Source organism: Gymnogyps californianus, chromosome 8 (genome assembly GCF_018139145.2).
Source record: "Gymnogyps californianus isolate 813 chromosome 8, ASM1813914v2, whole genome shotgun sequence".
NCBI classification, from domain to species: domain Eukaryota; kingdom Metazoa; phylum Chordata; class Aves; order Accipitriformes; family Cathartidae; genus Gymnogyps; species Gymnogyps californianus.
The window spans coordinates 19978744-20099355 of NC_059478.1; the positions used below are offsets into that span (position 1 = coordinate 19978744).

Consider the following 120612-nt stretch of genomic DNA (forward strand, 5'->3'; position numbering starts at 1 on the left):
CCTTTATATAACAGTCTTCTGTTCCTCCTGTGGATGTGTTTTTTTGCCGGGAAAGTTATTTTTGGAATGATGGTTTATAATTGATGTTAAAGCATGCAATAAGGCTTTTATATATATTCTGTGTGCTCACACTTGTTTTATGTAATTGCCACCAAAATTCAGCCCACTTGCTTTCAATTTTCTTTCCGTGTTTACATCTGCTTTTGTTTCCTTCCCATTATTAAGTTTTCCAAACGCATTGTTGGACATCAAGGATTCAATTCAAAGTCCAGAGCTGCAATAGTATCTATTCTGTTCATGCAAAAGTATTGATGTCTTAGTAAGTTAATTGTCACATTATGTCATCGACTTAGGCTTTTTCTCTGAGGGGGAAAGCTAGTGAGCTATTTTAACATATTTATATGCACTCAGAAAGACAAGGTAATGAATGAATGTATATTTAGGACCTACTCTGCTTCCCCTTAAACCCAAGAGGGGAGGGGTAGAGCGGGGAAAGAGAATTCTTTCTACTCAGTTTGTGGAAACCTAAATCTGGCTTCCCTAAAAATAAAGACCAGCAATCCCAGTCTTAAAATACTTATGTACTGAAACAGCTGAAATTTTACCAGATAGTGACTTCGTAGCATGAGGTCACATCATTATTACGTAAGAGTGCTCTGGCTATCTGCATTTTGAGATACTTTCAAAACACAGGAATGAAAATACATTCTGGCAGAAGGTTGGAGACTGGAAACTTTTGCTGGGAGCATGCTGTTGAATAGAGGCATGTTTTCTTTGCATCATTTCTCTATTTCTTGAAAAAAATCTAATAAAGCTAATTTTGTTGAGGGAACAGATACAAGGTCTTCTTGTGAAGGTTCTTCTTTTTTACTGTAAACCATACTCAGACTGGGATGCTTGCCAGTATTATTATGCTCCTAAAATCCTGTTTAGGCATAAAATCAGGTTGGCCTTGCCTTTTGGAAGTATTGAGCGTGTAGGTTTTCCAAATTCAATATGGGCTTCAGAAGCCTTAAAAATCTTTAAAATTCTTAACTTCTGCTTAAATGCCTTAAGGCCTGAGCCTGGAAATGAAATGCATGGAAGGCTCCACCTTGCTCCTAGTCAGAGGAATGCCTCTTTTGAACAAAATCAGGTTCAGTAACCCACATTTGAAAAAGCCCTGGAAGCTTATGGTGTTAGTGACTCATCCTGGGGGTGAATAGTGCTGGGGCTCGTATTGGTTTTCTTTAAGGGATATTTTTACCCTTGTTTTGTTTCCCAATTCAAGAGCTTTTTTGTGAATGAGATAATCTGTTATTTTCAAAACTACAACTAGGTACTTTTTAGACTGTTGATTTGATGCCATTTTTGGTACCCTTTATGTCTTTCCTGTAACTCATTCCCAGATCTGAACAGATATTCTTCAACATGTGGTAAAGTAATTTTGTCTGTGAAGTGTATATAGATCATTACAGACTGCATCCCAGAGCAGGTGTCCGTGGATGGGGATGACCATTTTCCATCTGTTTGTTTTATTCCCTGGCTTATTTGTCACTATTAAATGATTACTGCAGTGACAGAACTCCCCAAGTATGCATTACTGAACTTCTATTTCAGCCGGGAAGCAAGATGATAGCCCTTTGGCATGCACAGAGCCAAGGGAAGACAAATATGAACAAACTGGGGCTTTCAGTTCCCATATCTTTGCGAGATCAGGTTTTTTAAAAATAACCTTGTAAGGCTTAGTAATGAGCCTCTGCCAACGCAGGCTCCGCTGCAAAGCCATCGAGGTCAGAGGCGAAACCAAGCGGGAAGCGGGGCGGAAGAGGGATGGCCAGGAGAGCTCTGCAGGTGACGGCGTGCCCAGGGACCGGGCAGGGGGACGGAGGCAGGCTGCGCGCGGGCATAGGAGCTGCCTCCCTTGCTGCCAAGGTCCTCTCCTGCCAGCGTGCCACGCTGCGAGGAGCAGCTAGCTCCCTGCCTGCGCTGGGGAAAGGCAGGGATTGTGAATCGCATTCGAAGTCCAGGGGAAGGCAGTGAGCACAAGCTCAGAAGACCAGTTAAGGTCAGCTCAACATGTTTATTAAACTAGACTGATCAGGCAAAATTATATTACCAAGCACTACTTCTTTCTTGGTTACCGGTACTGAGTCAGTTAATAGCATAAGCTTAACTTATAAAGTCTATTTTTATTCCATTGCTCAGTTCCATTTAACTATAAATATTCCCCAGTCTTAAATAAATCCCATCAGAAACTGAAGTGCTGCTATAAAAACATGGTATTATTAGGGGCCCATCCCGATTCCTTGTCCCTAAAAGCATCTGGTGCTCCCAGAGTGTAGGTAAGAAAGAAGCAAGTTACCAAAACACGTATCAGATTTAAAGAGCAAGCTTTCAATTAACTGTTTGACACATCACTGAAATGACAGGGCTACAGGTTACAACAAGTCTAGGCAGGCCACCGGCCCAGCTGGCAAAGCGCTCCAGAAGCCATGGGTCAGTGCGGTGTTAGGGCCGGGACATCAAAGAGCATGGGGGCTGGAACCGGGCTGCTCTTATTTTTAGGGTCCTGACTCAGTGCAGCCTGGAACGATAAGGGCTGGGAGGTTTCCCATTGGCATCTGCAGGCTCCCGGTGAAGAGCTGGCTGCTCCCCGCGGGCAGGAGCTGCTCCCTGCGGGCAGGGGCTGCCCTCCCGGGGCTGCGGCTGCGGCTTGGTTCAAGGCAGAAGCAAAGCAGCTAAGAGGAGCGTGAACTCTCCTGCATCCCAGTGCACCTCTGGTGCCCAGGGTGCTGGTGCTGGTGTTGCAGAGTGGTGGGAACTGTTGGCCTCTGACCCATCTACAACTCCCTGGTGTATTTCTGCTTCCAGAGGTGTATTTTTAATAAATCTTAGATTTTTAGAAATTGCAGCATAAAGGTTGATCTCTGTGCATCAACCTTCTTTGTGACCCTCTTCCATGCTCCGATGAGTGTGAAAGCCAATGGGGAATCCCCAAGGCGGGTGCATGGGGCGGCAGGAGGGCTCTGGACCTGGGGGCCAGCATCAGGAGCAGCCATCTCACACTGGTGGCCGGCACGCACCTCTGCCAGGAGAGCGGGGAAATGAAGGAGCTGTGTGCCCTGGCATGCCATGCGTTAGAAATGAATGGCACTGAGGGAAAATTCACTGGGAAAGGTGTTTGCACAAAACACCTAGAAGCCTTTCAGGCATTTTTTGAGGTGGGGACAGGAAGGTATTGGGGAAAAAACTGTGGCTTGGAAATGTATTTCCAACTATTTTTAAAGTAAACAAATTCCTTTTGAAGTTGTGGGCTTGTTGCATAAATTGTGCATTTGACAGAGTAAGTGGTGGGATGTTATGGTAATTACTAATGTCCCTTGAATATTTGGTTAACCACTATATATAATCCCACATGCAGTAGCCTTTCCAGGGAGAATTTAGATCTACCCTTTGGGCAGGATTAACTGTTACTCTCTTGTTTCAGCAACTTTTCAATTATTTGATTCCAGCATAAGGAGTTTTCCATTTTGGGAGGAAAAAAAAAGGTGTCCTTTTGACATCTGACTTTTAAAAACAAGTTCCATCCTGTACCTGCGTGTGCTGAGCTGTGAGGTGACTGCCTGGGCAGCGGGTGGGAGGGGTGGGAAAGCTGTCCCAGCTAAAGGCTCTGGCTCTGTTGCAGAAATGGATTTGACTTCTTTCCTCCCTAGACCCAGACACACAGAAAATGCATTAGTGCAATGCTGAACTCTGCGTTTCAGGTCAGATTCTTGCAGAGATATTAACGCTTGAGAAGGTACCCATCCCTAACCCGCTTCTCCTACTGGCATCTGAAACATACCCACCCTGTCCCCGCAGTTTTTCTTCTGCCTGTTGTTTTATCCTCACCTTCCTTCTCAGTTCTTCCTGGGTTGCTTCACACCCTGGAGCCTGCATGTACCAGGCTGTGTAGGCTCGAGGCAGAAAGGTGATCTGCACTCCCTAAGCTCAGTTTTTCTCTTTGGCAAATGACATATCCTTGGGCTATCACCCTTGCTTTGCAAGTTTAAAATATTGCTTGAAGATACAAGCATATGTGCTTAGGTGATTGCCTAAATCAGAGTTTTTCTTTGATGTGTTAAAATACAAAGACAGACCTATGCTTTCAGAGGAGTTTCTAGTCTGGGTCAGATTGCCTAGACTGGGTCTCTAAATGGTATCAGTACCTCTCTGCTTAGCTTTACAGCATGCCTTTATAAATTTCATTTGTATCCAATTGTTGTTATCCATTTTCAGCTCATTTGTTGCCTGGTTGGGATGCTCGTCTTGTTCTTCATTACTGAGGCAATACATTGTCTTACAGTACTCTAGCCAGAGCTACCTGATGGTGTGGCTTGTGTGGATGCTGAGCACTCTTCCCACACTGCCTCGCTCACCTTCCTTCTGCTGGTACTTCCTCCCCCATTTTCCATCTTCATGATAGTTTGTCTCATAAATGCACTCAGGCGTCACCGGCACAGCTCCTCACTACTGCCCCAATACCAGAGGAGAAAACAGGCTCTCTAATTGCTGTCTTTGATACCTTGTTTTTCAAGACATTAACTGCAAATAAAATAACACATTACAGCCACTTACCAACAGAAATCCTTATAAGCTAGTTAAAATAAGATCTGAGCTCATAGGAGTACAATTTGAAGCTTAGGAAAATGTCAGCTGTAAGCCTTTGCACTTTTCTGTATAAAACAAGTCTGGGTCTAGTTTCCAAAAATGACTTTAAATACAAATTAAATACATATTTCACTAGGGACAGGCCTTTTTATAACCTGCAGAGGTTACGAGAGCAAACTTTAACAAGCTCTCAAATGTAGAAACCATGACAATAGCTCTGGTGCCTTTTTGGATGTGGAAACAGGGTAGCAATATGGTGTGAGGCATTTCAGTATTTAGATACCTGCAACAGAAATCCAGTAGCCCAGTTTTTTTAAAATGTGTATAATTTCTTGTTTCATTTTCCATCTTCACATGCTCCCTTGAAGGCTTCCAGCTTTGGCTTTCTAAGTTGGTCCAAGAGTCAGTCAGCTGAAATGATACATACTGCTAATCACACTCCACAGAATTAACTGGGCATAGGAATAGTGTCGTGCCTAATCAGCACGAGTAAACATTTATCGAATACTAGAAACAAATATTGCCAAATCCATTCATTTTCATACTATTTGGAAATAGAAATGGCTTTCCCTTTGGTAAATTGGCAGTGCGCAGAAATTTGCTAGGTGCTTTAAGGGAACTTCTCTTATTGGAGACAGCACAAGTTTCCTGGCCAGAGAGCTTAATAATCCAAATTTAAGCAAGACCAGGAGCTGAGTGTTTCCGACGGAAGTGGGGATGGAGAGCAGGGGCCAGAGCCACAGACAGCAGTTCTGGGGTCTGGGAACCAGCTCTGGATGGGGACTGTGGTGGCCACCATCTGAGCAGGGCAGCTGGGGGAAGTGTTTTGTTCCTCCTCAGCCTTCCCACGTGTGCAGGAACCTGTCCTGTCCCCCCGAGCCAGCTCCTTCGGCAGCCCTGCCTGCAAGCGCACGGGAGGAGGGTTAAGTTGTATCGCAATGTGACATAACTTCTTGAGAAGCTAATGCAAATAACCAGGCGTTACTTTGTTTACATTGTGAGCAGGCTGGCGTGTGAGTTGGAGGAGGGATTTAAAAGAAAAGACGTGGTAAGCTGAGCAGAATTAGCAAAACATTTCCTTATGGGGAGGTGGTGCAGAAAAAAGAGAAGAAAACAGCAGTCTGGGTGAGCCTGAAAGGAGCACCAGGGATGTGTATATAAGAGATGGTATTAGAGTCTGATGAGACCAGGGCTGGATTTTCAAAGGAGGAGCAAGGAGCAGATCTGCAGATGGTAAAAACATTTATACTGAGGCCAGAGGGACGTAGGGCGGCTCCCACCGGCTTTAGGCTTGCTCTGAGAAGCCCGAACCTGATGAAGGAACATAAGGAGCTATGGTTTGGAGGGATCCCAGGGTTGGGTGACTTCAAAAGCACCATTATAAGCCAGCAGGGTGGGGTGGCTGAGTGCCAGGGTGGCAGAAGGGGCACTGCGCTGCAGTCATGACCAGGTCAGCACAGACTTCTCAGTGGAGTTGTAGAGAAGGAAATATTGGAGCCTAGACACATTTTGGGAGGACAGAAGGAGTAAGGAAATGGAGGAGCCGAAAGTTATCCGACTCCGAGTGCTTGAGTGGAAGGAGAGGTGGTGGGACTGCTGACATGAATGGGGTGGGAGGAAGGGAGTTAGGAGGAATGTGAGGATTCAGTCTGTCGTACATGAGTGCTCTGTGCAGCTCAGCATTGCCTACCTGCTCTCACTCCTGCCATCTCATTGGGAAGGCCTCCAGGACACAGACACCTCCGTGACAATTGGTACTGAGCTGCGTCCTTGCTGGCGCTGGCCGGGGAGGGACGAGGCCATTAGGGATGTGGTAGCTGGCTGCCCCGGGGGCGGCTGCTGCTGTGGCCAGAGCATGGTGCGAGGGGCTGGGGACAGCTGCTTCCCGCTACCGCCCGCGTGAGTTTTCTGTGGTGGACTTTGGTTTCTGTCTGTCAACCTAAAGCCTTTCATCAGCTTCAAAACCGGTCATAAATTTTAAAATATATTATGGCTCTCATAAAGAAGCAATCCCATGCCGCTCTTTCTACATATTTCTGACTTATTTTCATAAAACTAACAAGTTTACAGTGAGTGCTGGGGTTCAGGCACATGTATAAGGGAATTGGTCTCCTGTGAAATGATGCGCACTGCTGTGAAGGTGCTACACCATTTAGAATAGACATCCCCTCTATTTAATAGGAGACAATCCCATGCACACCCAGACACCATGCTCACAGCTCTTTGTCAGAGTACACTGGATGCTCCAAAGTTATGATTACTCAACAGAAAATAATGCAACAATTTCTAAGCGGCTCTTGATTCTGAGTTGGGTGAAGGAAGCTCATTTACATTTAAATACCCTTAAGCCCCTGAAAGAGTTTGAATTTTTCATTATGTTTGGAAAATAGCTTGTGCTTCTTTTCTATGTCTCAAATGTTATTCTCTTATTTACAACTAGCCCTTGTTGTTTCATTGCTAGGCTTCTCATTCATGAGCTGATCCTTTGCATGTCACTTCTTCTTTCCTAAGCTGGCCTTCTGTTTCAGAAGTCTACATATTCTCATATTCAGCTGCGTCAGGCATTTCTGTAAACTCCTCCACTGAGCTATGGTATGTGAAAAACTTCACAGATTTTCCTAGACCTTTCCAAGACCTTCTTATCTCCACCACTTTTTCCTGTTTTGGTACTGCTTGTCATAGACTGCAGAGTAGCAGTTTCTGGGTGGAGTGTTTATCATGGTGGGTCATTTGTGATACGTTACTTAAAACTGATGTTTGGGTTTGCCAGGATGATTCTGTGTTAACAGGTTTTTATTATGAAAAGCATAGCTGACCTTTAAAGTCCAAAGGCCATATTTATGAATGACTCAGCCTGCTCTCAGTGCGGCTGAAGATTACAGTACGCAAACAAAAGCCGAAGCATACTTCTCCCATGTAACTTTTTGAGAAAGCAGTATTTGCCTCTGGCATTCACCAAGGCAGCTTTCCCTTTGTGTGCAAGAGGAAAATGGGGCAGGCTACAATAAAAGGCATTGTTGGTCCCAGCATGCAAAGAATGATGATCCAAGAACTGAAATAATAGAAAAGTGTCGGGAGGGAATTTAGTTCACAAACATGTCAGGATAGCTTCAGGCTTACTCAAGTTTTGATTCAAGCTTCTCATTCTTCTTAAATTCTTTCCAGGCCAAAATGGATTAAATAGTTGCTAATCTTCAATCATCCAGCGTTTCCCTGGGATCAGTGTTCGAGGATGGCCTCGCCGTGCCGCCGTTTCAGCCTCCGGTTCCTTAATGACAGTAAACCCCGGGGAATCACAGAGTATGTATTCTTGTGCTATGATTAGGATCTGTCTCCTCAAATTCCATCGTTAAGGTCTCTGCAGGAGGGGCCTTCTAGCCTTGTGTCCTGGAGAGTATCTGTCACGATAGTCAGCAAGTATGACCAAGTATTGTACCCAACGTGTACATAACAGGTTATAAGCTATCGTATTTATGGAGCTGGTTTCCAGACCAGAATATTGCCTGACAGCTGAGCTTACAAATCATTGCAAATAGGAAAAGAAAACTGGTCTTGCTGTCACATAGCTAGACAGATACTGCTAGCCCTGGACTTTAAAAAAAGAAAACAAAAAAAAAAAAAAAATTGTGTCTTTTTTCTTCTCTTGTTAGTCCTATTGGGATGTTGTCCAATTGAACTGACAACAAAACAAGAATAATAATAATAAAACATTCCCACATAGTTATTATTAATTTTTTTCCTAAACCTCTTTTTTTAAAATAAAGTATCTTAAAAAGTTCAGAATGTCTTTTTTTCCCCTCTTCCTCCTTATCCCTACTGAAAACCCCTAGGAGCTAATGCCAGGCAAGAATTTGCGGTAGCAGCTAAATGTAAAAACTATGTAATTTACGTCCTGTGGCCCTATCAAATATAATTACAAACCATGTTCACAGCGCTGCAAATTACACAGCACTTCACCAGTGTGGGAGATGGCACATTGCCTATTGTGATAGATGATCCCACACCTAGAACTGACTGACAGCTTTTATAAAATAGCAAGGCATCCCTTTTGTGCCTGGCTGATGAAGGACAGATGGTCTTTTTCTCCTCCTAGGAGAAATTCCCATCAGGCTTTATTTGCAACAGTTTATGTGCATATGAATTATTTGTATTAAAAGAGAATGAATATGGCATTTATTGGCGAACTATAATGCATCGAGATGAAGTGAAATTTTTAACTATTTCTTGCATCAACAATAGTACCAGCTGTTCAATATTTTTTCCTTCTCTGATAATGGAGATCATTTTCATTAGCTCTAAGGCACCCTTGTGCTTCTCTGGCAGTGTAAATTCATTTATACCTGCCTTTAAGGCCTCTCTGCCCTTCCAGAGCAGTGCAGCAGAGGCTGAGGATAAATGAGAATCAAAGTGCTATTAAAGGGACCAAAAAAAAGCATAACACAAGTTAATACTCTTTAATGTTCATAATACTCTTTTTAACCTTCGTCCTCCTTAGAAGTTCAAATGTAAATTGGAAGGTTACGGATGGCTCAAGGGGAATGACGGATTCCCTCTTACCCTTTCTTTTTTCCCTTAATGTATCCCATAGCTTATTTGTTCTTTGGTGAATATAGTTGAACCCTGTTCAGCTAATCTTGTGACTTAATTAAGATAATCTAACCATTTTGTGCCAACACAAGGTGATTTATACAGCACAGTGTTTTGGGCATTGTGGTCTTGAGCTGTTGGGCTAAGTGGGATGCTATTTTACCTTTGTCTTTTTAGAGCTTTTTCGAGCCCTTGCTCTTGGATCCATGGGTACTTAATGGGTTTTCCCAATTTAATTCATAATAAAGTGATAATCATGATGATAAAATAAGAGGCCTGAGCTTTTAGTGGCTTTTTTTCTTCAGTATGCTTTGCACAGCTTCACTAATTGCATTAGATTCAGACCTGAATTATTGAAGGCTTCTGAAAAAACACGTATTTTGGTCAAGGACAATTAGGAGGAGTTCCTGGAAACTGTTTGCAGCGCTCAAGCTCAGCTGTCCATTAGTTACTTTTATTTATACAGCACCAAAAATGTGCCAGGAAAATTAAAGAGATTATGAAGTTCTAAGAGAAATTTTTGCTATGTTGTTCCTTACAAGGGAAGTAAAATCCGCTCTTTCCTCTTAGAATCCAGACCTGCCTCAGTTCACAAAAGGATGGATGAACCCTGTAGTGACAAAATACATAAAAGATAGGGCTTCATTTCCAAGAGAATCAGACAAGTCCATGGATGTCAAAACGAAACCGCTCTCCGCTCCATTTTGAATGCTCTCAGTGGTGTACGCAGCTAATGACGTGCCTGCCTAGAAAGCTGGCTACCTGCTCGTGCAGGCGAGCATTCAAAGGCAGCACTGGCAGGTGATGTGCGTGCACGATCCCACACGCAGTTAGTTAGCATTGCATCTCAGCCGCCGCCCGTGCTGCTTCTCACTGTCTATAAGGGCTGCTCCAAATGTGGCCGGCAACGCAGAGCCCGAGCAGCCAGGGTGATGGCTAGAGAGGGTGCAGGGAAGTTCGGTGCCAGTGAAAGAAACAAGTGGCTGATGAACGAGTAGGCAGGAGGGCAATAATTAATGGAAAATGCCCTGGGCAGGGGAGGGTGGGCTGCAAAATTCGATGGGCGGTGAAAAAACACTGAAAATGGAGTGGAAGAGGGAAGACATTGCCTGGAAGGGTCTTGTGAATATCCCTGTGCGGCACAGGGGCTGGTGGCCATCGTGGAGCATCCGTGGGGCTTTGGGAGGATTGCTTACTGGTGGAGCCAGGTGCAAGCAAGGATTTGGGGTTTTTTTGTTAAAAAAATCCATCAGTGCTAGCAACAACAGGAGGCCTGACTGTAATGAGCTTAATGAATGTGGCGCAAGGGATGTTTCAGGTAGAAGGAGAAATGTGGGATTTCTTGTGTGTGTAATCAGGACACTTGGCAGCTGGGTAAGCTTTAATTGCCATCCAAAGCTCCCGATCTTGCCAAAGAATGAAGAGAGTGAAGAGAGCTATTGATTTCCATCTGGGCAAACAATTTACTTCTTAGTGCTCATCAGCCTGATGTGTATCTTCATTCCCTGTCACTGCTGCGTGCAAGCTAAAGCTGCTTTCATCAGCAGATTTCAGGTGGGGGTTCAGTTGAATATGTGGCTAGAATTGCAAGGCGTTAATGGTAAAAACTGCCTCACTTACCACACTGGCAGTGCACAATGTGCTGTTAGTTTTGGAAAATCTCCACATCTCTAGGTCCTTATATAAAGCGTCTCTTTGCTGTAGTGTCCAGTTGCCTCCCAAAAATAAAATGGGCACAGAAGGAGCCGCCTTCTCTCTCTGCTCAACAGGAGCAAGGTAATGTTTATTTTATATGATGCATGTTTGTTTATAAATGTGGTGTTACTGAGCAGAGGACTAGATCAAAGAAGTGGATTTTGCATTTCTCTTTGAAGACACAGATGTCCATAGTCAACATGATCTCTTTTGTGCGCGGCTTCCAAATTTTGTGGGCTAAATGCCACATTTTTGCCCTGTCATTGGCAGTTTCATTGTTCCAGGGGCACATAGCTGGTGCAGGTCATGATCTTGAAACAGAGACGCAATGAGAAAACTCATATGTAGACACAAAGTGTAGCAATTTAATTAGAAAAAAAAAATTAAGTGGTATTTTGGGGGAAAAGGTTGAGAAGAGAGAAAGAGGAGGTAGAATTACCTTTGCAGACCTATCAAAAAACCAGACTTGCTGCAATTTACAATATGCAAATAACATCATTAGGCACAAACAGTTTTTTACACAACGAATCAATCTAACATTGTGCATATAATGGAGATCAGTGTGCCTGTGCAGGGTAGACGTGTGTATGGTTTTCTGAAATTAAAAAAATAAAGGTTAGAATAATGAATTCCCTTCTGTTGAGGAATGGATAGTTAGTCAAATGGTAATATTCAGCAGATGCAACTTATTCATGTAGGAAATTCCATCATATAGTGCCCCGGGGCATTGGACACTCTACAGTAAAAATAATCAATAGTCAATGGTCAATAGTAAAAATTGTTAGCTGTACCCAATTCTAGCAAAATTATTTGTACACCAAATGGGAAGAAACAAACGCATACAGGGCTGGTTTTCCTTTTGCTCATGTTTTGATCTGGAGTGACTTTACTAGAATGACTCTGCACTGACAGCAACAATAGGGCAGAATCAGCCTCCAGATATCTATAGGTTGAGTAAGTGTGGTAAAGTTAAGTGATGGCTTATAAATTAAAATGAAAGCAGTACTTGACTAATGTCTAAAAAGTAATCGTCTAAAAGTAATATTGTCTAATAAGTTTTATATTTTAAAAGTGGCTTTATCTGGCTTACCAGGAAAGAAATGCCTAACGTGGATTAATATGGTCATTGACTAGTCATATCTCGATTTTTTGGTTTGTTTTTGTTTAAGAAAGATTTAACTTGATGCAGTAGGAAAAAAAAAATAATTCCAAATTCAAACAGGCCCTCTTGGAAACAGTGATTTATTTCCCATTGACTTTAATAACTAATCCCATTAAAATAGCCAGTAGTGGAAAGCAAACGTTATATGTGGACAAGATAGTAGAGATAAAAAAGGCAAGTTTTAGATTCATACTTGCCAAATTTAAAATAGGAAAATGATGCATTTTCTGTTGGTTGGTTAGATCTTGAATTCCATCTTATGCTATTAGAGTATTTTTAAATCATGATGTCACTGCTGTGCTACTTTGTGTGTACGTATATATATCTCTCTTTCTAATCAGGAGATGACAATATACACAGCAAAAGTCATCTGGTACCTCAGACAGCTGTTAAAATACAACAGTTATTGATATATCCCCTTTGTTATTCGGTGTTGGATTATAGTCTCATTTTATACGCAGAGCAGTTCTACTGTTTGTAACAAAATACTTCCCACATGACACTGTCTTGTCATCTTCACTGTTTCTGGAGAGATTTTGAGAAATGACTCATGGTGTGGTGTGCCCTACTTAGGATACTTCAGATGTTGCTTTTTCCAAGGTACTTCCCCAAGCCTTTGACTTTCAGGTCTTGAAAGAAGAGTACCCATATGTGGAAGTGCCTGAAACCATTAATTATCTTCAAAAATATGTCTTTCTCTTGTGAAAACTAAATAAAAGAATGCTTTTCCCTCTGCTATTAAAAAAATGGTTTTAAATTACTTGTAACTGAAAGGAATAAATAAGTATACAGTTCCATTCCTGCCATTAACACATCTGTTAAAGTGAGCAGATAATTATACTTTAGATCTATCTATCCTGTAAAACTGCTACCATAATAATTAAATAATTATATTTTATCTAGATGCACAATAGAATTTCTTCCATCTCCACTTACTGTGCTCATTACTATATGGTATTTCTTCTCTGATCCTGAATAAAATAAGAATATGAGCATTTTGAGGCACTAGTCTATATGTATTTATAGCAGTAAGGAGTAGAACTGCCAAAATGCATGAAATATAATTTTCTGTTACTGCTTTCAGAGAAATCAATATGAGAGCTATCTGCTTTCAGTGCTGATTTTGTCTTTGCAGTTATATTGTGAAAGGCATAACTAGTCCCCTTCACTTGATTTCAGAAACACGTTTCAAACCGAACTGAATTTATGTGGTCAGCAAAGCTATTGGCAAGCATATTCACTATGTGAACTGACTTCTCCTAGCAGTTTATTAAGACAACGTGCATTCCTTTCCAATAATGTGGCTGGCAGTGTTTGTATGTCTGCTTAAAATTAAAGCGGTTAGATTTCCACGAAATATTAAGTTGCTATCAAATGTAGAAGGATAGAGATTTTGAAATATCAACAGGTCAGACAGAAGCGTGAGCATCGCTGCAGAATATCTGCAGCACATATCAAATAGTAATGTACAGGTCATCACAAGTCCCCAGGATTTCGGGGAAAAAAAACAGTTGTAACCATCAGTTTCAAGACAACACAAGAAAAGGTGAATGAGATCTTTTACTGGTGTAACTAGGCATAGTTCCCTGGAGCTGAATACAGGTGTGTGATTTCCATAGAACTAAATGGGAGGGGCTGATTTTTGGTAGAATCCCTGCTAATCAAGTGAAAGGATAGGAGGGTTTGTATTATGTACAGGAAGTTGCTGTTGTTTTTAACAGCAGTAATTCAGTTTGATCTACCTTTTTGCTCTTTGTGTTTGGAATATGCTGAGGTGGAAAATCTTCATTTTTGAGTTGTGCCAATCTGTGGGAGAATTCAGATGAACCCTGTGAAACCTGAGCACTGGGCTAACAGCAACTTCAGGAAGGTCAACAAGGAGAACTGCAGAGATTTGCAAATGGGTGGATCTGTACAAAATAGGAACCAGCCGACCAGGAGTCCTGCTGAAAAGGATCTGAGGGTTACTGTGGCCTCCAGGTTCACAGTCTCCAAATATGCAAATAGTATATTGGGCTGCACTAGGAGGATCATGGCCAGTAAACTGAGAGAAATTACTATCCCTTTCTACTTGATACTGGTGAGGCCGTTATGTGGAACACTGTGTCCAGTCTAGTGCTCCCTGGTCAAGAGAGAGATTGAGAAACTGGAGATTGCCCCGCAGAGGACTACCAAGGTAATTAGGGGTCTGAAGCACGTGGTATAGAAGGAGAGATTTAGGGAGCTAGGCTTGTTTGGTTTGGAAAAGAGAAGGCTAAGAAGGAACTAATAGCAACCTATGGGTACTTGAAAGGCAGTTGCAAACACAATGGAGACAAATTCTTCTCAATAGATGCAGAGGATAAATCAGGCAGAAGTTGCACCTTGAGAGGTTCTAATTGGACATCAGGAAAAGATTTTGCACTACAAGGGTACATGATCCTAGCACCGAATACACGGAGATAGGCTCTGATCTTCTTTATTGACGTTCGGAAAACAGACCTTGAAGTCCCATAGATGCTTCAGCTCAGCATTCCCTCAGAATCAAACGTCAGGTGGTATCAAGGGTGCCTCATCTCCTGCTGGTTTATCTGCTGAAGGCAGTGCCCTCTGCGCCGCCTCTGGTCCCTGTCATGTGTGGTGGCACTACTTGTCCTGGAAATTGGGGGGAGTAGGAGTTCTGTCCCTTTCTGAACTGCACTTTTAACTGCTCCATTTCTCCATTCTTTTTCAGCTGGTGAGTTAGAGGCATCCAGAAACCTCTTGGTTAAGTGATAAGGGACAGCACAAGTTCAAACGGAATGAACTCATCACCCGCTGCCTCCTCAAGCCTTCCAACTGGTGTCACTCCCTGTGTACTACCTGCTACCTGTGGAAGCACCTACCTGTTGTTCCCCTGTGGAGGGGCAAACAGCTGTTGAATGTTTCCCTTTGAAGAAGAAAAGATCATTTCACGTCTATCCTGTGATGAATTATAGAGAGTTATTGCCACCAGCCTGGCTACATTAATACTGAAGCTAATCTGTGTATCTTTTCATGTTTTATAGCTTCTTAACTCTGACACTTAGGACAGCATATTAATAAACTCTGTAAAAAAGCCTATTGAAAATCTTTCACTTTCTTAACTTGATTTGTGATGTATTAATCTGTCTGTTTGTCTCTAGCACTAATCTTAGTGCCCAGGAAGCTGGCAAAAGAACTGCTTGCCCTTTGCAAGCACACAAGGGAAACCACAAAGTGGTTGACTCGTGTGCATACATATATAGATGTGTGTATATATATTTCTCTCCCCCCATATTCTCTTTCTTGTGGATACAAAAGCTAATTCCACTTTAACAAGTGTCATGTAAATATACAGTTTCATAGTTGCATTTGCAAGTTATTGACCAAGTCAACACCTTAAATGCACCAAGCATGTACAAATCAAGGCAAAAGATGCCTAAGTGATAAGAAAGGCTGGGAATTCATTCTCAGACAGCTGGCTCCTGGAAGGAATGGGAAATGCAAACTAAGAAAAGCAAGAAATGCTACAGCCAAATGTCATTGCATCTTACTGCTGAGCTTGCAAGGGCTTTTCAGGCAATGAAAGGGAAGGACAGCCTGCCACACCTGCAGGGTGCTGCCAGCTGGTCAGCTGGCTCCATAGAAAAGGGAAATGGAGACTTAGGATAAACATTAAAGAGCAACTCAAGTTACATTGCAAAGGACTTGGGTCCTTTAGAAAATATTAACCTGCATCAATGAGCATTTTTAAGCTTTTGCTTTTTTAGAGAATATAGGTATAGTTTTGATGGAAGACTTGAAGGGGAGAAAAAAACCAGCTAGTGCATTATTCCTCTTGTATCAGTGCAGCCCAGTTTAGCAGCCATGATTTACCAAAGACTTTGTTGCACTCTTCCCTCAGGCAGCCTTTTTGTGCTGCCCACAGGGACACCTGCAGCACCTCACAGCTGCTGGTTTTGGATTCATGAGACCCATTGAACAATAGCTGCCTAAGTGTGAATGGCATGAGCCACCCCCCCTTCTACTGCTGGAGCTGATGCGTTCTTGCCAAGCTGATAAAATAGCATACTTTATTAAAAATGCTGTCTGATAGCAGGAAAAGTCTTATTGTCTAATTTTCCCAGGGCAGCCACCACAAGAACAATTTACAAAGCACTTATCCTAGCCCTGTCTCCTCTGTCTCTCCTGGCTGGCGCAGTATTTCTGGCATATTTCTGGGAAGTATGTCCATCAGGGAAACAAATGGTGTCTTTCTATTCTTTTCTGGAAGAGAGATGTCAACTATTGTAATTCAGCATAAAGTTCCACAGAGTACTAATCTTATTTTTAGTCGTGGTCATCTGAACCTGTGGTATGTAACCAATGCTTTTCTTAAAATTCAACAAGTGACTTTTCCCCTGCAGAGAAAGAAGGGCAAAGTGGACGTAAGGCATGGTGAAGGCGAGGAGACAGGAGCACAGGAGGTACATAGTCAGGGTCCTGCAGCTCTCTCCCGACTGATCTGTTTGCTCAGCCAAGTGAATCCAAAAGTTGATCCTGGTTGTACTAGTGCAACCTATTGTAACAAAACACATGGGAAGACTATAAATGTGAGGAACGCCCTGTGCCTCTGCGTGTTGTCCAGGTGTCACGGCAACAACGCTGCCAAAGCTGCCTTTTAAAGGGTCACCCTTTGACAGCTTTGTCTCCCAACAACTGTGTAGCTGTCAGCTCATGGGAATTCCTCCTTCTCCGGAGGATGCGAAATGCCAGCTGAGAAAACGCCCAGTTCATTATCCCATAGCAGACAAAACAAATATTGTCTTTCCCCTGAACCAGCTATATATAGAATTAATCTGACCCTGGTAAGACTCTGTGAGATAGCTCGGGTTCAACTCAGGCAAGGGAAAATGCTGCTCCCCAAAAGGATTTCTCTACAGGCTGGCAGATGCACTGTTGATTTATGCCATCCAGAAAAGCTTGGTCTCCTCTTCCAGGAGTGATCTGTTACATAAAGGATAGATGGTGAGCTAAATCTGTTCAGCATTTGGAAAATGCAAAAACACTCGGGAGCTTGTCCATGCAGTGGGGTGAAGTGACTTGTTGCCTGATGTCTTTAGCTCCTCTAAATGAGGAGACCAGACACTTAACTATTTAGTAGAAATACTGCTTCACTGAATCACTGTGGTTTTTTGTATTACAGTACTAGAGCAGAAATTGAAAACTGTCAACTGTCTGGGTCAAAACCCCTTTGAGTTGTTTTTCGTGTATCTAAAGCATGATTAAAGTAACGTTTTTCTCTTCTATGGCTGTGAGTAAGACCTGATCCTGTACCTTTACTAAGAGAATGACCCATTGATCATAATGGGAGCTTTTCCTGCAGAGCAGTGTTTGCTTCTATTAATAATGGCATTTGGCTGTGCACTAGTTGCATGGTTTTCTATTAAGCTGAAGAAATCTCTTAAACCTGTATTCCTTTTAAAAAGTGAAATTCAGTGTCTCCCCATCTTTCTGGTGCAGATTCCCATCGCCATAGTGGGATGTGCTGGTGACTGAATGGCTCAGTTGCCGTCTTGTCCTGGCTTTTCACTGTCTTGAGTTTCGAGTGGCATTTCATTAATGGTGTGAGAGATGTCCATTAAGGCTTTAGAGCCAGCGGTGGTGTTCCAGCATCTGCAAGCGATGGGAAGTGTGTTCAAACTTTGCAGCCGTCTAGCACGCCCGAGCAATCAGCCCGTGTGGTATGCATTTGTATTCGGCGGTGATCCAAATTCTCCTTTGTCATGCTCACACAAACTGTTCAACAGCAGCGACCAGCCGTGACCTTCAGTCACCTAGTGGTGCACATAAAGGTTGCACATTTGCCGCTGAGGACGTTAGACTCATCATTACATAGCTGTTTTCACTAAAACAGTAATTTTCAGTGTAAAAATGATAATAGAATCATAGGACTGGAAGGGACCTCTCCTCATCCATCCTTCTTCTCCAGCTCTGGCTTTCTGCTCCTGGCAGATATTTCTTTAACTTCTTCTTAAAAACACCTGGTATAGAGGCTGCACATTCTTCCCAGGCAATCTTTTTCTCTGCTTCTTATTGTTGGAAAGTTTTCTGTACTTTTCTGTATTGGGTTTGTGTGGCAAGGTTTTGGTAGCAGGGGGGCTACAGGGGTGGCTTCTGTGAGAAGCTGCTAGAAACTTCCCCTGTGTCCGATAGAGCCAATGCCAGCCGGCTCCAGGATGGACGCGCCACTGGCCAAGCCCAAGCCCATCAGCGACGATGGCAGCGCCTCTGGGATAACATATTTAAGAAGGGGAAAAAGTTACTGCGCAGCAGCAATTGCAGCCGGAGAGAGGAGTGAGAATATGTGAGAGCAACAACTCTGCAGACACCAGGGTCAGTGAAGAAGGAGGGGGAGGAGGTGCTCCAGGCGCCAGAGCAGAGATTCCCCTGCAGCCTGCGATGAAGCCCATGGTGAGGCAGGCTGTCCCCCTGCAGCCCATGGAGGTCCACGGTGGAGCAGATATCCACCTGCAGCCCCTGGAGGACCCCACGCTGGAGCAGGTGGATGCCCAAAGGAGGCTGTGACCCTGTGGGAAGCCCGTGCTGGAGCAGGCTCCTGGCAGGACCTGTGAACTCGTGGAGAGAGGAGCCCACGCTGGAGCAGGTTTGCTGGCAGGGCTTGTGACCCCGCGGGGGACCCATGCTGGAGCAGTCTGTTCCTGAAGGACTGCACCCCGTGGAAGGGACCCACACTGGAGCAGTTCGTGAAGAACTGTAGCCCATGGGAAGGACTCACGTTGGAGAAGTTCATGGAGGACTGTTTCCCGTGGGAGGGACCCCACGCTGGAGCCGGGGAAGAGTGTGAGGAGTCCTCCCCCTGAGGAGGAAGGAGCGGCAGAAACGACGTGTGATGAACTGACCCAAACCCCCATTCCCCGTCCCCCTGCACTGCTCGGGGGGAGGAGGTAGAGAAAATCAGGAGTAAAGTTAAGCCTGGGAAGAAGGGAGGGGTGGGGGGAAGGTGTTTTTAAGATTTGGTTTTATTTCTCATTATCCTACTCTGATTTGACTGGTAATAAATTAATTTCCTCCCTCCCCCCCCCGGTCGAGTCTGTTTTGCCCATGATGGTAATTGCTGAGTGCTCTCTCCCTGTCCCTATCTCGACCAATGAGCCTTTCATTATATTTTCTCTCCCCTGTCCAGCTCAGGAGGGGAGTGATAGAGCGGCTTTGGTGGGCACCTGGCGTCCAGCCAGGGTCAACCCACCACATTTTCTTTGCAATAATTTAAGTCCGTTGCTTGCCTTCTACCTTGTGGAAATTATTCCCTTCATCTTTGTGGCAGCTTTTTACATAGCTGCAGACTGTTCTCAAGTCACAGCTGTGGGGGAAAAAAAAAAAAAATCTTATCGATATGCTGCTAGTGATTTTGTCAAATGGATGAAATTTCACTCTGTGTATTGATGACTTCTCTGTCATAACTTTTAAACCATATCTCCTGTTTCAATATCTATTCCTTTCTCCTGAAAGTGAATGTGCTATTCACATATGCATCCTCAAGTACATTTTGCAAGGCAATTTTCTTCTCACTGTCACTGCCAGCAGATGACTCTGTGTAGTGTCAGTCACAAAACACCTGGATTTGCATCCTTTTCTGTATGAAGCATTTTCTCCTTTCTAAATACAGCTTTCTGTAATATTGCTTAAGCGGTCTGCAGTCCATCTTCTGTTACAAGCATAGTTTTCATCGTTCTGCATGAATTCCGTAGTGTGACACAGCTTTTTTCTTTGCTGGGGGGCAGCTTTGCTCTTTTACACTAGTCTCTCTAGCAGGACAAAATTACAGGAAAATACTGGATATAGAGCAAGGTAGACAATAAATACGATGTTGATGACTGTAGCTGACCCATTTTGTATTACTGCATATGATGAATTTTAACATCACTCCTGCAAGACTGTGTGAACACATTCTATTATGTAATGTTAATTTGTGAGTAAACTGATATTTTGTTAATCTTATTATAAATATGCACAGTTTTGCTCTGGGTGCATCTGTTCCTAGATTGTTAATCATGCCTTTCTGTTCAACATAAATAATAGAACAATCACAATCAGCAAACAGATCTTCACTTCTATTTAAACTGCACCTTTTTATACAGTTATGGAAATACAGATGACTTTTTTTTTTACTGTAGTCATTACTTCTGTAACCTTGTCTAAATAGCTAACATTTTGTATTTCCAAAACACATTGTATTCCTCGCATACCACTGTCCCATATCACTGCATCTCATAAAGAGATCCTCCTTCCTGCAGCCTTGTCTCCCATAATGTGGAAATGCATTGAGAAGCCATCAGAAGTGATACCTGGCCAGCTCCCAGGGAGCAGCCGTGGCCACCTGAGGTCAGCCTGGGCCGGTGACAATGCCTCCAGGGCAAAGCTCACTGTCCTAGCCTATCATGTGCGTACAAGATGACTGTGTGGCATCACCTCATATCTCATATTCCTGTAATCTCAGTGAGATCTAAAAATTGTCATCGTTTATAAATTTATAAGGTATTTATGGATGTCAAAAAAATCTGTATTGACTAGAACTTTCCGATCCGTTGGCCGCAAGAATAACTATTTTCAATACCTTTTCAGATGATAGGAACCCTGGCAATTTTTTTAAATTACAGAAGGATAGTAGCACTTTTTCTTCTGGCTAAAAGTCACGCTAACAAAAAACAAACCAAAGCATGCCAATGGCCATATCCCAAATCTGTAATAAGTAAAAAAAGGCTTTAATGGCTGTGGAAGGATCACACATTATACCAGAGATGGTATAATACCATTTGTAGTGGTTTCTATGAATTTGAAATGTCCTACATGATAGCAACTCAATTACCTGTCCATTTGTTTAAGGAGAATAATATTTGCACATTATTCAGTGAATGACAGTTATTCAAATAACTGCGCCTATGCACGTTAAGTAAAGCAGCCTTTACAGGATATTTGGAGAACGTGTGGAAAATGCAGATGAAAATCTAGTCAGCTTCCATTTTGGAAACACACTTTGGTATTTCCTTCATGCCATTCATTAACCGTATTCCCAAATGCTGAACATGTGCCGATGTTCGTGACAGCATGGCCAAGGCAGCTGCCCGGGTTTTGTCTGAGCACTGAAGGGGGAACAGGGAGCTGTGTGCTGGTGAGGTCCCCTCTGTGACCAGAGGGACACTTGGAAGAGCCTGGCCAGAAAAAGAAGAGCTGGAAGGAAAATTCGTGTTCCTCCTCTCTTCCTGTCTGCTCCAGTGAGGAGAGACCTCGGAGGTACCTGGGAGGGCGGCAGCAGGAGCAGCGCAACCCGGGGCTGGTGCTGTGGTTGTTGCCCATGGCGCGAGTTCTGGCCCAAAGCCTCCTTCGCCTCCTGCCTGCAAGCCAGAGGTGTGCGCCAGAAAGGGCTGGCCCTTGTCCGGGATAACCTCAAGTCAGGATAAAACTTGGGGAAAATGAAACGGGGGGAAGTAAGGGTTTCTTTTAGGGGAAGGGGTGGAAAATGCTCATTGTTTCAGTCCCTGAGGCGGAGGTGGAGCAAAACGCTGGTGTCCCTTCTACCCTGCAGAGGTGGGAACTTTGACAGAGTAAAGGAGTGGAAGAAGGTGGACACGCTCTGCTGGTGGGTGGCCCTGTGGAAAGCCATGATGAGGCATTAGGAAGTGGCTGGGCTTATTTCCTTTGGATTTGTATTTGGAACTGCCTTCGTCGTGGGATATTCTTCCTTTGGCCGCACAGATAAACCGCCCGGCCTCTTGCTCTGCTGCCGGGGAAGCAGCAGACGGCCACAAAGGGCATGCAGGCAGCCAGCCCGATACGTCCTTGAGCAGGAGGGGTAAGCAGCCTTCCCCCCTGCCCGTGCCCAGCTTGAATGAGCGTAGAAATGCAAGGAGATGCAGGTGTGCTTGAATTCTCTCAGCGTAGCTATGTGTTTATACGTAACCAAGTGAAATTACTATGTGAAACCACGCTGCCCCTCAAGCCACGTTGTGGTACCGGAGCCCCACGGCAGGCATGGGTAGCCCCAACGCCCTGCCCAGCGGCAGGCTCTGAGGCAGGCGCCGGGGCCGCCCCACGGAGAGTCGAGGCCCCACCACCTCTCCCCGGCCGGGCCGGGCCGCGCTGCCCCTGAGGGGACGGCCCCAGCCCCGGGGCTCGGCCCGGCCCCTCAGGACCGAGCGGGTGGCGCCGCCGCTCCCGCCCGCCGCACAGGTAAGCGGCGCCCGGCCGGGGGCGGCCAATGGCGCGGCCCGGCCGCCGCCGCCAGCCAATGGGAGCGCGCTTGGCGGCGGCCCCATGGAAATGTGCCTGGTGGGGAGCCAATGGGGCGCGGCCGGGCCGCGGGCGGCGCTTTATCAGCTGCCAGGGCCGGCGGCGGCGATCGCCCGCCCGTCCCTCCCTCCCTCCCTTCTCCGCGCCGCGCCGTCCCCGCCGTGCAGCATGGCCGGGCTGGGCGGCGGCCCCGCCGCCTTCGGGCGCTGCACGCACGCCGTGGTGCGGGCGCTGCCCGAGTCGCTGTGCCGGCAGGCGCTGCGCAGCGCGGCGGGCCCTGAGGTGGACTTCGCCCGCGCGGAGCGGGAGCACCAGCTGTACGTGGGCGTGCTGCGGGGCAAGCTGGGGCTGCAGGTGCTGGAGCTGCCGGCCGACGAGAGCCTCCCCGACTGCGTCTTCGTGGAGGACGCGGCCGTGGTCTGCGAGGAGACGGCGCTCCTCACCCGCCCGGGCGCGCCCAGCCGCAGGAAGGAGGTACGGTAGGGGCCGGGGCTGGGGGGAGCGGTGCCCGCGCCGCGCAGGTGGGTTCGGGGCGGCCGCGCCGTCGGGCGTGTCCCCGGGCCCGCCCCGGAGCCCCGGCGGGAGTGGTGTGGGGGGCGGCGGTGCAGCGGCGGCAGCAGGGATCGCTCACGGAGCAGCAGCCCTCCTCGGTGGGACCGGCGCGGCGGGCCCCGGGCAGCGGCTCTTGCCCGGCCTCCCGCTGCCGCCCCGGCTGGCAGCGGCCGGTGCCGCGGAGCCCGGCTGCGCTGGGGGTTTATCGGAGAGCGGTGTTCTCCTGCTCCTGAAAACAAGTGGACGGTGTGAACTATGACTCATCTCTTCTGGGGTTTGCGGGCTCCCGCTCCGTGCAAACTTGCCCAGCTCGGTCCTGCGGGATGGATCGCCAGTCGGTTGTGCAGGTTTGTGTCCGTGGTGCGGCACTGCTCGGTCCAAACCCCGTTTTCATAACATGCTCAACTTGAGCTTTGTTCCAGGTAGCGCATTACTGATACTTAGGGTAATTGTACCCGCTGGCCTGTGCGCAAGAGGTGGTGTTTGTTTTGGTGTACTCGGTGTTAGCCTGAATGCTCTTGAACCTGATGATGCCTTCCCTGTGCACCCACTGCAGGCCTGGTGGGCTAGAGGTGTGTGTATGTACAGGGCATGCAGGCCGTCTCGTTGGAGAGAGGTGTGAAGGATGCACAGCCACAGGAGCATTACTTTAGATATTCTTAGGACTTTCTTTAACATGCTTAGCCCATTCATAAACTAGCTCATCAGGCAGTGCATGCATTGAAGTGCCACCCGGTTATCTCCTTCTCAGTGAGTTGTGAGTAGCAAATTAAACAAACCTTACCCTGTTTGAAGCTGCAAAACTACTGGTCATCTTCTGATCCACAAGCACATACTGTTGTGTCTGTGGGACAGGGCTGGGCCACTAGCTGTAGTATACCAGTAGCTGCTCTTGGCCACTGATTGCAATGGATAAGTGTCTCCACTTGCTATTTCTTATATAGTGCCCTTCTTTTAGCAATTACAAAGTTTACTTGAATTTTGTCCAACAGTGTAACAGTCTGAGATACTGCACACATCTTGTACACGTGCACTTCCTTGTGCATACCCATGTGTATTTACTCTTTGAAGCACATCTGAATGCTCTTAAAGGTGGCAGCATCAGAGTAAAGTGTGTTTGCCACATGCTGCTCTCAGAAGCAGCTGTTTCTCAGCCAGAGTCCAAGTGAGTTTTCACTGGTCCTTCCCATGACTCACTGGTATGTAGCTATGTGACTCCCGTTGCCATTTGCATAATTTCCCCTTTGAGAGAAATATCTCAGTTACTGAATTTGCATGAAGTGCAAATTCAATAACTAACTGAGGTATCTCTCCTAAAGGGGAAATTGTGCAAATTCACAAGTGTGTGGGGGGGAATCAGCTTTCGCTCAACATGGGTTTTTTTCCATTTTGATGTCTCAAATTGTGCCAATGCACACTGAATTACAAGAGACAAGATATGTCAGCAGAGCTGAATGTGAGAGTGACTGTAACTATTTGCTGTACCATTTGAGGTGCCATAAGGAAATTAAAAAGCATGAAATGAGGAAGCGAAGGATGTGGGGTACTTCTTACTCTCTACAAAGAAGCAGGTTACTCCTCCTCCTCCCTTCAGTGTCTCTAGTTGTTCTGGCTCAGCAAAGGTAGTGGACAAAGACACATAACCCAAGGTTGTGGGAGTAATAGAGGAGAGTTAGTAATGGGGGGGGGGGGGGGGGTGTGTGTATGTGTTTGCTGGACCCTTGAGCAAAACAGTGTTGGGTGTGAGTACCTGACAGCATTAGCCCTCTCCTGGGGTTAAAAACAGCAAATTAAGCACCAAATTAGTTGTATCCTGCCTGTTATAAGTACCAGTCAGGTAAAGCAAAGCTTTTTTCTTTTAACAAAAAACCACAAGCTGTCACATTTACTTCTGTAATCCTAAATATGTTAGATTGTTTTAAACTATGATTAGATGTTATTTCCCAGCATCCACAAAATATTGTGCTGCAGGGGATGCATATGGTAACAATTTATCATTGAATTACACAGTTTATTGTCAGTTTGAGAATAATACAAAATCTTATTCTGTTTATGTTCTGGCTTTTTTTGCTTGACCCATGCCTGCTGGCCCTGAGAACAGGTTTCTTATTGATCAGCACTCCCTATTTTGCATGAAATAGTAGTTCAGAAGTGATTGGAAGTAAAGCCTGAACATGGTAAATTTTTACTAGAAACAGCAGAACAGATTTACTTCTTTCCATGGGTGACTTGTCCAGGCAGAGTCATGAATCAAGAGGAGTGAAAAAGATTTGAAGCATAATTTGAACCTTATTAGTTTTCTTGAATGATGGAGCAATCCCTCCCATGAGTTTTCTGTGAAGTAAAAAAGAAAAAATAATTGAACAAACATCCTCTTAAAACTATAACAATGCATGACACTGCAGTGTAGTGCTTGTCTGAACATGTAACTCTTAATTATTTACAACAATTCTTCCTCCTGGGAACATCATTACAGCTGTGCTTTGTGAAGAGGGGGAGAAGATGCTCATTTCTGCAGGATGATGCCTGGCTGCTCCTGGTCCCTCTCCCCTCTGAGGCATCCCCTGGGACAGCCTCCCCTCCCTGGCATGGTGACTCAGTTGTGTTTAGCTAGTGAGTCTGCTTTGTTTGAGTAGTTAGTGACGAGGATGGCATCTTGAAAACAGTAAGATGGTCAAGGCTTTAGAAAGCAGAAATGTGTACATGACTACTTCGCCCAGAGTTCTGTGTGCCATGGTGGAGGGCTTGACATGTGCCTTGGACATCTTGGCAAACATCTATGATAACCTCACTTTCATAAAGAGCCCCCCCAAGAAGCAGCAGTGTTTCTTGTAGCTTCCGAGAGGGTGGTTCCTATTGCAGCAAGAACTTCTCTGCTCTTGCTGCCTCCAGCCCTGGTTCTAGAGGTACCAGCTGCAGGTGCTCAGGCAGTACAGGCACTGAGGCCTGTGGCCATCCTGAGCTGAGGGAGCCCAGCGCCTGCTCCTGACCCTCCTGTTCATCCTGGTGGGTGGCTGTTGGCACCCTCCCAAGGTCTTTTCTGAGGTTTATATTCAGTCTCTGAATTCCCCTCTGAGATAGTTCCTGGAGGCTGGTGGCAAGTGAAGTTGCTGCAGGGTCTGTCCTACCATCTGCCCTGTTAAATGTCTTTATCGGTGACCTGGAGGAGATGGGGGTATCTGTATCGAGCTGTGAATGGCCCCAGACTGGGGCAAGGGGGGCAAGGGTGGGAGGCAAGACCCATGAGGTCTGGGATGCTGTTCAGAGGGACCTCACCAGGCTGAAGGAAGGGGCTGACCCATCGGGATCTTATGGAGTTGAACAGGGACAAATGCAAAGTCCTACCACAGGGAAGGAAGGATCCCTTGGTGGGACTGACGGAGTGGGTAGAAGACAGCTCTGCAGAAAAACCCTTAGGGTGGTCTGGTGGGCAGCACGCTGGCCATGAGCTAGCAGTGTGTCTGTGTGGTAAAGAAGGCCAATAGGATCCTGGGCTGTATTAACAAGGGCAGAAGCAGTAGACTGAGGGAAGTGATTACCCTCTCTAGTTGGTACTTGCAGACCGTGTCTTATCAAGAACATGGAGCCAGGCTGTTCAGTTGTGTGGCAGGAGGGTGAGAGACAACAGACACAAATTGAAGCATGAGGTTTTAATGGGGTATAAGGAGAAGGTTTTTCAGTGGGGACAGCCCAAGCAGTGGAACAAGGGCCCGGAGGAGCTGTGCAGTCGTCATCCTTGGAGGTTTTCAAGACCCAGCTGGATAAAGCCCTGAGCAACCTGGTCTGTTCTGATAGCTGGCCTTCCCTTGAGTGGGAGGTTGACCTAGAAACCTCCTGAGGTCACTTCCAACCTGAATTATTCTGTGAGCATGAAACCAGTTGTATGTTAGGATACATGGAGTCAGGCATTTGTCAGTTGAACTGTCATGACATCTTCACTGTCGAGACAGCAGGCAGTCATTAAATCTGGATTGCTCCTGGTCTGATGGATCTACTGCTAGAAAATCAGAAGGATGAGGCCCTGTGAAACTGTTTCTTCATACTGCCTTGAAGACTGTACTCATACCTCAGCTGGCTTGGTCAGCCTGGTATGAGAGTGATCCAAGGCTGTTGTAGTGCCTTGTCACTTGTACAGTTGACTGGGTGACAGAGAGGGAAAGAGGGTGGATGCAGTCTACGTACAGCACCAGTTTCTCAAGGTGCAATCTCTTATTCTTTTTATGCAACGTAAGCACAAACCCATGAATATTTTAGCAGTACAGATGGCGTACGCTTGGCTTAACCCAGTTAATGTAAAGCCCAACTCCTGAGCATGTACTCCTGACCTACCTTACAGGGAGGCTCAGGACTCAGCCAGGCTTATCTTGTTGATCTCTAACTGTTTAACAGACTTCTGTACAGAGCAGGCAGGAGCAGTGGAGGAAGGAAGGGATGAGGGAAACAGGATTGTAGGGTACCCTTTCTCTAAAGAATTAACAGAAGGAGGGCTTGTGTCCAGGAAACCTGCCAAGAGGCATGCTGTTGGTCAGGCTCTGAAGCCTGATCAGACCAGTGAAAGTTGAAGGGCACAGGGGGCTGCCAAGGTGTGTCCCAAAGACAACAGCCTGGTTGAATACACAGCTGGAGCAGTGCTCTTTCAGGTGTGTTGTGCCTCCTGATAAACTGCCAGATGCATGAACTGAGCAGCACTGTCTCCATCTCCCCTGTTACGTGCTCCTGAAAGCCCATAATGCAATACTTAAGAACTGATGCAGCATGTTCTTTCACTGACTAGACTCCTTATTAAGAACGCTTGTCATCAATTACTGTAACACTGTATGCAGCAGGCAAATTTCTGCAGTAGTTTGTAATAGCATTGATTGAGCTTTCAGGCTTTATAGACACTATTGCTTACCCCTCCAGCACCATTGGATTCTTTACTGGTTGTCTGTCTGGAACAAAACAAAATAAAATCTGGGGTTATGTCTGTTCTTGCTCCAAGTTATTGTAGGGAGAAAAAAAGAGTTGAATTAAATTTGATCATGTTCAGTCATTACTGGGAAAGAACCCAGTATTTTTTTAGTAAAGTAGAAAAATTAGTCATGCATTTAATGGTTTGTTTGCAAAAGTCAGACTTATTTCAAGGCATTATGTTTCTGTGTTACCGACTTCTGAACTTATTTTAAAATTCATAGTTTCTGGGGAATTTTGGATTTGGCAGAAAGGTAAAGGCTTTTGAAGTAAGCCAGCAGTGATTGCTAATGCGGATAAGCTGGTGTTTTGTTTAGCTGTGTGCAGTCACCAGTGTGCTCGATGTTCAAGTTGAGTAACTCCAATGGAAATGTTGTGATCGCTGATCAGATTGCCAGTTCCAGCACCTTTTGTTCCAGCAGTATGTTCTCAATTGTTTATTCCTCTAGTATAAACTCTTCACATCACCTTCTGAACACAACAGGGTTAGTTGCTGAGAAGAGCCCTCATCAGCACATTGCTCTTACTGCCTAAGTTGTCTTAATGTGCTTGGGATAGCACAAAACAGCATTTCCACCATTTCTGTGCTTATGCAGGCAGATGGAAACCCAAAAGCTCAGCAAAATGCACCCACAGTGACCTGGCCTCTTCTCAGCTGCCGCATAGGGAAGGGAGAATAGCTGGTGCTGGGAAAGCTTCAGGAGCTGCTGCAGAAGAGATCACTGTGGTTCCTTCCTTGGTTGTCAAGAGGAAACTTCCACCCAAGGATATTGTTATTCCCTACTCCCACAAGACCCACTGGGGACAACTTGTGGAGCTGCATTTGTGTGGTGTAGGAGGATAGACAGTGCTTCAGCAGTGAGGACAGGGGATGAGCGGCAAAAGAGTATGTTTGTCAAATCCCATCCTCTCAACAAGCATTGGAGAAGCCTACTAATTGCATTTTGAGCATCTCTGGGTACCTCTTCCCAAATTTGCTTGCTGTGTGGCAGGGCTTTGTCCACAGCAGTGCTTCTGCAGAAGCTAGAGCTTGCACTCTGTGCTGGGCTGCAGTCCCAGCTGCAGCTTGTTGCTTGCAGGAATGATTCTCAGGCCAGTTGGTGGAGGCTTCTGAGAAAATAGAAGGCAAAAAGAGTTTAGTAAGTTATGTATGTATTGCATAGACTCGGGTAATACTATATAGCTACCGCTAAATGCTAGACACTTATTCCACTCTCTCTGTAGACCTAGGCAGTTCTGTAGGATAATGTTTGCTGCAAAGTAATAGAAAAGCTAGGCTCAAGAGAAACAGATTCCAGGCTCTGCTAGCTCCTGAGCTTAATTAGGTTATGAGTTTTTTATTTTATAGCACATGCTAGTACAAAAGAACCTGTATTTGCTGACTAATCACTTAAACGGACATCTCTCTGCACAACTGGCAAAGATCTGTCTCATTTCCATGGAGGATTAGCACTTGCTGATCACTACAGAGGCAAGAGATTAAATGTTTTATTACCACTTTAAATAATGCATAGTTCTTTAAACTGTCAAATTGTGGAGGTCTTGTACATTTGCACTGACCCCTTTGCATGTCCTTATTGTGCTTTACCCTTGATGTTACAGACTAGCTTTGGTGTTCTGCCTAGAAAGCTTGATAGAAAGCAGAGGTTACCACTGTGTCATTGCTTAGTGCTTAAAACAGCAGGTGAGTAAACATGGGCAAGAGCTTGACATGAAGGTTGACAAAAATTAGGAATGGCACTAGGTGCCTTTCCACCCTCTTGTCAGATTGTTTTTTCTTGAATACCTTTCCCATTCTACACTGAGCCATATACATGCTCCTTTAGCCTATCCTTTTCACCATCTTCTCAATCTGACCTCAAAATTAGAGTGAAAGTGTGCAAGATATTGTCAGTGTGTTTTCAGTTATACCGAAAACAAGTTGAGAAGTACCAGTCAGGCTTCAGGTAAGATACCTGAGTTTTAACATGGCTTTTGGTTGTCTTTTGCAGAGCCTATAGTTGGCAGAACCAAATGTAATTATCTTCCATGAAGTGTGTGTTGCTTGGAGGCTTTCTCCAGGAGCAAATGGGTGATGCCCATCACAGGGTACAGAAAGCAATGAAGTAACTCTTTTCAGAATCTGCATAAATGTTTTCTTTAATATATTTCATTAGCTTTCATTTTCAGTGTTTTGGTATTAGCATATAAATTGACTGAAAAGCCCCCAGTAGAGGAGCAAATCTTCTTAAGTACTGTTTAAGTTTGCTCTTAAACAGTATTGAGAAGTTTAAAAAAAATCCTTTGGACAGTAGCAGGTAGACCTGTATCAAGAGCCTATGTAACGGTAGTATCAGTAGACATGAGAAGGGATGTTTTAGCCTCCTAAAGCAGACTATTTCAAAAGCAGTTTGATTTGTTTCTGTGGCTCTGCTCCTTCCATCTGCTTTGCAGTTTGAGTGCTGCCTCATGGTTTGGGTAGGTGATTCTTTGGTCTTAAAGTTCATTGCTGATGTAGCTCTGACCCTACATTAATAGGGCTGACACTTTGGGTGAATTGGCTATGCCAAGAACTGTGTTTTTTCATTTTCAATTTTGCTTCTGTGATCACAGATCTAATGAAAATGTTAGGAAGTAGCTTCTAGTCAGATCAATATAAGTGGACTGTATTCATTGTAATTGGTTTCTATCTATAGAACTGTAAAACAATCTGTAAGGACAGTCTAGGAGCAACTTGGATTTCATGCTTTTCTAGCAGAGGCAATATGTAGACCTTGTTATTAAATTGCGATGCCCAGTTTCTCAGGAATATCCAAGCTGCTGACCAGAAGATTAAAAAAAGGCATAACCCAAATTAAATGCCTGTTTTTTTAATCTCCTGTGGACACTGATTATTATTGTGCAAGCCTGATGTTGGCTTTTGTACCTTGTTAATCAGTGTTTCTTTAGCTGTGATAAATAGCCCTTGGTGAGCTTACAGTTCAGTGCAAATGGTAAGTGGTTAAAGGTTCCAAATAACTGTAAGCATTTCCTCAAAAAAGTGAAAAGAGCCTTTTCTGCTGCTCTGACTTATACATATGGCTTGGAGCTACCCTGCTCCTTCCTGAAGAGATTTCTGCCCAGACTTTCAAATTGAACCTAAATCTCTTTCTTTGGTGACTGCCTCGCTTAAAAGCATTGTAAAAACTAGTTTACCACAGTTACTGCTGGAATTTTGGTTCTGAGATTCAGAGTTTGTAAAATACCCAGTGTAGGTTGCCTGATGGTTTTGTTTTTTTTAATCCTGTGCTCCCTACAAGCCTGCAACACCCTGCACTCTCTGCAAAAGAGAGGGTTGGTATGCAGACTGCAGTACTGTCTTGCTTATCGTGGGATCTGACAGCATCTCTGGAGAGTGGCGGAGCAGAGTGTGTGACACAGAAGAACTCCTGCGTGCTGTGCTTCTGTCTGTTGTCCTCTGAGATGTTCTGGTATGGAGAGTGAAGTCCCCAGCTAAGGTTTCCCATGCTGTACCAATGGCACAAGCAGCACCTGCTGCCAGCGCTGTGCCAGGACACACATGTGCACAGAAGCAGCATGTATCTTTTTTCCCTCTTCTGCCTCCCACATGCTTCTGCTTGCAAACTCACCTCCAGTCCCATGTCTCTCCACCTGGGCCCCTCTCTTGCCTTCCATGTCTCCAGGTTGGCTTCCCATAGCCCCTGTGTACTGGTCCCCTGAGCCAGGATCCTGATATGCCCTGCCCACCATGCTCCTGTGCGGAGCATGGGCTGTAGCCCTGCAGGGCTGTACCGTACTTCCCATGGGAAGAATGGGAGCTGGGATGGCATCTCCACTGGCAGGGCACACCTCTGACAGCACCTCTGCAGGGCTGGGCTGTGGTTGAGGGTAAGTGCAGCTGTTTGCTGGTAATAGTGTGTGGAGGTGCCTGTCTGTTACTTCATTACAGTTCTCAAAACTCAATTAATTTCCCTTTCCACTAAACTCTTCAGTAACTAATGCATTATGGGTTTATATAGCAATCTAGCATTTCCTCTGAGCAGTGTGGTGTGAGGTCTTTCAGCTGATATGGAGCTTTTGTCATAAAGGACTCTGTCTTGAGACAAGATATACAATGCTCGTTTCAAGGTCCTTTACTCCACTTTCTAGGAAGAGACATGTCTCATGTTTTCACACAATGTTATTTGTCTAGCTATGTATACAACCCAGTAGAACAGATATTCCTTAATCTTTTATTCCCATTATCTTTTACATGTTTGTGTTTCTTTGCAGACCATTCTGGCAGTTGGCTTTATAAGAACAGTACTTTCCACATTCTGGTGCCAAGTTCATTGTGCTCACTTGTTGCCCCAGTGCTGCATCTTGCCAAGCTTCCTCCAGTTCTAGGGTCCTGAGTATTTTATACAGAAGTCCTAATGCTGCATATAAACCAGTGTGATTCCCTTGACGCTAATTCAAGAACATGAGTCTCAGCTCTGGCGGTGGACAGGCTGGTTCACTGTAAAACATACTTCTCATGCAGAAACGTAAATGTGGCAGAGGCAAGAACCTATCATTTGTTACTATTTCTCCCAAAACCACGTTTGACCAACAAGGCCAGTTGTGTCGTTAAACTCACTGCCTCCAATTGTGCCTCTTGGTGAGGTGACCAGGGCATGCAACTCTTCAGCAAGCATGACTGGTCTAAACGCTGACTTTTTTATTAAAATAAACACATACAGATTTTAATTTCTACCAATATTACTGGTTGTTCTTCCCTTGCCGGTTTCTCTGGAGTGACTCTGGAACTGGTACTCAGCCTCTGCTGCAGACATGACATGATTCCACCGAGGATGCTGTGGGAAGTGACCATATAGCAAGCTTTAACTTGCAATACTCCACTCATTGTGAGTATTTTGTGAGCTTAATAGCTCGGATTAGCCCATGCAAACAGTGTCTATGCTTCTGTGTTGTTCAGTTTTCAGAGAATTTCTTGTCTTTGTCAAAAGTCTCCTGGATCAAAAATGTAGACCTGATTATTAAATGTCTGACCTGAAACACAAGTCACCTAGACAAAGCAGAGTCTTCATTGCCCGTAAGTTATCCCAGTACATACAGACTTCTGTGTAGAAGTCATTGCTTATGGCAGGCTTGCAGAGGTTGGTGGCTGCAGAGAATGTGTTCCTACCAAGAAAGAAATTACTGTCAGTAATTGCTGATCATTAATTGCTTTTTAAAAAAATGTTTTTTTTACAGAAGCATATGTCTAATCAATCAAGTTTATGGTGTAAGAGAGCTTCACTCTTGGTATAAGGTCTGTGCAGTCACAGTTCTAGCGTGAAGATAAATGATGCACCCACAGCATCAGGTGACAATATCTTTTCTTGCTGCCTCTTTTGTAGCAGTATTAGGAATTTTTCTTTCAGGAAAAAATATATGAAATGTTTTATGGCTGAGATGTACCTGAGTCAGGTTTTGCATTCATCCAAGGCCACTGATAACATACAAGTCAACTGACCACACTGTAATGTGCCATTTTTCTGTCATTTTGAGTCAACAGCAAAACCAAACAAGTATTTAAAAAATAGCTTGTTCAAGACTTGCAGAACTCACTTTCACTTCAGTAGAGATTCAGTATTTGGTACTATCTTTAAAAAATAATTGTGATGTTTTGTTTCTGGAAGGTTTATGTATGTTAATAGTAAAGGAACTGGCTATCCACATCTGTCTCTGGATGCCAGCCGAAGTTCTCTGGCAAGATGAAATTGTCTGTCTCAGCTCAGTCCCAGCTGGCCACTGAAGCAGAGTGAAACAAGATTGCCACATAATTGGACGCTATTGGCAGTGTTGTGGTTGATTTTGGATTTCTCTTTTCTTTTTCTGAGGCTTAATGTAAGAGCTGTCAGGGAAGCTGAATCCCATACCTCATAGAAAGGGTGATCTTACAGGACAAGAATCCTGCTTGTGCATGTCTCTGCACTTCAGTATGGTCGATGTCCTTTGAGTCACAGACCAGCAGCCATGGAGATGGTCATCTCCATGCAAACCCAAGCTGGAAAGGCAAGTGTTTGAGAGATGGAGCTAGTTTTTGGCCTGCTGTCTGGAAATAGCAAACTACGTTTTTTTTAAAAATACTTCAAATGTTTAGCAGTAAACTCCAGACCATGCCTCTCTGTAAAGGTGAGACACATTTACCAGTCCTACAGGAGTTAATTTTGCAAACAGTACAAGTGCTTTGGAGAGTTTCACCTACCCAGATAGCTGAATGTGCCTGTCATCACTGCTTAAAACAGTAAAAGTGATGAATCTCAAGTATCTCCTGTTCTTCCCACACTGTACAGAGGAGAGGTGGTGTGGCTATTGCTATTCACTAGGTATTCACTGAAGTTCAATGCACTAGTTCATGGCTCAGTATCTGTTACAAGCCTCTGATGGGAATGCTAGTGCCTGTGCTAGCGAAGTGTGGTAGCAAGAGCTGAAGTGGGCAGTGCTGTTGAGAGGCAAATAGAAACTGATAGAAACAATAGATACTGATGGAGGATGATATGAATTGGATACCTGTAGTTTTCCAGCAAACACTGAAGTCCTGTACAAGTTTGCATGCTTTTTGCAAGGTGCTATGGGGTGACTCCTGTAGCCGTGTGTATTCAGAAACTTCCAAATGTGGTGCTTTCCTGGAGTAGAGGGTGTTTAGAGGAGGAGGAGGCGGCACAGGGTTGTGGTAAACCCTCTTCCACATTTCTCCTGGCAACAGCAGCTCGAAATGTGTGCAAAGAGCAACTGGTCTTAGCGTAGTTTCTGGAAGAAATCAGACAGATACTACTCTGCTGTTGGCCTTACTGATCCTTGTCCAGTAATTCTTGATCCTTTTGACTGCTCTGAACTGGTTTTAAGGAAGGAAACTGTCTGAAAGGTAAAACCCCACCAATGCAGGAAAAGTACTCAGGGCAGAAGTTGAGGTAGAGGAGACGTGCTGTCAAAGCCAGTATGAAGAAAAGGAGGGGGCGTGACCTGGCAGTCTATGTAGGTGAGAGCCTTTGTCAGCACTTTAAGCATCATGGTGGATGCCACGTCTTCACTGATGCTGGCAAGTCCAACTGTGAAACTCCAATCCATAAGAAATGGAGCTTCAGTAGGGCCATACAGCAATCTCTTATTTTTATGACCCTTAAAGCAAATGTTTCTGTTAATCCTCCTCCTGTTCTGGGATGTGACCTTATTGTCACACAGTAAAACAACCAGCTTGAATGGACTGCAGGGCTCAGGGTTAGGACAGTCCCTTTTAGATGAGCATTTCCAAAACTTTTACATGCTGTATACCTCCAGTATTGCTGAAAGGCCATTTTTTTTGACTGGGCTTAAATTGATTATTCCTCTGGAGCCAAAATGCTGTGTGAGGTTCTGGTTACCCGTCCTGGAAATGCAGTGTAAGCAGAAAAGGTAGGGGTGGATGAGAAGACCTTGCTGTAGTGTAGGACTGCTTCTGTAGGAAGTGATGCTAATTAGATGAATGCCTTCAGCTCAAAGTGATTTTGGGGAGGGGAGAAATAGGAGAGCTCTACAATATCTCAAATGGTACAGAGAAAATGAACTAGGCATGATAGTATGAAACTTAATGACATCCAGAGAAATACCCAGGCAGCAAATTCAAGCAGAAGGAAGTACTTTGTCCTGCAGTGCACAACTGAACTGTCAGATTCATTGCCAGGATGTTGCGGGGGCCAGAAGTACAGCTGGGCGTCAACTAATGAAAGAGATATCCATCAATAGCTGTTTAACACTTTGATCCAGATGCAATATCTGGCCTTGGAGATATGTACACTGCCTCTTACAATAAGCTGGGGAAAATACACTGGAGACAGCAGCACTCTATACTTGTCCTCTTTTGGTTATTCTTTCCTTAAGCTGCCAGTACCGACCACTGTTGGAGTCGGGCTACTTGGATATACAGGTCTCTGTGACCCACTTAAGCTGTTCACATATTGTGAATAAGCTGTAATACTGATAGCTGTTTAGCAGACTCATAATGAGTTGCTGTGATATTGAAGGTCACGAGTCATCCAAGGACTGCTGTTTGGGAGGCAGCTGCCCTGCTTTAACCCTGCAGAGATCTTGCCGGTGTTTCTGTCCCACCAGGCAAGGGGAGCCTGTGTTCAGGCTTAATCAGGGTGTCTGATGGCATAAGATAGACCATCACTAGTACCAGAAATGGGTGCTCTGAGGTCAGATGTTGATTTATTTTTTTTCTTCCCTGCCTCAATATATCCATCCTAGCACAGATAGTAGAAAATGGAATGATTCCACCATTAAGACAGTCAGATATTTTAAGTCAACAGTATAAAAGGATTTTTTCCCCCCTTAGCATGTCAGATTAACCCTAAGAAACAGTGTACACTTTGTAAAGCAGAGATTTCTCATTGGGAAATAAATGTTGTTTCTAGCTTTTCCACATCAGCTGTGAAAACATTGCCATCCAAGCTTTGCAAAATGATTCTTAGAAAGGCCTAGCAATGAATACTTGACATACAGAGGTTTGATAAATTGAGAGCCAGGCTTAACATTATGGAAGACAGTGTCCTAGAAGAGCCTTTGCTGAAAGGTGCCATGAGGAGGATGGTCTCCCATGCACCCTGGGATCTATGTTGTTGTGGGGCAGTTGATAGCAGCTGATAACCTGCCAGTTTGTGCTGTGGAGGTGATGGACAGGCTTTTCCTCAATAGCCTGATCTAGATCAAGTGAGCCTGAAAATACGAACATCGGTGATAGGAAGTAGTTGTTCATTTTCAGAGCACAAGGAACCTTTTGGAAAAGGCACTGCTCTTCTCTGCCCTTGTGCCCCTGCTTCACAGCTAATTGAATCACTAAAAATTTGCAAAGCAGAGCTGCTGGTCTCTTTATGCCTGCAAATGGCAGATGCAGGAGACATTTCTAGGTGGGTTTGACGAATGGCAGGCTGCCAGGAGTGGTATCCATCTTATCTGAGATAATGCCATGAGCAGCCTGAAAGCCATTTCTGACAGAAGAGCATCAAACCAGCCGTGCATCACAGAGGACTGACTGGAGAGCTTTTACAGGAGCAGGACTAGAACTGGCATGGCCAGGGTTGGATGGTAAGCGCTCTTCTGTGGCCGTGTTTCCAAAAGTCCTCCAAGCCATCAGCCCTTTGCGTGGAAGCCTGGTGTGGACCCATGGCATCACTGATGCCCTGATGAAACGGGCTCTGAGAGCCTGGGACCTGTAGGTGTTACAGCCTGCCGGGTGGGGAAGAAGGGCTCTTGTGCTGCATCTCTGTTTGCTTTGGTGCCAGTCGCTTGGTTGCAGTAACATTCCTGATGGGTTTGCCTGACCTAGTAGCTGGAGCCGTGGCTCCCCTGCAGCCTGGATTGTTGTGGCACTGTGTCCTGGCCATGGCCATGCAGGATGACTGGAGAGTAGCAAAACTAAATGTCAGGGAAGGTGAAACTAATACAAAGAAGGGCAACTGCTGTCCAGGCTCTGACAAAGGCAGCTGGGTTTGTGGTGCCAGTGGGAAAATACTCCTGTGACTGTCCCCTCCGCTAGCTGCGAGCGTGTCCTGTCCCTCCCAGGGCTTGCTGTTTCATGTCCTAGCTTTGATATTTCCTGAGCATGGCTTTATCTTTCTCATTTCTCCATCCTTAGGGGAACCTTGGCACAGATGTCAGCAGCCACCAGAAACCGCCAAAAGCTTTTGTGCGGTTGAAATGTGCTCTGTCCGCGCTTCATCTTAAGAACTAAAGGCACTGCTTGTAATTCTGCACCAGGCTTCTCCAATTTTAACCTAGTTTCCACTTTGCTTAGTTTCCTTACCCTCTTTACAAGATTGGTGCACTCAACCGGAAGCCTAACGGGTGCTTCTAAAGGTCTGCCAGCCCTCCAACGCGCAGCAGTATTCCCAGAACTTTTTAAGAAATGGGTTTGTATTTCTCCAGGATGGAATGTAAACAAAGGGCTGCTAATAAAACAGTGTGTAAGGTCTTATTCAGATTTATATAAATCCTGAGACCACGTCTAAAAATAGTGACCTGTTTTGCATTCCTGAAAGCAGATTCACTGCATACTTACATCTGCCATGTAGTGCTATGCTGGTAACAAACTGGACTTCTTGGGAGTGGTATGAAAAGTACTGAAAACCCATTTTAATTTTATTGGCCTTACAAAATACATATTGACAGTCATGTTAAATATTTAAACACATGGAATGAACTGCAGCCTTAGTACTAGCAGGAGGCATCCAGTATGGGAAACAGCCTAGAGGTGTCCATTGGAGAAGTGCAAGCATTGGCTGCCTGCCTGAAGCTGGTGGGATCTGGAGCAGGGAGGAGTGTGGGGGAGCTGGATGTAGATCTAGCTGATGGTTTCAGTCTAGGAAGGGGTGAAAGGATGAAGGCAGGCAGTTACTGTGCATTCTGTATGTTATATTAGGATTCAAGGAGAGGGACTTTTTCTTTTAAGACTTGTGCCTGCGATGCAAGTATGTGAGTAGCTGGGGCTCAATCCTGTGAGGTGCCAGTGCTTAACGCAGAGCCTGTAATCAGTCTTCTTAGTTTAAAGCACTTAAATTCTTTCCGGCCCTGTGTCTGCTTGCTTACCGTCTCTCTAAGCTGATCTCATGATCATGTTTTTCAGTAGTGGAAAGTCTGACGTAATGTAACATTTGTCAAGATGATATGGCTTTAGCTTTAAAGTGTTTCTTAGCCTTAAATATTGACTAGGAGATTTTGGACAGTAGTGTGGCGCCCGTGAAAGTGTGTGGTTAATAGCACAATAGAACTTGCATGCATACTAATATTAAATACAGTGTGTAGCAATATTAAATATATCCTGCAATGAGTTTTAAGAACAAGCTAAATCCATGTGGAGCATGGGTCTTTAAAGAACACTTAATCTTTGTGCCTTGCTTTCTGCATGCTCCTCCAGGAATGGGAAAGCTCTTTCTTCATTGTTGATGCATAAAGCATCTGACGTGCCTCCCGTATATGTTAACTGCTCTAGTAATGAGGTTTTCTGTAGGTTTACCCCCTTATACCTAGTAGAAAATAGATGCACTCATTTGGCTTTTTGGGAAGGTACTCCAGAGGAGCTGAGTATGGGGAGGTGGCTGCCGTCGACGCCAGCTTTCCTTGTCACGTGTACCCTGTCTGGTGCAAGGCATTAACCCCAGCCCTGCACAGACACCAGCGCAGGTGATAAGTCCTGTAGATGAGATCAGCAGCAGAATCTTTTTAAAGTATTTTAACATGCCTGAATAACTGCTCACACTGTGGTATGTGTCCTCTGACCCCTGGCCAAAGCCCTGAATGGGAAGTACAGGCTCAGCGTCTCTGAAAGGCAGGCTCTTTCCTCCTGAGCCTATGCATGATTTAGGAGCCCAACCCAGCTATAGGCACTTGTACTGAGAAGTTTGGGCTTCTGTTTCTAAACTCATCCTTAAAACTTGAGCTGCCTATATGCGAGGAGTGGGGTTTTTGTTTTTCACAAAAGGTATTCTTGCCCCCACTTCCCCTGCTTTTGCTGCTGTAAGAAAGCTAAGCATGAGGCAGAGGAGTGTGCCATCGCATGCAGGAGATAGGAGAGGTGTGTTTGAAAGTATCTTAAGCTATGACTGCTGCTTGTATCAGCACAGGCTGTAGAAAGCTGCGTTTCCAGTGAACCACTAGAATAACATCTAAGGGTCACCCCTCTTGAAAGGAGCCAGGACCCTCCACAGCATCCAGCGCAGTCCTTACTTCATGCCAGCGGCATGGGCATGCGTTCAGGCTCTCCTACGAGGTGAGACCTGGCATGAGGAGAGGGGATTTGTCTGAGTCTGTCTGTATGTGGCCTAAATCCTGAATTTCCAGCAAGGCTTTTTCCCAAGATGATCTGTCAGTGGGAATTGTATTGACCCAGCAGTGATGCCTAGAAGGATGCTCCATGAGGTACAGGTGTGAGCTGTAGCAGCCTACAAGTATCTGAAGTATTTACTGTGAGATGTTAGTCATACTGAGAAATGGCCTTGTTCAGCTGTAGTGCAGGCTTGCATGATATTTCAGTAGAAGAGACCAGAAAACATGGAAACTCTGGCTTCCTCAACCCATCATGAGTTGCACTTTTAGGAACATGCATGAATGATCTGTAGGTCTTGCCTGAGGCTCCTACGCAGAGTTTTCACCAGCTAGGTCATCTTGATAGAAACATTTGCTGGAAGTACCCCAGGACTCGTGGAAAACCTAATTCAGTGTACTTGGAGGGTCAGTCGTTTGTTCTTTCCATAATAGTTGCTTCTTTGGAGTAAACTGCTCCAACGCCCTACTGTGGTGGTGTCTTACCAAGCTGTTTTCTGGGAAGCGAATTTTTTGGTGATACCTTCAGCACCGTAGTTTCCAAATTCAGTTCATCTCAGTGGAAGCAGTCTTTTAGCGTGGAAGCCAACCAGACACCCACGGCAGCAGAGGGAAGAGCTGAGTTATTTTAAAATTCTAAAAATTAAGTGTTTTTTTTCACTTGCATTCCTGGGTCTTGGCCTGAACAAGGAGTGGAGGTGCCAAAATACTGCGAGAGCGTCTGTTGTTGCAGTATGTCTGGCCGAACCAGAAGCAGGAAATTCTTGTGAGAGCCTGTCTCATGAGATTGCCAGCCAGCTCTGAGCCTTCCCGGTTGCTCGTTGTGAGTGTGAACTGGTGGGGTGGGAATGTGGTTGAGAGAGAAATATTTGAAGGTGGGTAAAATGGTTCATTAGAAGTGATAGCAGAGTATGTGTACATGGGGGTGGTGGTTTTCTGTTTTGAACATAAAAGCAAGAAGTGTGTACATGAAGCAAACTTGCATCACCCTCCTTCTTCCAGTGGAGGAGGAAATAGGAAAAACTCACTGTATGGGTTGAGCGCTGGTCTGCCTCTGTGCTCTGCCTTTGGGTCTCCCTCTGGTTTGAAGGGGGCCAAATCCAGCCCCCTGGTTCATAACGTCCTTTTTAAAACTTGTAGGTCAGGAATTTTTTCTTGCCCTACACTAGACTCTGCTCTAAAACTTTCCATGTTGTCGTGTGCAGAGCTGCCTTGGCAGGAGCAGGGATGCAGGCGCTGCAGTAAGAGCCCTGGTGCTAACCCCCCTGTCCAGTAGACTTATTCCACCTTGGCTCCATTTCAAGACTATTTAAAAGGCTGTAGCCAGTCTATGCTGCCGTTTTCAGCATTATTGCTCCTGGTGGAGCTGTAACAGTGGGAAACTTTAAAGGAAAAGGACATAATGGAAACTGATTAGAAAAGTGGAGAAAGTCTCGGGGTACAATAAAGCATTGCCTAAAGAAAGGAGGGGGGTAAGGTGAGGCCTTAAAAGGCATGTATTCGATCACAGCAGGGCAGGAAATAGCTTCAGGAGAATTTTTTCTTTGGTCCATTCATAACCTGGTTTGTACCTCATTAACTTTCCGTTAGTGCTTTTTTCTTCTGAAATCCAGGGTAGCTTATTCCCACTGAAGTCAATGTGAAGAGTCATTCAGCACTGAGCACATGAATCCTCTTGTGCAGATTAAACAAGAGAAGCTCCCAGTGTTGCGCTCATCCTAAAGGGATGAGAAGCACGTTGAGGATGTGCTGACGATGCGTGCTTTGTTTACTCCATTTCCGTGGAGCTACAGTAAGCTTCCCAGAGGTGCCTTTTCCAGGGCATTTGCACCATTTTTTTGTAACATATTGGAAGTGCAAATGACAACCCCTGTGAAACCAGTTGCACTCTTGCTACGGGTTGCATTAAGCCTGTTAGATTGTTAGAAGCTCCTGGTTTATGAAGGAATTGCCATAAAAGCTGCATGGCCTGATTGTTTAAGATCTTGGAGATTTTTCTCTTTCAGCTATTCTCTGCTTACCTAACAAATGCTCGTTTTGCGAACTGTTGTTCTGCAGTGCTAAAATTGGATTCCAGGTATTTTAAACTGTGCTTCATTATAGCCTTTAGGAAAGACAGCTGGGGTTTTGTCTTGCTGATGAAGCCTAATTTGAATGACTTTCCTCATCAAGCCCATTTAATTAAAGATTCATTACATTCTGTATAGTGTAACAGTGAAAATGCAGAAGTGTCCCCTGGGCAGCCAGCTGCTGAAAGGGAGGGATTAGCTATGGCAAATAGGGTAAGAAGTTGTGGGATTAAGCTGCAGTGAGCAAGATACAGGTTCAATACTAGGGGAAAATGGGAGGGATAGTGAAGTGTTAGAATAGGTTGTGTGGATGTCTGGGGGCTTTCCAGTCCTGGAGAACAGGGTAGGTGTGCATCTGTGGGATGCACTTATCCTGCCTGTGGGTAGGAGGGTAGACCTCTTGCTGTCCTCTGCTGCCCTCTAAGAAGGTTTAGTGTAGACAGCACAGAAAAAATAGAGGATGGACTCTTGCAACCTTTTGCAAAGCCTGTATGGTTTGCAGTTATATAGGTCTCACTAGGGAATGAGGAAACAGCAACCCAGAAGACAGAGAATGGAAATCCATAAAATGATGCACTGGGTTTGAGACAGGAGCACTGGTCATACCCCAGCTGCTTGGCTTAGTTTTTTGTCCCTGTATCACAACTGCATGTGTGTATGGGGAGAGGAGTGGTTTTTCAAGTAGCTGTTCAGCAACAAACACTTTCAAAGACACACTGAAAACCTTTTATGCCAGGATCCTTGGTGGCGGTCAGCTCTGCACTGGAGAAATGCTTCTATGATTCCCCCAAGTGGTGCAGCAGTGCCACTGGAGCATCCACACAGGCCATTAAGTTGTAGATCCAACTTCTGCTTCAAGGCAGGGTTGAAGAGTTGTGTATTGGATTTTTGGGGGTTTAGGGTTGGGGTTTTTTGCTTGAAATGACAGAAGATTTGATGGGTCAAATTTGTATTTGAGAAGAGGAATAACTTAGATGCAGAGGGGCATTTCAGTATAAATCTCATGAGCCTGGAAAAAATTCCAGGCTACATTTAAAAAGCTTGTTTATACTCTTTCTGAAGTGCCTGTTGATCTTGTTTGCTCTGATCGAGAGGGGAAAATATTAAATGAACAAATAAACCATCAGAAAGCCTAGCATTGCTGGTCAGACCTGCCGTTCTGCGAGGAGCCTGCTGAAAACCAACACTTATTTCTTCTGGTCCCAGTTCTTTCTGTCTGTTCAGGTTTGCTTTTTGCTTAATTGGGTAGGGTTTTCCATATTCAGAGCAACAAAACAGCGGGTGCAGGTTCTTCTCTAGCTTGAGTTTTGTGGCTCTCGCTTGGTTCCTTAGCGTTTGAAGGCATTTCGATTCTCTACCCATTGCAGCAACTGGTTGGTGGCCAGGCTCCCCCTTGCCAGCTCCACTCAAGCAGAGCTGTGCCACCAGGGAGCTGTGCCCTGGCACTGCCATGCCGTGTGCCAGGACCCCAGGCGGTGGCAAAGCACCAGTGGGGAGCTGGGAGCTCCCCTGCTCCCAAAGGGGCTCCCAGGAGCACCCATAGCTTCTGTTGGCCAAGCTGGCTGGGCAGAGACGCACCATTTTCTGTCCATCCACAGCAGATAATGAACACCCTGAGCTGCAGAGGTGTGGAAAAGAGTCATTAATTTCTGTAAGAGCACTTCAAAGCCGTTGTTTTATATGCCAAGTGTTTGTTGATGTGAGTCTAGATTTCAGCTGCAAGCAGGAATGGAGAGATGCAATTACATCGTGGCTCTGTAATCTGAGCCTTCCACAGGTGGCTCTGTCAGGGCTCCTCTCTTCTCAGTATTTCTGCACTTTTGGGAGGTGTACCTGCACATGAGACTTATTGGGTTGATTTGTCTGTTTCTGCAGTTAATCCAGAGGTGTCCCAATGTACTGCAGTCTGTGGCTTCCTGCACAACAGGGCTTTGCATGGCATCGTCCCCCCTTGCTGAGCCAGACTGCATCCAAACGCGTTCACAAACCTGAATACTACAGGGCCCATTTCTGCTGTCCTGTTACGTTAGCAAAATTCCTTAGAAATAATCATGTGGAGGGATGATACAAGCGCTGAGCTCCTGTGCTCTGCTAGGTCCAAGTCCCCTTTGCAGGAGAGCTTGATGCACCAGGATTAAAATGTATAAATCCTCTGTGCAATACATGGAAATAAAAATGTATTCCGGGTTTGGGTTTGCTTCCTGTTGGACCCAAGGTTTAGAGCAGCTCTGTTGTACCTGGTTTCTCTGGCTGAGCTGGGGGTGTGCACAGGTTCTTCAGGGGCCCTAGGATCTTTTGGACACTGGTGGATGACAGTGTGCAGGGAGCTCCACACTGTTTTTAATGCTGCAGTAGTTGGTATGTGGGGTCTGATTTGCTGTAGCACAAGCCCCAGTAACTGATAAGAGGGCAGAGCATGAGCTTGTCCAAACACAGCAACTCTTTTTTTTCCAAGGAAAAACCATGTAGCATTTCGTAGCCAACACTGAAAATACTGTGTTAGAAAGCTTAACCCTCCATACATTTTAACTGAGATTTTCTTCATTCTATTTTTAACATATGCATGGAGACTGCTGGTGTCCCAGGCACAAGCGCTGCTCTGGGTGCTGCTCCCTGGCAGAGCGGGCAGGTGGAAAATCAGGGATCTGAGACTTTGCAGGACACGATCTGAACTTACGGATTTCAGTAAGAGACAAAGGAAACACAAAAATAGTGTTTTTCTGTTGGAGGCTCTAGTGTGGTACAGTAAGCCAGGTAGTATCCTATGGAGCATCTCTGCTAGCATGGGGTTACATCAATTCTGCTCTGTGCTGGGCAGTTTCTTACAGACCTGTCTGTTGTGTGCGATGGGAAATTGCTATTGCAGGAAATATTGAAAATGATGAGAGATCTCCCTTAGCTTGCAAAAGTTCACTAAGCATTCCCATCCCCAGTTGAAAGGTTCTCATACATATGTATGTGTAGATGTGCATATATATACATAGTGTATGTAATCATATATATGGTTACTTGTTCATTGTGAACAATACTGCAGTTTTTTATTACTGCGGGGAACTGCTCTTATGTGGTAGTGTCTGCTGGGAGTTAAGTCCATCATTGAGAAATATTTTTGGTCTTGATCTTAGGCAGGTGTTAAACCTGGGACCCAGAGGTAGGTAGAAGTGTCCTAAACGATGACCCTAGCTAACTCTCTGAAATAGCATGGTGTTCTTGCTGCCCACCTTTCTCTTTCATCCTTCTCCCTGACTCTATTCCAGGACATCTTGTGGAAAAAGGAAAAGTCATTTCCTTTATAACTGGCTGTTTTTCTTCTTCCCATAGATGTGTTTTTTTCCCCCTTCTACTCTCAAGTTAAATAGGAAAACAAAGTATACAGTATTTCTGCTGCAGAGTTAAATATTGATGAAGATTAAGATGCATTAAAAGACTGAGGAAATTCATGGGACAGGAATAAAAATAAACAAAACCTAGAAAACCTAAAAAAATGTTCAAGTGTATGAATAGCCCTTTATCTTTCTACCTTCCTGCATGACTTCCAATAAAATGTTTCAGCATCTTGATGCAAACATTCCAGTTTCACTGAGCTGGGGACAAGGAAGTGCTGTACAGTAACAGTTGCGGGGGGAAAATGTTCTGTGTTGTGTTGGTCTTGGACTTCCTCAGAGTATTTTTGTTCCAGATGTTAAACTGTTATTTTTTCAGAAGCCTTGTTAAGTTGCCAGAACATTAGATTTTTTGAAGGATTTTCCGAACCCCAGCTGATTATCACAACATGCGAGAATCCAAACTTGGGCTTGGCTTTGCTGTGCTGCAGCAGCTGCAGAAAATCTGTGTGAAGGCGCAGGTTCGCAGCACCATCATTGAATGCCCTTATAGGGTAAAACAGGGAGTGAGGGAATTCTGCTCTGCTGCCTCATACAACGCGGGGATTCACGTCAGCCATTAAGTAACATCGAGTTCCCCAAAGCAGAAATACCACCACACGCACTCTGCGGCCGAGGCGGTAGCAGAGCTCCCAAAAGAGCTGCAGCAGAGCAACTCAGAGATGGAAAAAATGACAGCCCATCTGCCTCAATCCAGGCAAAGGATAGCCTGCTCGGAGCAGAGGCAAAATCAGTCCCCAGTGTATTTTGTTTCTACATATAATGGCACTTTTTTTAGCTGGCGGTATGTGATGATGCTGGTAGTACATGGTACAGATCACATGTTGCTGCTTGATTGAAGTCAAATGCTGGATCCCCCTCCCACCTGTGGCTCCCTCCCCAACCAAGGTGCCTGTGCCCCAGCTCCCTGCGGCCTCACTGCTCACATTCTTTTCAGCCCTTTGATCTAATCCTTGTGGAAATAGATGGAAAAATCTCCTAGGCTCTGGTTTGTCTATTGAGAGTGTTGTCAATAGGTAGCCTTTCTTTACAAAGGCAATAAGTATATAAGCACCTTCTACTCTGTACCTGCTCCTCTCTTTACCTGCCTAACTTTTGTCTTTGTGCATTTACAGAAACTCTCAGCTGTGGTATTTTTGCACTTAATGCATCTTCCTGACACTCGCTGTACCTCCCCTGCTGCCTTCATTTTGCTTTGAAGGGTCATCAGCCCATACCAGCGGAAACCTGTGACTATCCTAGTATTAAAGACAGCGTGGAGCTCAATGTGTTCGAATTCCTTTCCCTGACCACAACCCTCTCTTCAGAGGCGAAGTCTGCCAACCGACTTGGGCGCCCCGCTCTTCCATGCCAAAGCAAGCTACTTATTTAGCCAAGCGTATCTGCTTTACCTGGAAAAGGGCTGCTTGAGGCTGCCAGAGCAAGGCCTCTGCCTGCAATGGGCGAGATCCCCAGGCTGCTGGTGGCTGGGGCAGCACGGAGCTGCCAGGGCGCATTGCTGAAATGGTAAACACATTTAGCATGCTGCAGCTTTTCATCATCTTGGGTCTGCACCCGGTCTGTAAGGACCGTGGTGTTCTTTCCTGGGAGTGATGCGGGGTCAGAGCACTTGCATGGTACATGGATGGAGCTAAGGGTGGGTCTCCCACCAAGTGCCACTGAGTTGTCCCCTGCCTCGAGAGAGAGCTGGAGGACAAGACCTACTGAAAAGATGGCAAAAAAGGTGGCTAAGATGTCTGTATTTTTAAATGGGGTTTCATTCAGTTGGCCACCAAGCGAGCGGCAGCTTGAGGCAATTAAAGTAGAAAGGACAACAGTGTCACCGCTCTTCTGCTGTGAATATTGATGTCTCAGGGAAGGGATGATGAAAAACAGAGTCCAAAATGTGAGATATGAGCAGACACAATGGATAAATAGCCAAAAAATAGAGTGAAAAGCTTGTCAGACCCTTGGAGTTGAAGTTTGTGCCAGAGATCCAAAGGGACTCTTCACTGTAATGACGTTAAGATGAGTCTGGGATGCTGGGGGAGGGCTGTCCCCATCTCCTGGGACCAGACCCTGTTACTTATGAGAGGTTTCACTCAGTGTCCAGTGTGCCACAGGAAAAGCTCTGGTCATGATTCATGGTTGTAGCCAAAAGGGAAAGGTCTGTGACTTATCCTCTGTCACTTGTTGCCCTCACTGCATGGGACTAATCCCAGCAGTGCTTTTCTGGTTTTGTTTATTTTTTTCAATAGTATTTCATAAAGGATTTGCTTGAGTCTGTTTTTGTGTAGGAAGATGTCCACATGGATAGCATAGAGGACACTCCAAAGCAAAATCTGAAGCTTGGAGTAAAACTGGTCAATGAAGGCAGAAATTTGGCTGTAGAAATACACAATCTTGTCCCTGTTGTGGAAGCCTGGTCCTCAACTGGGCTTTGGAAGGTGATAAAGAGAGTATAGCAATGCGTCAGGATGGATATTTGCACTCTCTCGTGCTGCTTCCTGCTGTTCCCCTCTGACTCATGGATTGCACAGAGATCTCTAAATATTTTAAATGCCAGTGGGCCCCGCAGTAGTAGGCATGAGATTAAGCCCATCTTTTAATTGATGTGACTTTGGATAGGCTACCCCCGTTAGCATCCTCCAGACTCTTCCTTTTCCCATTTCAGAGCAACGGAAACAGAAGAAGTTGTCCCTTATTTACACAAACTAATGGATTTTAGCAGTTTCCCTTGAAAGGTACCATTATCCTAATTAAGTGAAAATAACCACCGAAAAGTCTCGGTTATCATAAAATTGAGATGTTGCAGTTCAATTGTATTTCCAGACTCGGGCGATCTGCTGGAATGCATGCAGTTTAACTTTCCTCTATGATATAATAGTTTAAAAGAGATCAGGGTACATTTTACCATAGTGTCTAGCAATGTGAGTTTATTCAGACTTTTGGCAGGCAGTTCTGCACACTCTTGCTAAAACTGTGAATCATCCATTGTTGGCTGATTGCACTCTAGTTGCTAAGAGATCTGTCAAGTGCATACTGAGGCTTAATTCTACATTTGCTCTAAGAAGGGCTAAATGTATTAAATTGGAACATGTCACATCCTTCCTAAACAAGTAATTAAGGCAGTGCTCTGAGCCTGTCTGATGGAGAGAAGAGAAGGAGCTGGGAACAGCTGGAAGATTTAACTTGGGTCAAGGTTGGTCTCTGTCTGGGAACACTAGACTTATTGCATGTTGGATTTTCACAACCTGATGCATAGTGGAAAGAGAAGGGGGAGGGAGACATTAAAAAAAAATAGAATTTGCAAAAGGACTTGTTTTTCAGTGTCCTTATATAAACCTCTTAAAATGATCTAATGCTATTTCACAAAGTGTAATTTTTAGTAATGGAAAGACAATACGTCAGTGTTTCCCAAGCTGCCTTGCCCCCCGCCCCCTCCCAAGTGAACTCTACCGTTCACACTGTTCCTCCCCAGTTATCCCATCGCTCGGACGTGCTGCAATACATATTGCAGATGCTGTGTGCTTTCATTCAAGATTGTACCATTTAATGTTCCTGTTTGCTAAGTACACCAGCAGAAGTGGCGAGTAAGTGGTACTGTAAGATATCTTTAACCACCTTGTCTGTCCTAAATAGCCACAAGCTTTTCCAGGGAGGCCTTTTACTACTCGCAAAGAGAAAATTGATCTATTTGCCAGTAGTAAACAGAGTACGTCATCTGTTTCTGTGAGCATACTCTTGCCTGTGCGGGGATGTGTGGCAGCAATTAAAAAAAAAAAGGTAAAAGAAAAAAGTTCTTTAGTCAGGAACAGATGAGTCTGAAAATCTTAAAATTACATCATTTGCACTGGCATTAGCCACTGTCTGAGAAGTGCCTTAGTTTCTCACCAGGCTCTGTATCTTCTTCCCTTTTGCGGAACAAGGAGGAAAATTCGTGAAGTCACAGTTTGTCCATCAGTGTTTTCTGGTGCTTGTACTTAGCAGTAGGCTCCCGGGTTCAGCCTTTTGCCCATGATCACCTCCCGGACCCATGCTGTCTGCATTGGGGGTGGGCTGCCCGCTGCCAAGCCATGGGTGCCCTCCGCTTGGGCTGCAAAGAAGGGAAAGAGTTTAACACAATCCTTGCTAAGTTATCTAAATGATAAATTCTCTTCCTTTTGAAAATAAAACCACTATCCATGCATCAACCATGGCTCCTGGTTTGGATTCAGCTGCTAGGCACTGTATTTTGTCAGAGCTTGTTGCTGAATTTCTATTCCTTCTGTAGGTCTCTGCAGACATGATTGAAGGCCTGCATAATCCTCTCTTTGAGCAGCGACACAGATTGCGCTCTGTGAATGCTGCTTTGATTGAGGCTTTGGAAATGATGCCTTCCTCCTGGTGGCTCCTCTCTGAGGCCTTTGACTGTTTTATGTTCTCTGTGTGGTGGATGTGGTACTGGAGAGCAGCTGTGGCAACAGCACGTGCCAGGATGGTGGCTCTCTCTGCCCCTACACAGTGTTCCCCTACTTGTCCGTCTGAAGGTCTCTCTGGTCACAGGGTCGTGGTTAGAGCCCACGTGCAGACGATCCTCTGTGGTGGCTCGGTTTACAAAACTAAACAGATGGCCCATCCTCTGGCTGTGGCCTGAGGTCCTCGTGCCAGCCACGCAGGCTTTGCGGTGGCCATATGGCAGTGTGGGTTGGTCACTTGTACCTCTTGTGCCGTCCTCCCTGCCTGTGACCTGGTTTGCTCACGGTTTAACACTCCTTTGGTTGCTGACCAGTGATGATTGTGTGCTCTCAGGCTATTTGTGTGAAACTTGAGTGACCTTGCACTGATGGGTTTCTGTTTGAAACACACCTATTCAGCAATGATTTCCATTCTCAACAGGTCTTGAGACATGTGTGAAAACGTTCTATTTGCATACCAGCAGCAGTATCCACTTGTATACATCTTAACCTGGTGCATCAGTGCTATCACTGCTATTGACTAGAGCTATCCTTTCATCCACAGCTGTATGAAACTAGACAAGACTGACTTTCTGTAAACACATGCTGATTGGTATTAATTATTTTATCCTTCAATTCCTTATTACTCCCCTGTCAGTCATTTTGCAAATTTTTCTGGCATCCCCATTAGGCTGTGAAGGATTATGAACACTACAGAACTCCTTAGGTGGAAATCATCCTGACCTGCTGTTTTAAAAGTGCTTTTTAATAACTTCTGTTTAATGTCCTCCTGTGTTACGGTTGGGATGAAATTACTCTCTGTAATACAATCTGAATATTTAACTGGCTTTTTCCCCATGCAGAGCAGAAATACTTATTCAGTACTTTTACCTTTCTGATGTGAATATTGAAAATTTCACCCTTTCTAGGTAGTAATGAATCAGCACCACTGTTGCTATTCCTGTTGTTCCTAAGGTAGGGAAGCAAAGGAGGAAAAAAAGGCCCTTGTGAATTTTGATTCTGCTATCCAGAGATTTTTCACTAGGTCCTTTTGCTTTTATAAGTTCTCTTAATTTCTGATATATTGTACTAAAACTCATTTGTTATAATTGTTTTGGTTTTTATATCTGATTTAATTTCCTCTCTACACCAATTAACTTAGCCATTATCTTTGATCCTTAATCTAGTACAGCATTCTTTCTCACATGTGAGAGTGGGCTTTCTGGACATTTAATGACATTTTCTTAAAACTGCTCCTGGGCATCACTTATTTTTAGCATGCGAATTAGCTGCTTAATGATTTGGCTCAACTATTTCAGCTTTGTGAAAATAAGGCTTTTGAAAATTATTAATTCTGTGTGTTCATTATGTAACTGCTTTTACTTATAGGGACATCCATTTTGTCTATGAAATCTGTCACTTGTTTGGTGCATTTTAGCTTCACCACTTTATCTGTAACTGAAAGAGTGTGGAGTGTTATCTGTGTAGATACAGACATGTATCAGTGTATTCCGAACAAATTATCATGCCTTTATAAATTAATATAAACTAACTATGCGTTAGGTTTTTCAGGAGCATCATCTTTCTGGTCATTGTAACAAGTTGTCTCTGAAGGAGAAGCTGTATTTCTTCCTTTAGAGCCAAGTGAGTATTGAAAAGACTTGGTGTATGCCAGTGCATTGGACACTTGCTTCCTACCTTCACACTCTTTTCAACCTATTACTCTGTTGAAGTGGAAGAGGCCAAACCAAAATATCATATTCCTTCTGCTCTGACCTTGCAGACTGTATTCATTTCTGCAGCTTCTCTTCACTGTTGTGTAGCTACAGTTATAACTTTCTTTCACCAGCCAGAACAGGTAGGAAAACAGGCTTTCTATCTTTCCCCTTGAGCACTTACCACTTGTAGGACATCAAAAGCATTCAGCAGTAGATAGAGACAAGTTTTAAAAACAATGCTAACATCTACAGAGAATATAGCAGTCACTATTTTCCCAGATTTCCACTTTATTGCTTGACCCACAGGTCTGTAAGTGTGTGCAGTTACATGAGCCAGCAGAAGACCCTTCTTACTGAAGAAGCTAAAAAACTTGCTGTACAATATATGCTTGTCTCTGGTCTTCCTAAGTGTGACCCAGTGATCATGAGGAGTGAATGAGGAGCTCTTGAGCTGTCTTCCTTACATGGGGGTACATAACTAGCAAGTTTTAGGGCATCTTTATTTTCTCCAGGATGCTTGCAGAAGGTGCACTAAGGGCTCAACGCTGCAGTCAAAGGCGGTTGTCCATATACCAGGTGCTCACAGCAATTTCCCCCGCACTTGCCATGTGGTGCAGGCATTGTTTCCCTCCTCCCAGGCTGGATGACATGGCATGTCCACAGCTGAGCCCTCTTGGTAGGGCTGAGGCTTGCCTGGCTGGGACTGTGGTCCTCGGGGAGGCTCAGCCACCCTACGCAGCAGTGATGTCCTCCCCAGTGGGGCAGGAGCCCCCAGCAGCCAAAACCAAAAACAGCTGTCGAAGAAATACACAGTTCAGCTCCGCAGTGGCAGGAGTGCATTAAGTAGTTTTAATTTAACTTTTTCATGACTGACTGCCGCTCCATCCCCAAGCTCACCTTTTTGTTTGCAGCAGGTCCTGTAGGTACCTGCGGGCTCTGGCATTGCCTTTGTCTGGGAGCAGTGCAGTTACAAGCTGTCACGTTACTTCCACACCTCTGATGGTGTTGATAGCATCTGGTGAGGTAATAGTTTCCATTTAGTTATAATTTTATAAATTTCAGTATTTCCCTTCATTTCTGTATGGCGACAAAGTTATGTAGTACTGTGTGGAGAAAGGAAAAGCCATTAGGCTGACTATAAAGTAATACTGGAGTCTGCTGTATCATCGACTCTTGGCTGTTATTCCAGCAGACGTGCTCCCTATTCCCATGTGAGTCTGGAAATGGGCTGTTGTTGCCTTGCGTCCGTCAGTCATGCCACTGCTGTTTGCTCTGTGCAACGGTGGGTTTGGGCCAGGCTCGAGCGAGGCAGGTATCGCTCCAAACATGGGACCTGTTGGGAGGATCATGGCATCACTCTGTTGCCAAAAGCAGTGCCTGATGTGCACGGAGCTGGCAGTGGGCAGGAGGGCAGAGCTCGGATGCTGCAGTATGTAACCCCTTGGGAGCATCACTGCTGCTCTGAAGGGCGCTGGCTTGGATGCAGTGAAACATGGGCATGTGCTGCCTCAGATACAGGAGGTGTAATTAGGAAATGTAGGTCATCAAATTCAATTAGCCCAGTGCAGTGTAGCTGGGAAGAGTTCTTACTGGATTTACTCCCCCTTCAGAGTAGCTCTTGTTAAATAATACCTTAAGTGAAACCCTAATTTCTAAGGTGCATTTAAAAGCCTGCAGAGAGATAATTCCCTTCCCAAAGTAACTGTTTGCAAAACAGAGTATTAAGATACTGAAGAAACTGCGTCTCCAGCACAGTGCCTGATCAGTGGGATTGGTGAGTGCGTGAAGGGGAGGCGGCTCAGTTTGCAAAAGCACACCTCGCTGAAGGAGCATGATTGAGTTAGGAGTCTCACATCTAAAGTGTCTTTCTACTAGAAGAGCTTTGAGTAGAATTGTTGAACAGTTACTTTTTACTTACTGTTATTTTGCTTTTCTTCATTGTCCTGCCTGTCCCTGTGCATTACAAGCTTCCCTTTGGTTTCCCTTTGTTTAAATCCACTGGTATTTTATGCATGTACAAGTGGAAGATGTTTACGCAGTAGCAAAGTGCAGAGTAACTGAGTTGCAGACGCATCAAGGAAATGTATTTCTTTTGAAAATGTAACACCACCCCAACCCCCAATTTCACTGTACTTCTCAGCTGAACACAATTTTTAGCTCTATTGAAAGAATATGGTCTTGGGATATGTAAAAGTGTGTAGCAGCTTGTTTGGCAGGGAAAGGAGAAAAACAATGAACCACACTGCACCTGTTAGTGCTTTTAAAGTGCTTTCCTTACAGGCGTGCTGACATTTGCATTTCTGCATTTATTGTATAAAATGTAAAGGGACATCTTGGGTGGGGGGTTTTTGGCTTCAGTGGGGCCAGGATTTCATCCTCTGCCACCTGCATGGAGCTCAGGTCCTATGTTCACGTTTGACCCTCCTAATTCCCACTCGCAGCTAAATGCTCTCCTGGCAAATCTGTGAGGACTTGTGTTGATGATGCTTGCAGATGATCAAAGCAACAGTGTCCTCTGAGATTTGAAATGACTGTGACTTGAACTTAGAATAAGCACCTAAGGAATTTCTGTTTAAAAAAAAGTCGTATTCTAATCTAGGTTTTGGTTTTAAGCTTGATCAGTACTCATCCATCATTGAGTATTAAAAGGATGTGTGTTGCTGTGCTGCATCTTTACAAAACATTTTAAATTCTCTTATCCTTGGGCCTATATTGCGGAAATTGTTTGGAGGAGTTATGTAAATGTCAATGCACTGAAACTCATGGAGACTTCAAGGTAATTAAATGCAAGGAGTCCTTAAAGGAGTTCCTGTGGCTTGTACTTCGTTAATATTTGTTGCATAGATCAGAGTTTGTATGTGTGCCCTTTTTGTCTGGGTGAAACATCACTGTGTGAAGGGCAGGTGGCTATTTCCTTTTTCCAAGCATTTAGATGTCTGTCATAAGAAATTCACAATTTTTCAGGACTTTTGGTGATGTATCACCTATTTCTGAAGTTGGTGCTCAATCACGGGGCAGACGGGTGCCTGTCACAGCAGTTCTGATGGCAAGGTTTTGAAGCAGCTTTGGGAAGGTTCCCATGCTCCCTCCTCGGTGCTGAGGGCATGGTTCTGTGTCTGGTGGGTCGTTGTCCCCTCTTGGGCAGTAGGACTCAATGCTGTCACGTAGGAGGTTTAATCACCATAAACTTCCCGTTCTATAACTCTCTGGTCTTGTAATTTTACCAAGCAACGGTGTTCTGAGTCCCCCGAGATGGTGAGGGAAGGAGGGGAGGCAGGGTTTGAGCAGGCTGGTTTAAAAGTAGGAGCTGTGTTTTGTTAGTATCATGTTAATGTAACGTACATTACAATGAAGGTAGTTTGCCTACAGTTGAAGGTTTTAAGTGAAATATTGTCTGTGAGTTTTATGGCTTAAAAATGCAAAAGGTGAGAAGAGAGCTTGTACTGCAATCCTCCTGTCACTAGAGGCACAGGAGGGTGAGGGATGTCCTGGCAAAGCAGCCTAAGAGGCGGCATCGTCCCTCTCTCTGTTTGTGGGGTGCACAGCAAGTGTCTGGGGGGGACAGAGGCTCTTCTCAGCCCAGCGCTGCAGGTAGCTGCCTGAACACTTAGTGAGCTTGCAAGGGAAGGCAGGGCACTGCATATACAAAAGTTTCTACCTCTTAAAAATGTGTGGTTAAAGAGAGACTGCACCAGCTCCTGTGTCTTGCATGTGCTCTTCATGTTTTAGTGCTTGCTGCTTTATTCTCATTTCCTCCTTATGACTGTAAGCCTCAAATGGCAAGTTGGTGCAGAAGCAGGACTTGCAAAGCTGGCTCTTTCTTTGCTTTTGTCAGTTTGAGTTCAAGGAACGGTAGCCAGAGATGGATAATTGCTTATGCTTACTGCGTATTTTTCTTTAAAGCTTAAGAATTATTAAAACTTGTCAGTATAGTATTAGACTGCTAAAGGTTATTTTCAGGTTGAAGTGTCCCACCTAGCACTGTGATGGCCAATTTGTTCAATAGATGACTCCCAGAATGCTTATTTGAGATGTATTTTTGACTACTTAAAACTGTTGGTGTGTCTTCAAGTATTTAATCCCATTTCATGTATACCAGCAAACTTCCGTAATCCTACTGGGATGACACTTTTCTTACCCAGCAGTGGAAACGTTACTGGAACTAGCTGGGAGACAGAAAATGGTCAGAATTTACATTTTCTGCCATTATTGTTGTTATATATGTCTAGACACTTTAGGGCACTCTTGCAGGATGTGTTAGCATAGCTAAAATAAGACAGACAAGTCAACTGCTCTGAAAGCATGAATGAAACCTATTATTAGAGGGGAAAAAAATACTGGGTTAGTATAACCTCTGCCCGTGGGGCCCTTGTTATAAAATAACACAGGAGCAACTGGATGCTGCTCAGTGAAAGGCCAGTTATTGAGTGAATTCAATGTGAAGAAAAATACTGTCTTTGCTGCCTGTGACGACGGTCATTGCTCCTCGAGCTGGGCTGGCTCCAGGAGGCCCTGGGCAGGCGCCTGCTGGAGCAATTGCTTCTCCTCCCTGCCTGTCCTTGGTATGTGGCAATGGGGACCTGGTGGCCACCACAGGGTCTTGTCTGTGGCTCCCCACCAGACAGACTAGATGGGACCAGATCTTCCCGATGATGATCTTCGGCCATTTGTGCAGCTGAAATCTGCAGGTTGGTTCCCACATGTCTCGGAGGCGATTGCAAGAGTTCAGAGCTGGGTGGTGATGATGCATCCCTGCTGGGATGGAGCTGTGTGGGAGCTGCTTTTCAGCAGTATTGGGTTAGTTAATATAAAATTAAAGCTTCTAAATCCCTTTCCAAGGAGACTGACATGCTTTTCAGTGTTAGAAATTACAAAATTTGGAGTCCTATTTGCACAATGGCATGTGCAAACAGCAAGATCAGAAGGCAACAGCAGGTGTGCCAGCAGCTTGACAATTAACTGTGAAGAATCTAACAAAATCCATTTTAATGCAAAAGTGTTTTTCAGATGACTTTTATATTTATTTTGGTTGATAAAACTAAGATTTGGTGGAGGGAGGAGGAAATGAGTTGCTGAACTGCAAACTCAAATGAAAATTCAGACCAGACCAAGCTTGACTGGGTGCTAGGGAAGCTGGGGGGAGCTCGTACCATTTACCATTACGTTCAAATTGTGAGCACCCTGTTCAAGAAGGTACAAAACCCCAAATATCTAGGTTGAGGTATAATTATTTTTCACTTCTGTAGCATCGATTTTCCTTTTTAAGAGTTCTCTACCTTGAAATAAGCAGAGTATTATCCTTGCCAAAGATCTTTCAGCCTCTTTAGAATAGGGTATTTAGATTACTGGGGACAAAGTGAGTATCTTGAATGCTTTGTGTCAAGGCACGAACAAACGGCACAGAAACAGTAGTACAGTAGAGAGTGAAACCTGACAACTCGGTGTTAAAGGAAAGGAATGCTACTGTATGGTTCGATTGTGATCAACTTATCTTCAAGTGGGTTTATTAGCAATTTAATGGAATATTGGTTATTCAAGAGCCATAATAGCCCTGGTTGAAATGTCCCTTCTGCACGGTTTTCCCATACCCTGTGGAATGAGCAGAATGTGACAGTCGAGCTTTCAACAGGCTTCATGAATTTTAAATACTTTTCAGCTGTGAAATGGGGCACATGGCGTGTGGTCAAGGGTGGACAAGGAGCTGGCAGCCGCTGGGGGTATTATGGGATATTGAGTGTCTGGGAGATAATGAATGCTTGGCTTATCCAGGTGCATTCTTGGCCCGCTGTGCATGTCCAGGCAGAATGGAATATCTTTCTCTGTCCAACACTTAACAATTGATCATTTTGTAATTGTAAGCAGAAAGAATTTAGAACGTTACTTTCTCAGCATGCCTGCGTACGACTTAAATTTCATGTCATCGTCTTTATCCAGCAAAATCTTCACTGTTTTTCTGTAACAATGCATTCATGCTGCTTAAAGTTTTCCACTAACCTGATTTTATGCGTAGTGGATCTTAGGAGCCTTTTCTTCTAGTGACTTTAAATCTCCATCTTTTTAAGCATCTTTTTTTTCTGTGAAATTTTTATACCTGATTTAAATTATTTCCACTTGATGTGGGTTGAAATTTCAGCCCAACTTTTTGTAGCAAGTGAGCAGGTTGCTGGCTCCTGTTTGTGAGAAATAGTGTCCCTGCATTTTAAAAGCAAAGTGGTGGAAGAGAGGAAGGGGAAGCCCAGGTGTGGTTTACTGCTGGTGAGCTGCGTAGAGTTGTTCTCATGTGCTTCGGTTCTGTGTAGCTATTAAAACACAACATGCTCCAAGGGCATCCAGATTAATTGTGGTTTTAACTGTTTGTACCTGGAAGAGGAGGTTGCCGCTTGACCTCCTGAGACCTGCCAGACTGGAGCTCCCCTCCTGTGTGGCTGAGAAGCTTTTCTGGGACAAGAAGCCCTGGAGGCCACCTGCCACTTTCTGCTCCTCTTCTGTGTGCCAGTCCCTCTCTGTGCTGCCCCTGGTCCAGCTCTTTCCATGGTTGCCCTTCCCCATTAATCCCCAGTGGTGCTGTACTCACCCCGATCTCGGGTCGCTCTCTGGGGGCAATGGACATTCGGTACTGGGTACATCAGCTCTAGGCACACAGTTTGTGATTATTTCAGTAGTAGGGCAGTAAGTGGGTTTGGATCCATTATTAGCAGTGTGTGGGCGGTAACGAATGGGGTAATTATCTGTGTGGCCCTTTCTGAACTCCACGGTTCATAACTACCCAAACTCTGCCAAAAGCTGCGCCTGCTTGGTGCAAGCGTTGGGTAAGGGTGAAACTCTCTGAGCTGCAACTTGAAAGTGTTGGTGTGGGATCTGTGTATTGGGAACAACTAACAAGTTATCTTCTGCTTGAGGACATGGCTTGGGAGTACCTTGGTGTTCCTTCTTGGCCATGGCCTCATTTGATGAAAAGCTGTTGAGGACGAGCCGTGCTGCATGCACGCTGGATGGCACGTCTGGCTGAGCAGGGTGGAAGGAGCACTGCGTCTGCCAGCAGAGAGCGGTGCCAGCCGTGTGCTGGTGGGTACTCCGGCACAGCCACTGAGGCACTACAAGTCTGATGTTACGGTGCAACTGCCCCACCATTTGGGTAAGGACCTGGCCTTGGAGCTCCATGTTGGCAGAGAGCGGCAGGGTAGGATCAACTGAAACTTCCAAAAAGGGTTTTCTGGGTGTTCTGACATAACTGTTTTCCACATGTCGTGATGCGCAGCCTAGTTTGATGAAGTCATGCTCGGATCACTCTGAACTGAGCAGTCTGGATGCGATTTGTCTGGGTGCCTTGGGAGCAGCATATCCACCCACACCATCCAGGAGCGTACTGCCAAGCAGCTGGCGATTCGCTTTGGGGCCAGGCTGCTGCCAGTCTTCGCCTTCTCGCCCCTTCCCAAAAGAGGCAGTGGGATGGACGCAAAGGCCCCGTGTGGGTGGAAAGGGGGATCGATTGCCGAAGCAAACTGTGGTCCGTCAGCTGGCGGGGGGGGAATGGCAGGTACAGGGCGTCGTTACCAGGCTGTGCTGGTGGCTGTTTGTGGGACAAAGGTGACCTTACTTGTCTTGCACTTAACGCACTCTTACAAACACACTCTTACGGCATGATCTGCATCAAATAACAGTGCTGGAGTGTCTTGTTCTTCCACCGCTTTCCTGCTGACCTCTCAAGAGCCAGAGCCCTTTCTGGTATCAACACTGGGAGCAGGAGTCGGAAACTCTGCCACAACCCACATCCCACAAATTTCCGAGATCAATATACATGGGGGTGTGTATCTGACCTACTTAAAGCAAGAAAAAAAACCAGTAGTGGGTTTTTCTTGTTAAAAATCTCAAAACTATTACAGTGCTGCTTTATTTTCTTTGAAGCCTCTGCAAGCCCAGAAGGGCAATGCTTATCATCAAGAGGAGACAGACTTTCCTCATCTCCAATTGGAGCAGATTCAGACAGGCCAGAACCTGGATTGTGACCAACACTGGTATCTGGTTTTGCAAAACTGAAGTCTACCCTTTCCTGGCCCTGGATTTGTCCATCTCTATTTATAGGCTTCACTCAGAGCCTTGCTGAAAAATGCATTATATATTGACAGTGGCACTTTGAACTCAGAGCTAATGGGTCCAGAAATAGTCACCTCAGATATCGTAGTCTAACTTCTGCATATATTAAGTCTGACATTTGCTTTGCACAGCTATGAATGACAGTTTAAAACACAATGAAGTGGAGACTGAAACCCAGTAATTGTGATTTACCATGCTGCAGAAATTGATGGTGGATGTAAAATTTCAGGAGACAGTGTGGTGGTGTCTTGGGCTGAGCGTCCTTTTTGTTAGGGCTGCGGTCGGTCTCCAGAGAACCGAGCTGTTAGCACTGAGGGCTGAGCTCTGCTGGTTTAGAAACCTCATTTAAACTCTGGCTCATTGGATGGTCTTCTGCTCTGCAAATCTCTCTGCATCCTTTTATTCGAAACAGGTCTGCAGACCTCTTCCCCCTTTCACCAAGAGCTCGGAGGTGAAGGTGGATGGGTAATTGCAGTCATTAGGGGATGCCTAATTTGGTACCATCCACAACTTCTGTGGAGCCCCAGCTGTGTCCCTGCCCATGGGGCATTTGGGAGCCTCAGTGGTGCTTTGTCTGTGGCCCTGCCACCCAGCCCTGGCACCCTGGGGGAAAAGCTGCCCTGCTCTTGGCAGGGGTGAGCCTGTGGCTCACAAAATCATTTCGCTGTTTCCACTGTCTTTTGAAAAGATAATTTCCTTCTCACTGTCAATAACGTAAATCCCATAACATGGTTAGTGCACAGAAGACCAGTAAATAATTTAGGAAGCAGCCTCCGTTTAGACTGCATCAAATACTAATATAGAGAAGAAAAAATCACCGTACATCAGTTACAGTAATTGGTGGAAGGCACCAGTCTGGAGGGTAATGAGCTCCGTTTTTAAGGCACGAGGAAATTAGATTCTTATAAATGTCAAATGCAGTTATTGTCCTCTTTCCTTGAAACAGAGCTGAGCTGGCTGGAGTCCATTGTCTCTCAATCAGCTGTGCTATGGATTAGACACATCCTGTCTCACACCAGGAATGTGCTTATTAGAAAAAAAATCACTACACAAAGCATACAAGCTTTAACACTCAACCGATGTACTAATGGGTACATGTACAATAAAACCCAATATCATGTTACTACCCTTAAGCTGACCTGAGATAATACGATACAGAAATCTTAAAGGATATCGATGAGTGTTTTCTTTGTGCTACAATTCTGACTACCTGGGATTTTAGTTTTCAAATAAAGGAGATAAAGTGAGGGAAGGTGACTTTTCCTCTTGGCTACTTACAAAAAAAGCAAGCAGTAAGTCATCTTCATATAGTGAATATGCTTGTAATCAGGTCATGTCCAAATACTTTGTGTATTTTACTGGTGTCTCCTGTGTAACTGTGGCTTCACAGAGGACTTTCTCCATCCACCTTTTTTCAGTTATCTCCTGGAAGAAAAAGCAAGAGGTGGTTATTTGTTCATACATCAAAGCTAGCTCTGTGAACTAGTATTTCATTCATTATAAAATCTCACTAGTATGTGTTAAGACTCCACACTTCAGAAAAATGGATATCAGTTGTTTGGGGAGGATAGAGGGCTTTGTAAAATCAAACCCCTTTGCTGCATCCCTATTTTTAACTTCTTACTTGAGGAAAACAATCACTTGTCCCTCCTTAGCTAGAGATTGTATCTTGTTTTCTCTTTGGGGTAGGAGCTCCATTGGAAAGTGACACAAGCCTTCCTGATGTGGGAGGGCTTAAGGATGGAGCCAAGTTATTGATTCCCTTTTGCAATGATGAGATACAGACTCAAGCTGCTTGCGTGGACTTTACCACATGCTAACCCAAACTCTGGATGATGCAGTACACTGTTTCCAAGATGGCTGTGTGTCAAACGTGTACTGTGGACGTGCTACATTAGAGACCCTACTCAGGACTGCTGCGGGATGGCTTTAAAGATGATGTGGTGGGGGTGATGCGAGTCTGTGCTATCCCCTGTGCAGGAAACTCGGCTATATGCAAAAGCAGATGGGCTATTCATTTTTGGGTTTGTTTTTGCGGAATCCTGTATTTACAAGTTCTTTTTTTCCAGTTGCCTTTTTAATAGTGTCAAGTCTTCCCTCTGATCTTCTCCATCTCAGTTTGTGCTCCTTTTTTCATTTCTGCTTCTACTGAATGCGGTTCCTGGTGTTGCCCTCAGAAAACAAACAGTAACTTAAGACTTCTATTTTACACAAGCAATGGATATTGAAAGATAATCCTAGCATATGTCACCAGATGTGTGAACAGCACTTTCCAATTAAAACATTGAACTGTAGACTTGAATCCATTAACAGCCATCATGGAAAAAGATCCAGCTATTTATAAGGCAGTCATTTTATTTATTTAAATTTGGTTTCGTAAGCTAAAATGAGCTCAACTGTTGGGGAAAAACATCTTGAGCATCTTATAAATATCTTCAAAGCCTGGAACAATCACGAAGCAAATTAAACTAGTTTTCTGTGATTTTGGACAACTTCTAGTTCTGATAACTTTCCCTAATGTCTGTGCTACAGCTGCATCAACCCTTGTAAATTAAATAAACAATTAATTCAAGGCATCTCTGATGTAGCCTGGTGGTTAAATGGTAACCAGCAGCTGGTGATTAAAACATACATATGACTCAAATCACAAATCCAAAGTCAGCATCTACCTTCCACTATTCTCATTAGCTAGGCACTTTACTTAATTGGTACTCTAGTGTGTTATTAATTGGCTATTCTGGCCCAGGGATGTGAAGTGCTGCTGCCTCTCTGTCTGCCTCTCCCCGGGAAGCTCTGCAGCACCTTTGCTGACTGCATTGGAGTTGCTTCTCAGGACGGTGCAAGCATTTTGCATGGTTGCAATGCTCAGGTAAAAAGTAGGTTTCCCACCTGATAGAGGGAGCCCACAGCTGCCTCAGTGACTGGTGCTTGTTTGCTCTGGTTGCAGGTACATGTTCTCACAGGCAGATCCACCTTCGGGGTCTTGTACCCCCCAACCTCCCACACATAGCCCAGATGCATGCTGCTTTTCTTCTCCCCTCAATGATCTGCCTCCTTCTGACTGTTAATTTTATTAAGCCATTAACAGACACAATTTTCCAGCCAGTGTGCCTAGCTTGCTTGTGATGCTTGTTGCACTGTTCCTGGCCCCGTTAGGTCTGCAGGCAGCCTTGTAACACATGAGGTACCTTCATGTCTTCTCTGCGGGCTGCCCAGGTTTTACACCTCTTTACTCTCTCAGGTGTTCTTCTGTGGTCCAGAGAGGCTTTTGCTTTTGGCTCTCCGCACAGAAAGCGGGTAGGGTGGTCCTCTGCCACAGTAACATCTGCAGCTCTGCTGATGCTCCAGACTGGTGGGGACGTGGTATCATGGAGGAGGACAGGAGTGGCGTGGGGAGCAGGTGCTCGGCGAGGGCAGCTGCTGGCTTGGCTTCCTCTGCAAGCCCAGCCAGCTTCTTCTGGGAGCACCTGATCAGCAGCATGCCTCCTGAAAGGGCTTTCTCTTCTTGGTGTTTTGGTTTTGGGAGCTGCTGGAGGTGGTGGATGAACTGGAGACAGGTGACCACTCAGCAGGCTGGGTGATCCTGTTTTTTCCTGCGGTTTGGCCTTCTGCCTTAACCCCATCTGATGGATATATTTATTTATTCCAACTGCCTATGGCTGGTGTATTCGTGTGTCAGGGTGTCCCAGTTGTGAGTTTGTCTGCTTCATGTCGGCACAAAACAGTGAGTCTATGTATTCTTGGATTGGGAACATTCTTACATAATGCCGCAACTCCATTACTCCATATTAAGCAATTGTTTTCTTCTTTGGGGTCTTATGGCTATTAAGCACGTAGCACTTGCACAGTAAAAACCACTGGGCTTCACAGGCAAAAGGAATCATTCGGCTATCAGCACACGGATGTTACGAAATGTTGCTGTGTTTGTACAACAGTCAGTTTTCCAATATTAACTCAGCTGTTTCCCATTTATTTTTAAAATACCACATGGGTCTAGTCCTCCTTATAAACCTGATTTTAAAGATCACTGGAGATAGAGCAACAAGACTAAGAAAGATGAAGCCTTACTACTAAGCTTGGAGACTCTTGAGTGCCAGGTTTCAGCCTGAAGACATTTTATCATCAAGTGAAAGACAGAGGAGCAAAAAGAAGCGTTAACAGTTGTAAAGGCCGTGCTGCAGGCTCGCTCCAGTCTGTGTGCCAAAGCCTTAGATGGGATTTTGTGTGGGGAGGATGAGTCCCTTGATCTCGGGAAGCTCCTGGGTACAGTTCTGCTTTGCAGCATAACCCATCAGTGTTCTCCAGGTGGCCCAAGACCTGTCTTTGTCCTGTTCAACTTTAAACTGAGGGACTGTTGTGGTTTAACCCCAGCTGGCAACTAAGCACCACACAGCTGCTCACTCACTCCCCCCTGCTGGGATAGGGGAGAGAATTGGAAGACTAAAAGTGAGAAAACTCACAGGCTGAGATGAAGACAGTTTAGTAGGTAAAGCAAAAGCTGCACAAGCAAGCAGAGCAAAACAAGGAATTCATTCACCACTTCCCATCGGCAGGCAGGTGTTCAGCCATCTCCAGGAAAGCAGGGCTCCATCATGGGTAACTGTTACTTGGGAAGACAAAATGCCATCACTCCGAACATCCCCCCCCCCCCTTCTTCCCCCAGCTTTCTATGCTGAGCATGACATCCTATGGTATGGAATATCCCTTTGGTCAGTTGGGGTCAGCTGTCCCGGCTGTGTCCCCTCCCAACTTCTTGTGCACCCCCAGCTTGTGCTCCCTGGTGGGGTGGTGTGAGAAGCGGCAAAGGCCTTGACTGTGTGTAAGCACTGCTCAGCAATAGGGAAAACATCCCTGTGTTATCAACACTGTTTTCAGCACAAATCCAAAACATAGCCCCATAGTACCTACTATGAAGAAAATTAACTCTATCCCAGCCAAAACCAGCACAGGCACCTACTTTAACAGTGTGCTTGTCCAAGGTTTTTTCTGTAAAGTGACTGGAGAGTGAGGACGTGCTAGAGAGAAAGAGGAACCTCCAGAGAGCAGATCAGTCTTTGATAACATGATGCCCCCAGTGTATCCCTTAGACCTACGTCACCTGTCCTGGCAGCCCATGGAGACCTGCTCTTGCCTTTTGGGCCTGGGCTTTGGGGTTAATGGGATCACTCACAAATGCCACATAGCCAAGTCATAGAAAATGAGCAGGAAAAGGGGGCTTAGGTGGATCACGTCTGCCTCCTCCCTTATTCCCTGAAGCCAGCACTGCTCTTGGGAAGATACGACAGCCAAAGCATGTGCTACTATTGCTCTGAGGCTGCTGCAGTGAGGGTGAAGGACTAGTCACAATCATGTCTCCTCTCTCTGCCGTGAGAGGTATGGTTTGGCAGAGCCCAAGAGTAGGGCTGCTAGAGTTGCTTCTGTTGGTATATGGTGCTGGAAGACAAGTAGTATACCTGCTTCAGCTTCCTGTGTTTCTTCTAGAAATGCTTAATTTATCACATTAAATAGATAAATGACCTGTGGGACATGCAGAAATCAGAGCTGTCTAACAGGTCTTCATTGCGTCTTCCACGTTCATTAATGCTTGCTGGGCACCTCTGGTTAACCATGGTGAGGAGGTTTCACCGAACACAAAGATGCTGGTGTGTGGCATCAGGTTCATGGGTTTCTGTGGATGAGCTCATATTTATATTGACATTCTGCAAGCTGTAGCCGTAAGCTTTCAGTGAGCGGTTGGTTGCGTGTAGGTGCTTCTTTTGGCTTACAAGGCACCAAGATGATGGTGCTTGAACATAGCGAGCGTTAGCCCCTCTTATGGACAGCTGGTGACGTGAGCCTCTATAGAAACAGGTTCTGCTCTAGGCATCCTCAGCAGCCCTCACTGGGAAAGAGGAAACCTACTGAAGCTGCGTTCCCCACTCCTGTCATGAGCTCCTTTCAGCAGGAAATGGGCTTGGCAGCCCCAGGCTCCCTGCCACGTGTGCGGCTCTCCGTGGCAAGCAGCCAGCTGCGCAACATATAGACCTGAAAGGTCTTGTAATTCTGTAGCAAGGTAGCTGAAAAATGCAAGGAGAACTAGTGTTCAGTAAAGTTGCAAAACTATAAAGAAAATGAACATTTACTGATTTGGGGTTTTTTTTTTTTTTTTTTTTTGCCCCTGACTGAAGAGGGGCTTGGGGTAGAGCTGCCACCTCTGTGGCTGGCAGAGCCGTGTCTTGCGTCTGAGCAGTGCGGAAGGAGAGAATGTCACTTACTCTGCTGGTGCTTTTTCCTGCTCAAATCCAAGGGATAGGATTTGCAAGAGAGGATATTACTGTGCAGAGGGTCTGAAATTAACATGTGTTTTGGACCCCTCATCTGTCTCCCCTGGATGCTGCATGGTTCTCGTGCAAAGGCAAGAGCCTGATCACTGCCGCTTGCCACCCCATCCCCTCCAGACCACAAAGGCATCTGGAGAGAATTGGGGAACTGCGATGGGCAGGAGCACAAAGAACCTGCCATCCGTCTTGCTAAAGGCACGTTAATTCTTATTAACGATATGTATTTCGGGTAGTTTTTTTTAAGTTTTTCAATGATACAGTATATTCTAAACAACTTTCTTTTAAACAGGTTGAAGCCATGAAGAGAGTACTAGAAAGTCTCAACCTCAATATAGTAGAGATGGTAGATGAAAATGCAACCTTGGATGGTGGAGACGTCTTATTTACAGGTATAGTGGTAGTGAATTTGCTGTTTACATATTCTGCCTGCCTCGAAGACTGCATGTTGTCTGTCATCTGCATAATAAAATGTTGTTTGTGCGGTTTGTTAAATCAGTTGTTTACTAAATGTCACGAAGGTAGCTGAGATGAATTTTCAATGCAACCCTCGATGTCCTGCCTAATGCCTGAATAAATGAAGTAGCAGTACACACAGTACAAAGAGCAGCACTGTGCGTACAAATTTTATTTTAGCTTGTAAAGTGCCAATAAGAAAAATGCTTTCAGTAGTCAACTGCCTCCAGTTGTTTCATATTTCTTATTACAAGCAGCTATGTTCACCAGACTCATTTTCAGTACTTGTAAAAGCTTGATGCAGACAATTGTCACTAGTTCAATGAATCAAATGCAAAGAATACATTTTTAGTTTATGGAGAAAGTGGTAGAGTTGCCTGCCAGATGTCATGTGCTAGACAACTTATATGCATGGTTGACTTCAAAGATGAAGATACTGACTGTGTTTTTTATGTCAGTAAACCTATTAGGCATTTGTCACATCGGCTGCGTGCACGCTTGCCTGTGCTGAATGAGCCTGTTTATTTTGATCAGCATCACAGTAGAGTGGCTGCTTGCCTTAGTTCACCAAGGGGAAAGAAGGGTCTCCAAAGAGGCAGACCGGGAAGAGAGGCCTTTCTAAGGCAGTGCAGATCCAGCACTGATTTCCTCTGGAGCTGGAGGATGCCGGCGGCTGCAGAGCTACCTTTGAGATCAGAGGAAATCTCAGAGGGAGAGGGAAATGGTCAATCAGTGCTGTACTAATCCAGCCCAGCTGTTCTCTTTCCTGACTCAATGACCATTGCAGAGCTTTAGAAGAGGAAGCTATTTATGCTTCTGGTGAAATGGGTCTTCTGGAAAAAGATAATTGCTTTAAATTATCAGCTCGCAATTGCAGGTTGCATTCTTCTATGCTGAATTTTTAGTTTTACTACTCAACTTGAGAAAAGAAAGATAGAAAATGATATCCATGAAAGATTGCTTCAGAATGTCTCTAAAGCTGGTCTGTTTTTAAAATGTGTATGTTCCAATGAAGGAGCTGATGTGGTGATTTTTTTTGGATGGCTTAAAAAAAAAATGCTGTAATTGTTTTGCCCTTCACTTTTTCATTCCAGGCAGAGAATTTTTTGTGGGTCTTTCCAGGCGGACAAATCAACGTGGTGCAGAAATTCTGGCTGACACATTCAAGGTTTGTAGGTTCATTCATGCCACAGGAAATATAAGCTATCATCCACTGAACCAGTTTAAAAATTATACTGGCCAAGGCATCTGTCATACTCAAGTGCTTTATTTAGGACTTATTAAAAAAAAAAAAAAAGTACAAGTTACTGAAAAGGTTTGAGCATCCTGTAAAGTGACAGAAGCTGAAGCTGGATCTGAAATGTGAGATCGCTGCATAAAACTAACTTGGGTAGTGGGAGGCTATTATTATGTCCTGGTTTCGGCTAGGACAGAGTTAATTTTCTTCCTAGTAGCTGGTATAGTGCTGTGTTTTGGATTTAGTAGGAAAAGAATGTTGATAACACACTGATGTTTTTAGTTGTTGCTAAGTAGTGTTTATACTAAGTCAAGGATTTTTCAGCTTCTCGTGCCCAGCCAGCAAGAAGGCTGGAGGGGCACAAGAAGCTGGGAGGGGACACCATCAGGACAGCTGACCCAAACTGGCCAAAGAGCTATTCCATACCATATGACATCATGCCCAGTATATAAACTGGGGGGAGTTAACTGGGAGGGGGATCGCGGCTCGGGAACTAACTGGGCATCGGTCAACGAGTGGTGAGCAATTGCATTGTGCACCACTTGCTTTGTATAGTTTAATTCTTTTAGTATTGCTATTGTCATATTATTATTATTATTATCATTATCATTGTTTTTCATTCCTTTCTGTCCTATTAAACTGTCTTTATCTCAACTCACGAGTTTTTTTTTTCCTGATTCTCTCCCCCATCCCAGGGGTGGGGGGGCAGTGAGCGAGCGGCTGCGTGGTGCTTAGCTGCCGGCTGGGGTTAAACCACGACATTATTTGAGAGCATATCAACACTCATGTTCTTAATGTTCTTATGTATCAGCAATGTGTTCTTATTGCTGGTCCCCGGAGAGGTTTTATGTACATACTGATTAATTATGCATTTTAATGTATTTCTTTACAGTTGCAACAATAGTAATATTTGAAACATGTTCTGGATTTTAATCCAGTGCACCAGACCAGACAACCTGGTCTAGAGGGGTATGTCACACACAAACAGTTGACACTGTGCCCTGGGATATGTTGCTGTTGTTAATTTGCAGAGAGTAAAATTAATTATGGAACTAGGACAATTTAAAAATATTTATGGCAACCATTCTTTGCTCCCATACAGGATTATGCTGTCTCCACAGTCCCTGTTCATGATTCTTTGCATCTGAAGAGCTTTTGCAGCATGGCTGGACCAAACTTGATTGCTATCGGATCAAGTGAAGCTGCACAGAAAGCCCTCAAGGTAAAGCACATAAGAAAATTTTCTAAACCACAAACTTGTTTTTTTTGTTTTTAGCCTCTGCTCAAAGATGCTGGAATTTTAGAACAGATATAGATCAATGAAAGAGGAAATCAGTACATCTCAGGGTCTCCTGTATGTGCAAACCATAAAGAGTGTTTGTATCAGGCAAGAGAATAGTGATGTTAATTTAGCTTTAGCTATCCTCAGGAAATAAATGGATTATACAGGTTATTACTTACAGTTTTGTTGACTGAAAAGGTGATAATTTGGTGATAGGAGGGAGGAAGGAGATATCATCAGAGCAGTGGAGATATTTACTTCAGGTGTTGCCATGAGGAAATGTGGCTTTTAAAATTGCCAGAGGGGAAGTAAAAGTTTTGGCATGAAGAAGGAGGGAGAGGGGTCCTGTTGCGAAGGTGACTTGTGTACACATTTTTCGTGTAGACTTTCTGGATAAAATCAGTAAGTAACTCCAACTGCAGGGACTAGAGTCCAGGACTCCCCATCCCTCCTTCCTCCATCACCTGGCTGCAAAGTCAAGTTCCTTCCTGGTCGTGCTTTTTCCTCTCTGGTCCCATGAGGGTCTCATAACAGCATGACTTCGACAGAAAGAAGGGGGAGTAGTCTCACCCCAGCCTGGCTGATAATTTGAGTCTCTGACCATTTTCCTTTAAAGGGGGAGGTGTGGGTTTGAACCCTCGGGCTAAGGGGCCTTGTGAATCTGGGTCTCCCTTCACTGGCAGACTTGCAAACCAGTAATCCATTGTGTAGCAGGTCAATGCTGTACTACCACCATCATCCTCCATGGGAAATGTTTATTGCTGCTGTGGTTTGCAAAGGGCTCAGTGACTTTCCTGCCTGCTGGGTGTGTTCAGAGCAAATCTACCAAACTAAGCTTTTTCAGAGATGTGGGCACAGAGGCACCTGAAGCCCTGAATCTCATTATGCATATAGGCAATGAGACAGCTCACCTGAGAGATCAGCATCTCTGCTCCTGCACGGTAGCGCAGCTGCAGGCACTGATGCTTTGCAGCAGAAACTTTGGCTAGGGCACCAAAACAGCAAAGTGCAACTGAGCCTTAACCTGAAGTGAAGCTTGAGGGAGTTTGACCCCCTTGATAAATTAGGACCTACCATCCTGCATAGTTTGGTTTGAGATGCAGGTAAGCCAGAGCATGTCTGAAAGTGTTACAGCTAAGTGTCTTATGCATTTTTATTGGGACTTACCTTCAAAGGTTAAACCAAAATTTACTTTTCAGTGATGGCAGCAAGTCCTAAATTTTCAGCTTATGATTATACTGATTCTTTTGCCAATAAATAAGAACCTAAGTGCAGGCTTTGCTCTTTGGCTTTGCAGAAGCCTCCTTGATGCAACATCATCACTAATGCATGGAGGAAGCCAGCTGTGTGTCCCTTGTAATAAATGAGGAGGGGTGGAGATAGCTCTGCTGTTCTAATGAGAAAGCTCTCTGAAATCTGCTCAGTTTAAATACAACTTATGCAGCCTGACTTGTATCTCTTGCCCTCATTCTAAAGCATGAATTATTTTTAAGAACAGCACCGCTATTGGTGCCCAAGGCTACTGATCTGAATCCGTGCCAGGCAGAACATTTACAACAGAAATAGTATGTGACTCTGAAATCAACATCCTTGGCCCCCAAAGAGCTTAGGAACCTGTCCTGCATGTCTTGTACACCTCCTCGGCTTCATTAAGCTAGTGATATTTATTACTTTAAAACATCCTTAAATATTTGCAAGATGGAGGCCCGAGAGACTTCTTGTCCTTACTGCCATGCTGTGATATTTCATTGCACATTTGCTTTTCAGATCTTATACATTTTCCTCATGGGCATAATCCTAGGACTTTTCATTTCCCAGCAGTATCATTTTTACCGTCAGAGCTTGGCAGAGATTTGGTGGGGGTTTTTTTTCTTTTTTATCTTGTGACAGTTCAAGATTTAAAATGTCTCAGTCCTCAGCTAAGATAAAACCAACATTTCAAATCTCAGAATCTTCCCTGCTGGACATGGATTGAATTATGGGGGCCGGGAAAGTGCAGTTGTGGCTGGCTTAGACTTACAGCCTGGCAGCAATTAAGGGAATAGGACAGCAGCCTGATTGCTCTGCATGAGCTTAGGGGAGCTCTTAAACAACAGGATGGTCCCTTGACTTCCCACATAGTTTGGAGTGGCTTTAAGTTTGCTCATTCATTTGAACAAGCTGTTAAAGTTACTCTCTCATTAGAAATCACTACGTGAAACTCTGGGAGTGCATTCCCAGCTTATCACCCATGTCTTTTCCCCTGAGAATCTTATGACAAATGGTTTTGGTTGTAAAGGTCTGATGTTCCTGATGCTGTGAGATTGATTTAGTCTGGGATGGAAAGTGCCCTGCATCTTTCCCTGTGAAATATGCACTATCACAAATATTCAGGCTCAAACTCAAAATGCATCGTGAGCAGCAGCCTGAAGAAGTTTGCAGATATCCAGACATCCCTACACTTGTATAGAGTGTTTATAAACATGAGCAAAATTCAAGTACAATACTGGTTGCTCAGAGCTGCAATTTGAACTTGAGCCAGGACTAATCTGAGAACTCATCAGTTTGATTAAAGCCTTTTGCACAGCTCGGCTAATCGTGTTGCAGTGCATCAATTTAGCTATTGTAGCCAAAAATATTTTTTGGATAAGCTGATTAAATGTTGCTGGTAACTAGCTGTCAAGTAAATACCAGCATTAATCAAGGTACAGTAAAAAGCAGATACATTTTTAAAAGATGATGGTAATTAACAAGATAATCTAGTAGTTTTTGATTGTTGGTCTTTTAAAAAATAAATCAACTGTGTCAGTTTTCAGTGTGTTTCCCTGCATTGGACGTTTAGCAGCATGTTTGCATGTGTGTGACGGTCGTGTTTGCTCACACCCCGCCAGCTGAGGTTAGGGACTCTGGGCTGGAGCAGCGGTTTTGTGCCATAGCATGTGCCCTTCCCCTGCTCCTAGCGAGCTGACAGGTTACATCAGGCAACCACATTGCAGTCAGAGCAACATATGAAGCTACCCAGAGTGTGTTTCTTGCTCAGTGTATTGGATCCAACTCCACTCTCATCCTGGAGAACCTCTAGCTGTTCCTCCAGGAGTCGAAATCTCTTCAGAGAAATTATTGGAAAACAAATGGGTAAAGCATCCATCTCGGAAATGACAGAGCTGGCAGTGCTGCTTATCACTAGCTTCCTCTAAGACTTGAATTCTTGCTTTTTGACCTCAGTGATTTCTTTGTGTTTGTTCACTTGCCTCACAAAAAAATTTCAGTTGGTAACCAGCTTCTTGCAGTCTTGTGGAAATGCAATTGCAAGAGGATCTCTGTGAGGCACTGATACTCCGAATTAAAAGCTGCTCCCTGGATTTCACCAGATCGACTGAGCTATAGCAGTGCTGTGAGCTGCTTCTCTCATTACCCATCGCAGTCTGTGTGGCAGTACGGTCCCCTGAGCTTCTACCGAGTCATTTGCCTGGCACAGCCCAGCATGCCACTCCTTTATTGTGATAGCTTGTTATTTTAAACCTCTCCTTTGTTGTTGCCATTTTTCATGTCTGGAAATGCAGTCGTACAAGCAAGATGATTAAGCTGTCTTTAACCATCTCTGGTAGTTGAGTTGTTTTCATTCTGTAGTGTGTCTTTTTAGGCAACAAGTGAACTGCTATGTCATGCTATGCTAACATTTTATATTTAAAATAGGATTTATCTTCCTACCAGCAGTCCTTTTTGAGAGACATTTTTCTTGATTGTTCTTACTGGTGCAACTCATGTATCCTTACAATACTTTAAAAATAGAAAAAGAAATTGCATCTGGTGCTCACATATGGCAGAGTGCAATTGATCATGAGTTTAGTGTGGTGTGTGTAATGTAAAGCACTGCAAGTGAGCTAGGAAATGAGTGCACAGCATTTAGGATTATAGAGCACATGCTAGAAGCAGATAATAAATCAGAAGTGGCGTTTTAACCATGAAATCCTCTTCAGGCTCTGGCAAGTATAGAATATTTATTTGGGCTGCAGCTGAAAAGTGGCACTTGAGGCAACTGGGTGAAAGAGAGAGACAAATTAACTGCAGAAAGTACTGCGGCCTGTAGTGGCTATCACATCTGAAACTTTAACTTCCCTCTGCTGTTCTCAGCATGCATTTAATTCCTTCTTGCAGTTAAACCTGTTCATAATTCCGTACATGTAATTCCATAGTTGAACATTGGCCATGGCTGCTGAGCCAGTAAAGCCTGGGATTATTTTTCGGTTCCCTCAGTGAGGCCAGGATTTCCTCCAAACAAGTCACCTTTGGGCTCTGATCCTGCACTGCTGGAGTCGCTGACCTTTACTGTGAGCATGAATGAGGACGAATTCAGGCTGTGACAGTGCTGGCCCTGGCGCAGGGAGGTGACGGGGCAGTGCTGCAGGCGAACGCTCTGCACCACTTTTTCCACAATGAGGGACACAGCCCTGGGGTGTTGCTGGGACAGCAGAAGAGCACGAACTGGCCCGGAACGTAATCCAGTTCAGGTTCCAGCAGCAAAGGCAAACGTTAGGCAAGATGACAATGGGAACTGTGACACAGCATCTGTTACATGCTCCTTTCTGTACTAAATCCTGAAAAGCTGTGTTTCTGTCCTTTGGCTGTTTGTGTTGGTCGGTACAGACCACAAATCCCCTCCGCTTCCTGTGATGAGTGAAGACTTGGACAGCAGCAGATGATGGTGGACACAGTCCTTGGTTTAAGCAGCTTTGTCTATGGTCAAACCATTCTCTGCCACCCTTTGGATAACTCGGTAGCAATCCCAAAGGATCTGAGGGTTACACATGTTGTTCCCAGCTTTGGCAATCTCAGCTATTTCCTTGCAAGCAGTATGTTTTCTGTTTGTAGCAAGTGCCTGCGAATGAAGTTGTTCTCTCACCCATTGGGAAATGAGGTTGGTCTTTGGGTAGGCTGTGATGTTGGGCACTCTCCAAAGGACTAGCCCCAGGGTCTCCCCACAGGACTGGTAGAGAAAGCCTTGGTGTGAACCTGCTGCTTAGGGGTAATGCCGAGTGCCTGGTGATTGCTGATGGGTCTCAGAAGGGAGCAGGGGACCTGGAAGGACGGTAGGGAACCCAGCATTGTGCCTAGGGGTGAGGGCTGCAATGTGGAGAGCACTCATCCCACCATATGGCCTGGGCTTAATCCCTGTGGCCAGCTGTGTCTGGGGTATTCCCTCCGCGATCTGGGATAATGGAGTTGCATGTGAAACATCTGGGATTTTAGTTGGTCACTTCAGAGGAACGGATACAGAGGCAGCGTGGCCAAGGCAGATGTCAGGGCTGAGTGGCATTGCCAGGCAGGGGGCGAGGCAGAGCAGGTAACGCAGCTGAGCTTGTAACCCCTCGTGTCCCCTGGACAGACCTGCCCCAGCAGGACCCAGAGCGGTGGTGACATCTGCACTTCTGACCTAGTCCTTGGTATCCCAGGCTCCGACCTCCTTAGTCGATGGGATTTCATTATGGTCAGGAGTGTATCGGAATATGTACGATAGTGCGATACCATGACTTCAGCAAATACCTTTCTTTTTCCCCGCTTTCGATAAAAGGTTGGACATGATTGCTGTGCCTTGTTCTTGACTCTCCCATTCAATATCTTCTGTTGGGAGTTGGAGCTACTTATTCATCCCCTAAATTATTCCTTGAAGGATGCTATTGCAAATGGAGCTGTTTTGACAGAGGTCAAGGGAGGCTTATCGAAACCACGTCTTAAGGATAAAATAGAAAGGAGTCTCTTTTGGGCAACTAGGCCCTTGGTCTGTATCCAAAGCTATGATCAGAGCAGTGCTTTTAAAGACTTGGGCACAAGGAGTTTTTCTAGCACTGGCAGTTGCCTCCATTCCTGTGATTAAATGCCTTTTGTTCTTATTCCATCTTGTATAACTGAAGTCTCTGCAGTATGCCAGCTTTAAAAAGTTGAGTACTGTTTCCCTGCATGAGGGCAGGATTATAGTGCCTGCATAAAGCTGAGGGGTTCCCAGCTCTGCCACAGAAGCAGGGCACCAGCACGGGCACCTAAGGGAAAACTTCATCTATCTGGTGTTCTTAGAAAGCAGCCCATACCCCCGGGCAGCACGAAAAGGCTCAGCTAAATCTGCTCTTCCTATTATCTGTATAGTGTCTGTCTTTTCTAGTAATGTGCAAGTTTGCATGAAAACATTATCTATTCCTCCTTAAGAATTCATCATTTGTGCCTCTGCTTATTCCCCACATGAAGTCATAATTCTCTATTTATGATATCACAATGGGTTGCTGTGGAAATGATTACTAATATTAATAACCCAAAGAGGATGACATCAGATAGGGAATTAGCAGAAAGTGCAGACGAAAGCTGACTATTCTGTAATGCAGCAACAAAGAAAGGTTAGTGAAATCCAGAGAACAATTGATAACTTGCCTGTAAAAATAAAAATTAAAAATTAGACTTTGCTGCTCTCAGCCTTATAGATAGGAAAATTAGTCAATTTATAAAATTCTATGCACTTTCCTTTAGCTCCTTCTGATTTTCCATTACTCTATGAATTAGAGCTGTACAGCATCTCAGAGGACACAGGTCTTCACTGAGCACCAGATGACCTGCTACTTGGAAAAGGCAGTGTCTTTTAAAGTTAGATGTTGTAATAAACATACTGTGCTTAACTGAGTGTCAGTGCTGTTCAGTTTGCCTATATGCAGAAGAATCTAGTCTTTTGGAAGATACAGACTCAAAAGTATGTATTTATAGAATAGAGACTGTTGTATTAGTCTATTCTGTTTTATTTTTTTTAAAGGGCGAGGGAAGTGTCCCTTTCAATACATATTTGTCGTCACCAGTAAGGCTGTCAGCCACAGGATCTGGGTCAGAGGCTGACTGAGAAGATGTCATTTGACTTGCGTAAATGGGGACTCATGTTTCTATTCTTTTGCTTCTTTTTTTCCTTTGACTATTCTCTCCCTTAGTTCCTGTTCCAAAACACAGGATGTTCATCCTCTCGCCTTCTTGACTGAAAGCACCAACACATGTAAGCAGCTTCCTTTTCCCCTCCTCAGGTCGTGGTTTCTCTTTGCAGCAGTCCTTGGGCAGAGCTTGCAGGCAGGTGACAGCGTGGCTGTGACGCAAGGTGGTTCAGAGGGGCAGAGCAGCACAGGTGTGCATGTGAACGGCACGTGGTACCCGTCACATCTGCGGTGATGCAAAAGGTGTCCTGCGCCAGGAAAAGCCGAGGAGCAGCGTGGGAGAGGTTGCTTAAAGAACTTTGCCTTCTGGAAAATGTGACTGAGAGGGTGCAGCAGGGACAAAAAGCCCAAAGCCCAGCTGCTGAGAGCGTGGGTGGTAGGTGGAAATTAAAGTAACACTCTGGCTGTGTATGGACTAAGAAATTTGGCATATTGACCATGGCAGACCTGGGCATTGCTAGTTTCAAACAGATCTTGAATGCAGTTTGCATCCATAGAGTCTATGCTATCCTATATCTCTAGCAGACTTTTCGGTACCTGACAAGAAGCCTTAGATCATTCTGCTGTGATTTATGCTGCTCAAAGTGGCTGTCTTGTCCCCTTCCCACTGAGTCTACCCCGCTGTTGTCTCTCCCGCCTGTCTGCATTTTGGGAGTGAGACTTCTGATAGATCTTGACATTCAAGCAAGATCACTGGCTTTTCCAGCTCTGCTCTACTGTGCCCTCTGGTCAGCCTGGCCAGCTGTTTATGGTCACTGTTGGCACTGCTGCATTTCAAGGAAACTTTGAGAAGCTGTTGAGTAGCATGGTTTGTATGGCAGGCTGAGTCCCCACACCCAGGCACATAGCACTATGGCATAGTTTGCCAGCCCCACTCTGTCCTGCGCTTTCTTGTGTTGAACCCTAAGGCTGCTGTTTTCTCTCTCCAGTGCCAATTGTTTCTCCGAATATGAAGAAGCAAGGAAGGAACTTAATAGACAGAGACAGGGCAATAAAACAATGAATGAAATTCAGTGTAGATAAGTGTGAAGTGATGTGCAGCAGGGACAGGGAGAATAACAATGTGAACATCACATACGAAATAATGTGCTCTGACTGATCATTACCACAGAAATAAGATCCTGGGCTTGTTGAAATGGCCAGCTCAGCTAAAAACCAAATGGAGAACATCATTATGCCACTGATTAAAGCTGTGGTGCATCTGCATGTTGGCTGTTGTGTGCACTTTGCATGCACGATCCTTTCGTTCCAAAAAAGGTAGAGTAGAACTGGAAAGATTCAGAGAAGTGCAATAAGGATGGACGGATACCTGGAACAGCTTGCCTAAGGAGACAAATTAAGCAAGCTATGACTATAACCTGAAAAAGAGACAACTAAGATGGGATCATAGGTGCCTATAAAATCAGGAATGATGTGGAAAAGGTGACCAGGGATCAATTGTTCACTGGCTCTTCCAGTCAAGAACCAAGGGAGCTCTGAAGGCAAGGCACAACTTCAAAAAAGAAAGGAAGAGAAATGCTTCCTCACACAGTATGTGTCTGAACTCTAAAGCTAACTTGCTAGAGGTTCAAAAGTGAACTGGACAGACTCCTGGGGCAGTGCTGTAGACGGTATCGCTCTGTATGACAGCTGATGAGTTGAGGTTCCCAGGATCCACACACCAAATCTCAGTCGCCTCCAGTCCCTGTCTTGGGATCCAGAAGTGGGATATCATCACCTCTCATGTGGGGCTGGAGACCCCCATCATACAGCACTAAAAAAGAAGCTCTTCCAGGTTCTGCAAGCATTAAAAAATGGCAGGTTTGGTAATCAGCAGTATTTTCCAGGTAGCAAGCAATAATTTACCTTTCTCAGTCCTCCCTCCAGATGGCAATGTACTGGCCAGGTGCCTGTCCTCATGTTTTGCCTTCAGAGTGTAAGGGCACAAGCCTGACGTTGTTCCCAGACAAGTGGTCCTTCCTCCAAGCAGAAGAGAAGCGTGCTGTCCTTCCAAACTCCTGGCCAACCAGGGGGCATGTGGCTGCATACTGCTGAGTTATTCTTCTCATCAGTGTTAGTTGCCCTGCACCACAAAAATACTTCATTTTCATCGTTGTAGCCAAAATCTTGATGTAGCTTTATCTTTTCTCACAAATTCCAGTCTCTTGGATTAAACTATTCCAATTTTCTCTGTACCCCAGGCCAAATGTTACTTAAGCATCAGTGTAAAACAGGCCAAACTTTAATGTGCTTGGAAAGAAGGAAGAGAGATGGGATGGAAAAAATATCTTAAATAGTTTTAAGTGAATAGTTTTCTGTTAAGAATACCATGACTTGAAGGATTTAGGAAAGCGTAGCTGAAATCTGGTGAGGGAATGATCCTGTGGGTGTGGGGTTACATGCATTTGACTTGGGCTTAGGTTTGATTTTTCTTTTAAATGTTGGGGGCCAGGGGAGCAGGGGCTAATCAAAACAAAAATCAGACCCTGAAAATCTGTGCTTCTGCTCTGTCAACATGACACGCGCATTTTTAAGTGCAGTGTTCATTACCATGTTAGCAAGAGGAACGTTCACTGTATGTTTGGTTTTGCTTGTGGGGTGTTGGAGATAAAGACGCATTGGAGGTGTGGTGGGTTTGGTCACTGTCTGTCCCGCAGCAGTGTGGATGTGAGTAGGTCCCGGATGGCAGCAGGGCTCCGACTGGGGCCCTCCTCATGGAGGGGGAAAATCTGTAACTAGGCGCGGCCTGTTTTAAAAGTGCATCTGGTCGTCTTAACTCAGTCAGTAATAATAGGCCCTAAACGCATACACATTTTTCCTTCATGCATAATGCTGCTTCATATTTAGGATTATTTAGCTTATCCATTACCTCAGTTGTCTGAGGACACACTGTAAAAAAACTATAGAAAAGGCATTTTGGGCTATGCGAATGACTTCAACATAAGGAAAGCATGACTAAGGGCTGAGAGAATGTGCAATGAAAATTACTCTCTTCAGGCTGAAGAAAATTCCCAGAAAAACTAGGCATGCGGGAAATGCCTGGCCCTTAACGGAGCTGGTCGTACGACGTTTGTGGGCAGAAAGCCAGCCCTCCGCAAATGCACTGTGCGAGCGCTGTAGTCTTTGTAAACTTGTCATTTCCAAAAAAATATATATTTTTGGTGTGTATCCGATAGAAAATACAACCAAAGGACCTTGCTTTTGTCTTTATCTGCCCTGGAGTCCTATCTGGCCAAGCATATGTGCTCAATGACTTTACATAATACAAATATGGAAAACCCCGTGGGTCTTTAAAATAACCTGATTGTGTCGTATCGGTGCATTTCTGCTGCATCCAGAGCCTCCCTATGGGGCAGGTTTGGGGTGTTACTGCCTGGGTGCTCTCTCAGGAAAGTGGTTTTTGAAATTTTACTTCAACATGCAGGCATAGTTGTAACAGTGTTGAAAGCTTTCAAATATGATTTCCTTCTTATCTTGAGAGCCGAGGAAGAGACTAATCTTGTATTGTCAAACCTCCAGTTACTAATAAATGCTTTCTTGCTGTGTTGTTCGAGCTAGCTGAGATCCGATTCCCACTGTCGCAGCTATGTACTCAAACTCCTGTGCTGCTTCATTTCACTTTCCCACTCATTTTTTCTCATTTGTTTCTGAATGAATTCAGCCACCACTTCTGTGCTTTTTAATCTTGAAAACAATCTTCCTACTGTGCCCTCACCATCATCTCCCAGGCTCCTTGAAGCTGGTTCCTGAGGCACAGCTAGAGCCCTGCCACTTGTTCTTCATTTCTGCTTGCTGCTGCTGTTCTCACTTCAGCATTTTGCAGAAGCAAATGAATGGGAGATGTGTCTGTACCCTTCTGCTTAAGAATTCATTCGTAATTTCATATGGAAATGTTTCACAGTGATTCACAATATATTTCTGATGAATGAGCTGTTCCTACAGAAAACCTACAATACCGGGATTCTATTTCCAACAAGGACTGGAGAAAGCACAACAGTTTGGGAGCTGAGTGAAATCCAGGCGTGGTGGCTTTTCCTCTACTGATATGTGTATTTTAGTGCAGATTTAATAAATATGTTTCTTTAATAGAGACTTAAAGATTATGTAGGGAAGAAAAGAGAAGCTGCAGGTAGAGAACAAGTCTGCTGGCTCTGATTACCAGGGAGAAGAGTTGCACTGGGTGCAGGCATGTCACCTGCTGCTAGATGTCTGCAACATCAAGGAAAGCATAATAAAATACGTCTTGGCAACATAACAGAAACAAAATTATAAATAGGGAAGTCAACCATGGTAAGCACGGTAATAAAAATGCATCCGGTGAAGTAAAGGTGCAAGGATTTTTCCACAGAAAAACACATTAACCTTTTATGGAGGTAGATGTGACCTTGGGAACTCGGGAGAGTTTCATAACTTCAGAAAGAACAAGAAATGACAATCTGATAACACTTCCTCAAGAATGCATGGCATTCTTCGTTGTGAGTTTCATGTTCTCTGCGGGATGTGGATGACTCGGGCTACAACGTGAAAAATTTATCCAGACCGATAAAGCAATTACTTACTATAGGTGTGTGCAAGCGTGAGTTGCTTTGTTGCTTCCCAGTATGTTGTAGATCCTTGTCATAATTCAGTTCTATACAGTATTTTTTTTATGAATGAGAAGTAGTACCAATGAATGACTTTGCAGATAATGTAATGATAAACTTAATTGTGCCTGAAGTTAAAGTCTGCTCTCTGCTATGCAATGTAAATCTGTGGGGTTTCCCTGAGAAGGGAATTTAGTTGAAAAATTTTGGTAAGAGAATACCAGTTTATTTTTGAGATAATATTAGTGTGAGTATTTTAAAGCTGAAAAAAAGCCTTTTCTTTCTGTTTGCATCTTTGCAATGTACGTGGGAACATCCGGGGTCTAGGAGAGAAACTGCAACACTTGCATTTGCTTAGGCTTTTGGTAGGACCAAAGTTTTTGACTTTGAGCTTTGTTCACTTCTGTGTTATTCTCGGTCTCTGTCAGGGTGAAGCTGATGTAAAGCTGGAACGGTACAATGGGGAGTCAGGCGTCTTGTCTCCAGGCTTTTCCCATCTTTATTAAAAAGCTGAGCCTGATCCAAAACATGGGATCTCAGGCTTCTCGTGTGCTGAGTCTCCGTCTCTGAAATTCCAGCCAGGATCTAAATTTGTGTATGAGCCCTATATTTACAAACCAAACCTCTGAAACCCACCAGCTCTACTGTTCTGAGGAGGTTATTGTGTTGTCCCCTTGGGAACGAGGATTAGTGCAGACGTGCCTTCTCGCTCCCCAGCACAGGTGCTTAGTGAAAGAGTAACTGCTTGGAAAGCAGAAAGGAGGTCCTTGAAAAGAATTAAGATTGGGCTGATATCCAGGCTGGGAACTATTCCTATCCTGTTTGTGTTTAATTCACACTCATTTTATAAATATTGAATGATGGCTGCTTTCTTTGAAGGTGCTGAGCACCTATAGTTTCCATCAATGTGAGCAGGAGTTTTGCATACTCAATGCACATTCCTTGAGGAAAAGACCCCACGGAGGATGCTTACTGAGTGCCCTGCTTAATCCTGCTGCTTGCAGGAACCATTTCACAAAGGTTTTCTACTGCTCATTTCAGTTAGGGTTAGTAGATTCTTCCTTGAAGGGCAGAGATGAAAAGAGATCTCCTTACTTGCTGCATACCAAAATGGCCCTTGGCTGACTTGGCAATCACAATTAGATATTTTTTGAAGGCTCTGTTCTCCCATTTGTTTGGGGCTGCTAATGTGTTTGGTCTAAATAGCTGTGCTTTGTGTCTACTGGCAGACCATGCAACAGATGAGCGACCACCGCTACGACAAGCTGACGGTGCCTGACGATGCTGCAGCAAACTGCATCTACTTAAACATTCCCAGCAAAGGCCACGTCCTGCTGCACCGAGCCCCCGAGGAGTACCCGGAGAGTGCAAAGGTGAGCGCCGCACTGAGGGTGCCTGGGAGACCCCCAGCATCCCGGCCTCACGGGGAAGTCGGTGGGAATTGAAATCGGGTGCTTTCCAGAATGGGCTGTTGTATCCTGTCAAGGAAATATCAGATGGCGAAAGGTGGGAGGCCTGGGCTTTGTTCTCATCTCCACTACTGATGTAATTACTTTGTCTCTTGTGCCCCTGGTGCTTCTTCTGCATAACTGGACGAAGCAACAGTTCCCCTCACTGCAGTATTGATGTGTGTGAATCCCATAGCCAGAAGGCCACGTACACTGTAAATGTTAGTGTTGATTACAAATGACAAGACGGCTTAGCACCCGCTGATAAATCCATGCCTGTTCATTCTGTAGATACTTAGAGAAGAGGGAAAATAGAGAGGCATAAAGTGTAATGATTTCTGTTCTGTTTTCTTTCCTAAACAGGTATTTGAAAAACTGAAGGACCACATGCTGATCCCAATAGCCACCACAGAACTGGAGAAAGTAGATGGGGCACTCACCTGTTGCTCTGTGCTTATTAACAAAACTTCAGAATTATGAGTTTACAGAGTCCCTCCCTTGTAACTGGCAATAATGTTACACACAAGGTAGACGAATCTGTATCCACACTTTTATTGTTTTTATTGACAATCTACTGTACCACTGTGCTACTAACCCTTGTTTACAAATCTTTTGCTTTGTGTATTTTTATTATGTCCTTGCAGATGGTATTTAAGGTGGATGTACGGTTTGTTGGGGGGCACATAACTTGAAGTATGTTAGTCTCATGGGCTAGCGGAAGACAATTATAATGGCTAACCCCTAGCTTTAGTGATTTAACATATCTGTGTGAAAATTTTATGAAAACCAACTAATTCTCAACGTGTCAAGCACCTCTGTCTTGACACTGTTCCCTTCTGTCTTTTTTTCTCTTGCTTCCTTGCTCTGCATCTTTTTCCTTTCTCGGTCCTCTTTACTTTCAGTGATGCAAGATATCAGGGGGACTGAAGAAAACTCAGCGGGCTCATGAACTTGGTATCTTGTGTGGTAGGGAAGCTTTCCGTATAGTAGCTGGAACAGTGAGCAATGGACTGTGCTCGCTGTCTCGGCCATATCACGTTGCTGCTGCTGGGCAGAGTTGTGGCTGGAATCAGTTTCAGATGCCAGGTAGCAAATTTGGAAAAAGCTTCCTCCGACGGGAGCGTTCAAGGGCAACGTATGCCTGGGAAACCTGAATGACAGAAAAAGAGGGAGTAGTGCAGCCACACAAGATCTGTCCTGCAAGTTCAGGTTCCAGTTTGCTGCTAGTGCCGTGACTTTCAATTTGCTGAGAATAGGAGTTTTTAAAAAGGCCAGATCCCATGGAGCACCCGGACCACAAAAATGAAAGACTGAGATGCTTTTGGAAAAGTTAAACCTACAAAAGTAATCTAAAATATGGGGGGTTTAAATTCTTTTTGTTTACTTTTAAAATTTTTTTCTGTCTCTCCTTTCTGTTTTCTCCTCTTTTGGAGGCCACTTACTGGCAAAATTCAAAAGAAAAGGGTGATAGAAGGAGTTGAAGGACAGCTATTCCTGGATTATGCTCATGAATAAGGGAAGCTATTTTTTCCTGAAAGATTGGCATTTGTACTTTATCTGCCCTTGGGGCTGTTTTCCTTGGAACAATAACCATCTTATTTTTTTTTTAATTGCATGAATATTTACTGTGGTATTCAGTTAAAACAAATATAATTTTTGTAGCAAATTCCACAACATGTTTACCCACTGAGTCATACTTTTTTTTCATCACAGTAAAGTGAAGCATACCCCATTGTATTCACATGCTTCTTGTTAAATCATTTGTAAACTAAGGATGGAGAAATTCCCAAACAGAGGCAGTAGTGGGAACTCTCCAGAGACTGACAAATAGTCTGAACATGTTATCAACTTCCTAGACATCTCCTCCGCCTTTCCTGAACCACTTGTGGAGTGTTGCTAAAGTACAGTTGGAAGCGAGGAGGGGGGGCTCAGGCAAGGTGGTCTGCAGGAATGCAAACAGTATTAACCGAGCGCACACTTGGATATCCTTTGGAAACCTGCGTGCTTTTTTGTGCAGTCATAAGGGAGGAAACACAAGTACTCATATCCGTGGGTACTCCTCAGCATATCTCTCACTTCATCTCAGTGGCTAATGAGAAGGAAACCTCCTGGCAGCTACCAGAATACATCTGATGCTTTGTGGGCACACTGTATGTTGTGATGACACGAGGTATCACGAGGGAGAGAGCAATGACAAGCGAATATAATGTATGTGAAAAGACAGTATGTTCCAAAGGAAGTCTTTAGCCAGCCAAATGGCAAGTGCTGTTTTTATGGCTGTATGCTGTCCCAAAGGGTTCTCCTAACATTTCCCCTTTGTCTCCTCCATTCCCATGCGCCATCATTTAAGCCTGACCCAGGTGATCAGGCTCTAAGGATGTAAACATTGTAGTGGGGAATGTCTTTTTCTACCTTCCCTTGGTGCTTTTTAAATCTCTGATAAAGCATCTTGCATTTTAAAATGACCTGACATTGAACAAAGATTTTGTGCCAAAAAGTAACCCTGCAGTATTTAACTGTGACCTTCTAGAGGCAAACTGTACTCTGTTTAAAAATGTATGCAGCCATGGGAGCTGTCGTACAAAGCCAGAACAGAATCCCCCTGACCTGTCCGTGCACCTCCTGGGGCCTGGCCCCCATCCATGTCCTTCAGTCCCTCTTCCCTCCTCTCGCTAGGGAGCCCGAGCATCTAGCTACACTGGGACAGCATTAGGCTGTGGGATTTCTATTCAATTTCTCTCTCAAACTTTCTGTTGGTCCCGTCCCCCCCTCACCTTTCACCTGTCTCTCTCTCTCCCTCAGACTCTCACTTCTAGTTTATGGCACGATGAGCACTTTTCTCTTTTAACCCCAAGTGATTTTGCCTTCTCTTGCCTCAGTTCTCCTGCTTGAGTCTTCTTTTTCTGTACTCCTCCCTCTTCACTGTTCACTCCAAAGTATCCCAGCCCACAGTGGACTATCCTAAACTCACTCCCTCCTTGAGCAGGTGCCAGGAGGGAGGAGAAACTGAGGGGTCCACTTTGGCTCTGAGCGACTTCTCTCGAGCTGGAACGATGACTGTCAACAGGAGCTATAGATCCAGAGGGTGACAAGGGTGACTCTTCTTTAGGATTACTCCAGAAAAGAGAAACATTTGTGGTGGACATGGTTGTTATTTTGTGTCCCTGAAAGCAATAGAATAGGTGACAATGAATTCCCCTGGCTCCCCAAGGGAGAGAGAGGGGGAGTTGGGATCTCAGAGCTGAGAAACATCTGTGTTGACAGAGAGGTTGGTCTTTCATCTATTGCCATTTAGATTTCCTTGGCTTCAAGGCTGCATTTTGGTATACAGAAAGAGCAAGGGAGTGGCTGAGGGACTGAATTCCCTCAGGTGATGATTTCAAGTTGTATTCAAACTGTCTAACTTCAGGCACAGAATTTAGGTGCTCTGAATCACACCTGCTTTCTCTCTGTTGGTCTCAGTAGCTATCATAGCCTCCTAACGTAGATGCTTTAAATTACATCTTAGCCTGATGCCAAAAGTTACCTAAGCTGGTTAGTGGGATTGCCCTCACCTCTCCGCTTTTATCGTTATTCTTTATTCTGGCATTATAAAGCAAAAGCATTAAGAGCACTTCAGTTTGTGCATTTGCAGTATGGTACTAAGAACTAAAATCATGCCAAATGCTTCTTGTTCTTGCTGTTTGCTGGCCCGAACGAAGAATTCAGTTGCGAGGACATTTCTGCTGTGATACATATGCATCTAATGGGCATCCTGTACATCTTGTCACCAGAAGATTTCTCAGATGCCTGATATAAATAATCATCCTTGATTAATATAAATAATAAAACAAAATCCCAAACCAAAAAAGGAGATAAGACACTGAACACTAGCTGCCCACATAAAACACTTGATAACAACTGTCAGGCTATATGACATAGCAGGCCAGTGCAGAAGTTCTTGTGGTTAATAGCTCAGCGATGGGGCTTGAATTACTCATCAAAGGTTTTTTTTTTTTTTTTCCTTTGAGCAATCAGTTTAGCTCAGTTCAAATCAGAGAGCTACAATGTGCATTATAGATTTTTCATGGATGTTATCTTTGCTAAGAGTTTAGGGAGAGCTGTGATATGTGGGTTGGTTTCTTCACCAGAATGTGAATACAGTGTCTCTCTCCACAATGAAAATGTGAATGCATACTGTACCTTATAAGATAAACTTGAATTCTTCCATTTCTGCATTTTTGTCTTTTCAATGCTAATATACTCCTTTTCAGTCTTAAATAGATGCCACTGTATGAAGCTATGCTCTGATTTTTTTGGTGATTTCCATGTGATAGGTACAGAGCTCACAGGCAACACTATGTCCAGTTTTAAAAGCAAAAAGTCACTGCACAGAATGCTGTTTGTTCACAGCAAATTAGGGATGAAATATGAAAAAAAAATGAGCTTTTGATTTCATTCAGCTTCTTATACATTATATCAATGAAGTCAGAGCCAAATTACTGTGATAGAAAACATCAACATTCACATGGAAACATTTGGGGAAAATAATTTACTATTTCAGATTCTCTATTTTTGCTTTTATCAATAAGGAAGCTGAAAAGATAAGACTGCTTAAAGAATGGTATTTGTTAAGTGATTGTGAACAAAGTATCATTGGACCTCACATGTATTTTCAGAAAAGTTTTAACTGGATGTATGATGTAACTTGTATAGAGTTGCATGTGAATCGTGTTAGTCACTGTTTTACATTGTATTGTTCTGCAGTGCACAAATATGACTACTGAACACAGAAGTGTTACATTTCATTAAACTTAATCTTGTTGCAGTATATAGTTCCCCCCTTTTTGTGCCAAAAACATCAATACATTCCATAATCTGTTCTAATAGAGGTTTGCACTTTTTTTTGTGACTCTTGCAGTTCCAATACTATATATCCCCATCACGAAGGAATAAAGTGTCAGTTGTACTGTGCACTGTGTAGTTTTTGCCTCTTGTTTTGAAACTGAAAGCATATGCATTTAATTCAATACTGTTTCATGCCATCTTTTTATTTGGAAGCTTGTTACATGCCTAGAAATAAAGCCAATTATAGACACTAGTGCTAAAACCTTTAAACCTGTTAGAAGAAATCTTGACTCTTTAAAAACAAATCATGATTTCAGACTCTTAAGAATAATGTATAGAGAGGGGATATTACTTATGTGTTCTAGATACAATGGTTGTGATTAAATTTTATTATTGTCCAAGAAAACTAAACAGATGTTACTGTAGTATAGTATTTTGTCTGTAGTTTCTGTATTTACTGTAAGTTACAAAAGGTGAAGTTACAAAGGTTTAGTGGCATGACCGTTATGGTTAAATTATTCACGTAGCTCTTGTATTTTCTCCCCCAGGATGTCAAGAGAGGTGTCTACATTTCAGACATTGCTTTGTGGTAACATGACAGATGGTCGCATGTTTTATATCTAAATACTACTTGTTGTGTGCTAGAAATACTGCATGTGGGGCTAATCTCTGCTTGTACCCTTGTGCTCCAATATCATTAGGTTATGATATTAGGATTAACGATCTCAGGAGACAGTGCAGTTACTCCAGGCTTCATGGACGTGTGTAAGTGCTCATGGGCCTTCAGTGCCACCTTGCGGCAATCCAAGATTCAATTGTTCGAGGCCTCAATACTGTTGCTTCAACTTTTTAAGAAACCCAACATAAATTAACAGTACTGTAGCAAAAGAATTAAATCACTTCCAAACTGTACAGCTTTGCTAGTCATAGGACTTTAAACAAACCATAATCTAATACTCTTCTTGCTGGAGAAGCAGGGAGAAGGAAAGATTTCATTAGGGCTGATCTAAATACAGCCTTTGTACTAATTTAACTACACTGGTTAAAAGTATGATTTTTATACTAATGTATTTAAATCAGTGCTACGTCTAATGTGGATACATTTAGCTTGGTGCAATTAATATAGTAAACTACTGCATTTACATGCATCTTTGTACCCATATCTACAGGAGAGAGTTGGTACCAATTTACTTGAATTCGTTTCTAAACGGCAATAATTAAAAATAACAAAAGCTATACAAGCCACTCCCACTTGCCACATTAAGAAGTTCCTCATAGAATATCAAAACCTTCAAAAGCAAAAGCATGATAGTCTTTCAAAAAGGAGTGCCCTTTGCAAAATGTAGCTGTAGAATATCACTTCAGCAAGTAGAGACTGCTGCACTTGGGTGTACGAATTCACTCTCCACTGTAAGTACATCCTGCCGAAAAAGCATCAGTCACAATCTCTGCATCATAAAGTCCAGACACTCTGATGTTTGCAGCAACCTCCCCCCCAAAAATTCATGAGCTGTAGGTTGATTGCTGTGGGCTTGTAGTTGAAAACTTGCCATTGCTAGCTGCAGATATCCATTCAGTTTGGGCAAGGCCCTCGATCTTAATCTGGATTTGTAACTGAACCAAACTCTCTTTCCCTTCTCTCTGCCTGGCAGCTTTCCTCCTCCTCCCTAGGGATTTGTGGGTGTAGAGCCCCACCACTCTCACAGGGGTCAGGGGCGTCCTGCCAGCTCCAAAAAAGGGGTTATCCTGAGGCAGGACCCAGACTCTTGAGTAAGGACCAGGAGGCAGAATGGGATGGGAGCACATGAAGCTCCCAGGTAGAGGCCCCTGCTCTGCAGTAAGGACAGGCTGCCTGGAGAGGGGTTGATCAATGAGGGCAGAGGGGGAAGAAAACCTGGAGCCAGTCACAGCTCTGAAAAGCTGACCGACCTCTTCTCACAAACTGTGACAGCGTTACCACATTTTCTAGGACCAATATTGTGAAAGATTTGAACAGCTCTGGGTTGTAAGCAGTTTCCAAAACTTATTTGGAAATTTACTCTAGAAATTTATTCTAGATGGACATTACATATGTACATACTCATAAAATCAATGCAGTGTCCAAAAATCTTCTCCCTTGAAAGAAATTATCTTTAACTCGCTCTTCATTGAGGCTCGCTTCTTAATATTGAAGTGATGTTAACCTCCTGAAACGAGTTTCATGCTGACAGTAGTCTTCTTCCAGCTGCCTGGACCATTAAATCCTGTTAGGGTTTATCGGCATTGTCTGCTAAAATATATTCTATTCTTGTATTCTCTAACCACCTTCTTTTCCTGATTGCTGAAGTTAATTCGTTTCAGTTTGTCTCCTAGATGGCTCAGGAATCCAGAAGCCTAACCCTCCAGACATCACGTGGCTTTGAACTGCGCCTCTCACTGAGCAAGGTTATTAACAAATACTCTAAGTCCAGAATGCACAATAGCTATTTTTATCAGCAGTATTGTACAGAGCCAGCAAAGTCTACAATATAATTCACCTTGAAGAGGAGGAGCTGGAAGGCATGTGGTTTAATGAACAAGGATGGGAGTCAGGAGCTGGGAAGACGCCTGGCTCTGTCTCAGAAGTGCCACAATCGGCTCGCTGGGAGCATCAGAGAATCTGAAACCTTTCCATGTATTTGGGTGCCTAGCACAGATTAGGGAGGATCAACGTAGGCACTTGGCATTGAAAAATATGGCCTGCCCTGCAGCCCTCTGAGCGGGAAAACAGGAGATAAATACTCATTTACTTTGTATTTCAGATGTTTAATCCGGAGATAAACAGACAGCTTTGAGAAACTCAAATGCACTACAGCAAACAAAGGCTTCTTGGGGTGGGAATAACACCACAGAAGGATTTGGGTTGTGAGCAGAGGTGTGCTGCCAAATTACCAGCGATCAGGTCTGCAGGGCTGGATGGTGAGGGCGAGTCTGAAGTCACTGGGCAGAAGTGTCCTTCATAGGAGTGGCAGGGAGCAGAGCTGGTTGGGTGTTTTCTGGCAATCAGTTTGGGGACTGGCTGTGATTTTAACACCCAGCTTTACAGAAATCAGCCATCACCAGGTAAGAACGGTGACTAGTCCTTTATTTTCAAATGTTCTGGGCAGGACCTTTGCTATCCAATGTGTCTATTGAAAAGCTGCGAATGCTAGCACTGTAAAATAGATGTCATTGCAGTTAATATTTGAAGTACGATTGCATTAACAAGGCATATCAAGCAAAAGGACTTTGCAAAATACCTACGTAAACCTGGTAGTTTTGCCTTACTGACAGCAAAACCCAGTATTGATTCTTCTATACGCTTTCACGTTTAACTGCTGGAAAGGAAGTTGTCAAGACTGCAGCAATAGCCAGGGTTTTACCTTTGACAGCTGAAAAAATACCGATTAATTAAGTTTTGTCTTCTGTCCTTTCTTTAAGAGTTTGCTCCTGCGCGGGGCCGGGCCGGGCCGGGGGGAGCGGGAGCGGCGGCGGCGGCGGCGGCAGCGGCGTCTGCCGGCGGGGCAGCGGCACCCTCTAGTGCCGAGCCTGAGCGTGGGGCTGCCCGGCCTTCGGAGGGGTAAAATGGGAGCTACCGACAGCTCCATCGCGTACAGCTTGGCTCGTTCTCGGACCTGCAGCAGCCTTGGAAGAAAGCCCTTTACAGCGGTGGGTTTTTGAAAACTGTCAGTCCCTAAAATCTGTTGTAAGTCCCCATGTCCTCCAGTCATCAATCACTTAACTGAAAAACGCTGTAACGCATATGTCACCGCCCAGGTAAGCCGCAGCCTTTCACTACAGCGTCGTCGAATGCTAGTAACGCCAGGAGCCACGGGCCAGAGGCGCCCGCACCCACTCATCATTTCCAAACACCTGTTTTCACGGAGGGGGGGTTACATGTCCTCGGGAGGCAGTCGCCAGCTGCAGACACAGACGACTGCCACAGTCTGCTGACAGTTCCGGAGAAGGGCAGGGTTTAACCCGTGAAGGGAGCCGCTCCCTGCGCCTCTGCAGGGGAGGCGGGAGCCCCGCCGCCAGGCCCGGCGGTTCGTCGCTCCCTGCGCCGCCGAAGGCCGCGGGCCCGGCCGGCAGGAGGGAAGGAAGGAAGCCCTTGCCCAGGGCGGCTCCCCGGCCCGGCCCAGCCCAGCCGAGCCCCGCGCCTCAGGCGAAGGCGGGGAGGCCGGCGCGGCTCCGCTCAGCTCAGGCTCCCGGCGGAGCCAGACCACCGCGACACGGGGCGGCGGCGGCACCACACGGGGGGGGGGGGGGGGGGGGGGGGGGGGGGGGGGGGGGGGGGGGGGGGGAGGGGGCGGAGGGGGCGGAGGGGGCGGCGCCCCTCCGCGCACGCGCCACTGGGTGGGGCCACGCGCCGGCCGGCGCCGGGCGGTGCCGCCGTGGGGGCGGAGTGCCTTCCCTGAGGGCCCATTGGTGGGGGGCGGGGCCCGGGCCGGAAGCGCTGGCCTGAGCGGTTTTCCCCAGCGGTGGCGGCGCCGGCGGAGGGGTTTCCGCTATGGAAGGCCCGGGCCCGAGCTCGAGCTCGGGCTCGGGGGCTGCGGGGCGGCTGCTAACGGAGGACGAGATGGCTGAGGTGAAGAAGGATGTAAGTGGTGGGGTGGGCCGAGAGGCCGGAGTACCCGGGGCCGGGGCGCGGAGCGGCGGGCTGGGGTGGGGTGGGGCGGGGCGGGGCCGGGGCCCGGGCCCGGGCGGGGAAAGCAGAAGCCCTGTCAGAGCGGGCGTCCGAGAGGGAAGGCCGGCGCGGAGGCGGGAGGGCCGTCAGCGGCCCCCGTGCCGCGGCGCCCGGAATTCCCCGCCGCTTTCCCGGAGGGCGCCCGCGGGGGCGGGCAGGTCACGTGCGGCGCGGCAAGGCGAGGGCGGCGGGCCTGGCCCTGGGCTCCGCGGCGCCGGGCTGGGGCCCCGGGGCGTCCTGCCCGGAGCTCGCCGGGAGCGGCAGCCCGCGCCTCTGGCCTCCGGGGGGCTTCCCTGTATGGGGCTGATAATGACTTGCAAAAACTGAACCCTGGGGCCAGGTATTCACCCGAAAGTTCCGTTTTCTTTTGTTTTCCTCTAAGCGGTCTGCGCCTTCGTCGCGTTTTAAGGCCAGAGTAGCAAGGGTTTGGTTTTCATGGTGTCTCTGTGGCATAGGAGGCAGAGCAGAAGTGATGAGGGATTAATATCCAAAGGTTAGCTGCAAACGTATAAGGTTCTCTTAGTATTAATAAGATTCTCTCTTATAGACTATTGATATTTGGATTAAATATCGATAACTTTTTTTGAGGCTTGTTGTTCTATATTTTCCTGTGGGTTTTCTTCCCCATATTTATTCCATGATGTCTGGAATCTGACAGAAGACTTCGTCCTGATTTAGTCTGGATTTACTTATCTGTTTGCTAGACTGGGAAGCAAGCAATGTGCTAACCAACCTCAACAAGTGATTGGTTAATTTAAAAAAAAAAAATTAAATCACAGTTTATCAGTTATTTATTGACCATCCATGCTTCTGTTTGTAATTTACAGTGTCTTATATTTGACTTATTTGGTTTTTTATGTTCCTTTAAAGTACAATAAAGAATGTTTGGAGTTTGGTTTTGGTTTCTTACTAGCTTTATGCATACATAATTTTCTTTAAATGCTTTGTCATAGTTTTGTGAGGCATGTTTTTCAAGTTATTACTTGCTTCTGTGGAACCACAGGGTAATACTGCAATAGTTAGTATCCGGTAGTTACACCAAAAAAAGATAAGAACTACTTAAATGAAACTCTATGTATAACATGGTATGTATGTTAATCTGTGTCAGTGACTGAATTCACAGCTGCATCTCACAGAAGTGTGTGTATGTCACTTCAGCCCTTAATCTTACAGGGTCTCCCGTAGTAATTGGAGGACTTGAGGGAAACCTAATATGTAGAAAGAAATAACATTATTTTTATCATCAAAATACAATCCAATAAATCTGACTTCAGAGCTTCTTCTCTCAGATTTTAAATGTTGTGGCTTCACGATACGAAGTGCTGGTTCAGTGTAAACTCACTTAGCTGTTTCAAAGCTGTTCAAGCAACTTTGATAGGATCGCTTCAAACAGAAGTGCAGCATTACCAGAAGTTCTGTGTATATTATGTGACAGCATACCTCAGAAAGCTAACTTGCAAGGATGACTTGGTTTGGGTAAACTTGTCTTGAGGAGGAATTATAAAGTTTGGAGTCTTACATTCAAGAGCTGGGAAGGAGGCAGTGAGCTGTACAAAATCATGGATATGGAGCAAAGTATATTTAAAGCTTCTGTTCTAATGTGTTTACTCTTTCTGTCCCTCATAAACTGTTAACCTATGAGGACAATGCAGAGGGGAATTCAGAACTGATACACTTTATAGAGTGAAAGACTCATTACAGGAAGATGTTAGTCAAAACACAATAGGCTTTCTATTCAATAACAACTCTATTCTTTTAATGTTGAAACATTGACTGACTTAAGTTTCAGAGTTTGATTGATCCTTCTGGTGGTAGGATGAGATTTCCATGAGAACTGAAGAAATCTGTATTGCCTACTACATTCATAACCATTCAGGCATGGACTTGTTGCGGTTGGATACTTGAGATGTATTCCAGAGCTGCACAAATTGTTATAAGCTGTACTGTTGCGCTTTTCTGCTCTTATCATAGTTGTTATGCCACCACTAGTGCCAATGTGACTGCACATTAAACTGGATCGGGTAATTAATCTGGCTGTGGGCAGGGGGCAAAAAGCACCAATTCAGTTTCTTGACTGGATCTTCTCATCCACCAGTACAAGGGAAAGGGTAGGAACATGCAGCTGCCATGCCGGGGGGAGTGTTCCTTGCACTTAAATTGGCCACCATGGAGCTGCACCCTTACATTTTTGGTTTTACATTGTATTCAATCTAGTGGTGATAGTCTACTGCCAGAAGCCTTCCTTTATCTTCCATGCATGCTCATCTGATGTTTTCTTTAACAACTGTGTAACCACAGGCTGCTTATTGATAGCTTAGTATTTGTTGGATCCTAAAGAGCAACTAGAACACATTTATCTTCTGCTATACTTAGTGGAGCAGTCCAGGAAGTTTTTTTCTTTGAGTTACTGGTGCTTTCCCTAGCACCAGTATGCCAGACAGCATTTTGCTGTTTGAAATAATCTGTCTTAAAGTGCATCTATGTATCTAGCTTTTCCTCTGCTAGTATTTACTGAGCTAGTAAATGGCTATAAGGCAAACAGTCATTTTAAAATATTAATTTTTAAATGCTGCTGTTGTGCAATCTAATCTCAAAAAGCAGGAGGATATTTGAAAACTTTCTTCGGGAAAAAAGTTTTGTTTCTTTCCATCTCTTCACATGTCTTGTATGTAAAGGTGCTTTTACTTCTGGCTCTCAAATCTTTTTTTTTTTTTTTTTTTTCCTTTTTTTGAATCAAATGAGACTGGGGGGGCATTAGTTTTTTCACATCAGTAATATTCAGCTAGTGGGTATCTGACTTCTTGTGTAATTCTGCACAGTGAAAAATGTGAGTGGGAGAAACTGTCAATTTTGTAGTATTATATAAAGTGAGAGCTTGTTTTTCAAGCACAGAGATGTCATTTGTGACTCTCATCTTTATAGAGTAGTAGATATTGAAACCAGAGAGTTGTGAACACATGCATTAATTCTGTTTCGATGTTGATATCAAGCAGGCTTGTTAATGTACAGATTGAAATAAGATGAATATCATTTACATTTTGGCGATGTTTCTGCTTGTATGTACCCTCTGAACAAGGGGGAGGAAGATTGTTTTTTGTTTTGATAACTGTAAAAATAAATTGATCAGTATGGGAGAGGACACTTGATCTTCCAAGGAGGAAATCAAAGTGGTGACATGGCAGTCTTTAGTTCTGACATTGCTCCTATAAAATTACCTCAAATAAATTGGTAGTCAGGTTAGAATAGAATATGGTTACAAAAGATGGCATGTTTCCCCAGGAAGAAGATCTCTGAGGGAATGTGATGTGATACTAGGTGTTACAGTTCCTGAAGATGCAAAGTGGCACTGCTGCTGAAGTGCTCAATACAGATGTCTCTGCTTCATCATACCCAATGTTAATGTTGACTGACTGTATGTTAGGGTCTTTAGACGATGGATGGAGTCCCCTCCCACGGGCAGATTGTTCCACCTCTTTCTTTTTGCTGGTTATAGAGAGGACTTCAGCAACCAGCTTACCCTTGCCAGCTGAAGCTGTGCTGCAGAGGGTAGAGTCATTTTGCTTTTGCCAGTCATCAGAGTTGCACTCATTCTCAGTGGTCTGTGCAGCATGTTAGAGGTGTGCAAGTTGCTTCAGGTGTTTAATATAAAATCTTAAACTAAAATAAGGCAGCTTGATGAAGACAAAAAGCAGCCAGTGAAGTTATTGAGAGTAGGTACGTTTGTGGATGAAGGTGCATGTATTTTAGATGCCAGTAATCTGTTGAACTTGTAAATAGTGGTGTTTATTTAACAAACCTTTTAAACAGTGAGTATATTCATACTGTTGCTCTGACACTGCTTTTATTCAATGTACAGAAAACATCAATAATTGCAATATTTTGCAGTTGTGCCTCATAGATACAAATAGTATGGAAATGTGGCAATTAGGTAGTCAGTGAGAATGAGTATGTCTGTAGACAAAGTGAGTAGGTGCTGTTATGTTTTGTTGGTATCATTTCTTTTCATTTTTACTTGGTGAATGTTCTGAAATGTGATAACCACAGACTTGATGTAACTAATATTTTCAGTAAGTATTCACCTTATTACTTAACATGCATTAAAACTCCTGAGTTTGCTCAAAGAAAACTAATGAAAGGGATAAGTAAATTAGATAATGTTTTTAAAAAAAATTTTTTTTTTTTTACGCTGAGAAAAATCTCTGCTAGGTAACACGGTGGCAGCTTTAAAAATTTTTTCATTAACCTGTATCAAAATCTTATAGGTTTCAAATACAGGCTTCTAAATAAATTGAGCAATTGGCTAATAGTAGTTTGTTTTGTTTTTCAGGCTTTAGAAAGGATGCGTCCTTACCTGTGTGATAAAATCATAGCTGAGAGACACTTTGATTACCTACGTTCAAAGAAAATACTCACTAGAGAGGACACAGAAGAAATTTCTTCTCGATCTTCCAGTAGGAAAAAAACTGGGAAGTTATTGGACTACTTAGCAGAAAACCCAAAGGGACTAGACGCTTTGATTGAATCTATCAGACGAGAAAGAACACAAAATTTCCTGTTACAAAAGATAACTGACGTAGTGTTGAAAGTGAAAAATGAAAAAATTGAAGCTCTCAAAGGTGAGAAGTTTATAATAATATTTTGTAAGCCATAAGTTTTCTTTTGAGGATAGGCAAAATTAAACTCCAACAATTCTTTAAATCGTGTTTCTTAGTAGTTTCTTAGATTTTTTTTTTTTTTTTTTTTTTTTTGCGTCCTCTAGTGTTGGGGACAACATTCTTGGAAATATCACCAGTTTGGGTCTAAGATCCTAGTGCATGTATCCTGGCTTTGCCTTTTTACTATTTGAACACGTCATAAATAACAAATTGCAAAAAATCCTATCATGTGTTGTTATGATGGATAAGTCTGTCTTCACATTTCAGTTTTGCTTTCTATGAGGTTCTAATTTAGAACTTAAAATACGTGGTTATCTTCCATCTTGCATTTGTCTTGAAGTTATTTACTGCAGTGGCAGGATGCTCTTGTTTTGTTCAACTTTGCACCTCTGCAGAAGATAAGCCAGCAAATGCAACCTGAGGGGAATTCTCCCGCATGCCTTCAATGCCAAAACTTAAAATTAGACATTGTAAATGTATGCATGTGTTGCATCATACAGGTAGAGAGGTTTTGTTCACACACAAAGCTTGAAGTGACTGTATGTACTCATATTTTAAGGCAGATAAAGAAAATATAAGCCTTCTAAACCAAAAACCTTACTTCCCCTTCCACACCCATCAAAAGAGAAATAAAGAAGGAACAAACTACATTTTTAACCCTAGAGAGGAAAGGCCTGAAGTTTTCTCTGGCTTCGGGTAAAACAGCCTTCAAATGCAGTCCACTTCGGAGTAGACCCATGTAGCTGAAGCTTTTAAAAAGTTTGAAGAACACAGCGAGAAAAATCTGTCAAAAGATGGGTCAAAGGGCTAAAATGACTTCCTAAAATGGAGCTTAAATTATGATGCATCTTTGTCAAATAGTAGCTGATACAGAGATATAGAGAAGTCATTCACATCAGCCTAGATAACCTGCATGTGTGTTTTAATTTGTCATGAATATTGGGATATCACAGGTGAGATGAAGAGATTAGTCTGTTAAAAATACAGACAGTTGATCTTCGATGATCTTACTGATACTAAATCAGAGTACAGTTTTAAGAGTGCACCATATTGTAATTAAATCCAGTCTCTGTTTTTTGTCTTAGGTCTAAGCTGCAGCACCTGTATGACCTCACTGTATGGAGGAACAAATAATCTTTCTAGATCATATTCTGATGAATCTAATTTTTTTGATAAAACAAAAGACAAAGAATCTACCCAGATACATCATCCAGAAGAAGATTATAGCACCGCCGCATTTGTGTCTGCTGTCTCTCTTCACTCAATGAATTTGCCAATTGCAGAGATGGGAAATGCAGAGTGTGCTGTTTTCTCAGCCACCCTTCCAGGGCCTGGAGACCCTGGTGCACCTCCGCTCCCCCCAGAGCTCCAGTCAGAGCAGCAAGAACCGTGTACTAGTTCAAGTGACAATTGCTTTTTGCCTTTAAGATCACGTTCTCTTCAACTACAGTGAACGTAGCGACTTTTGTCTGTTCATCCAAATGGTATTGAAACTTTGTGTGATGTCTTACAAGGGTTAAAAAAAAGTTTTCAAACTGTTAACTAGCAAAATCAGAGGAAACGATCTATGCTATTTACTGTTTTTTAAGGAGTCTTTTTTTTTTTTTTGTAATTGGGTGACTCTGGAGCTGCTTAATTTTATGTTCTTTAGGGAGCTTTTTTCAAAAGATCATGGTATTACACCAGCAAAGGTTTGTTTTTTAAACCAATATGTTTAAAATTTCACATTTAGTTGCAGATATTGAAGCTGCTGTTATAGAACAAATGGGTTTTTTCTTCCTACGGAAACTAACAAATCTGTTTTTCTTAATGTTTGTGTGACGGGTCAGTTGGGAAAGATGGTTAGGAAAAGTATTGAGTATTGAAAAATAACTTTCTGAACTAAAAGCGTAAGCTCACTTACAAAAAGCTTAAACTCATTTACCAAATTAAATGTTTCCCTGTAGGATAAATTCTGCCCCCTATGTATGTGTGTGCAGCTCCATTTGCAAAAAAAAAAAAAAAACCAAACCAAAAAACCCAACCCAAATCTGTAGCTATGCTTATTTGCAAGAAGTCTCTTAATTATATGAACTTTGTTCTCTGTCCTACCAGTAAATCAAAAGGCACTCTGTATTGCAGTGATTTGAGTTAGCAAATATACTTCCACAAGTCTTAGCATATTATTATTGTGTATTAGTTAGAGATTTCTGATTTGAGATGCACTTTAAATATAATTTCTCATTAATACTGGAAAAGGAATGTAAACTGCTGTAACAGCATCATGTGGGCTGTAAGAAAATGTTGTTGTATAATGCTATTAAGGAGCAAAGCTTGTATGTTTTGTCCCAGTAGGTAAGTAGAGGAGGCGTCCTGTGGCAAGAAAGTATCCATACCTGAAGGACTCTTGGAAATGTTGCACTCCAGATACCTACTCTTCAAAGCAGATAGGTTTACATTTCAAATTGTTTAGAGCCAAATGCATTTTAAACTATTTCGACATGGGAAGGTTCTCATTTCTTGACACAATGTAACATGCTGTATTCCTCTCCTACTCTACTCGAGTTGTAATCTACTTTTTATGAAGTTGGCCTATAATCACTTTAAAATTACTAGCCAAAGACAAACTCTTACTTGGAAATGTGTACAGTTGTGTTCTGCAGTACTACACTTTAAAGTGATGGGGTGTTTTCAGTATATCAAAGAGTAGGTTTGTATTTAAGGCTTTAAATTATTTTGGCTCTCATACAGTGCTATAGCCATGTAATTCCATTCAAATGCAAACCCAGGTAATATTCCTAAACTGTGTTCTCCTTTTGTGGAGACAGGCCATCTGCAGGACCTCAGTAAAGTCTCTAATTTTTTTTTCGTGTTTACTCTGGTTTTGGAAGTAGGTTAAAAGAAGCTGCAATGTTCAACTACACTCCATACTTAGTATACGAATAGCTTACATTCGATAAAGATGGGGGCTTCTGTTTAGTGTTTATAAAAATCCTTGTTTTTCTTGTATACATCTAAGGTTGTAGACTGTCAGGACTGTGAAAATGCTTTTCGACAAAACTGCTTGATTCAGAAGGCGCTCTGGAAGTTAAGTGCCTAAATATGCAAGCAAAATTTTGCTCTCTAACATGAAATTAAGGGTAGACTGGTGAAGACTGCCTGGCAGATCGAAATCCGAACACACGAGGTCTGCTGCCTGCCACGGTGTGCCGCACAGTCTGCAGGAAGCCTGCCTGTGCAGGGATCACTCCTGCAGTGGAGCCTATGAACCTGAGACTTTAAATGAATGTATTATCTTACCAGACGTTTATAACAGACATTTTTTTTAGATTTGAAATATTTTTATCACAACTTTTGGAATAAATTCTTTTGTATAATTGCCGGTTTTCCTGTCTGTCTCTGTCTTTATTAACATGCGTAGGTTGTAAGAGGAGTTCATGCCAGTATCTGCATGTGTGGTTTTGGTTTTGTGTGTGCGGGAGGCTTTTGTTCTCGTTGTCTTGTTAGAGAAGTTTGTCTTTGGTGGAAAGACTGACTTAATGTGAAACACCTGTGCCTGTAGGACTGCATTCAAGAGCAGTGTATAGGGAAAACATGCATGTGAAATTAAGACCTCGGCTGCTTACCTACACTTTCTGGGGTTCATGACTAGTATTGCTAACCTGATTCTTGCTTTTTTTTCAAATGGCTCAATTGCTCAACTTCTTAAAGATGTGAGAAGTGTTGCTTCCAGCCATGCATATATTGACTTCATTCTTAAATTAATAAAACTAAAAATCTTAATAGTGGGGGAGAAACAAAACCTTTGAGTGCTGAGGAGCATGACTCAAAAAAGGATTTGCAAATGTTGCAGGGACCGTGGAGGCTCACTTCAGTGGTTGTTTTCATCATACTTTGTGCGTAGGGTTTCTTTCAAAATAATGACTATAGTATTGATTATGAGAGATCAGCCGGACAGGTTTAGTATCTTTACAGTACAGGAATTGATCATAGTATAACCAAAGCCCCTTCCTTAGACCTTATCCTGCTTCTGTGGTGTAGTATAAGTAACCTGAACAGTGCTAGTAAGTATTTTAGCTGATGCAATAACAGATCTATGGGCCTTGTTGACAACTGAAGTCCGGTACAAACTTTTTCCAACAGATCTGAAAAATCTGTTTTGGTAAAGATAGCCTCTGTGACTGCTTAAGCACTGGATAGGTGATGTTCACAGCTTTATCTGCCCTGGGTTAGCTAACGCTCAAACACTAAGGAAAACGTGTTTTCTCTCTACTTAAGCCTGCAGGTGTAAAAAAGGAGAAATGGAGGTCGTCTCAGTTTCGTGTCTGATTTTTCTGTATCTGTCTATGGTCACTTAGAGGGGAAAAAATCCCCGAGTTACTGGGGGTGAACCCTGCGTACCCCAGGGTGGACGCAGAAAGGTCAGCTTTTTCCACCTCCTCCTTCTGCTGGATCCCGTTCGCCATGTACAAACTGGGACCCCACCCACACGAAAACAACAGTGGGTTTCGCCTTCCGAGGGCCAGCGCGGAGCCCGGCCCGGGGCAGGCGGCAGCAGGGGCCGCCGCGGCGGGGCTCCGGGGGCTCTGGCTCCCGTCGGTGCGGCGGCAGGCCGGAACCCTCGGCGCGGGCCCGGTTTCCGTGCGGGCGGTGTCGCGCCGGCAGGCCCCGCCATGGCGGCGGAGGGAGAGGACCCTCTGGGCTATTTCGCGGCCTACGGCAGCTCCAGCTCCGACTCGGAGGCTGACGAGCCCCAGCCCGACGAGCGCCAGGCGGGGGGCGGCGCGGCGGCGGGGGGCAGCCCGGGGCGGCGGCCGCGGCTGCCGCCGCCCGACGAGCTCTTCCGTAGGGTGTCGCAGCCGCCCGCCTTCCTCTACAACCCGCTCAACAAGCAGATCGACTGGGAGAGCCGCGTCCTGCGGGCGCCCGAGGAGGTGCGGGGGCCGTGGGGCCGGTGGGGCGCGGGGGGCAGCCCGAGGCGGCCGCCGGGGCCGCGTGGGGCCGGGCCGCGCCGCCTCCCGGCCGCCGAGGCCCGGTGTGACGGGTGCCCTGCTCTCTCCTGCAGCCCCCCAAGGAGTTCAAGGTGTGGAAGAGCAACGCCGTGCCCCCGCCGGAGACCTACAGCCCGCCCGAGAAGAAGCCCCCGCCGCCCCCTGCCCTCGACATGGCCATAAAGTGGTCCAACATCTACGAGGACAACGGCGACGACGCGCCCCGGCAGGCCAGCAAAGCCAGGTTTCTGCCGGATGAGGAGCAGGAACCCCTAGAATCGGGTGAGGTCCTGGCGTAAGGCAGCTGTGCTTTGCACAGGCGTGTGTGTTCCAGCTCCGTGTGCGTAGGGATGGGTGCGAATTGGGTGGGTGGCTGGGCTCTGTGAGTGGTCTGTGACTGGAGACCTCCCTGCCCACAACTCGGAGGAAGTTCTGCTGGCCTCTTCTACATCCACTGCTGCTCAAGGGCAGAGCAGTAGTTGGCTGCAGGGATGGTTAGGCTTCAGTGCGTGTGTTCTGGTTTTCCTAGAATTAATTGAGACTCTCCAGCAATCTCTCTGCTCCCCTTCCGTTGTCATTAGCGGAAGCAGGGAATGATTAAAGAGTCTGTAGAACTGTAGTTATATGAAACTAACAGGTTCAGTCATGGTACCGTTAAACCAGAAAGTGGTATGAGAGCTTTTTTAAGCGCTGCTGTCTTGACCCTAGGTGTAGATGTAGGTCAGATTATTTTTATAATGTTTGCAAAACTTGGAGGCCGAGAGGGGAATTAAATAAAATGTCCATGTGCAAGATTACTGAAGAAAATACTTACTATCCTCTTCACTTTTAATCATGGTACAAGCTGTAATGGTAATCTAGGAAGTAAAGAAATATTTGACAGGAGGGAGGAATTTTTTTTTTTTTTTTTAAATTACTGGAGAAAGAGAATAGCCAGTAACAACCAAGAGAACAAAACCAGAAGAAATTCTGGGCTTTCAGAACACACGATAATGTTTTGGTTCACCAGTAAAGTTGTCAGCAAACCTTTTCAAAAGCAAGGGGGTTTTGCTGTCTTGTTCCCTTTTTTGTTCTGGGTGTTCCTTCCCCAGTGGCAGTTTTTCTGTCTCTGTCTTGCTCCATTTGTTCTGTATGCTTTTTTTTTTCCCCTACACATTTCTCTTAGTCAGCCTTCATGCAAAGACTAAGAAGATAAACTGTTAATTGACCTTGACATTACTTCCTGCTTCTAAAATGTCATTTTCTAGCTTTTTGTCTTATCTATTCAAATATTTTTTTTTAGAATAAGTACTGTACGGTAGCATAACAAGGCCTCCTCTTAGTTATCCTCAATGGTCTGTGGTAGTAATAACAAGTAATCATTCCTATTCTGTCCACATATTGTCCACATTCCAAAAATGAGGATGTTATCAGTTAATACCACTGTCTTTTTTCCAGGCATCGCAGATGGGGATAAGTCAGTTGTTCTGAGATGAGGATGGTGTTTAAGACAAAGATGCTGGCTTTGCTGACTTTGATTAACTCTGGTTTTTATTTAAAGATGGTGAAAAAGATGATGAACCAGCTTCCGCTAAGAAACGTAAACTAGACTCTGGGGAGCGGACAAAGAAGAAGAAGTTATAAGCAGGGCGTGCTGGATTTAGCCATAATGAGAATTTCAATGAACTTGGATTCCTCTGCTGGAATGGGAAACAAATACATGTTTACGGAATTTCTCTCTCCTGTCGGGTAGGGAATTTTATTTCTGTAGTATGCTTGCCTTTTGGAAAGCACAAAGTTAAATGGACAGTGTCGTGACAGAAACTCGCCTACTGAACAAAATTTAAACCTGTTTATTTGAAAGAGGGATTTAGAAAAGGGATCCATTGTGATGGATACTTGTGCTCCTGCAGGTTACAGGGCTTCATGGTATTTTGTTTATCAAGAAACCTGGTAACGTGAGCTTTTCTGGACTGACTTTTCCATCGTGTCAAAACCTTTTATAAAGGAGTATATACTAAAGATTCTTTAAGTACTGTCCTGTGATATGTTTGCATAATGTTATTTTGAAATGTATGTGAAGACTGCAAATAGGTCACTGGAATAAAACTACATTTGAAAACATCTGCGGTATAAATATTGCATTGCATGCTTAGTGCATAGGAGGGATGAATTCTGTACTGTATGCATTTCAGTGATGTATTTCTTATGACACAACAGATTCCTCAGGGTTTTGTTTGTAATAAATATATAACTGCAAACTGAAAAAACATGGAGCTAATAATGGAGTTTAATATTTGATAATTAGTTTTGATGTTATGTGATCTGCATCAGTGAAACATCAGACTAACTGATGCAGGAAAAATTGAAGCATTTAACATATTCTTCCTAAAATTGAAAATAGAATCTAGATATTTATGTGGAAAAAAATTATGACAAAGCTGTGACAGAGTCCTTACTGCCAAATTGTATTTATCTCAGTACAAACAGTTGGTAATCTTCTCAAAGTGCTAGTCAGTATATGTTGCATTTGTGATATGCTGCTGCATGGATTTTTGGGTTGGAGGGAGGGTTGCTCTAGGTTTATTTTCAAATAAAGCTTCTGTGCCTTAGGAAATCTGCAGTGAGATTAGGCCCACTAATAGAAGTTTATTTAATTGAACTATTAATGTAAACATTCATAATTTTTATTTTCCTTCTGTCTTGGACGAGCTTTAATTTGGCAGAACAGCTTCTGTATGCATATGTGCTAATATGATGTTAATATTTTTAAAAGTGATTTTTAAAAAAATTCTTTTGAACCTCAATATATAGAAAAATGTATTCATTTTTAGCGAGTATACGAAGTTAGCAACAAGTTATGCAACTCTAGCCTTGGCAGCGTGATAATGCTTTCTCTGGATCCTTCTCTACCTGCAGACTCTGCAACCACTCCTTGCCAATTTCACAGGCTGTCGGGCCAAATCCGTGATATATTCCACCCCTTCTGTGCTGCCAGTCTGGAAACGATTCAAAAAATGGTACTTGTACACAGCTGAGGGTTCCCCGTGCCCCAGCTCTCCTAGCACAAACCCAAATATCTGACACTGTCGTAGCAAGCTCCAAGATGAGGGACAGTGTCGTAGGCGAAGTTTATGAAGTGCAGATCTGTGTACAGTTTCTCAAAAGACTCCATCTCAGGTTCCGATGGCTGGGCTAGAGCAGGGACTGGGCTAACAGGGAGCAGAGCTGGCCTCCGGGTTGCAAGGGGAAGCCTCCTGTGCCCGTAAGGACAACCCTGCTAAGTTCCAGCTGGGATAAAGACCCCTTCGCAGCAGTCAAATACGACTGCTTGCTGAAATGGGGCTTTTACTAGGTGGACAGCCAGTGTAGCATGACAATTCAGGAACTGTGGATATCTGCATTTTGTTGAGTTGAGAGACTATAAATGCCTGTACGTCGCTTTGTCTAGAATGCTAATGTAAATTCTCCCTCGTCCTAGTAATAGTGTGTGAAACTTGCACTAAAAATTATCATCTAATGCAGACCGGTTCTGTTACAGGAATAGCTGTCTCCATGCAGGTAATGCAGCCTTACATCATCCACTTCAGGATGTGGATTGTCACAAGCTACTCGGGTAGCTGGTCTCTAGGTCCTGGTCGTCCGAGATCCAATGGTTTCTGTGAGCTTTGCTTACAAAGAAATGAAGGATGTTTTTCTTGAAGTGCTGAACATGAAGTCTCTGAATGAAAAGGCTCACTCTGATCTGGTTTTTTTTCCTGTATCTGCTCTCTTAACGTAGCTAGGTTGAAGGTGCTAATCTTCAGAGAATGTGGTAGAAAAAAAGACTGCTTATGCTCCTTTTTTAGAATCATAGAATCATTTAGGTTGGAAAAGACCTTTAAGATCATTGAGTCCAGCTGCAAACCTAACACCTAATTTTAACAGGAATGTGTTTATACTATAGCTGGCATAGAGAGCTGAGGGTAGGGAATAGCAGCAAGCTCCTGTTCAGAGATGAACATCAGATGTTTGATCAGTTAACCAAGGGTTCAGTTTGTGTCCAGGCAGCGAGTTGCAGATTATAGTATGTCTAGCAGGACACTTTTTGAGAAATCTGCCTCTGCTATCCCATATGTACAGAATGTATTCCAGGGTTACGTGGGATGAATGGTACCATTTCTTGAGATTTGAAGGATTTGACATGAAGTACACGGTTCAATGGACTGCCTAATTCTCAAGTCTTAGAACAGTTCTGTTTGCTACTGAAGTGCTTCTTGAAGAGTGTTACAGCTGAAGGTTAATGTCACCAGCTCTGGAAATAGGATGCATTCCCACGACTGCTGTGACCAAGGAGGCTTTTGTCCTTGTATTGTTTGCTCTGCTATTCTATGGAGCAGCTCAGGAAGTTACCATGCTAATCACTCCTTTTGTTTTCAGATCATACGGTATACATGGTATCCAGTTGTCTTCGAGTTAACACCATCTGATACTCGGTTTCCAAGGAGAAAACCAGCGTGGCTAATCTGGGAGAAGAATGATTAATTGTATTATTTACAGGTTGAGGAAATCTTCATTGTAAGCAGTGACTATGGCAGCTTCCCTATTCAGGAGAAATGGCAAAAGCAACTATGCTTCTTTTTCTTAAGTAAGACATCTGAAAGAAGGCTGTGAGAGCCTGTCTGAAGCTGAGTTGTCTGGGTGGACTGGTTCTGCTGCTGGAAGTTTTTTTGGTAGAAATGCTTCAGTGCATCATCTTCAGGAGAAGATGATGAGGGAAGTGCTAGTGCTGCAGCTTCTGAAGCAACTCAGAAGATTTCTTGACATACAGGGCATACAAAAAAGCCCAGAGCAGGGAGGGGACTGACCTTTCTGAGTTCAGAGATAACAGCATGTGCGTTTTATTGTAAGTAAATGAGATGATTGCATGAAAGAAATGTTATGCTTGTATCATCATTGACTTGTAATGCAAACAACTACAGAACTCCTCATAGTGGAAAAAATGCTAGAGTCCTAACTGTGGTGAGAAAACGGACGGAAAGGCACAAAATATTTCCAGTGATCAGCTTTGATAATATGATACTTACTAAGCAGTACTTACTTCTGCGGGGTGGTGCAAAGAGGCTGTTTGGAAACAGCTGGACTGAGCTAGATAGAACGTAGCTACTAGCCAGGAGAGGAAGAAAAGGAGAGAAAGCCCACTGATTTTGCCAAGGATCTGTAAGGTCTTATTCAGATACCATAAAAAGCTGCTAAGAAAAATGGGCAATAGGCTAAATTACAAATGCTTATCTGGAGTTGGGCTTCTAGATCAAGATTACTGATAATGTGTCCATGGCATTCATAGCTATGAAGCTGTAAAATTACCAGCTATCATTCAAGTTCCTCAATAAGTCACTAGAGAAAGCATGACCAGGAAAGATGCGGTCACGATAAGCCTTACAATTATAGGAGTGCGTCCAACAGTCCCCAAAAGGGGATTCAAGTCTTCTCCATCCCCTTTTTTGCATGATTAGGAGAAGTGACACAGATGCACAAACCGAGAAAAACTGATACTGATGCAGTGCTTAAAGGAAGCAGATCAGGTAAGTGTGAAGTGAGCAATAAGAAGATTTTCTCATTTGTTTTGAAAGTAGAAGAGGGAAAGACTCTGAATAAGCTGAAGGACAAAGCTTGATGGAGCAAGAAACAGACTTCTAGATTTTCTTCAGGTTTGGGCAGCTAATAATGAAAAATTGGCTACTCTGTGCATCAGGATCTATGAAATGTGTGAGTGAACACTTACGAAACTTAAACTGATAGCTCAGATGTTAAAAAAAATCTCTCACTAGAGAACAGTTTATCCTGGATTGTCTTTTAAAAGGAGATAGTGACAGCTAACATACACCCCCGCTGATAAATGGGGAAGATTGGCTCTGAAAATTAGCCCTCTATTAACTCATCATTGCACTGTTTTTATGATGAATCAAATGTGATGATGATCATTACGTGTAACAGGGAAAAAAGGCAGTAAAAAATGCGTACAAGTTTGATTTGAGAAAATTCTCTTAAAAATTTGTCAAGATTAGAAAAACGGTGGCTGGAAGGCAATTAATTTGCAATGAACACATTGTGTTGCCTCCAGATGCTGGCACAATAGCAGCTACATGGATTTCCAAGAAAGGCGGGATGATCTGGAAAAGAAGAATTCACATCAGTATAGAAGTACAGCTGTTGAAGCTAATGGCTTTCATGGCAGGCAGTGCTTCCTCCCAGAAATGCTAGTGGAGAGGTTGTTGCAAGGCATCCCTCCGCTATTCCGATGCGACAGCTTGATGCATGCTAACGCTACTGAAGAACTGATTCATTTACAAATGGTTTGTGATAAGCTTAAGGCTGCCAATCTGTAAGCGAATCCAGGGAGATGCAGTGTGTTCCACAAAGAGTAGTTTATCATGAACGTGGAATCGGCACAGGAGAAGGATTTTTTATCAATGGAGAGAAACAGAAGCTATGCGGTGCTGGCTGACTGTCTGGTGACAGGAGGCTCATTTGCCAGCTTGCTAATCTTGCAAAATCATGGCAGAATTTGGATGAAAAGATATAATGCTTTCAGTCACCAGCAGGATACAATTTGGGTTTTCTTTTCAGGCTTGAAAGGCTCTTGTGCCTGTTTCTGTCTTAGCTTGCTGATTTTTTCCAAACCCCTTTGACTACTGGTTACAGATGTTTGTGCTTTTGCTTTGGGCGTGGGTTTGATGTGAGAACAACGCAGGACTGTCTTAAAAGTGTGGAAGCTGATTACAGCTGAAGTGTGCATTCTTCAAGGATAAATGGCTGTACCAGTTGAAGGGGACCCCTGGCAATGGCTACACCTGTGCAGCATTTCCATTTTGAGAGAAAATGTTTAAGGACACCCACAATTACTCGTTAGATTGGAAAAATGTGAAAGGTTAGTTTCCAAATAGCTGGAAAAATCCCAGCACCATCAGGCCTGGGCACAAGCATGGTTGTACTGGTGCCCTATGGAGGTGAGCTTGTTGACAGGCTAGTTGCTCTAGCAGCAACAGAGTGGAAATGGCTGCCCAGGCGTGCTCAGGAGGAGACACCGACTCCTCTCTCGACAGTGCACAGGAGGGCAAACGTTACAGAGGAAAAAACTTCTCAAAAAGAAGACTAGCATGGGATGTGTTTAGAAAACCCTTGAGCAAATGGAGGCACCTTGCTAAGAAATCCGATTCCATTACTGCCAAAGGCGTTTTCTGGATGCATTGACTAAGGTGAAGCCTAAAGAATGACGCAACAAGAGGCGGCGATTAGCTAGGCAGTCTGCAACTGTCTCACAATGTCAAGACTGAAACAAAAGCAGGATTTCTGTAGAGTAAAATGTTGGCAAAATACAGAAAATTGCTGAAAGAAATACAGCATTTTCATTGTACAGGAGGCTTCCCGTGGGACATGGGAATCTCAGGGAACGGTTCTGTTCCTGAGACAAACATGTTGGTAGCAGTGGACTGCTTTCTAAAAGCTTGTAAGTCACATAATCAGGAACCAAGAAATAGTGGGAATAACAGAGGGACAGAGATTCCAGTGAGCTAGTTCTTCATGCATAGAGTATCACAGACTGAAGGGAACAACGTCGTCTTCAGAGGAGTTCACAGAATTTGTGTCGCTGATAGAAATGTGCAAAGATCAGTTGGACCTGGAAGGCAGAGTCGCACCAGAGATTGGAATGGGTTTGTGCTGCTGGTTCCTTTGAACTATTTTCTTCAGGGCACTTCTGAAAAAAACAGGAATTTTCAGGGAAGCCAGGACCTGTGGAGCTGGATTGACAGAAGAATGCAATGAATTCAATGAATGGAGATAAGCATTTTTGGCCGTTATCAAATAATTTTATCAGTGCTCTTCATTTAGAAGATGAAGTGCTCTTCATCTTTAGAATGCTTTTGTCTTGGTGGCTTCAAAAGATGATCACATCTTTCCTTTGCTGTAGCTGTGAGCAGCAACACAAGGACTCTGTGTTTTGCTGTCTTCTAACAAGGTGAACTTACTCTTTGGAGCAAACACTGATTTCTCATCCCTTTTCTTAACTTCTCCCACCATCTGTTTCTTGCTGTAGATGGACTGATATGAAAACAAATACAGGATTAATACAGGGTAACCCCAGGAAAGTGTAATGGGGAGTTAAACCTAAACCACAGGATTTATCAGGAGAGGATTAACATACTCTCCTCAAACCAAACCAACCCAACCAACTAAACACACACCTGCCCTCGCCTGCCAGCAGCAGGCTCCCAGCAAAAGTAATTGGGGAGCCTTTCTGTTGGGAAGCAGAACATGGTCCGGTTTTGTTCAACAAGTAACTTCTCTGACACAGGGTGGTAAGGGATGCCTTGAGGAACCAGACCAGGTAATGTGAGAAACTAATTTCACTTCTTTCGTAGGAAGGATCACAACTACTTAACAAAGACCTAAAGAAGGGTTTTACAAAAAATGTTTCTCTATTAGGCTTCTGGTCTAGAAAAAGTGTCACTTTCTGTTGTAATTAGAAGATGCTTAAGAGAAATGCACAAATCCCTTCCTTAGGAATGATAAAATTGTATTTTGTGAGACTAAGACCTTATATATTGTCTGAAATGTTTCAAAGAGTTGTATTATTTAATGAAATTATAAGGTTGGCAATGGCAAAGGCTTGTTTGAAAACATACTGTTTCAATAGTTAGGAATACTGATTTTTATACAAGATGTAAGGTTTTGCTTACCATTAGTGACTTGTTCTTACAGGAACCTTTGTGCATGCCTCTTGGATAGTTGTAAATAAGCTGTATCTCTGACAGTTTAAATAAGCCGTGTCGCCATGATCTTTGACATAGTAATGAAATACTGCTTACATGTTACAAACTTAAATTTTTCAAAGTATCTATATAAAGGAACAGATAGACTTGTAAGACAGCACAGAGAGTTATATGCTATAGAATTATTACATTATTGTAACATTAATAGATTCAGTGCATTATTTCCCCACAGAAGCATAATTGACACCTCAAGCTAGCAATACGAAAATAAGTAGAATCCATGTCATTAAGTGATTCCAGTGCTGATGAAACAGGGAGACTTGCCTGATACAGACTGCATATATCTAAATTCAGGGTTCCTTGAATGCTCGAGAGCCAGCAGCAAACAAATTCTGGTCTGACCTTGTGAGGATCCCAGGCGTGTATCATTCCCACCCTCCTGCTGGGGATCCCCTATTTCCCTGCCTTTTCTCAGCCTTCTTGGGACAGCTGTTGAGTCAGTAAAGTATCACATAGCTGGCAGAAGGATGCACTGCTCCATCGGCAAAATCATCCAACAGACCACTGGGCAAATGAAGCCCTGCAATAATTTAGCTCTTATATTCTACATTTGCTGGCTTTTCAGCCGTGCTACTCCAGAAGAGGGTGCTTTTGTTAACTGCTGGCATAATGCCTCTTTGAATTTGCTGGCATAATGCCTGTTTGAATTTGCAGTACTACTTTAAACTATAGGATTAGTTTAAAAAAGAATCAGAAAGAAAATTAGAAGAAAATCAGTTTTCTAATACTTGATTAAGTGTCTCTTGAAACAGTACACATCTATTTTGGTTGCTTTCTTGATATCTTGCTCTAGATTTTCTTAGTACTACGAAGGCTTTTTAAACAGCTTTTGCACTGTAAATTTCACATAATTTTTGAATGCTGTCTGGGGAGAGTTACCGTAATCTTTTCTCTTTTAAAAATAATTCTTACATTGATGGATCACAATAAAAAAATTATTTGGCAAATACAACTTTAGTCAAGTGTGTTTGTCTGCAACAAAGCAGTGAAAACCAGTATGAAAATAATGAATGGTTAAATGTCACACTAAACTTCTGTTTTGGACAAACTAATTATTCAGTTTCAAAGTTTCTAACTTGGTAGAGAAAAGCCCAAGAACAAGGGTTTTATCATCTTGTGACTGAAAGAGTAATGCTTGGTTTAAATTTAAGAACACTCAAACCCCCCCCTTATTTCTGCAAAATAAGAAAGTGAGGAAGAATTGGCTTTGAAAAGTTGCATTTATGTGATCTCCTGTGGACTCATAAGCTTCTTTCATAGAAAGTTACAAAAATAAGGCTGGAATGCGCCTTCCCCAAGGTGACCCAGCCCATTGCCTGCCCCAGGCTGGCCAGCCGGACCCACGCCATTCCTGGCAGACCTCTCAGCTTTAAAACAATGCTTGAAGGGAAGACAGCAATGCAACGAGCACCGCCAGCCCTTCTTCCAATGTTGGCAACTCAGTGCATTAATGAATTGGTAGAAATCAGCAAAAACATGCAGTTGAACAAGAGAGTTTATAACTTTCTTCTCCATTTTGGGGAAGCATATAACCCTCTCAGCAGCTCTATGGTTTGTAGTTTTCTGTTCATACAGAGCAAGGACTCCTGTGTAAGCACAGGTGTAAATGGCTCAGGATGACATATTTGGAGTTATAAAATGTGATTTATCTCAGGTTTTGCCTTCGTTCTTTGGTTGTGGCATAGCCAAGGGAAAAAACATTTTATGTAATTTAAAAAAAAATTAACTAATTCTAAGCTAAATGACAGAATTATAGCAAAAGACATAATTTCTGAGGGCAGTTTGTCTGGTCATAGAACCTGCTCCAGTGCACTGCGTCCAAGTTTCCTTGGAGCAGACTTCTGCTGTGGATTGTGTTGCTGCTGTACTGGGGTAACTCCAGACAGGATTTAACAGTCAGGCCCTGCAGTTCACTCAGAAGTTAAGTTAGCCCTTAAAACTAACTTTTTCCTCAAGACTCTTTAGAAGGAATGAAAAGAAACTCCCATTATACTTGAGAGAAGAAATAGGGGTCCTAGGGATGGAACTGACCCACTGCATGTGTTTAGGTTTTTAATTAAAAAGACCTCATTTAATTTTTCACAGGATTTTGGCAACATACAAAGCTGAAAGTTAATGGTCTTGTTTCCTGTGGAAATACCTAATGTGATTTGCTTAAAGGGCAAATGTTGCCAGGGGCTGAGTATGCCCCATGGTAGGTGGAAACTTCACTTGATGCCTGCTTTGTCTACAGCGAAACAGTAATGCTGGGGGCTGCACAGTTGTCTTCATTGATTGCTCTGAAATTCAGAGTTAGTAAGTAACATGAAGGGCCTTAAATGAAGCAGTCTTTTTATGTCGGGAATATTTTGCAGACCCTGATTTTTGTTCTTCCTTCTCATTCTGCAAAGGTCCCATAGATTTTAATAGTATTCTGCAGAAATTGACCTGAAAAACTATCACATTTAGTAACAGCACTAATTCCCGGGAAACTCTACAGGATTTTCCATCAGAGCTGTGTTTATATCCCAGATTGTGCATACACACTTGAGCATTAAGAACCAGAAATAAAAGTGGCTGGGAAATTCGCTCTCCTCATACTTGGGAAACAATCCATTTCAGAAGGTCAGTTCTATCTTGAATATTTGTTTTTCTCAATTATATTGCATATGGCTTTTGTTTGTTAAATAAGTAGCTCTTCTGTTTTTATAAGAATAAGCAGGTTTACTGACTCTCCTAGTTAATGCTGTAGGGTTGTTGGGAAGCTATATGTGATATAATCACTTCAGTTCTATTTCTGATATCATGCTAAAGGATGCTTTTTAATCTGTGGCTACATTTACATTAGTACGTCATTTGGCACAATAGGAGAGTGCCTGTAATGTGAACTAGTCCGTGCTGTGGGCTAGCTCTGCGTTGCTCCCACAGGCTCAACACCCAGCAGCAGTCCAAGGGCATTAAATGCACTCCTGGAGTGCATCTTCTGGCTGGAGTTTCATCTGAAAGGAATCCAGCCGGTGCACTCTGAAAACCAAAGCAGCATCTGCCGGGCTGATAGGGAGAGTCACTTCAAAAGCAGCTTCCTGATCCAAACTAAAATACTTCTGCAGTCACACCCTGCCTGTGCGAGCAGCACTGCACGCGCAGAACCTGAGTGTCTCCGGGACACGCCTTCGTGCCCAAAATATGCCTTGCTGGGAAAAACACAACTGTATTCAAGGTTTGTGCTCTTGGTAACGCGCCAGTATCACCTTCTAAACTTAGTTTTTTCCTCCCCTTAGATTTTTTTTTTCCTATTAATTAATTCGCTGGTTCTTATATTAAGGGGTGGTGGAGAATGAGAGCGAGAGTAAATCGCAGCACTGATCATTGTTTATCTGTTCCCAGACCGGTAACATTTCTCTGTAGAGATGCTGCATTCATTCCTGCAAGAATCTATTTGTGTGTATGAAGCTCAGCTGTGTATGAATCCCACTATAGGCAATGGAAAGTCTGTTGTATATGAAGCTAATCACACATGTGAATTTACACTGCCAGGGGCCATAGCATTGAGCCTCTGATTCTTGATAGGGGCTGAAGCCTTGTTGTGCACCTAACAGTAGAATAAGGAAAATGATTTGTGGTTTTTTACTCCTAGAAAGAATGGATCCCTTTCCCCTCCCTATGCTTTCTTTTCAGGAAAACTTAACTAGCATCTGAATTTAGCAAGCTTACAAAAGCATTTTTTCATTTCAATATAGTTGTCTTAAAAGATTAATTTCTCCCTGAGGACATTTGGGCAAGGTAGAGAGAGAGATTGATCATTTCCAGATGCTCTTTGCTGACAGGCAAAGAAAAATTCTGCTTCAGGTTAACATTTGTGAATATATTTTAAAAATATATATTTTGTATGCAAATCTGACAGGGAGAGTGTAAGCCAGTACAACAGGCGTCTTAGAAGTGCCTGAGATGCATAGATTTGCATTGTCATAGCTGCATTAATAAGATGGGGCTTGCCCCTGCTGACTGGCTAAAAGCCTTTGGAACTTCCCTCTCTGTATCTCCTATGGACAAGCAGAGGAGATGGATGTATTTTTCAGACAGATAGAAATACAGAGGCCACGTTCAGCATGCTTCGCAGTAGACAACTGACTCAGCAGTGCTTGCTGAATCAGACATATAAAAATACATCACTTTTCTTTGATGCTTTGGGTACATTTCCTAATGGGATTCCTAAACGTTGCACACTAAGTGCTGGCAAGACTTGGCAAGGTGAACGACAAGTAGTTGGACTTTGGGCTTCTGGGGAGTACCCTGAATTAGAGAAGCAGGGAGAGCTGGTGTCTTCTTACGTATTATCTGAGAAGAGAGCCAGTTGGAGAGAGAGATTGTGCATTCGTATCCTGCTCGCCATGCACTCTGTCTTGCTTCCCCGCAGAGCACAAGCAGCACCCCAGTATTGGCAGCTGCAGTCACTACCGCTTTTGCCTCTGCACAAGAAATCGATGCTTACTTTGATATTGGCTCCCTTGCCTGGCAGTAGTCTCTAATGACTACAACGTGAGGACTTCTTAATGGTGAAAGCCGAACATCAACCAGTTCTGTAGGAGACCCTGATACCTGGGAAGAGCAGATTCTTCTTCAGTTGGTGCTGGTCTCTAAGGCAACAGCAGCCGCGGCGCTGAGCACGGGAAGTAACGGGGCTCACGCCTGTCAGTGGCAAAGGAAATGCCTCCTTGGGAAGCTGTCCTTCCTAATGTCCATCCATAACAACTGTTGTCCTTCTCAAATATGTGTGGAACCAGAAATGCCACTGGAGACCAGGGTGCCTTTGTGAGTCACAAGCTGGTTTTCACTGGGTGGGCAGAGGAGGTGGGGGCAGTCAGTGGGACCAACCATGCGTGTTGCCTGCTTGTGCACATTGAATCCTGGAGACACGGGTTTCTGTCGAAATGATCACTAAATCTGTCTCCATTCAGAGGCTGCTGACTGTTAAAACTGTTTTAACTAACTGACTGTCAAAAAGACTGATAAACATATTTTGCTATCTAGAGAGGGCTCTGCTCCTGTGCGTGGCAAAGCTCAGGGCCCTGGGAGCGTTACGGGCAAAGCCCTTCCAAGGCCAAAGAAAGAGGTGTGTGAGGACTGCAGCGGATGTGAGGTCTAGAGATGGTAAAGTCTCACTTCAGGAAACGAATCTTCTATGGAGCTGTGTCATGGCACTTGTCCCCAAACCCTGCAGTAAGCTCAGCTGTGACAGAGTAAGTGAGGGTAAGGAAGTGATGAGGGGAAGAGAGGAAGTAAAACTAGGGGCGTCCTTCTCTGGGGTTGTTCACGTAAAGCAGGTAAATACCTAAGGGTCTTCATTAAGCCCATTTGCTGTTCAGAAAGGAAAAAAATGCTGGCTTAGAGCATTAATTCATTTGTGTTTCAGAAGCAGGCAAAGTAGAGGGGGAAGATGAATCTTGAGCCAAATTTTTTGAGTGTTTTCTATGAGAGCAGGATGTTGGTAGGAGGAAGGGGCAGGACTGGGGAAGAAAAAGGTACATTACAGTTTTTGTCCATAAAGAAGGAAAACATGCTGTGCAAAAGAGGGCGTTGAATCCTAAGACAAGGTGTTAATGATATCTAGGTGTTAAAGCTCTGAGACTTGATACTGTAGTTAACAAAGCATCAGCTTTACTGCATCGGTAGTGTTGCTGAAATGAACCATCAGTTTTGGGGTTGTTTATAGAGCAATGCAGGAGGCAGTCTTTGGTGTTTCCTTAGGGTTCTTTTTTCTCTAAATACTTAGTAGTGAACATGTATGAAGATCTGAAGAAACGCATTCTGTGTGTGTGTGTGTGTGTCCAAGGTTTTCCTTTCACAGCCTGCAGGCTTTGACCTGCCAATAGTTGCCCAGACAGGGTCCTGTCTGTCACATAAGTGTGCAACGCATCAGCTCAGAAAGGCTGCAAACTTGTAACGGGGTCTTAGTGCATAATTTAGCCTGTGATACCTGATGAACTATATGCGTGATTAGAATGTGCTATTTGGGGATACGTCTTCCAAAGGGATGCTAAAATTGGCAGCTTTACAATTTGACCTGATTTTTCTTTGTTGTTGGTTGTAAAGATAGAAGGCATTACGCGGTTAAAATCTGTTTTGTTGTGTTTGGTTGGTCGAGTTTTATCTGAGAAGGAGCGGGATAATTTTAGTTCTTCAGAACTAAAAATTAGATCAAAATCCTGGCAACTGCTCAAGATAAATGAGCAACCTTGCAATAAAGGGGTTTCTGTCACCTTGGAAACACAGTTTGAAAAAGCCGGTTGGAGTAATTTTAGTTTCAGACTTCCCTCTGCCCTTGTCCCTCCCATGCAAATTCTGTTTTTACACTCAGTATATCCGGTTTAGCTGTGTTTCTTTTCTACGTAGACAACAGGGGAATTTGCCAGACAAAAGTGGAAGAACACTGAAAATGACCTCGTGCATGATGTTTCAGAGCAGAAACCGGTGTTTGGAAACACACAAAGTTAAACCCATCCAAAAATAGATTTAAAAAAATCAGTCATTTTAGATCTTACAGCTCAATGTAAAAAACCCAGAAGTTTAACTTTAAATACTTGTTTTTTACATACTGTTGAGTCTTTTTATTCTGGAGAAGAATATGGCATTTAGGAGACAGATTTTAGCAATGAGAAGGAAGGTTGGGGGGGGTTAAACAAGGAAAAATCTACTTTGAAAAATGGATGTAATCTAGTACACGGTCTTTCAGAATCCCCACCATTGTGATATCCGTCTGAAATTTGTTGTATTAAAGTGCTGTGGGTCTTTGCTGTGGACGTTACACAGATCATGCTGTGGCACGGCTGGAAACTCAAGTAATTAGAGAAGAGATTAGGATAAAGTAGTGCTTCTATCCACTAAAGAATGTAAATATTTTGAATGTTTTCAATAGCTCACACTTCTCAATAACAGATCTCTTCTGAAGAGTGCCCTTACTGTGAGGGCCCACTAGAGAAAGCACAGAAGCCTTTGTAGCCTTTCCCGTCTACTTGAAATCAGCTGAGATACATGGACTTTCCACTCTCACTCAGAAAATATTTCAAAGTGAAAAGTAAATTGATTTTCAACTATTTGAAAGATTAAATTGCATTTAAATACATATTTTATTATCCAGGTAATATTCCTGGAAATGCAGAGGAATCCATGCAGGACTGGCTGACAGTCCCTGTGCTGGCGTCTGGTGTCACCTCTGCCTGTTGGGCTGCTACCAGCTGTGCGGTCTGTTAGGCTGGGTTGGAAGAGATGCCACCTAGGACCACGTGCCATAGTCTACAGCAGCCACAGAAGACTAGCAGGACATTACACTAATACATCACATGAGACATGACTAGATAGAATAGCTGACTAACATTTGGGTTAAATATTTGGAAATGCTTCCTAACCACACGACTGGTTAGATTGTTGGGATAATGGTAGGACCATATAACTTGAGATATTTAAAACAAGATTGGTCTGAATATGAGCAAATGAGGAGATGTGTGATTAAGAGAGCACAAATGAGATTATAAATCTATTTTTTCACCTTCGTTTTCTTGGATTCTGTTGTGTCTCCCAGGGGTAACTGAATGTTATGGTGGACATTAATAATTAAAAGAAGCTTTACCATGCCACCTTCCCATGAGCTGCTGTGCTTTTGTCATTCCTTGTTATCACAGGAGTGAGTGAGTGTTGGGAGCAAGCTGTCAGCAGATGGTAGGCAGCACCCCTGGCAAGTTTGCAAATGAGGGACTTTCCCTGCTGGAGCCAGCAGGATCAAGTACTAGTCTTCTCCTTGCTGCATTGTTCTTGACAAGTCAAGAAAGCTCATCAGGTCAAAACATGTGCTCCATAGTGCCTGGCCTAAGCAGGAAAACTTTTTTCTCTGGTGAAACACAGTTTTATTCTATTCTACTTGATAGGTGCATTCCAGGAAATGCAAAAAACCTCCAGGGTTCACCTAGGTAGCTCTATAAGAATGCTTTTCTAGTTTTCAGCCACTGTACTGAAGCAGTGTTGTTCAGATTCTGCAAACAAGCTGGGTGTGAGCACGCTAATGCATGCACAGACTTCATTGTCATAGTTGCTTATCATTAACTTCTCCGATTGCTCTGTTTGACACACACACAGGAGAGAGAAAGAAGAGAATATTTCACATATGAAATTCCGCAGGTCTCTCAGCAGCCTGAGGGGATATGCTGGGTTTCTCTGGCTTTTTTTTGCCATTTTTTTGGCTTTGTAACATAGAGGATGATTATCATGAAATGATCATATATACATACATATAAAGTTATTTGAGTAATAAAATTATTTAGCTTACATAAAAGAGAAAAATAGACTAGATCCTTTCAACATGTGAAAGTCATTGGCAGATTTTGCCTACAGAAACAACATCTGTTGCTTAAAATTTAAGATTATAAGAACACATCTTTAAGGAATCCTTGTGATTATCTTAAGTCAAGTACTTTGAGTACAGCACACTATATACAGTTCTTAAAAAGGATCCATCTTCCAATTTAAGGACCTTTCCACTTCTTTTTTTAAATATTGCTTTTCCTTTTACAGCATTTAGAAGTCCTCTATACTTTGCTCTGACTTGAAACTCAGAGTTTTGAGGCTGATGAATAAAAAAAATATTTGCTATTTCTAATGGTAGAAGTGGAAGAACAGAACTTTAAGAAAGTGGATTCCCCTAAGAACATGTTCATTAAATGTGTTCCCCCATTCTGGCATTTTGTTGGCTGTTAGTAGGTAATTGGAAGCCATTCAAGATATTCTTCTTACAGTGTTTAAGTTTTGCAGGATTTTTAACAAATAAATTTTGCATATGCAGCAGGTTTTAGGACCCTGTGCATATTGGGATTTGTGGTAGATGTACCTTGCAACATCTCCTGGACTCTCTTGTGCGGACTGGCAGACCCTTGGCTGTGCTAAGGGTCCGTCAGTCAGGGCAGCACTCCCGTACAATATTAACAGGGGCTGCTAGAGGACACAGCTCAAAAACCTTACGGCTCCAGCTAGTTAGGGAATGAGATTCACAAATGTTACATTGAATCTAAATTTGGATTAACAGCCAAATACTGTGAGAGACTGAATGATAGCGGAGACTTTGTGAAGGCATGAGGCTGAGGAGAAAGATGGACCACGGGTGGACGTAGGTGAGAGCTCTGCTTCTTCCCTGCCCTCCTGGGGCAGAAACAGCAGGACCACAAATGTGGTCCTGGCCTAAAGAGATAGGACAAAATAGACAGAGAAATGCTTATTTAGTGGTTTCAGTTCCTTCGTAGAGGATCTCCTAATGTTTTGAACATAAAGTTGAATCTGTTTTTCTTTTGCCCGAACATATTACACTCTTTGTTGGTGTTTACTTTCACTTCAACCAAGGTGGAGTGTCACCAATCTGCTGGTTTTGTCTCCATGTTAGGAGAAGGTAATGGTCATGATACCATCTATTTTTACTGTATGGGTAATGCTTTGGCTTCTTTGTATCCAAAATACTTTGGTATTTTTAGCATATCTTCAGTGAGACTGGCATCCTACCACAGCACTGGCGTGCTGTAAGATTGCAGTCAGAGGTGGTAATGACAGCCCTGAAGTTCAATGACATGTTTTGAAAAGCTCATAGAGATGTTAGCTTGCATTCCCTAAAACACAAATACCAACTTAAAAAAATAAGTGCAAGATACTAAAAAGAGCATGAATTACTGTCTTATTTCTGTTTAAACAAAGCACAGAAGGCAGAGCTGTGAATGCTCCTGCTGCTTAACTTAGCTAATAGCTATGAACAGAAGTATTTCCATCACACTGCTCATCTGAATCTAGGTTAACCTTACATGGGTCTTAAAATCCTTTCCTGTTTAATTTTAATTACTGCTTAACAGGACCAGTAGACCATGCCACTGGGAGCAATGGGCTCAGCACTTCACATACAAGCAGGGTAGCCACCATCCTGATGCTGCAAGTCACATCGCCAGAGCCCAGGTGGCCCATGCCACAGGAGTCACAGAGGAACTGATGGTGGCAGTGGCTTCTCAGAGGTCCGTTAGCTCCTTGTGAGAAGGCACCAAGTTTGGTTGGACATGGCCAAGCAACAGCAATGCAGGTGTGGTGCAATGGGTGTAAGACCTCGGCAGCGGCGCCTCTTAAAACAGTTTTGGATTAAGGAGGTTTCTGGCAAGAATGCGCTCTATAAGGGAGTCAGTGGTCTGAGCCAAACACTTGACTGCTCTTGGAGTCTCTAAAATTTGCTTTTAAAAAGTGCAACCCCAACTGCAAATGGTTCCAGAGATCAGGGAGCAGATGGTGGAGCCATTTTGGTAATGAACACCTTCAGCTTTGTCCAGCCTGTTGTCTAGCAACCTCCTCAGGTTTAGAATATAAATGTTTTATTCTCCCATTGGTTTGTCTTCCTAAGAAGATAAGCAGCTGTATTCCGGACCCTCTGGGCCTCTGGGGTGCCTCGGCTGGCCGGTTCAAAATAGGGTCTGGGGGTAACAAAGGTATGGATGACTGTAGTGGTGTCTGCATCTGAGAGAGATCAGTCGTTTGGCAGGCTGGAGATAATGCACACAGCTATTAGCTGCCTGATAGAGTTTCATGGGACTCTTATTTCAGTCCATTTCGATGTCAGGAAGGCAGGCGCTTTCAATAAAAAGAGTGCTCATAGATTTTATTGGGGCATTCAAATGCTTCCAGTTCCCAGCTGTCATCAGCTCCGCTTTAGTCCTATAGTTGTCACTTTATCCCCCTGTTTGCGACAGGTCTTGAGAGAAGAAAGATACCGATTTTCTAAGCTTTAATGAAAAGAAGACTCATTCACATTTCCAGACACTTTTAGTTTTACTCACACAAATGAATCCCACTGAAATAAAATAAAGTATATCTTTGCACAGTTACATCCTAAATTAACATGTAACTTCTATTTCAGATACATCTGAGGAGGTCTTATATGCTATGAGGGATGGAATTTTCCAAAGTCAGACCGGAGCAGTTCAAAACCAGTCCCTGAGGGTGTACAGAAACGAAAGCCTGTGTACTTAGGAAAGCACAGCTTCTTCAGCCTATCTGCTGAGGCAGAGCTGATCTCTGACACTGTCAGCAAAGCTGTAAAGGTTATTTGTCAGTCTTTTATTAGGAA

The 120612-nt window shown here is 44.0% G+C and overlaps 3 protein-coding genes across 4 annotated transcripts; all 3 read left to right on the forward strand.

Moving 5' to 3' along the window:
- Positions 1-22513: 22513 nt before the first annotated feature.
- On the forward strand, positions 22514-86521 carry DDAH1 (dimethylarginine dimethylaminohydrolase 1). Its single transcript, XM_050901134.1, has 6 exons — positions 22514-22819; positions 65938-66037; positions 67196-67269; positions 68441-68560; positions 81350-81493; positions 81932-86521. Exons 1-6 carry the CDS (start codon positions 22514-22516, stop codon positions 82046-82048), a joined length of 861 nt encoding a protein of 286 aa, XP_050757091.1. The 3' UTR covers positions 82049-86521.
- A 4381-nt stretch (positions 86522-90902) lies between these two features.
- On the forward strand, positions 90903-99092 carry BCL10 (BCL10 immune signaling adaptor). 2 transcript variants are annotated; one of them, XM_050901247.1, is made up of 3 exons: positions 90903-90992; positions 95407-95695; positions 96820-99092. In XM_050901247.1, exons 1-3 carry the CDS (start codon positions 90903-90905, stop codon positions 97185-97187), a joined length of 747 nt encoding a protein of 248 aa, XP_050757204.1. In that variant the 3' UTR covers positions 97188-99092. The 2 variants fall into 2 exon arrangements, with proteins under 2 accessions (XP_050757204.1, XP_050757205.1); XM_050901248.1 differs by lacking the exon at positions 90903-90992 and adding an exon at positions 91356-91419.
- A 1294-nt stretch (positions 99093-100386) lies between these two features.
- Positions 100387-103158, forward strand: C8H1orf52 (chromosome 8 C1orf52 homolog). The gene is made up of 3 exons (XM_050901249.1): positions 100387-100647; positions 100779-100986; positions 102245-103158. Exons 1-3 carry the CDS (start codon positions 100387-100389, stop codon positions 102325-102327), a joined length of 552 nt encoding a protein of 183 aa, XP_050757206.1. The 3' UTR covers positions 102328-103158.
- The last annotated feature ends 17454 nt before the right edge of the window (positions 103159-120612 follow it).

Excerpts from the sequence above, each read along its gene's own strand:
- C8H1orf52 (XM_050901249.1), top strand. The coding sequence starts at position 100,387 with ATGGCGGCGGAGGGAGAGGACCCTCTGGGCTATTTCGCGGCCTACGGC. Across the intron at positions 100,648-100,778 it reads TCCTGCGGGCGCCCGAGGAG|CCCCCCAAGGAGTTCAAGGT; the intron begins GTGCGGGGGCCG and ends TCTCTCCTGCAG. Across the intron at positions 100,987-102,244 it reads GCAGGAACCCCTAGAATCGG|ATGGTGAAAAAGATGATGAA; the intron begins GTGAGGTCCTGG and ends TTTTATTTAAAG.
- DDAH1 (XM_050901134.1), top strand. The coding sequence starts at position 22,514 with ATGGCCGGGCTGGGCGGCGGCCCCGCCGCCTTCGGGCGCTGCACGCAC. Across the intron at positions 66,038-67,195 it reads TGGAGACGTCTTATTTACAG|GCAGAGAATTTTTTGTGGGT; the intron begins GTATAGTGGTAG and ends TTTTCATTCCAG. Across the intron at positions 81,494-81,931 it reads AGTACCCGGAGAGTGCAAAG|GTATTTGAAAAACTGAAGGA; the intron begins GTGAGCGCCGCA and ends TTTCCTAAACAG.
- BCL10 (XM_050901247.1), top strand. The coding sequence starts at position 90,903 with ATGGAAGGCCCGGGCCCGAGCTCGAGCTCGGGCTCGGGGGCTGCGGGG. Across the intron at positions 90,993-95,406 it reads TGGCTGAGGTGAAGAAGGAT|GCTTTAGAAAGGATGCGTCC; the intron begins GTAAGTGGTGGG and ends TTTGTTTTTCAG. Across the intron at positions 95,696-96,819 it reads AAAAATTGAAGCTCTCAAAG|GTCTAAGCTGCAGCACCTGT; the intron begins GTGAGAAGTTTA and ends TTTTTGTCTTAG.